The sequence below is a fragment of the Caretta caretta genome, chromosome 2, assembly GCF_965140235.1.
Source record: "Caretta caretta isolate rCarCar2 chromosome 2, rCarCar1.hap1, whole genome shotgun sequence".
Lineage (NCBI taxonomy): Eukaryota > Metazoa > Chordata > Testudines > Cheloniidae > Caretta > Caretta caretta.
This window is the reverse complement of record NC_134207.1, coordinates 9,311,829-9,439,780: the sequence shown is the minus strand read 5'-3', so window position 1 is coordinate 9,439,780 and position 127,952 is coordinate 9,311,829. Positions and strand designations below refer to the sequence as shown.

The 127,952-nt window shown below is 49.0% G+C and overlaps 1 protein-coding gene across 7 annotated transcripts; it reads right to left on the bottom strand.

Moving 5' to 3' along the window:
- Window positions 1-48,235: 48,235 nt before the first annotated feature.
- On the bottom strand, window positions 48,236-127,258 carry LOC125632890 (uncharacterized). Of its 7 annotated transcripts, none has more exons than XM_048841763.2 (28): window positions 126,936-127,255; window positions 124,259-124,360; window positions 111,798-111,896; window positions 100,361-100,474; window positions 100,033-100,137; window positions 98,336-98,434; window positions 93,206-93,307; window positions 92,061-92,162; window positions 90,507-90,605; window positions 88,773-88,973; window positions 85,287-85,388; window positions 85,096-85,194; window positions 83,111-83,239; window positions 81,891-82,019; window positions 81,051-81,167; window positions 79,748-79,846; window positions 73,788-73,988; window positions 71,642-71,740; window positions 65,494-65,700; window positions 63,213-63,314; window positions 61,986-62,084; window positions 60,863-61,009; window positions 59,435-59,602; window positions 58,462-58,659; window positions 57,848-58,054; window positions 55,072-56,437; window positions 50,738-50,890; window positions 48,236-48,587 (listed from the first exon to the last, which is right to left on the bottom strand). In XM_048841763.2, the coding sequence occupies exons 1-28, from the start codon at window positions 127,086-127,088 to the stop codon at window positions 48,379-48,381; spliced, it is 5,007 nt and encodes a 1,668-aa protein (XP_048697720.2). In that variant the 5' UTR covers window positions 127,089-127,255; the 3' UTR covers window positions 48,236-48,378. The 7 variants fall into 7 exon arrangements, 6 of the variants coding, with proteins under 6 accessions (XP_048697720.2, XP_048697721.2, XP_048697726.1 ...); XM_048841764.2 differs by having other exon boundaries at window positions 59,435-59,542; window positions 126,936-127,254; XM_048841769.2 differs by lacking the exon at window positions 126,936-127,255 and adding an exon at window positions 113,663-113,769 and having other exon boundaries at window positions 124,259-124,364.
- Between the last annotated feature and the right edge of the window lie 694 nt (window positions 127,259-127,952).

The following is a 127,952-nucleotide window of genomic DNA, read 5'->3' as shown; positions in this document are numbered from 1 at the left end:
TTTAAGGACCCAAATAAGTGGCCGTACTTTCAAAAGGGTTCAGCACTCAGCCAATCTTTTTAAAGTCAGTGGGAGCAGCAGACACTACCCCAGAACATCTGCCCATGTCGTGTATATGTTTGTGCAGTGTTACTGTGCGTGTGTGTGTATTTTGCAATATGGTATGCACATACACTATGTGTACAGGATGTGTATGTATGCACAAGATAGCTGTGTATACAATGTGCATACACGCAGTATAATGGATTAACATTTGTGGAGAGCTTTGAGATCTACATGCAGAAGCTGGGAGCACCGGGCGAGTGCTAAGAATTATGATTAAAGCTGGTTGAATTGTTCAGTGTGGCGAATTTAGCACTTCTTTCTGCTTGTAAATAGATCCAGGTTGTTCTGCTTGGACATTAATTTTCAGGGACTCAAGTATATGTTATGACATTATGCCCCAAAACAATGTTAGATTTCTTTTCAGGCATGATCCTGCAAACACTGAGTCTGGCTACACTGCACACTAAGCCCTGGTCTGTGGCCTCCAAGCTTGTGGACTCGGTATTTCCAAACCTGTGCTTAGCAACCACACTGCATTGTGAACCTGGGTTTACAGTTGCTGGACCCAGGTCTCACAACTGTGCTACCATGCCCACATTGCCCTATGCAGACCTTGTGACTTGGGTCTGTGGCTTGACCAGTGTCCATGATGGGGCTTGGACCGGAGTCATATCGGAACTTGAACACTGACCCTACGCCCTGGCAGGGTCCTAGGATCTGGGTCCTGAGTGCTTGCTGACCCAAGTCAGACTGCTTTGTGTGTGGATGGAAAGGGGGCTTGGGCTCAAACCTGAGTCAGAGCCTGGGCTTAGTATGCAGTGTAGACATACCCTTACAAACTCTGGTACGAAAAGCTCCCGTGATGAAGCTGGAATGGAACCTACAACATAACGGTAAAGTTACGAAGACTGCAAGCTCTTTGGGGCATGGGCTGTCTTTTTGTTGCGTGACTGGAGCCCTTGGGCACGACGACAGTACAAATAATATGTGAAATTATCACCAGCAGCTGTGTTTGTATCCCACCTGCAGTGACCCCTGGAGCAGGAGTTACAGCAATTACACTGAGTGGAGAGTCTTCGCCAAGACATATGTGATGAATATGACACATTACACACCACATTGCGGTGTGTTATTTTAGATCAGATGTCAATGCTGTGTAGTTATGCTACGTTCTATAACTATGAATTGTGTTATGCTTTTCCCAGCATGCTGTTCGCTCATGCCATCCCGTAACACTTTGCAGCAGGTAAACCTGGCTCTTGGCACAGGCAATTACAAAACTCTGTCAGGAACAAGATGGATGAATGGTTGGCCTAGAGCAGTTGGGGGTGCTTTCATGGCCCACTGGCACCTGGAATGTGATGTCCAAAGCAAAGATAAGGAAGGCACAGGACAGGAAACAAGAAGAGAAACTGGTACATAGTGGAGGGGTTGAATCTGGCGTGACGTATAGACTCCTCGTGGTCAGTGACCGGTCATGCCTAGTGGTCAGAGCAGGCATCAGTGGCCAGGAGTCAAAGCCCAGGGCCAGAACCAAGGGTCAGAGCTGGAGTCAGGAATCAGAGCCGAGGCTCAGAACTGGGTTATCTGGAAGGAGGCAAGGTAGGAGTTAAGCTGCAGCAAGCAGGCACAGACATGATCACAGCCACAGGCAAACACTCGGAGCAACCACTGATCTGCAGCTGCTGCTGGGCTTAAGAACTGGTGTGCTCACTCTTCCAATCAAGCCGGTGGTGTAGCCAATTAGGCAGCCTAGTACAGGCCAGCTGTGCTCGTTAGGGTGCCTGAAGCCTGGCTTTGCTGAACACCCTGCTGCCTGACACTCTCTACCTTGTAAACAACTGGGCTAGAAATGCAAGTAGTCTTAGATGCATATTTTCAAAGCAGACCTACTGTGTAAGGTGAAGGCAGTTAGATGGCTTCCCAAAAGGGTGGCACATATGTCTCCTTTCGTCCACTGCTTTGTCCTTGTCTCATAAACTGACTCAGCTTGGCTGTTTGATCTCCTGAATACTTTTAATATCAAAGCAAGAGTGTAGTCAAGCAATTGGTTACCCTTAATTAACCAGGGCTTACTACTGGTTGTATCCCCACTGAAAACCCTAGTAAGAGGTAAGCTCGATAGTGTGGGATCATGGAAGTAGAAGACCCTTTTATTGTATTGTATCTGGAGCAGGCACCTAATTTAGTCTATATCTGTCAAGGGCCTAGCCGCTCCAGCCACTGTATGACTCCATGAAGTCCACTGTGGACTTTGCTATGCTAATATAATTAGCCTGAAAGGCACTCCTGCGTCATGGTGATGGGCACTAGCCCAAAGCTAGGTACGGCTTATTGTAAGTATTACAGAGCTACTGAGAGGTCTCAAAAGAGATCAGGGCCCCACTCGAGAGAGATCAGGTGCTGTGCAAATGCACAGTGAGAAACAGTTTCTGCCCCAGAGAATTTACCATCTGAACAAAGACGATGCAGAGACGCGAAACCCTAAGGTCACCTGGCAGGTGAATGGCACAGCCAGGACTTGAACCCAAATCTGTCGAGTCCCACTCCAGCATCCGAGCAAGCCAGACTTCCACCTCCGCTCGCACTCATTATTAATTATAATAAAGCTTCTAAAATACCTGGTGTCGTTGCTCTAACCAGTGATTTCTCACCGTTCCGGGAAGGCAGGGGCTCACAGAAATGCAGACCCCGGAAAGGTCTATATTTATTTTTAGAAATGCTGTTCTACCATTGCAGGCTCCATTTCAGGAGCTTTGAATACTGGCGCATGTAAAGGGAAAGGATCTATTTTTTTTCCCCAACTCTAAAAACTCATCCAAAGGTCACTCTGAAACAGGAATAAAACTGTCTTTGAAATCTAAAGCTGCTGTAACAGCATTTTTGGCAGTGAATAAGAAACTTGAAGATTTGAGGTTTATGCCACGAAACACAAAGGGATGGAATGCATCAAGGAAAGGATGAAGTTCGGCATATTTTCTATACAAGGAATGGCCCTGCAGCTGCCCTGCTCGGTGACCGACAGCAACATTTAGAGGATTCTAATGGCAGTGGGCGAAAGCCTGAGCTCAGAGGGCGGAGTTAAGGCTCTAAAGTCAGACCAGCGACATCAGAAAAAACATCTCAGCAACGTTATAGCCGTAGGATGTTTGGTAACCCACCCCTCCCCAGCCGGAGTGATGGTGCCCTGGGTAGGAGTCCCAGACACAGCGTTGACGCTCCATTTCCCCAGCAGGAGTTCTTGCCATCCCCAAGGGCCTTTCACAGCTTTGCAGAGAGCTCACAGGGTTGTCCTGGGAGAACTCACAATTGGAGGGTATCAAAGTGCCCAGACTCTGAGATGCATCTGAGCTGTGCTTGGCTGCAGTGTCTGGGGCTTTTTTCTGTCTCTCTTTGAAGCTGAATGCTAACTTTGTAGACCCCAGATTCTAGGGTATTCTGGGGACTAGTTGGGTCCCTGCCTTCGGGCTTCTTTGACTTATGTCCCATGGCCTAAAGGGACAATTCTGGCAGCTGCGAATAGCCGAAATGCAGTGGCTGTCTGACTAGGCCCTTTTTGCTCCAAGCATGCCCCATGGTCTGGAAGCTGAGGGGATGTCATGCGGCTTCACTGGCTTTATGCTACCGGGGGATCTTCTTGTGAAAGAGGAATTGGTAGGTAGCCGGTTAAGCTGAATTTCCAGCTGCCTTGCACTGCAGAGTGGCACAAAGCAGAGGGAGTCAGGGATCACACATCTCCCAAGATCCCCATGAAGAAAGGAGTCTCATCTCTGTTATGATCTCCGTAGACAAGCTGCAAAATGCGGCACTTTCACTCCACCAGTCTGACTTTAGATTAAAGAAACAAGAGTGAAGAGTGAGAGCAGAGCAGAGCATGTCCCTCTAAGAGCCTCAGTCCATCTTCACCTCAGATCCCCTCACAGCCAGGCAAGCAAACTTCAATGTCAGCGAACGGAGCCATTTATCACCTGAGGGTGGTGAAATCAGACAAAAACACTGAGTCTCCTAGGAGGTCTGCACTTACACTGGGTGAAGGCACCTCTAAGGAAGGGCACTGGGATGTGATCTTCCGCTGATTCTTCCTGAGCACCCAAGGTGGCATCCTCTGCAGTAGAATTTTCATTTACATCATCTTCCTTTCCAGGAGTTACGCTGATATTGTCATCAGGCACTAAGGTACCACGGTGGTGGATGAACCTAGGCAGAGATAGAAAGAGACAGTTTAGATCTATCTAGATTGTTAACATACTCCTAAGGCCCCTGTAGCAGGGTGGTCACCCGCTCCGGCCTTAAAGGGCTTAAAACAGCCCAGGAGAGGGCTGTGGCTGGGGGCAGGAAGCTGCCAGGCTGGTTGCGGAAGCAGACTCAGCTGTGGCCACACCCCAGTCAGGGCTCAGCTGGCCCTTATAAGAGGGCAGTGGGCCAGGAGCAGACAGAGTCTCCTTTAGCTGTAGAGGGAGATGGGCCTGGCTGCTGGGGAGCACACCTGGGTACCTAAGGTGAAGCAGGCTGGGGAAGGCCAGAGGAGTTGGGAGGCTCCAGACTGGACAAGCCCCAGGCTGCAGGCCTGGCAGATGGCCTAAGATAGGTACTGAGGTTGCAGGGGGCAGCCCATGGGTAGGCGGAGGCAGCAGGTCCAAACCCCCCTTGCCTATGATGAGTGGTACTTACGCTGCAGTTGGCCCCAGGGAACGGGTGGTGACTGGCAGTGGCCATAGACCGAGGTGGGGGTAGAAGGTTGGGGGTTCCCCAGGGAGGGGAGACCCAGATCTGTGTGGGGTACTGCAGGTGGCAGCACCCCGGTGTGAAAGGGGGCACCGGGGTCCAGGAGGGACTTGGGTCCAGTGACAAGCGGGACACCGGCCTGCAGAGGGCGCTCCGGAGGTTGGAATGCTAATTCCCTGGACGACCAGCGTGAGGCGCTGCAGGGGTGAGTCCCGCACCTCTACAGCCTCCTATTATCTGAGTACTATCTATCTAGATTATTCTGAGTATATATCTAGCTTACTAACATACTATTAAGGCCCCCTGAAGTATCTGAGCACCTCAAAATCTTTAATGTATTTGTTCTCACAACACCCCTGTGAGGTAGGGAAGTGCTATTTTCCCCATCTTACAGATGGGTAATGAAGTTACTCAGCGATTTGCCCAAGGCACATAGGAAATTGAACCCAGGTCGCCCAACGCAGTGCCCTAGCCATTAGACCATCTTTCTTCTCTGATGGGAGATCAGCTCCTATTTCACGCCTTTAACCTTGTTAAAAATTTGAAAAGCAGCTTGTTTGTGTCACAGATGCTACAAGAGAGAAGGAGAGTTTGAGTACCTGGTGGTTACTGTGGTTCTTTAGCTACGGGGACCCCAAGATTCTCAGTGAAAAAGAACGAAACACAAGTGTGGAGGAATCCAACTGTGAGGCAATCTGCTTGTGAAGACATTTTGACACTATCCACCCAGCTGTACTAGGTGAAGAGCAGACGGACTCCCTGAACATACTCATGGTGTAATTACTACACATCCCTTTATTTCTTTGTTGTTTAATGTGTTTTTTCCCTTTACTTTTTAAAAGTAGCTTGTTAAATTAAGGACATATCAGATATTAAACTGATAAGAACAGATATAACTTAGAATGTTTGTACTTCATGGTCCAAGAGATACAGACAAGGTTTTCATTTTGGGGCCAAAAGACCAAAAACATCAAGACACTTGATCACATCCTTTGCTAGGCTGAGAGACTACTTACACTTGATCTTAGATCTCAGAGCCTGGACCTATCAGTAAGGTAAGCAGTCGATTGTAGATCTCATAATGGATGGAAATTATGTGTAATGCTGTTTTGGCCCCGATGAGTTGTTCTGGGATTATCCTTGCTTCCAGTTTATATGAACTTGAAACTAATGTTATGTTTTGAGCATTTGTGTGGCTTTCCCTAGGTGGCCACATCTACCTTATGGATTTGATTCTCTGATGCTTTGCCCCTAATGGAACCAATCCTGTGCAAAGGCAGTGAGGGGTAGGCATAAAAGGCTACCAAGTCAGATATCGGCACTTAGGTACATCGACAGTAACACTGTGCCCCATTTTCCATAGGTATAACTTGTGACAGACTGACAATATCCTGGACAAACCTTATGGAGTTAAAATAAATGTAAACCTTATTGAATGAGGGTGAATATCTTTTGGGTCCATTGTTTTTAAAATGCAATTGGGTAGGTGTTGCTATGCAATTGTATGTAAATCTTCTGTGAGGAGGGGGATGCTTCCTCCATTATCAGCCTTTTGAGACCACACCCCTGGAGAGGTTCGCATATACTAGTTCAAGCTGCATTTTCCGGGGACCAACAGGCAAAGACAAGAGTTTTGGATAAAGAGACTGGACCTACTGAGGCCCCACAAGTCTGTGTACTTGTTCTGAGCTGAAGCTGTGATGCCCTTGAAACTACAAGGAAACCCTTGGCTGGGGTGTTGAAGGACTGTTCCTGCCAGAGACCAAGGCAGGGTTGGGGTGATCTCAGGGATGCTTAGTAGCATGCATGTAGGTTATTGGGGTGGTTTTGATATGTTTTCTCTGTGGTGCTTTCACCTGCCGAATAAAATGGGCTTGAGTCAAGAGAGCCGTGTGGTAACTCTGTAACTGCTGGCAGTCACGTTGTTAACCGACTCTCACGAGAAAGCAAGCAGGCTGGTTGCGCAGCCTGTCTGGACTGGGAATAACACAGTGAAAGCAGGGAATGGTGGAGCCTGGAAATACCCCGGTCAGAAGTAGGGTGACCAGACAGCAAATGTGAAAAATCAGGACAACAGGTGGAGGATAATAGGAGCCTATATAAGAAAAATACCCAAAAATCGGGACATCTGGTCACCTTAGTCAGAAGTGAGGCAGATGCAGGGCTCCACCCAAGAAAGGCAATGGCCAGGGGAGATGAAAATCTGAGAGTGGGTGGCCCTTGCTGGACCACTGAGGGGGAAATATTGGTGCAATTCCCTGAACTGTGACTTATTTTCAGAGGTGTAAGTGATAACACAAGGTGCAGGGCAGTGGAGAATTGAGCCCTAACAGTCTGCCTACAAAATTAAGGGAAGTCAGCAGCCATCTTTAATTTCTTTACTGTGAATAAGCAACAGCCCTCTCTTGTCCAAACTTGGCAACTAATTCAAGACCAGATCCAAAGACCACTGAACCTGTTTTAAGCCAGGCTTTTTATCCAGTGGGAGTCAATTATAGTCTATAAGTACCTACCTGGGGAACAAATATATGATAAATGGCTCTTCAGTCAAGCAGAGAAAAGTATAACACGGTCTAATGGCTGGAAGTCAAAGCTAGACAAATTCAGATTGTAAATAAGGCATACATTTTTAACAGTGAGGGTAATTAACGACTGGAAGAACTCATGGCGGATTCTCCAACACTGGCAATTTTAAAATCAAGATTGGATGTTTTTCTAAAGGATCTGCCATGGGAATTGTTTTGGGGAAGTTCTACGGCCTCTGTAGTACAGGAGGTCAGACTAGATCATCCCATTGGTCCCTTCTGGCCTTGGAAATATGACTGGACTTTAGACCTATGCACCTTTAGTCATAGGTATGTAAGGTCAAGCAGTGACAGTACACTTCATGGATTGCTGGGCCAGGTCTGATCAAGCATCATGCATCTCTCCATATTTCCATCTCTAGTTCTCTCACACTTTCTCTTCTTTGCTTGTCTTGGCAAACAGAGCCCTGCGACATCACCTTAATTACACCAATAAAGCACTTTTTTTTTTTTAAAGGATCCCATTTTGGAGCTATTTCTGGGAGCTCTGTGCTATAAAACCTCAGGCCCATTTCCAGTATTACTGCTACATTTCCCCATCCCTTCCCCTCTTTCATGCCAGCTACAATTTAAAAAAAATTCCCCCACGTTTGTACTGCACCAAAGCCAAGCAGTTTTAAGGGCTCTCCATTAGTCCATGGGCCAGCTCACATGGGCCCCAGTTCAACAAGGCACTTAAGCTTATGCTTAATTTAGATATGTGAATAGCCCCTTCGAAGTCAATGGGATTTAATTACTTTGCTCAAGCTGGGGCTGTAGACAAGGACTGTTCAGATGAGTAAGGGCTGGAGAAGCGCAAGCCTAAGATTCACACTAGTGCTGTGTGTAAACATGAGCTTGTCTCTACTTTACTTCCATGACCTTTCTGCTCAGAGCTTCTTTGCCTTTTCTACCTTCTCCTCCTTTTCTCAACCCAAGGTGGGAATTCACAGTACTCTCAACCTGGTACAGCAGAAAACAAGTTCCCAGATGTTTCCATTAACTCAGGCCCAAGGCCTCTCCAATGTTATACTCATAAAAAGGTATCTTGCGGTCACTCACCTAACTAGGTAGCTTGCAGGGTGACCTGACGCCGATGCTTTGCAGCTGGAAGGAGATGCATTGTTTGAAAAGAAAAGAGCATGTTTGTTTCATGTGAAGTGATGGAGTCCTCAGCGGAGTAGGTGGGGCTTTATTCAGGCAAACCGAGTGAGGTAAGGGTCCGTTGCTTTGTGGCAGAGCGTGGCCAGTATAAACCTCACCTTGCTGAGGAGCAGGAATGTAAACACTGTCAATGTGAATGATGTAACTGGAGAAGTAAATTTTTCAGGCCTAATCCTGCGCTCATTGATGGTGGTGGTAGTTTTGCCATTGACTTCCATGGCTGTTAGACAGGGGCTTTAATGACACGCATAGAAGGCATAGAGACCTGGTTATGGGAGCCATCATGAGACTTTCCGTGGGTTTGCATAAGAGGGAATGGCTTTTCCTTGGCTAGCATAGTACAGCCTATTTGGGTAAAATACAGCCTATAAAGCACCTTGTGTTATCAGACCTAAAAACCAGAATCAAAACTATTTCCATCACTCTTGTCTTCCAGTAGATCTCCATGAACTGTGAATTCATGCTCACCACACCTCCTCAGACTGCTTTTTTCTGACTCAGCCTGAGGTTGTCAAGGGAAAACTAGTAATTACAAGGAAGCACGGACCATCTCCGACTAAACCAGACAGTCTCAATGAGAAAGACCAGCTCCATCACAGCAAGAATTATCGTCTTCAGCACCTGAGCAGATATGAGGGTGTATAAGAGGCTACATCATATAGGTCCCCTGAGTGATCAAAGTGGGGAAGAGGAGCAAATTCTGTAGCTCGCCATAGAACCAAAATAACGTGTGTAATTCTGACCTTTAAGGGTGCGCCCACATTTGGGGAATGAGATGGTGTCCCTCCTGGCCATCCCACAACTAGGGTGGAAATGGTTTAGCATCTAGCATAGATAGACCCAAAGTGTTTTTGACACCTGTTACAGAAAGCGTAATATACATCTTGAGTCAAAGCCACCACTGGGGCCTGATTCCACTGCTATTCCATTCCTCTAAGTCCACTTTTCACTGCTCCGGGACCTCAAGGGAGGTGCAAATGTAATTTGTGTTCACCCTAAGGCCTCACAGTATGAAGTGGCCTGAGTGTAACTGGGAATTAGTGTTACTCCACTAAAGGTCAGTGCCCAATAAAAAAGTCACCCCTCCCTCTCCCCCTATATAGGGTTCTGGCCAATATGCTCTGGAAGACCATTCCTTTATGACTCCAGATCTGTCGACTACCTTAACCCTACCCAATGAGCAATGCCAACACCTAAAACAGCTAGTCAGAGTAAAAGAGCTGCCGCATGCACTGGATAGGGAAAGCCAAAGAGCAGGAGAGGGAGTTCAAATCATTCCACCAGCCTTGTTTAATCAGTAAAGGCGCAGGCCATCAATGGGACATGCTTTGCCAGTCTGTACCAAAGCCCCTGTAATTCCAGCAGCAGGGAAGAAGCCCTTTAAAAGGAAGATGCTGAGAATGCCTCATTGTACATCAATGATTCCCAGCATCTATCTTCACCCCCAGCCTATAAAGCAGATCTATGAACTCATAGGGAGGCAGTAAATCACCTACAAAATAGCCGCTTTGTTGATATATTTTATAGCTTGTAAATTTACACTCTATAAGGCTTTTCTCTGTGCTTCAACCGCTTGGCCAGCACGTTCTCCAGGAGTTTACTAGAAACGGACACATATCATTCCAGGAAGAGACTACAGATCTGCTGTTGGCTCGTTCCTATTGATCACTGGGAGAACTGTTTTGTAAATTACATTGGACGCAAAAAAAACACCACCAAACCCGCGGCACTTTGTTGCTTTGCTCCCACGTACACTGGTATCTACACAAGCTGCTGCCTAACTGGAGCATGATGTTGTAATTAATTATCTTCGGCTGGCAGCATCTCTCTAAGGCAAAGGCATATCGAGCCATGATGGGCAAATGTCCAACCATTTGGTGGTTCGCTGCAGTGCTGATAAGGCTTATTCAAGGTCATTCTCAATCTCTTTGGTCTGGAAAAATATATAAGCATGGACCAGCTTCTCTCCTCTACTTCCTAGTTCAGACAAGGTTTTTCCCACTGTAAGAATAGCCTGATTGCATCCCATGTAGATTAATTTCCCCTGTGCTCATTTTTATGTCTCCCACAATCCAGTCAGTCAGTTATATCTTATAGCTAGAGTGGCTCAGAACAGTGTCACCTTCCCCACCACCATGAGGTTAGTAGAGCAAGGAGGACCATTATTTGCAAGCGACATTCAGCTCCGTATCATTCTTTGATGCAGACTTTAACTTCAAATTCCAAATGCAACTGCTTCCAACTCCTAAATTGGCATCCAGCGTGTTCCAGGTCTGAAAGGTGCAGTTGCAGGTTCTTAACATTACAGAAGCCATACACAATCCCCACAAAAAAGTAAAGGAGGACTTGTGGCACCTTAGAGACTAACAAATTGATTTGAGCATAAGCTTTCGTGGGTTAAAACCCACTTTGTCGGATGCGTGCAGTGGAAAATACAGTAGGAAGATATATACACACACAGAGAACATGAAACAATGGGTGTTATCATACACACTATAATGAGAGTGATCAGTTAAGGTGAGCTATTACCAGCAGGAGAGAAAAAAAAACCTTTTGTAGTGATAATCAAGATGGGCCATTTCCAGCAGTTGACAAGAACGTGTGAGGAACAGTGAGGGGGAAAAATAAACAAGGGGAAATAGTTTTACTTTGTGTAATAACACATCCACTCCCAGTCTTTATTCAAGCCTAATTTAATGGTGTCCAGTTTGCAAATTAATTCCAATTCAGCAGTCTCTCGCTGGAGTCTGTGAAACAATCCCCACGGTCGTCTGTCTACAATATCACTAATGCTTCTGTCAGGAAAACTTTCAAGTGCCATTCCCAGTTGGACAGAGTGGTACTTTGGTATGGTCGCTGTGAATGACTGATGTGAAATCAGATCACATCTCTCTCCTTACCAACCATGCCAGCTTCAGAAACAGGCAGCTGGCCTTTGGGCTCCTAAAAGAAGTTTAGCTTCAGGTCCGGGAGCTGTGTGTGTGTGGAGGGAAAGGGAACAAGGATGCATGAGCCCCTGACAGAGTGAATCACTTCTCAGTGTGCTCTGCAGAGTGACAGCCCTCACTTGAGCTTCCCAAAGGGCAAGGCAGGTTTCCTTCTGGTTATGTCTCTGGCTGGAAAGAAATGCAGATGATGCTAAAATGCACCTGCTCAGCTCTTTGTTGTACATAGAAGCTTCAAAGGCTATTTTTAAGTTGATTTTGCAGAAATCAGAGTAGCCTGTTTCCTACATACATGAGAGTGAGGAAGATGGAGAGCAATGATGAGGGAGATGAAGTGAGTTGGGGCAGAGCGTGGGAAGAGAGACACACAGAAAACAAGAGATTGGACTCAGTCAATTACACCCGTGTAAATCCGGAATAACTCCATAGGTTCCAGGAGACTCATTCCGTACGACTCAGCTGAGCGACGATGGGTCAGTCAGCAGGACGCATGTGATGAATCTGCTTTGGGAGAATCAGCTGCTGACCCTTTCTGACCAGCTCAGGAGGGATATTGCTCTCCAGGTGGCTGCGGGCAGAGGGAGGGTGTCTGGGTTACTGTGGAAGGAGTGTGGTGGTGGTAGGCAGGGAGACTAATTGGGACCTACCAGGTGCTAGAGCCCGTGTGGATGAAATGCCTACAGTGCTTGCTCAGGAGTGGTGCCGCTGGTACACTAGTGAGGACTGGTGCAACATGGTGCTCCAGGGCCCTAGATTCATAGGCTCATAGATCCCAAGGCCAGAAGGGACCATTCATAATCATCTGGCCTTGGAATCTTGGGTCCTGAGCTCTCAAACAATGGGACAGTCATTAAAGATGGACCTAAGCACACTTCATCATCCCATTCAGTACAAAGCCATGTAGATGCAGATGAGATGAATCAGAAAACATTCATCCCCCACAGAGTGGGGATTACCGTTCCCCTCCCCAGTGCTGGAGTGGGCTGGGGAGCTAGCAGAGGGCACCAGGTTTCTCCAAAGGATGCCAAAATGACAGCCCTAAACCCATGAAGAGTGCCAGGTCCTGGTAGCAACAGCAACGGCCTTCCCAGAGCAGCTGGGACAGAACCATGGGGAGCCAGCAACATGGCACAGCACATAGGCTCCCAAGCAGGTGACAGAGTGACCATGATGGAGAAGGGACCACAGATGGGCAGCAAAGCCAACCCAGCCCAGCCTCTTGGAACGTGGATTAGAATCATAGAATCATAGAATATAAGGGTGGGAAGGGACCCCAGAAGGTCATCTAGTCCAACCCCCTGCTCGAAGCAGGACCAATTCCCAGTTAAATCATCCCAGCCAGGGCTTTGTCAAGCCTGACCTTAAAAACCTCTAAGGAAGGAGATTCTACCACCTCCCTAGGTAACGCATTCCAGTGTTTCACCACCCTCTTAGTGAAAAAGTTTTTCCTAATATCCAATCTAAACCTCCCCCACTGCAACTTGAGACCATTACTCCTCGTTCTGTCATCTGCTACCATTGAGAACAGTCTAGAGCCATCCTCTTTGGAACCCCCTTTCAGGTAGTTGAAAGCAGCTATCAAATCCCCCCTCATTCTTCTCTTCTGCAGGCTAAACAATCCCAGCTCCCTCAGCCTCTCCTCATAACTCATGTGTTCCAGACCCCTAATCATTTTTGTTGCCCTTCGCTGGACTCTCTCCAATTTATCCACATCCTTCTTGAAGTGTGGGGCCCAAAACTGGACACAGTACTCCAGATGAGGCCTCACCAATGTCGAATAGAGGGGAACGATCACGTCCCTCGATCTGCTCGCTATGCCCCTACTTATACATCCCAAAATGCCATTGGCCTTCTTGGCAACAAGGGCACACTGCTGACTCATATCCAGCTTCTCGTCCACTGTCACCCCTAGGTCCTTTTCCGCAGAACTGCTGCCTAGCCATTCGGTCCCTAGTCTGTAGCTGTGCATTGGGTTCTTCCGTCCTAAGTGCAGGACCCTGCACTTATCCTTATTGAACCTCATCAGATTTCTTTTGGCCCAATCCTCCAATTTGTCTAGGTCCTTCTGTATCCTATCCCTCCCCTCCAGCGTATCTACCACTCCTCCCAGTTTAGTATCATCCGCAAATTTGCTGAGAGTGCAATCCACACCATCCTCCAGATCATTTATGAAGATATTGAACAAAACCAGCCCCAGGACCGACCCTTGGGGCACTCCACTTGATACCGGCTGCCAACTAGACATGGAGCCATTGATAACTACCCGTTGAGCCCGACAATCTAGCCAGCTTTCTACCCACCTTGTAGTGCATTCATCCAGCCCATACTTCCTTAACTTGCTGACAAGAATACTGTGGGAGACCGTGTCAAAAGCTTTGCTAAAGTCAAGAAACAATACCTTCACTGCTTTCCCTTCATCCACAGAACCAGTAATCTCATCATAGAAGGCGATTAGATTACAAACGGACGGGTGAAGCACACCCCTTGTGCGGAGAGGGGCTCCAGAGCAGGAAGCTGCATTGCTATGCCATGGCCAGGCCCCGTCAGCTCCTGTGGGCACTGCGCAGCGTACGGAGCTGTACACAGATTTCTGCCTTCAGACTGTGCTGCTGCCATTTTCTGGGATTTCTCTCGGTGCCCCGTCCCAGCCGAGATGTGAAATGAAAACAAGATGATGCTTCTCAGCACTGTAGGCCCCCACAAGCATAATATTTTATAGGGTTCATGTAAATGGTTGGTATACTCTCGCTGATCGGCCCCGGAATACGTTGTCTTGGGGCTGGGCTAGAATGGTAATGACCAAGCACTTGCTGGAGAACTGTTGAGAAAGCTGCTGGAACCATTTCAGAACAGTGGCAGTTGAGAAGAAAGGGAATGATTCAGACTTCTCCGGGCTCCAGGAGCTCAGGCAAGGGCTCAGCTAACAAGGTGAGCCCGATATGGTCAGTTTCCAGGGAGCAGTATCAGTGGAGCCTACAAGTTGCCAATAACCCACCGAGTTGCAACACGGTGGTGTGGGGGAGTGAAGTGCGGGGAGGGGGGCAGGGAGACAGGTCACATTGGGTCACTGATTGTTGCATCAATGGATTGATTTCTTCCCTTCCTCATTTTAAGCAATCACACTCGGCCCCTACACATGTGCCAAGAGCTGGCCTGGCCACTGTGTTATTCCAATTTTATGCCAATGTCCAAATGCCTTCATGTCATAGAATCATAGAAGATGAGGGCTGGAAGAGCTCTCAGGAGGTCATCCAGTCCAACCCCCTGCTCAAAGCAGAACCAACCCCAACTAAATCATCCCAGCCAGGGCTTTGTCAAGCCAGGCCTTAAAAACCTCTAAAGATGGAGATTCCACCACCTCCCTAGGTAACCCCTTCCAGTGCTTCACCATCCTCCTAGTGAAATAGTGTTTCCTAATATCCAACCTAGACCTCCTTGAAACCATTGCTCCTTGTTCTGTCATCTGCCACCACTGACAGCAGCCGAGCTCCATCCTCTTTGGAACCCCCCTTCAGGTAACTGAAGGCTGCTGTCAAATCCCCCCTCCCTCTTCTCGTCTGCAGACTAAATAACCCCAGTTCCCTCAACCTCTCCTCTTAAGTCATGTGCCCCAGCCCCCTGATCATTTTTGTTGCCCTCCGCTGGACTCTCTCCAATTTGTCCACATCCCTCCTGTAGTGGGGGGACCAAAACTGGACACAATATTCCAGGTGTGGCCTCCCCAGTGCCGAATAGAGGGGAATAATCACTTCCCTCGATCTGCTGGCCCTGCTCCTACTAGCATGTTACACTAGCTAAAACTGGAACAATGCACTAGTGGGCAGGGGGCTAGCTTAAGACTCAGGAGAGCCAGGTTGATTCCCCGTTCTGCCACTGACTTTCTGTGTGAGACCTTAGGCGAATCACATAGCCTCACTGGGTATATCTACACAGCAACAAGACACCCTCCCACCCTGCAGGGTCCTAGAGCCTGGGCTGCAGCCTGGAAGTCTATACTACAATGAAACAGCTCCACAGCCAGAGCCCGTGTCAGCTGGCACAAGCCAGCCATGGGTTTTACTTTGTTGTGTAGCCTGTTACAGGGTTACCTGTGACGTGGGGACAATAGCATGTCTCTATCTTACAAGGCTGTTGTGTGTACGTTAAGCCTGGGAGGCAGTTCACATGCTGTGCTAATGGGAGCTATACCAGCTCTGAAGGTAGTGGTGAATCAGACCATAAGTAATTCATCCGCACGGCAGCCCTGTTCAGCACACGAATCAGCCGTGATCTCCATGTTATCAAAGGGGAAACCAAGGCAGAGGGAGGGGAGTTGACTTGCCCATAGTCACACAGCACATGAGGGGCAGGAACTGGGATTAGAGTGCAGGGATCTGCCATCTCCCATCCTGAGCTCGTTCTCCCAGCCCGGGCTGCTTTTCAGCACTTTGTCATGGCTTTAAAATAGAGGTCGTGGCCTGTGAATTTGTTGTACGTGAAAATACATCTCAGGGCCGGCCCCTCTCCACACCTGCGGCAACAGCTAATAGCGAAGGGATAATTCAGGTGATAGACTTCCAGGGTGGAGCTAGCAAGATCCCAGGGCAGAGCCATTTTCCTGGAGGGCACAATTCACTCCCCATAATGTCCACCTGAGCCTGAACCTCACTTAGGTTGGAGGGGATCCCGCAAGGCCCACCTCAGCCAACAGGCTCTGACCTACTGGTATTTGCAGAGCACCCCAACCATTTCCCCCCTGCTTGGCCACCATCTGGTCCCGTTCCCAGTGGCTCTGGCTGAAGAAAGGGAGAAGTGGGTGTGGCTCTCTGTCTTGGAATTAGACTTATTTCTAATGTCTGGTTAAATGCTGGGTACCCAAGAAGTGTGTGTGAGCTCTCCCTAAGGCACCCAGCTGCCCAAGGCTCTGCTCAAGGCACTGCAGGAAGAGAAGATGGGGATTCAGTCCCTGCCATCTTCCCTCTGAATCACTATTGAGCCAACGTCCCAGCCAGATGGTAGCGGGCAGTATGATGTTGAAGGTACAAGTTTTCAATGAGATGGAAAGCTGAGCACTTACCCTGATCATGGACTCCAGGACACCTTTCACTAGAGTAGAAGTGTTAGCCTCAATGCCCCAGACAAATTCTGGGCTGGACAACTGCCTTCCACCTTGCTTAAATTCCCTCTGCAGTTTTAACTTGATGGTATTCTTCAAGTCTTATTGTGTAGTGTTGTGATGCGCTATTAAACAGCTGCCACATTCCACCTCAGAGGTGGCTGCATTTCTGTGTTATTAATTACTTTAATCCATTGTTATTTATACAGTACTGCTCATGTGCAGGATGCTTCATAGACAAGTATGATGACAATGTCTCTGCTGCTCCAAAGAGTTTATAGACTACAGAGTAACGATCATTACCTAGCTTGTAAAGCTGTTTGGAAAGGTCCCGTGTGAAAGGAGCTATGTCAGCATAAAGATATTATTTTACCATGGAGGGAAAATATTCTGATCCCATTCCATGATCTGTTTGTGCTCTGAAGTGTGAGATCTGATCGCATACGAACTTAGAGTCAGTTTCCACTGAAAGGAAAATCTGACTCTGTTGCTGTGAGTCAGGTTTGAATAAACTCCCCGCGCTGTGCCCCCAGTTAATCTGAACCACCCTGTAAAAGCATTAAGCAGCTAGAGTCTCTCTCATGTAGCTGACGAAAAGCTCCCTCCTGAAAAGCTCATGTCTTCAAAGATGAGGACTTTTTAAACAGGAAATATTTAAGGGGTTTGACTGCAATCATCACGTAGCCAGCTGAATTTGTATGCGTCAGGCACTTTGATTAATAGATGGGGTTCTGGGTACTTGAGAAAGATTAAGTCCAAGAGTGGCTATGCCAAATGCTGCTCCTCTCTTGTGAGCTTGGAGTAAGCAACTCCAGTCATTTGTCTTAGGTGCTCGTGACATCAGTGTTGAGGTCTTTCACAATTGTAAATTGAAGTGACTGATGATGCTGACCAGAGGTGGCTTCTCCTGTCTGGGAAAGGGAAATAACTCAGAAAACACAGCTGGATTTATATTAACGCCGACTCCAAGCATTGGGAAGTAGCCCAGGAACCCTAGCTCACACCACCAGGACACACGCCCCATGGATGCAGCACTGGAACCAAGATGTCTCGCAGGAGCAGAAAGCCCTACGTCGGAGTTCTAAGTACCAGGAGTCTGAGTTACAGCTTTCCTCTGATTTATTCTCCTTTTTCATCTGCGATGCTGCACTTTCCCTTCTCATCAGCTACCCAGGTGTTCGGAAATTCTGAAGTAGGATCCTGGTGGCCCCATTCTGCTTCTGTTGAAGACAATGGGCCTTCTGCTGTTGCCTTCAGTGGGAGGAAGGTCGGGCCTTGTATGCTCATAGAATCATAGAATACGATGGTTGGAAGGGACCTCAGGAGGTCATCTAGTCCAGCCCCCTGCTCAGAGCAGGACGAATCCCCAATTTTTGCCCCAGATCCCAAATGGCCCCCTCAAGGATTGAACTCACAACCCTGGGTTTAGCAGGCCAAAGCTCAAACCACTGGCTATCCCCCCATGCTGGAGCTTATACACCTTAGCTTCCACCTGACGTGGGCACCATGTGCGGTTGCTGCTGAATCGGCAACATGGCTAGATACAGAGATGTTCGACTGGGAAGCAATCTGAATGGACCATGGACACCATGAGCTGGGACGTAACCAAGTGTGCTACAGCTGCTTGACAGGCAGAAAGAGTCAGCGGAGGTGAGTGAAAGGACACAACCGGGGTTTGCTACACCACGCCGGGGAGCTCTGGTATTTTTCACGGCAAGCAGTTTTTGCACATGTCAAAGTGCAGGGCGTAGGAGCCCTGGAGGATGCTGCACGGGTACAAAGGCCCATCTTCTCAAAGACCCTGTGTGCTGTGGCTGTCACCCCAATGGGCTGCAGCCATTGTGAACACTGAATGGTTGTGCCATCCTCACATGGGACCTCGGAGACCCTGCTTGAGACCCACAGTGGCAGCAATTCATGGCAGTGATGGGAGGAATCTTCAAGGCAGACACTGGAGTAGGCAGACTAGCAGGGCAGGGAAAGTTCCCTGGGTGCTGCCCACAATTCCATCATCCACTGAGGCTCCTATGCAAAAGCATGATTGTGATGGGGAACCCAAGTTAGCCCTCACTCACCCCTACCATCCTACAAGATGTATTCAGATCACACCTGGAGATCAGAGGCATACAGCTCTGCATAGAGCTCATAAGAACGGCCATACTGGGTCAGACCAAAGGTCCTTCTATCCCAGTATCCTGTCTTCCGACAGTGGCCAATGTCAGGTGCCCCAGAGGGAATGAACAGAACAGGGAATCATCAAGTGATCCATCCCCTGTCGCTCATTCCCAGCTTCTGGCAAACAGAGGCTAGGGACACCATCCCTGCCCATCCTGGCTAATAGCCATTGATGGATCTACCCTCCATGAATTTATCTAGTTCTTTTTTGAACCCTGTTATAGTCTTGACCTTCATAACATCCTCTGGCAAGGAGTTCCACAGGTTGACTGTGCGTTTTGTGAAGAAATACTTCCTTTTGTTTGTTTTAAACTGGCTGCCTATTCATTTCATTTGGTGACCCCTAGTTCTTGGTTATAAGAAGGAGCAAATAACACGTCCTCATTTACTTTCTCCACACCGGTCATGATTTTTATAGACCTCAATCATATCCCCTCTTATTCGTCTCTTTTCCAAACTGAAAAGTCCCAGTCTTATTAATCTCTCCTCATATGGAAGCTGTTCCATATCCCTAATCATTTTCTTTTTTTTTTCCCTTTTCTGAAGCTTTTCCAGTTCCAATATATCTTTTTTGAGACGGGGTCACCAGAACTGCATGCAGTATTCAAGGTGGGGGCATACTATGGATTTATACAGTGGCACTTTGATATTTTCTCTGTTATTATCTATTCATTTCCAAATGGTACCTAATATCGTTAGCTTTTTTGACTGCTGCTGCTACACACTGAGCAGATGTTTTCAGAGAACTATCCACAATGACTCCAAAGTCTCTTTCTTGAGTGGTAACAGCTAATTTAGACTCCATCACTGTATAGGTATAGTTGGGATTATGGTTTCCAATGTGCATTACTTTACATTTATCAACACTGAATTTCATCTGCCATTTTGTTGCCCAGTCACCCAGTTTTGAGAGATCCTTTTGTAGCTCTTTGCAGTCTTCCTGGGACTTAACTATCTTGAGTAGTTTGTACCATCTGCAAATTTTGCCACCTCAGTCTTTACCCCTCAGTAGAACTGTTCAACAATCAAGCATTATTGAGACTCCTGTACATAGCTCTGACACCAGCCAGTCAATGGAGATAATCTCTATGCCCTTTGCTCTGGTTCCTGTGCCCTGTGGCTTGCTGCCGTACCGTGGTGGCTTATTCCTTCACCTCAGAGAAGTGACCAAGCCCCTCACCACTAATTCACTCTCCCCCTTTTTTTCCAGGTGTTGCTCAACTGGGGTTCATATTGATGGAGAATTTCTGTATCTATCGCAGACCAGACCATAGAATCTTCCAGGTGAGATGAGATCTGAATTTCAAAAGGTAAAAAAACAGGCAGAATAAATCCCTTTCCTGCCTCTGACATCCATCACGAAGAAGCAAGAACATGGCACAACCCGAACATTTTTTCCCCCTTGGCAGGTTCTCTTTAGCCCTATCTGCTGTATATTCTTCAGCAGGGCTATGCAACTCTGTTCAAACCCACTGACATCTCCAAAGGCAGCATGGCAACAAGGGAGAGATGCAAGGCGCATTCCTAATAGGACCAAGATAGCTTTTTCCCATAACTCTCGGGCAGTGGGAACGTAGCAGCTTTGCAGAGTGGTGCTGTGTTCAAAGTTAAAATAACCAGAAGGACAGAGAGGGGCGTTTCAATGGGATTATTGTAATTGGTGCTTTTACTCCAAATTAAGAGGGCGGGGGAGGGAGGGGGGAGAGAAACCTTTTGGCAAGTTTCCAAAATGCTTAAATGAGCCACTTTGATATTTCTTGGCTTCTTAGTGTTTGACAGGAATAAAGTCCAACTTGTAAATACAATGTGAACCGAAGCTTTGTTTTCATTAACAGAGCTTATCGAGGGCTGGGGCTTTATTGTTATTCCTGAAAGTCCAAACAGTGGATTCCTCCTGCTGTTGTGGTTGCAGAGTCTCCCCCACCCCACGGAAAAATAATATTGATTTAAAGTCCCAAATGTTCTTAACTCACATGGGCCGAGTCCTGTTTTACAACGTCGAACCCCCATGCTCTCTTTGTCCTTATGCTGCTAAACCATGGAAAATCTCAGCTGTTTTCAACCTATAAATCTCCATCGACTACATAAATGTCTCTCATGAGGAAATAAATGGAGAATACTCTCGGGTCGCAATGGTGTTGAAGGTGCCAGTGTTTGATGCTTTCCCAACAAAACCCATGCTGACTAGAGGAGGGGTGGAAAGAACTCTTTATTTTCATGATGTATCTTGAAAAATGGGGATTTGTGCCAGCCCAGTTTATTTTGGTTAAAATGGAGATTTGCTGCTGGTCCCCTGAGCCTAGAGATTGAATTCTCATGCACAAAGAGGTAAAAAAGCTCACTGAGAAGAGATAGAGGGGATAACTGATGACTAGCGATGGGCAAATCTCCAAAGCATTAGCAGCACTGTCCAGTTTTATCCCAGTATCTCCAAATGGCTTTGATCTGTGAATCAGGCTGGGGATGCCATCAAATTGCCCTCCATTGTGAGACTGCCACTTTGGCTCACTCTGGACTAGCTGAACTGCACCAGTCAAATCTCCTGGTGTCTGAAACAAGGCAATGTTCTCCTGATAGCGCTCTGAGCATGAGCATTACAGAGAGTGGAAGGGATGAGGATTAGAAATGGGGGCTTGGAACATCCAGGGTTACAATAGCAAGAATAAAAAAGGCAACAACATTGAGGGGGGAAAAAAAACCATGAGAGGTTTGCCAGAGATAGAAAGTCTCAGGCTTCAGGGATAAGTCAACTCTTGGGGGTCAGGAGGAAATTTCCTCTGTGGGCAGGTTATTCCTTATGTCTTCATCACCTTTCTTGGGTGCAAGTGGCACCGGGCATTGCTGGTGACAGGATAGTGGGCTGGCTTCTTCAAGGCCAACTGGCTAAGCAGGACAGCGAACATTAGATAAAGTGGTCTAATCTCCACAGAGCCGATGGGGCAGTGTAAAGATGAGTTGGCCAACAATTGCTGAATGAGGAGCCTGGGGTCAGCTCGACTCCCCTGCCTCCACTGGAGTTTCATGAAGGGATGACTCTGGCCCCAAATGTCATGCTTCAAATGCAGCCGCTGGTTCCTTGACAACTGCAACACTTTCGGAGTTCCCCAAGGAGTGCAGGGTAAATCACTACCGTCTGCTTACAGTGTCGGGGATCCTTGTCTGTGCCCACCATGGGGGAACTCGCCCAAAATTGTCAGTTGCTGGCAACACAAGCGCCCCACTCCAGGGTCCTTAGGCTCCGCTCTTCCCCTCTGCAGGCTAGCAATTTGCACACCCCAGCCCTTAGGCTCCCTAAGTGAGTCTTTGGGGCAGAGCAGAGAACTGTGGGTAAATCTATAGAGATTGCGAGCCCCTAGAGTTCTGTTCTGGCCCAGGGGTGCAGGTCCTGCCAACCTGTCTGTACACCCCACTTTATTATACTCAAATGCCCACTCCCTTGAACTCTGGACACCGCAATGCACATATGTTCGCTGCCTCTGTGGAAGCAATACCCCCAGTTCACTAGCTTCACCTCAGTTCAACACCCTCCTTAGCACACGGCATGTAGTCGTGTCTATAGTAAAACCAAATAGATGTCTACCTGACAGAGCTTAAGATAAAGAGTCAAATAGAAGCCAGGATGAGGATCGAAAACATGGCTACAGATAAAAGAAAAATATAAAATGCCATTTGAGCCCTGGACTTATTAACAAGATCCTTTCCTGTCTAACAAGGTATTTCTCACCCAAAGGTCCGTCTGTGCAGCCCTTGGTCCAGCATGAGACGTTCACACTGGCAGTGTCGCTCCCATAATGGATCTCATATTGTTTCTTCTTTCTCCTATTTTACAGTTCCAGACGTTTTGTCTCATTTCATAACCAGAGCATTCCAGGAACTTCAGTTCACCCATCATAGTCTGGTCTTTTTCTTGGGCTTCTTTGTAAAGCCTGCACCTTGTCTAGACTGTCAACACTTGGCTGGGCTGGGCCGAAAGATGTCAACTGTTCTCAGTCTGGACCGCCTTAGCTTGGAGAACCACCCTGCCCCCAGTGACCAGTTTCACCCCCAGCAACTTTGCAACGCACCATTCTACATGTTACACAACACTTCAGATATTTTCCATACGTATCTCCTGCAATAACCATGACAACCAGTGAGTTCTTAGCTTTCGGCAGACACCACATGGCCCCCTTCGGGGAAATATTGTGAAGATGGCGATCACAGGGGAAATGTGCCCAGCTGGGTATGTCACACCAGAGTGGGAATGGAGACTTAGGTAGCTGTGATTATTTAATCAGAGTGATTGGTTTCCCCTTCATTCTTCCTGGTTGTTATTGGAGGAGGCTACTTTTGAATTTAAAAAAACCACGGTGTGAATTAATGTTAGTAAAAGGAGAAGGAATAACGGGCCTAGAGCATGGTGTTTGTCACGTATTCACCTTACACAGGTAGCATGGCTAGGGGCTGTGCGAGCTTCCCCCCGTGCTCTTACACAATGGCGTCTGGATCCTGCCCTGCCTCTCGGTGCTGGAGAGTTCAATTTCCGTAGGCATCGGCGCGGACTCCGTGGGTGCTCCGGGGCTGGAGCACCCACGGGAAAAAAAATAGTGGGTGCTCAGCACCCACCAGTGGGCCCCACCGATCAGCTCCTTCCCCGCCTACCCCCCCAGCACCTCCCAACCACCAGCGATCAGCTGTTCAGCGGCGTGCAGGAGGTGCTGGGGGGGAGAGGGAGGAGGTGGAGCGAGGGTGGGGCGCACTTAAGGGAGGGGGCGGAACGGGGTAGGAAGAGGCGGGGTGGGGGTGGAGCAGGGGCGGGGCGGGGGTCGAGCACGCTTGGGGAAACTGGAAAGTTGGCACCTCTGTACAGCGCATTCAGTGCTTGCTCTCCCAGGTGCGTCTGCCCACAAGGCTTCCAGTCGTGGTGATCTTGAGATGTGACCCCTGGGAACCAGAATGAGGCTACCACACTTATGTCTCACAGGCCACTGAACAGCCGCGGGGTAACAACTTTCAATCCGGACCAGCCTAGGCTCCATTTGAAATGATGGCCGAGAGCTGAAAGGCTCTCTGGCCCTTCAACAAGCCCCTGAGCAATCCAGGCTGCTTTTAACCCATGTTTTGAGGAATAATTCAGGATATTTGGTTCCATCCCTTGTGGAAACAGCAGCACAGTTTGCTGCTCATGGAACCCTAGCTCTCTATACACAAAGGAGTGTGATTATTTTATGAAGTGATTACAGCCCCTTTCAAAAATCTGAAAAAAACAGTCAAGAGGGACTATGTATCTGGTAAAACGTGAAAGGCAAAAAGATCCTTTCATCCTCAGGATTACTGGCATTACGTCCCACTGTCACACACATCTGCTGGTGACTTGGAATATAAAGAGCAGGAAAGCGTCATGAAATAGCCTGGGTCATGTTATGTTCATGGCAAACAAACAGAGACATTAGATCAAAACATAAAATACTCTTTCTGGAATGTTGCAACGTAACACGACTTCATTTCTTAAAATCCAGAACCTTAACACACAAGAACCAAAACCAGGGAGAGTAAAAGCAGATTGCTCCCTAAGGTGGAGGGGCAATCCCCCTTTGCTGTAGGCTGTCTCTTTGCAGACTGACTGATGAATGACCCAGATCACGAGCTTCCCTACAGAGCCCCTTAGCCTGCAAGCAGGTCCAGGAACCCTCCGGAGAAAGTAAAGTGACCTCTCATCATTTTAACAGCTTTCAATTCACCACCAGTCTCTGGGCTAAAAAGCCCATTCCCAAGTTTCAGAGATAACGGTAATGGATCAAATCCCAAGGGTTTTACATGGGGCCCAGCCATGTGCACCAGATTCATGCTCAGAGGGGATTGTCCATGCATGGGTATCCCCCCATCTCATGCAGAAATGTGTGTGTTGGAGGAGAGGGGTCATCTGCCTCTGCAGCATCATCCCTCCCTTTCCAGGACCCCACCTGGGGAGTGAGTTCTTGACAGGTGGGATCCATGCAGAGGGAGGGGAGAGGACTGGGGATGCTGTGGGCATGGTATGGACGGGATGCCCAGAATGCAGAGTGCCTGGCTTATCCGCCTTGAAAGCATGCAGGGCTAACTGAGCTCAAACCTCCTAGCAGAGGCATGGAGGGACATGCCCGAGGCGGAAAGGGGAAGAAATCTCTCCGGCTGAGCAAAGAAGAAAAAGTTTAAAATGACAAATTTTCATCTCGGCCTGTTTCACTCCTTGGATCGGAAAACACCAGTGTCAATTTTGCTGTCAGCCTGGCCTGTTCTTTATCTTCCCATCTTTCCGCAGATTCTATTAACGGCTCATCAGGGGCCTGATCCTGCCACAAGCCAAGCACCTCTGACGGCTTGAATGGAAGGCAAGGGTGCTCATCCCCTGCCAAGATCAGGCCCATATCTCCCTGACTTGTTAGACTGCTGCACCTAATCCTGTTTCCTGCTTACATAGGTTGTCACACAGACACAGAACAGAAAGGAGAAGGCATTCGGGGTCAGACAAAACATGAGTTACTGACACGCCATCCCCACCGAACGAGGCTTGGTGCTTAGCCCAAGAAGGGACGTTTCGGGTGGAACAGCTGGGTATGTTGCAGAAGCACATTTTCCTTTCCTACCTATTGCCCCCCGCCCCCCCCTCCCGCTCCCTGTCTCACAATCTGTCTTGAGCCCTTTGTGAGGTGTGGGGAACCTGCGCTGGGAACTGGGGGCGGAAGGTTACTCACTGAATTTAATATGGCGGGTTGGCCTCCTTTCCTGCAGGGGCTGGTTTGTTGGATCTTCATCACCCATCCAGTATGTTTGTAAAGGACGATTTTCCTGTTTCCTCTTCCTGAATCTTTTGCCAGGCCAGCTTTTTCCAACCCTTCTTTCTCCCTGCGTTTTACTGAGTTATTCTGGGGAATGTAAATTGTTTTGGGCAAGCTGGAAAGTCTGACACCCGTCGAGATCCTTCCCATACACAGCAGGTGAGGAGAAACCTTGGCAAGTGTCTTGCAACCTGTCCAGCCAGAGAGTTACTACATCCCCGCTTTCATTCTTCAGTCTCTTCTCCCTCTCGGGGTTCTTCTCTTTCACACTTTCCCCTCTGGGTGGAAAGATGGCCCTGTGGTTAAAACACAAGACTCAGATAGAGGAAATCTGTGCTCCCTTCCCTCAAATCTCCCAGGCTCCCGGAGTGACCTTGGATTTATCACTTAATCGTGCCATGCCTCAATTTCTCCATCTGCAAAATGGGGATTCTACCAACCTCCCAACTCTTGTCCAGATGTTGTTGTTTGTAAAGCACTGAGCTCCTTGCACAGAAGGTGCTATAGGGAAGGCATGTTGCTATTATGTGCCATAGTCATTGCGTGCAAGACACGGGCCTTAGGTAGTTCCTGCATAGGCCAGTTTGCGGGTGACTCTGCTGTTTCTCTCCTTTCTGTATTTTAAAACTTTTTTTTAAAATTTACTTTTTTAAAAATTTACTTTACTAAGCTTGAAACAAAACAACAACCCCAAACTCCATGTGCAAGAAGATGGTAAAAAAATCCTCCAAAGTCAGAAAGCACAGGGGAAAAAAATCCTGACTTCAGGGCAATTTTACTGTGTATAGCATGTTTCCTAATCTGAATTAAACACCACAGCTGCAGGAGATGAATAATCCATAACAGTTTAGAGGGAGGGAATGTCAGAGTTAGAGACAAAGGAGCAAATGTTTATTTTCATGTGAGATTTTAAATCAGACTGGGGTCAGTTAGCTGGACAGATCCAGGAAGGCCATTCCTAATAGCAGGAGCTGCAGAGGAGAAGGCTCTTGCTTCCATAGTTGACTGTGGGAAGAGACCACGAAGAGATCAGTGGGGTCACCCAGTATTACGTTCATGGCCTACACACAGTTAGAAACAAAATTTAAAAACTCTTCCTGGAAGGGGGTAACACTACTTTATGTCTTAGAATCCAGAACCCTAATACACACCAGCCAAAACCAGAGAGAAAAAAAGCAGGCTGCTCCCTAAGGCAGCAAGAGGCCCAACTCCCCCCACCTTGTATCAGACTGGCTCTTTTTACAGACTGGCTTCTGAGGACCCAGTTTGCAGCCTTCCCTCAGAGCCCTCTACCCTGCAAGCAGGCATAGGAAATCCCTTAGAATTTAAAGCGATAGCTTGTAATTTTAACAGAGTTTTCAGTACACTGCACCCAGGAAATGGCTGTTAGTCCTAGCTAGGCAATATTGTGTATCACAGAGGAGTGAGGAGAAGGTGTGTCTGCAACATACTCCAGTACCTTCAACAGCATGATGAGCAGCAGGCAAAATGTCCTCGGCCTGACATTCCCCATGATCGGTTTACTCTGTGAAGGATGAGGTTCCAGCTTAGGATTGGCTGAGAGCAATTCAAAATTTAAAAAAAACGTAAAGGCAGCGCTCCCCCACAAAAACCCATCGAAACCCATCTCCAGTCCAACCCATCCTTCACACTCATTTCTGCCCCCGGGCCTACAAGACACTGGCAACTGACAAGTGGTGAGCCATAACTAATGCTCACTGTGTAAGGTAGGCTTGTTTTACTGTGACCTTGTCCTCCACTACTTCTTAGTATTTATTTGTATTACTGTAGTGCCTAGGAGCCCTCGTCATGGACCAGGACCCCACGGTGCTAGGGGCTGTACAAACACAGAACAAAAAGGTAGTTCTTGCCCCAAAGTGCTTGCAATCTACAGACAAATGACAACACATGGTGGAGTACAATGAGACAATATTGATCAGCATGATAGGCAATGGTCTCAGGACATCAGAAGTTTTCCCTCTGCCTCCCCCAACCCCAACATTATCTTGTCCTCCACATTTCCCCTACTTCTGTTACCTTGTCCTTCAATTATTCCCTCCCATTGGATTATTTCATCCACCTTTTGGGCACTGTTGTAATCTAGATTGTAAAATCTGTGGGGCCTGGCCTGTCTTTTTAATAAGTGTCCCTACAGTGCTTAGCACGGTGGAGCCCTGATTCTTGACTGGCCACCTTGGGCACTAAGTACTGGACTAACGTGTCTTTACATGTCATTTTCATGCCAGCTCAGCTGGAGGTGTAAGCCGCTGAGTGAGGCTTGCAGAAGCTGGAGTTCTGGAATCCCCATGCCAGCGGCTGGAGGGACAAAGCTGTAGATTGTCACAGACCCAGAAGAGGTTCATCACTCAGAGGAGGATGGAGAGAGACCCCGAGTGTTAATCCCACCTATTGGTGGCCTGACATCCATTTCCAAGGAGGCTAGACATACTGGATGAGATTGTCCAAAGCACTCAGCATTAGCCTAACTACTGGAATGGGAGCAGAGCTAGGCCAGAGCTTAGTGCGTTCCATTACTGTACACAGGTGCACACTATTGAAATTAATGGGTTTCCTCTGCTTATCCGAGGGGGAGAACCATAGAGTCCAAGGCCAGAGGGGACCTCTGGGATCATCTAGTCTGACTTTCTATTCAGCCCTATGCTTGATAAGATCACCAGCGTCACTGGGTGTTTGCCAAAAATAAAGAGCAGAAAGAAAGTTGACTGCTGTCTACTGTTGGAGGGGAAAGGAGGAGTTAGCCGGGTGTTTCTCATCATACAAAGGCGGCTTCCAGTGAAATTAAGGGAGACAAATGAAGAAATCGGCCACAAAGTTAAGAGGAAAAATATATAAGCCGCTGAGCTCAGGGTGTCTGCTGGGCTTTGTGTTTTCTGTTGCTGAGTGTGTGTTTTGCAACAACGTTTATCTATGTGCAAGTGTGTGTGTGTTGGACCATTTGTGTATTTGGAAATGAGAGCAAAGAGAAAGCCAGGGCCTGGGGCACGTGACAATGTGCGTGAGAGTGCGCATGTATATATGCATGCATTCAATCACACGTCCTTGCACGAGTGTGTGCTTATGTAGGTATGAGTGTACGCATGGGAGTATGTAGGAGTGTGCAGGAGACCTACGGAGCTAACAAGCCACTGTTAAACTTTTGCTTTTTCCAGGACGGGAAATCGAAGGTTCCCATATATGGAAGAGCAGGGAGAGAGAAGCAGTGAATCATGGCAGAGAAAAAGCTGCAGGGAGCTGTTCCCAGAGACTCCGGGTACAGCAGGGAAGCTCTTCTAGGTTTGTAAGAAATACGTGGGCTTCCATCTCTAAGTATCCACAAGGTGCATCTCTGGCTTCCTCTGCCCAAAGAAGGGGAGCCAGGAGGAGTTGAATGATGAGGTGCAGGGGGGGGGAGGAGACTCCTCTGCATCTTCTCCGGGCTGAGTCCCTCCCGAGCAGTGATTCATGCTGGCTGCGGGGGGAGAGGTCATCACGGGATCCTGCATGGCTGCTGCTGCCCATGTTCTCCCTGTTTCAGGTATGAATCAAAGAATCCCGGGGCTGCCACCCTGACACTGTATTTCAATGAAGAAACAGCAAAGGACAAGCCCTGAGAAAGACCAGTCCTTAGTCTTGGTATATTTGTGGTAATTGGCTGCATTCTGCACTGCCCTGCCCCTCCAGTGCCACTTACATCTGTACAAAGTAGGTGTCTGCTGTTACCCGACCTGGTGACTGCTCTCAGGGTTCCCAGGACGCTGACTCATCTTATTATCCCCTGCCTTCAGTGTGAGGGAGTCTGGCTTGTGGTAACTGGATGTTAGGTCCCGAACACCAGTCTGTCTGCTACTCCAGCACTCTCCTCAGGGCTCTGTCAGTCCTGTCTTCACCTTGCTGGTTAACAAGAAGTGCACCCCAATCCCCAAATCCCCTTGCACATCCCCTGTGAGATCCAGCCGCTGACACTGGCTACTCACAGAAACCCCAGATCCTCTGTCCCCAGTTTTACCTTAGATCACTGCTCCTGGAAATCACACAGCACTTATAATAAAACAAAAGTAGGTTTATTTAGGAAAGAATGGAGACGAAACTAGAAAGAAGAGAGCGTGGTGGAAACAACTGGTTACAATTCCAAACAATATCATCAGATTTGAACCTGGGTCTACACTTGAGAATAATTTCCTTTCCTAGCTAATAAAGTAGGTTGTACCCCCAGAGTTCAATCTGATGTAGAGCTGGCTGGCTTCGCTGGAAACAGGCTCCAATCTTGAATGAGAACATCCCTGTTCCTTAAGATGTCTCCTCAGTGAAAGTATACTGAGTGCTTTTCCTCACCCTCTGTTATTATTCTGAAATAGTCCTTTGTAATCACTCATAGGCAGGGTGATTCCTTGTCTGTTGGAATATTCCTTTTTTTATCTCCAAGCTGTTTCAGTGGTTTGCAGTTGTCTCTGATGGTTTTCCATCAAAAAATCTTGGGATAATACAAGGCTAGACAATCGAACCCCACCCCACCAACTGACCAGGGCAGGGTGACAACTCCCATCTGCTTGAATAGGCCATCATCGAGATATATTCCTCCTCTCCCCTGCAGCCCCATGACTAACTTTTACTCCAAATCCATAAAGCAGGGTTTCAGTACAAATACATTATTCCTTATATATTACCCATGTAACCCTTCTGCCAGGCCGAGTTGATAGCAGCAAAGGCCGGGTTCAGTACGCAGGGGTTCCCTCTCATAAAAGCAAATGAAAACTGGCTCGAGCCCCCACCCAGTGACCTGGGAAAATCTTACACACACCCCTGGGCGCCTCAAAGAGGCAATACTTCCCCTCTCACAAGCACAGAGTCTCATGTAGCAGAGAATCTTTAATAACATGAGGTAAACGACATCAGCATTAAATTGGGAAAACACCACAACTAGGGTTCATCAACCAAACCATGAGCAAAGATCCACCCCAGCAAATTGGGCCATGTCCTTTCCCTCGGGTTCTTGAGTCCCACAACCCAAATGTCTCTTGAGTCCAGCAATCCAAAAATCACCCAAAGTCCAAAAAGTCCAACAACCCCAAAAGTCCAGCCCCAGAGTTCAAAGTTCATCTGCAGAGTGTTATTCCCCAGTCTGGGTTAAAATGTGCATGTGTGGGGGGGGGAGGAGGTAAGGGGCACCTTACGTGACCTGAAGCTGACTGCCCCACAGGGCTTCACTCTGATCCACTCCACAAGCCGCTCAGCACCTGCAGCTAGACTCTTAATAGACCCAAAATTAGCTCTGACATTCCACAGCGGAGAGAGACAGAGGTGCAATTGAAGTTTCGGGCCCTCACAAGGGGGCCCACACCCCCAGGTACTAATAACTGTCTCCAGCCTCTCTCAATTCACAGAGTTTTGGAACCCATGTCCCTTGCCTAGCGAGAGCTACTTAGTTGATGGCGAGTCCCTCCATCATAACAAAAGGCCAAGTACAGTTCCACTATCCTTGATTCCCATAATCCAGGTAATAATTTATTCTTCCTGCCCCAATAACAGAGACACTGGGGATCCCACAGCAGCCAAAGTGACCATTTGGGCAGCTATGGCCTCATTCTAGGTGGGGTGGGTGTGCCTATGCAAATGAGATCAGCTCCTGAAGTTCTTTTCCACAACTTGCCACACCTCACCACCAGATGTCAGGGTGGAGCTCATCCTGACTCTGCTTACACCCATACATGCCTCTCAGAATAATTATGAATCCTGACAAGTTACATGCCTTCAGTAGATACCTTATATGTTAATCTGTATAGATAAATATCCTGTAAGATGTATGTTAGGTGTAGTGAGTTTGGCAGGCCTGAGGTGAGAGTTGTTTGCAAAAGAACAGTGGACCCTTTGCCTAGGAGCCTCTGCATCATGGAGCCTTTGACACCCACTTTGCAGAAGTAAATGACTACCCAAAGTGCAAGGCAATGGACAATCAGGCCACTGGGCTTTCTGACCCCCTTTCCCCCATAGAATTCTTTCCCCAAAGAGATCTGATTTGGCAGACTCAGCTTCTAAGTCTAAATGAAACCCTTCCTTCTCTCCTGGAGAATGCTGTTTCTCCATGTGGTCTCAGTTAAGCCCAATGGTGATTGTAGGTGGCACGCTGTACGTTCATAAATATGTATGCTAAATCTCACCTAGCATGCTGAGATGCACGGGCAGGAGAGGTTCTCGCTGTAGGAATGTAAGCCATGCCAGGAGCGGAGGATTTTAGAAACCAGCACTTTGCAGTTCACAGCGAGTGTCAGGGAAGGTTTGTAGTGAAGCTGTGAATGAAATGCCTGATCCAAAGCCCACTGAAGTCTGTAGACAGCTTCCCAGGGAGTTCAATGGGCTTTAGAGTAGGCTCTTCATGGATATTTGGGGGTAGACTGTGGGTGCTGCTCAGCTGCGTAAGCCCGCATGTCACTGTTGGGGTAGTTCAAATGAGCCAGCAGGAGTCAGCAGCCCAAGACATGGGGTTTGCCGTGGACGCGGCTTTAGTGCTCACCTGCCCCACGGCCAGGTCTTTTTCCACCCTGTTCTTTATGCAGGAAATGCCTTCTGCACTCTGCTCTGCCAATCCCGTCCTCTCGCCATTCAATCCCTCCCTAAACCAGCTATTCCAACACCTGCGAGACACGAGGCAATAATACTACTTACGACCTACGTTAGCCGAGGCACCACGGTGTACCCATCATTCCTAATGTGAGCGAGCACAGGACCTGATCACTACAGCGCGTTTCTCTCGCCCCAGGCCCTCTCTACTGTTTGCTCTCCCCTCAGCCACTCACGCAGGGCAGGGACCAGGGGTGAAATCCTGGCTCCGCTGAAGTCACTGGCAAAACTCCCATTGACTTCAGTGCAGTCAGGATTTTGCCCACTTGCTCTGCAAAGCACTTTTGGAAGAATGCCAAAAAGGGCTCACCACCAGTTAGCGACTCTGCATATATTCACAACGACATATATCTGAACAAGAGAAACAAGACATACAAGGAAGTAAACTTAAGAATCAGATGCAAGATCAGTAAAGAGAAGAAATCTACAGTTAAATTTCCCACAGTTTACAACCTCCCCCCCGCCCCTTTCTGGGCAGTAATTTCACGTGCTATTCACTTGACATTCTCACTGAAAGAGACACTGTATATAAATTTAACCTTCAGAAACGTGGCATGAGTTTGTCTCTATGGCACATATTAGCATTTCTTTCCCAAGCTTTTCTGCTCCACTGCACAGCTGTCTGGGAAGCCACATGCATTTTTTTTGGGGAGGGGGGGGGGAAGAAACAGAGAGAAATGTGCATCAGCAGTGCCATTCGAGGGCGATGAATGTGTGTGAGAGAACCTTTAGGATGTGGAAATAGCATACCTGGCTGCACAGTGCCCTGGTCTACGTGAATGTACTGGAATCCTAGAACACCAGGGTTGGAAGGGACCTCAGGAGGTCATCTAGTCCAACCCCCTACTCAAAGCAGGACCAACCCCAACTAAATCATCCCAGCCAGGGCTTTGTCAAGCCTGACCTTAAAAACTTCTAAGGAAGGAGATTCCACCACCTCCCTAGGTAACGCATTCCAGTGCTTCACCACCCTCCGAGTGAAAAAGTTTTTCCTAATATCCAACCTAAATCTCCCCCACTGCAACTTGAGACCATTACTCCTTGTTCTGTCATCTGCTACCACTGAGAACAGTCTAGATCCATCCTCTTTGGAACCCCCTTTCAGGTAGTTGAAAGCAGCTATCAAATCCCCCCTCATTCTTCTCTTCTGCAGACTAAACAATCCCAGTTCCCTCAGCCTCTGCTCATAACTCATGTGTTCCATCAGCACAGGGCCTGAGCCTGGATGCTTAGCCAACTGGAATGCCTCATGCAAAAGGTCTATAGTGTGTACAGGATCGGTCCTGTACACTGTATATTTCCTATTGAGGTACCAGGCCTGATCTGCACCTTGTGCTGTCATGTATATATATGCAAGATGGGTTTAAAAAAAAACCAACACCACACAACTGTTCTGATGGGGTAGCATTGTACACACACCATGCACAAATGCCTAGGCAAGGCAGTGGAGAACCAGGTTGACAGAGAGAGAGTCTTCAGTGAAAGCGAGGGCACACTAAAACAGGACTTTGAGGAGTCATGTTAATGGACACCTCTTTGCAGCCATGCAGATAAGGACAGGCTGAAATCAACATCAGTTCAGCTGGTCAGCATTACACCTGTGCTCGCAGTAGGGCATCCCCTTTCCCAGCTGACACCACGAGAAACATTAAGATTCAGGTCTTTACTGCCATGTTAGTTATTCTGACCCCGAGATGTTCAAACACAATCTCATTTTCAGTCGAGGGGCCTGTGACCATAGCAGGTGTATCTATCTCAGGTAGTCGATGTTTGGTTTCATAGGTTCTGAAGAGGGCCAGATGATTTGCAGAAGCCGGATTCAGAGTAAATGCCTTGGATTTAAGCCCCCTAATTATCTGTGGTTTCATAGCTCTCTTCATTGGAAGCTCGCAGAATGCTTCGCAGATACTGATGACCTAAGGCCGGGGGGCGGGAGGGGAGGTTGTTGTATTATTGTAACTGAAACACAAGGGGGGTAAGGCCCCTGGCTGCTGAGAGTCAGCAGCTGTATTCAGCCTGAGTGACCTGATGTTTAGAGGCACTGAGTGCTCACAACTCACGAGCAAGTCAGTGATACTGGTGGGTGCTCAGCACCTCTAAAAGACAGGGCACTTGTGTAGATACCTAAATATGGATTTTGGTGCCCTGCTCTGCCTCCAACACCGCAGACCCCAGAGTAACTCCTCACCAGGCTTTTCCCCACCCACACCGGGCTCAGTTCTGGGGCAGGAGAAACAGCCCTTTGAGTGTCTGTGGAGCAGGCTTTGCTGTTCCTAGGAATAGTACATCCCCAGCTTTGGATTTAAGCAGCCAATGGGTGGGACAAAGGAGAACAAGGGGCCCAATCACTCAGCAGAATCAGCCCCCTGCTCCCCACCCGTGCCCCACCTCTATTTGACCTGGCACCCACAAAATGGTGGAGAAATCATCCTGGGACCTAACCCCCACCCCCCACTGTGAGATGGCTGGACATAGGAAGATCTTGTCAGCCATTTTGTGGGTCATAGCCCAAGAGAGGTTGAGAATCTGTGCCCTGAATCACAAGGCATTGATCATACCTGAGACCTTGAAATCTGGGGCTTGCTTGGATTGAGACAGCTGTGCGTCTTCTCCCCAGGGTGTGGATGGCTCTCCGTGACTGACCTTCTCCATCGGGGAGCTGGATGGGGAGACATTTCCAAAGACAGTGAAACTTCACTCGGTTCTTCCCCCACCCCTGGCTGCGCTTATGTTCATCCGGTGCCAAACTCCCATTGTCTTTCCCTGTTATCTGACCTTTCTGCTGTGATGCAAATGCCTTTGTTCCTGATGTCGAGCTGAGCCCCATAACGTATTTTCATGTTTGAATCACAAAGTAACAGACGACTCAGGCACCAGGAAGGAATTTTTTATTTTGAAATCACAAAGGCTAATCACCACATACTGTCCATCTCATACCTACCTTAGGTACTTATATGGCCCCACTGCCATAGTATCTAAGCACATCACAATGTATTGTTACCTCTTATGACACAAGTGCTTAGCCAAAATTGGGGCTGTTTCTGGCAGGAGGAGACGTTAATGCTGGCGTCAGGTATTTCTTTGATGCAGTCTTGTTTATTTACAGAGACTGTACGGAGTCCTGTTTCCTTGAATGCTCCAGGAATCAAACAGTAGGAGACAGTTCCTTTGCTTACAGTTCCAAGCCACTTTTTCAGCCAGACCTTTTCCCAAAAATCTCACTCTCTTCACTTTTCCTCAGGCTCATGCTGCCAGTTCTTCTGTGCCTGGTGTTTCCTTCCTACTTCTCAGATGTTTCTGGCTCTGTCTTCACACACACACACAACTCCATCAGACAACACCCAGCAAAACCCCTCTGCCACATATACTCTTGGGGAAATTCTACACCACTGCACGTGTGCAGAATTCATGTCCCCTGCAGATTTCTTTGCTTCCCCGCAGAACAATGACTTTCTGACAGCGAAGCAAAGGGAAACTGCAAGAGCAGTCATGTACCACTTCCTAGATGCGCAGGTACATCGTTTCAGGGCACTCGGAGCAGGTGGCTGAGAGGGAAACCACCACAGAGCTGGGGACACCCCAGTCAGTGGCTGCTACCCAGAGCCTAGATCAGCTGCTAGTTCCAGCTGGGCTGGAGGCAGGAGAGGATAGGACTTCCTCTTCCCCTGCATGGAGTGGCTGGGTCTGGGTCAGACCCACCCTCATAAACCTCCCCCAGCAGCAGGAAGCTCAGCATCCTCCCCTGCTTCCTGCCCTCATTGCTCCTCAGCTGTGGGGGGAGGGGTCACTGTACTGGGAACTGCTCCCCCATCTGCCTAACCCCTGTGCATCTGGACTTCCCATACCCAGACACCCCCACCAAGCCTCACCCCGTACACCCAGAACCCCCTAGCCCTAACCCCAACCCATTGACCCTCAGCTCCTGCATCTGGAGCCTCCTGCACCCAGACTCCCTGCCTTCAGACCCCCACCCCTGCACCCAGACCACCTCCCACTGAGCTCCCTGTACTCAACCCCCCACCCTGATGAGCCCCCACCTCCCCCCCCCCCCCGCACCACCCTGAGATCACTGAGTCCCAACCACCTTCACCTGGAAGGCCCTGCAGAATCCCCTTGCCCCTGCACCTGGAACCCCCACAACAAGTCTCTCTGCACCCAGATCCCACCACACCTAGATCTCCCACTGAGCTGCCTGCACCCAGATTGTCTCACACAGAATCCTCTCACCCCACACCTGGATCCCCCCACTCTGAGCCCATCCACACTTGGATCCTGTCTGGTTGAGCCTGCCTGCCCCACACCTGGTGCAGAGGGGCAGGGTCCCAGGGTGTTTCTGGGGCAGGCCCAGGCCTTGTGCTGTGTCAGGGTCGGGTGCAGCCTCACCACTGAGTCCGTGTCCCAGGGGTGGAGAGGAGAGGAGGCTGCAGGGTGATTTCTCTCCTTTGTGCAGCCAGTGGCCTGTGTTCCCTACTGCCATGCTGGAGCCTGTGCATTTATTTATTGACAAATAAAACTTGCAGAATTTTAAAATATTGTGCACAGAATTTTAATTTTTTGGCAGAGAATGCCCTCAGGAGTACATATAGCCCAGTTTCTGGCCAGCCCAGCATGACCTGCGTTTTGGGTGGTGGCTTCTATTGTTTGAGCTATCTGGTTCCATAAAGGAGTTTGATTGTGGCTTACATTTATCCTGAATGAGGGGTGACTGTTACAACCCACTAGCTTCAACCCAACCCCAACCATAACAGTATTTATCCTCACAACACCCCTGTGAGGTAAGGAACAGCTAACGCTCCCATTTCACAGCCCAGAGACTGAGGCCCAAGGTCACACAGGGAATCTTCTCTAGAGCAGGGAATTGAACCCACGTCTCCCAGGTCCTAGGTTAGTGCCTGTGATGGGGTGCTCCACTCACCGCAGGGATGGCGCCTCCTTCTGGTCACTCTGGGGAATAGTTCATGAGCTCAATGCCCCTTTCTGTGGTTGCATGCTCTCTCTCCGCCTTTCTCTCTCTGGGTCTGCAGCTCCATGAGTGGCTGCTGCCTCTTGGTGACTCGGCCCTCCGGCCAGGATACCAAATGGTTTTCCCTTCTGCGGCTGGAAAGCCTCTTCCCACAAACAGGCTCAAGCAGTCTTCCCATTCACTGCCTCATAGTGCTGCTCCCTCAGCACTATGACCACCTTCTGCTCCAGGTTCTGGCTCAGGGACCCTCTAGCCAGCAGTCCCTCTTAAAGCTCACTGCCTTTCCCTGAGCCCTGTCCCATCACCTGGCACTCCCCCACTCCGGGTTTGCCACGCCTGCTGCACCTCCCTTCTCCCAGAGAGTGACTGCAGACTTTCCCAGCAGCCCTTTCTGGTGCCAATTTCCTTGCCTTTATAGTCCCATCCCAGCTTCTTCCTCCTCAGCTGGGCTCCCACCCTCAGTCAGGGGATTGCTTGGCTACCTGATTCCTCTCCCCTGTGGCCAGTCAGGTTAATTAGCCCCCTTAACAATCTGCACTAACCCTTTCAGGGCAAGTGTGGCACGAACACCTTGTCCCAATGCCCTAACCACTGGACAACGCTTCCTCTCTACATCACGGAACCCCACCACATGTCTCTGCTCACAAGGGCTGGCAAAGCCGGGAGTGCTGCAGGTCAGGGTGCTGGAGCAGTGGCCCAGCTGCATGGGGAAAGTTGACGCAGTTCCTTCCTGCAGTTCCTTCCTGCAATGGGGGGAGGGATAGCTCAGTGGTTTGAGCATTGGCCTGCTAAACCCAGGGTTGTGAGTTCAATCCTTGAGGGGGCCATTTGGGATCGGGGGGGGGGGCAAAAATTGGGGATTGGTCCTGCTTTGAGCAGGGGGTTGGACTAGATGACCTCCTGAGGTCCCTTCCAACCCTGATATTCTATGATTCTATGTGGCTTGACTCAGATTTCTGAGCACCATAGTGGCTTTGGAGCAACTCCCCTGCCGACACAGCATCATCGCAGTTGCACCAGCAGAGACTTTGAGCCTTTATATCATTTCTTCCCAGGTTGTTGGGAAAGATGAGCTGCCTTTGGGGTAAGTACAGTTTGGAGCCTGATCCATGTGGCAGTCGCTCTATCTTGTACCAAAAGATACATGGGGGGGATGGAACATGTACCCATTACTACGACACCATTCTGACCCGATCCTTCTCCCACTGAAATCGACAGGTGTTATTCCACAAACATGAATGGGAGCAGGAACAGGTGCTGTATTGAACGGTTGTCAGATCTCAACTGCATTTCTTTTTATTACTTGCCTGCAGCCAATTACAAGGGCCCGGTTCTGACCTCCCACTCGTTTTACTCTGGTGTTACTCCATTAACGACAGCGAAAGTTACTCTCACTTTACACTCGCGTCAATGAGAGCAGCGTCGGGCCCTTAGTCTGTCTTCGTGCTGGCTGAGAGGAATCATACATCACTGCTCTGAATCTGTAATGCCCTTCGGAGACCCTCTGGAAACCTTGGTGTAATTCAGGGCTCAGCACGACGGCTCTGCCACTGTAGTCAGCTTTTCTGGATCCCCATGCCTAGACTGCAGTGTGTGCACAGTCAGGAGAGCTGACTACACAGGAGCTGGAGAGACGGGTGTCTGGCTTCCCCAAGGCCAGCCAGGAGCCAGCCCATCATGAATCAGGAGGTGGGGTATGTTCGTGTATTTGTCTCTCTCTCTCTCTCTCTCACACACACACACGGGCGGTTGTAGATTCCTAGAACCCAGGACTTTGGGGTGTAAAGAGTGCTGGAGACGACATCATTTGGCTCCTATCTCAGGCTCTTGGGATCATCCTCACACAAGTTTCTGTTCTCCTGGATTCACCCTGCTGATTCCTGTCCACTCACCCGGCAACCTCAAGTATCTGGATCACTTTATAAATATGCCTTGTTAGTTGAGTCAGGGCCAGATTGCCGCTAAAAATCAGGGGCAGGACCCTGTTCCATGTTTTTTTGGCTGAGGGACAATCCTGGTTGTGCTGTGTTAAGATCCTGTTTGCATTAGCACCCTTCATTAATCCTTTTTACTGCAGCCTTTACCCCCGGGAATTGCACTATGCATTTTTCTTCAGCAGCAGCAGCTGCCAGAAGGCAAGGTGGTGCCAAGGAATAAAAGAAATCACACAGATCGTTTTCTTAGGGCGATAGCTTTCTGCCCTTTACAGGGCAGTGGTAAACAGCCACCCCAGGGCAATGCAGGAGATCTAGGGACCCGGCAAACGCCACCTCCTTCCCGGCTTTGGAAGAACACATGGGTTGCATCTGGATAGCTTATACCACGCCCACTCCTGTCTAAACACTCCTGAGCCCCAGTCTGCGTCTTCAGCTGCGCTGGACTCACACTTCAGGCTCTGAGGGCTCGTTTGAAAGTGAATTTGTAAAGACGTTAACTTGATTTAAACAGGGTAGCCACAGAACTAGCCAGTGGTGGAATCCAGCGGCCAGAACTGGCAGCGAGGCTGCTTTCCTTTCGGCATCAGACTCAACTCAGCCAAGGTCTACATCCTTTAGGGAATGCTAGGGCCACAGATGAGCCAGTGACATTGCTAATGATTATTATTTGTGTATAATAGTGCCGAGAGGCCCCGAGTGAAACCAGAGCACCATTGCCCTAGGCATTGTGTAAACACAGCGAGAGGCAGTCTTTGCCCTGGGAAGCCTCCAATCCAAATAGACAAGACAGGAGAAAGGGATACAAACAGAAGAGAAGGGTCTGAGGCTAGGAGAGGTTGTGTCTCTTGCCCAAAGGCACAAGGGAGTTTGCAGATGAGGCCAGACAGAGCCCAGTTCTCCAGAATCCCCGTCCAGTGCCTTAATCACAATGGGGCTACCTAATTCCCATGTCACAGCTAGAAGAAAGTATAAAAGAGGGACAGTGACATCATCTCTAGGCCTCTCTCCTCCCCCATCTAGAAGTTCGTCTGGAAGACAAAGACTTTGAACTGGGGAGATGCGTCTCAGACTGAGAAGGAAATTCCGCTTGCGTAATAAGAACTGTAAACTGCCTGAAAAATCCAGTGGGGGTGAGAAATTGCTTGATTCAAATCTTGCTTAGTCTTTAGAATTTAGACTGTGATTTTATTTTTATTTCTTATGTAACCAACTTTGATCTCTATGCCTGCCACTTAAAATCTCTCTCTCTCTGTGGTTAATAAATCTGTTTTATCGAACACAGTGTGTTTTTGGTTGAAGTGCCTAGAGAATCTCAGCTCCGGTTAACAAGAGCTATTGCATGTCCACTACCCTTTGTTGGAGTGGCGAACTAATTAATGAGCTTGCACTGTCCAAGGAAGTCTTGGGCCATGTAAGATGGTATATTTCTGGGGTGCAAGGCTATGGGCTGGTGGGATTTGCTGGTGTGTCTCTCTGTATAATTCATGAGTGGCTTAGAGCACCTTGGTGCAATGTAGCTGGGTGTGCATTTCCACATACTGATGGCTGAGTGATCACAGCGCCTGGAGGGGTTTGCGGCTTGTCACTGGCAAAACATTGTGAGGGACAGCCCAGGCTGGAGAGTTAAGGGGGCATAACAGTCTCACAGTTTCAGAGTGTACCCCGGGGATCCTGTCACAATTACCCACATCAGGTCTGATTTCAGTGGCAGCTTTGCTTGCATACAGGATTGGGCCTTTAAAGCAATTCTGTTTTTAATTTAATCCTTCAGATCCCTTTTAAGTGCACATATGAGTCAACAGTGTAACATTGTTGCCAAAAAATGCAAACCTTATTCTGGGCTGTATTAGCAGGAGTCTTGTAAACTGATATGGCCTCAACTGGAGTACTGTGTCCAGTTCTGCAGGCCACATTTCAGGAAAGATGTGGACAAATTGGAGAAAGTCCAGAGGAGAGCAACAATAATGATGAAAGGTCTAGAAAACATGACCTCTGAGGAACGACTGAAAAAACTGGGTTTGTTTAGTCTGGAGAAGAGAAGACTGAGAGGGCACAAGAAGGAGGGTGAAAAATTGTTCTCGTTAACCTTTGACGATAGGACAAGAAGCAATGGGCTTAAATTGCAGCAAGGGAGGTTTAGGTTGGATATTAGGAAAAGCTTCCTGTCAGCGTGGTTAAGCACTGGTATGAATTGCCTAGGGAGGTTGTAGAATCTCTGTCACTGGAAGGTTTTCAAGCACAGGTTAGACAAACACCCGTCAGGGGTGGTTTGTTATTACGTTGTCCTGCCTTGAGTGCAGGGACCTGGACTAGATGACCGATGGAGGTCCCTTCCCGTCCTACACTTCTATGATTCCTTCCATGAAGGCTTTAAAAACGGTTCTTGCCAGAGCCCCACAAGCAAACTCATACTGGGCCTGTTGTACTCAGGCTCCGTCTACACTACGAGCTCGAGGTGCGAGTTCCCTGCTCAAGTACACGCACTCAGGCCAGCTCTCACCCAGCTAGTGCGTGTACGAATAGTAACATCACCACAGGAACACAGATAGCAGCAGTAAAAGCATGGCCGAGCCATGCTGAATACAAACCCGCCTGAAACCTGTTGGTACGTCCTCACCGTGGCTCAGCTACCTCTCCCCAGGCTACCATGGCTACACCGCTATTTAGACCCACGCCCCAGATTCATGGTATAGCTGTGGCTTTAGACAACATGGTGACAGGTAACTTGTAAAAAAACTAACTAGATCAATCTGCATTGTTGTGTGTCTGTTTGTGCTAGACTGTGATCTAGGAAAGGCCCTAAGACCTGCGTTAGGTCAGGATAAAGCACGTCATCACCTCCCAAACAACTACAGAGGTTGTTATACTCCTGAAGTGTATTGCCTTAATTGGTGGCTTTATTATATGTCATTGAAGCCCAAGGACACGAGCAGCAGGGATGAGCAACTGGTGATTGGGAGTGTTACACATTTAACGTGAATGTGAGAAGCTGACAGATGCAGAGAGACGTGTGTGCATGTTTACTGTTGGCGGGATTCAACCTCGGAGCACCCTCTACTGACCTCCAAAGGGGGGAATATCTCTGCCAGCTTATTTGAGCCAGGAGAAATCATCAGGCTGCCCAGGAAAGGAGCTGGCAGATACCACCCAGCAGGGCTGAATTTGGGGCTGTTTGCAAATTGACGTGATTTACACAGTTTGAAATAAAATGAGCACAGAGGTTTAACTCTGCAGCAAGTGGGGGTCAGGGGAAAGGAAACTATTTTCATAAGTTAACTGTGTTCAGTAAAAGGCTTGAGTGCACAGAAATACAGCCATGGCCAATGGTGCTGATGTCATACGTGGTGAGCGTCCGCAGGAACACAAGCACCGAGCACGAAACTCTGCAGAGAACAAGTTAAACGTAGAGGGTGGGACCCCATGCAGTGGCTGCACCCAGCCAGCTGTTCAGGGAACTGCGTGGGTCAAAATGCTCCCCTTGGTCTGGATGGGCAGTCAGATCTTTGAGAGGGTTCCTTGAGTGATCCAGCAGCTACACAAAGGCAAGGTTAATGTTCACCGGGCAAGACCATGCAGCCCTGAGGGAGCAGTGCTGGACCAGAGGGAGCCTGGTGAAAAGCCCGAGGGCTTGAGGCAGGAAAAGCTCCATGTGTGTTAAGCAGACAGAGGCCGAGAACAGCTCATGCATGGCAGCACCAGCTGTACAATCCACCTCGTGCCCTCAGCTGGCTAGTTCGCGTCACCTCTGTTACTGCGTTGGGACCCAAGCGAGCTAGATTAAAGCTACCTCAGTGGGGCCACAAAGCTGCAGCCACACCCTGTGACCGCAATGTAAACGTACCCGTCACAGTTTAGGGCACCTGCATCTGTATTTACCCTCCATGGTCCAGCGACTGAACTCACTCTCAGATCCCAGCTTGGACAGAGACCTGCAATTCTCGCCCTGATGACCAGGGTTTTTTCAAGCCTGCACCATTCCCTGCAAGTCAGATGACCAACATGGCCAGCGTCTGTGCTTTGCAGAGGCTATGAACAGTGTAGTTGCCCACAGTTATAGGTTAGCGCACAGCTCTTTCTGCGCAAGCATAGAGGGGTAGCTGGGTTAGTCTGGATCTGTGAAAGCGGCAAGCACATTTATTCTTAAGAGGAAAGCATTAGAGAGAAAACATTACAAGCAATAAAAGAACCTACACACATGCTAACAAGCTTACTAGAGATCACCCCAACTCCAACAAGGGCTCCGGTAGGTGCCAGTCCTTCAAATCCCACCATGGGGATTTTCCCTGGTTACCAGTTCATAATAGCTTTTGCTCAGAACAAGCACCCTCATGAATAGTTCAGTCTTTCCTTTGTACTGCTTGGTCCTTTGACCTTGTCCTCATAAAACAGGTAATCAGCAGACAAAGGGCCCACTCCTAAATGTATAACTTCAAAAGGCTGGGTTTTTGCATAGCTAGACAGGGATACCTTTGTGTTCATCTTCCCCTTGAGATTCCCACTTAACTTTGTTTGTCTCATTGTTCAATATAGTCCTTTGATGGTAAGAACAGTCCCCAAGGTTTACATTGGCCACGTCTCCCCGTAGAGACATTAATACAATCCCACAATAATACATAACCTTTGCATTTTTAATACAATGGACTCCAAAGATACTAAAACTTAATTTAATAAGGTTTTTTCCAAGGATATTGCAGGAAATTGCCCTGTTACAATACCCTCATAGAACTTCTTGGTGACTGGGTAGTGGTGCCTTCACTGAGGTTACTGCTAAATGAAATCGCTCTCCCGTGGGCAGTTTGTGTCCACCTCTATTCCAGGTAAATAGGACTTGGGCACATGTTGTAAGCAAACATCACACTAAGAAATACCGTGACGGTGCATCACCAATTTCTTCTCCAATAGGAAACTGACTGGCTACAAGGACCCAATGTCTGCTGCAGCTCAGCAAAAGGGGCAACAATACAAACCACATTAAAAAAACCAAACACATTAAAATGGCATAGATTCATAGATAGTAAGGTCAGAAGGGACCATTATGATCATCTAGTCTGACCTCCTGCACAACGTAGGCCACAGAATCTCACCCACCCACTCCTGCAATAAACCTCTCACCTATGTCTGAGCTATTGAGGGTACCCGCTCCTTTTTGGTGAGCACAACAGGATCATCTGGCTACTTGTTAACAGACTCCTGCTGGCGATTAGACAGAGTAGGAGAGGATGCATTTTACCACGTGGCGGCAGCTTTTGCAGCCTATTGTGGACTGACACAGACTGTCCCTCTGGCCCATCTGAGACCAGTATTGTCACAGACTGAGTCATGGCAGTGAGTAGCAGAGAGCAAAAAAGGGACTGATGATAAGACCACTGATATTTCATCCCTAAGGATTTCAGGAAGGCAACATACAGTACAGTTATCAGGGGGCAGTGGTGTTAGTCTGCATCCACAGAAACAACAAGGAGTCTGGTGGCATCTTAAAGATTAACAGATGTTACTTCAGTACAATTGCCATCTGTCTTCCAATATTAAAAATAGGCCGGCTCCTTGGCCCCGACTAAGTGCCCTTTGTGCCACTCCAATGCCAACTGATCCCATTTCCACCCCAACCCCCCACAGGGAAGTGTTGTGGAAGGGAGAGGGCAGGCCCATTTTGACACCATTCAAGATAATGGTGTTACACTGGGGTAAACGTGGCATGAGAGGGTAACAGGATTGTTACTAAACACATCCCCTTTCAGAACAGAAATCAGCATCAATGCATACGGCTCAACCTAAGTGTGGCAGGACCTGACCCTATATGGAATAATACCAAAAGAATTGCTTAGCTTATCTGCTCCTAGCGTTAGCAGGGATGCTGGCCTGAAATAAGACGTTAACACTGAGGCTAGGCTGCTCTTCAGAAACAATTTAGCCTCTGGTGGGGAAAAAAAAAGGGCAGTTTTCTTAACCTTTCAAACGTCTAGTTATTCAAGAGGCTTCTTGATTAATGCTAGAGATTTAACTGGGCACGAATGCTTCCGTCAACTGCCAGCAATCACAGGGGAATGGCTCTTCAAACAGATGGTGGATTTTCTATTGGTCAGCTACTGCTGGCCATGAATACATTGTGGCTGGAAATTAAAAGATGGTTTCTAACCATCAGAGGAGAGAGGGTCTGTGACAGCCTCCCAACAGGAGTGGGGATGGGTGCGGGGGCAACAACCTAACCAGTTTGACGGTGGAGCTTGATATATTTATGAATGGGGTTATATGACGGGGTAGCCTGTGATAGCAGGGGATGGACTCGATAAGCCAGGAGGTCATTGCCCATTCTACGTCCCTAAGTTCTCCCTCTTCCAGCTCAGAAGATAATGTTTCTCCCCAGAAAGTTAAAGCACCCCAGAAAAATGGGCTTGGAATGAAAATGTCTCCTCATTGATCATAGTTGTGTGTGCCCCCATAATGGGGTGGGTGCTGCTGCTTTGTATTATAGCAACACTTAGGGAAGCAGGTAGTGTTGCCGACTTTCCATTTTTTCATAACCAAACCCTACAGGCCCTCGTCACTTACTTCCCCCTCTCCCGGGACTCACCTGCCACCTGAAGACCTGGTGGGAGGCGCTGACATGAAGCCTGCCTGCCTGTCCAACTGGGGCATGGCGAGGTGTGTCTGTCCCCTGGAGCGAGGGACCGGAGAAAGCCAGGGCCCTGGGAGGCTGAGAAGGTGGGCAGTGCGCCTGGCCCCACTCCTCAAGTGCACTGCACTGTCAGGATCCCTCCTCCTCCAGCAGCAGCTGCTCTTCCCGCCCTCCCGGTGGCAGAGGCCGATCACGGTTACTTCGATAACGGGACTTTTGGGGTCCAGTCAGCAGTGCTGACCGGACAGTGCACAGGTCCCCTTTCGAGTGAGCTTTCCAGTTGAAAACCGGACACCAGGCAACCCTAGAACCAGCTCAGCCTGTTCGGCGCGGTCTGGGTATATAGCAACAGGTCACCTCGCTTGATGGGTACGTCTACACTGCAAAAACTCCCCCAACAAAACCTGCGGCAGCAAGTCTCAGATCCCAGCTCAACTGACTTGGGCTTGCTCGACGGGGCTAAAAATAGCAGTGCCAATGTTCCCCCTCAGGCTGGAGCCAGGCTCTGAGACCCTCCCCGCGGCTGGGTTTGAAAGACAGGGCTCCAGCCCAAGTGCGAACACTGGCATTGCTATTTTTGGCATCGTAGCGTGAGCCCGAGTCCGCGGGCACTGAGATGCGCTGCCACAGGGCTGTTGTTTTTCTGCAGTGCACACATACCATATGTGGACAAGTCGGTTAAATGCAGCAGTATTATCCCCATGCTGCTGATGGGAAATGCAGGGAGTAAGTGAGTTGCCCAAGTTCACAGAGGAAGTCTGTTGCAGAGCCAGGAATTAAACCCAGGGCTCCTGAGTCCCCCTGATGTGCCTCAACCACTCAACCATCCCAGCTACTGGGGCACCCCTGCAGTGCTGTCTTACTGTGTTCCTGAAGTCCTGCGGGCTGTGAAGTGCAGACCCACAACACACCCAGATACTCACCAGGAGCACTGCGGGGAGGTGGCAGGCCTAAGCACACTTTCCTGCTTCTGCTCCAACTCCTGAATACTTCCAATACCTCGGTTCTGAGCAAGCCACGTGCTGCCCCCGCAGCGTTGCCTCAGCCCGGAGACTTCAGCACATTGGAACTCCTCCTCCTGCACAGCACGGCGATCTCGCACACTGAGCGTCTCCTCAGCATCCATTCTCGGTGGTATGCAGGCGCTGTCCCGACCACACACAGATAGGCAGCCTGGCTGCTTGTGGGGATGGGAGAGGAGGTTAGCTCACAAAGAGCCTGTTCAGACAGACCACCAATGAAAGAACACAGATTTATGGAAGCCAAAAACTCGCAACCTTTATTTGCTCTTATATAAGGCTTAGCCCTGCTGCCGCTGAAATCAATGGATTTTTGGCCATTGATTTCAGTGAGAGCGCAGGTCTGTCCCAAAGTGCCAGCCCTCTCAGGACATCAGCGCTCTGCAGCGTTCCCATGCGGGAGGTGTGATTCTTATCTCCATTTACAGACAGGGAAACTGAAGCACAGAACGATTAACTGACCAGCCTAAGAGCAGGGATTAAGCGTCAAGATTCTGGACCAGAGCACAGGAGTCCTGATTCCCCACCCCCTTGTGCTAACCAGTAGTCCCTACGAGCCTCAGGGCCCCTATTTTACCAGCTAAATTCATGTCACTTCTCCCCGTGGTAGCTGATCACACTGGTAAGCCCCAGTCACTGAATGGATTTTGATGAAATGCAGGTTCCAGGTGGCACAACCCCTGGGCAGCCGGTCTCCATCTCTGCTTGGTGAGGGGGGAGTCTTGAAGGACATGGGTCTGCACCTTCAATTTCTCTTCACTGTACTATTGTCTCTTTTCTTTGGGCTACACTGCAACCATAAAGCCAGAGCCCCGTGGCAGCAAGGCTGCAGAGAAGCACGGCTGCACAGGAAGATGACTTGGGTCCCATGCCTTTGGGAGCACCAGGGGAGAGCAGGCCAGAGCTACACCCTTTCCAAGGCCGAGTTGTGTGGACCATCCTCCTAGCTGGCCTAGCTCTTCTGTTGCCATTAGCCTCCAATTGTCCTTGCCCTCAAGAATGACCGTGGTTTGCTGCTGTGCCTAACCCCTGAGCAAAGGTGTCGAGGCTGGAGATGGGGATTTATAGCCCTCACACCTCTGCCCACCGGGGGTGTGTGTGAGAAAGCAGTTTAGCCCATTGCATCATGGGAGGACAATGCAATTCTTCACTGTGCGGCAGCTGGCAGCGAAACTAGGACTGGTTTTACACAGGAGAGCGTTTCTCTAGCCTAAGCTGTCCTGCCAGTCCGATTGCTGTCTCCATAGCCCAGTGATTCCCTCCACCACCTGTGGAATAGATACAGTAAAACCGACACAACCACTGAGACAGGGAGAAACCAAAAGCCAAATCCGAACCTTCAGGGGAAACTCCCTTCTCGAGGGCATGTAGCATGACCAGCACCTCCTATGGGTGCTGGAGGAGGTCATGCCTGACCAGCCAGAATTCCCATATTAGGTTCCAATCCTCCGAAGTGCTGAGTCCCTCGGTGCTGGGCTCCAGCCAGATGTATCTTGCCGGAGATGCTCAGCACCTCTCAGGAGCAGGCCCCAGAGGGAGGATCCATGAGTACAAAAAAGCCAACAGACTTGGACATGGAGGGAACACAGAAAATTATCTTTATTGCATTCCGTTTGGCCATACAACACGTCGCCGTTCACGCCCTACTGCATTCAGGCAGCCCAAAGGAGACCCACGTCACGACAATCGCTGGTACTGGGGAGCTGGGTGCAAACAGGCTAGACCCTGCACACATCCTGGCCGTTCATGAGCAGATGGATGGGCTGCACACCTCTCTTCTCCCCATGGTGCATGGACAATTCCCTCTCGAACCGTGCTCTGTCCATCCGCCCTTTCAAGGAGTAATAGCGGAGAGCCACGCTGTGCCAGTCTATTGCCCCCTCAATGTGCAGCGGCCTTGCTGGCAGAGTGCTTCGAATGTGCCCACCTAAGGAGAGAACAAGAGATGGCTAAGAAGGCAAGAGGAGAAAGTCCCCATCCATGCACCAAGGCTCCTTTTTTTGGAGTCCCTCTAACAGGCGGAGTTGGTTCAGTGTAAGTGTCAGACCCCATTGCCCTCTCCTGGATGAAATCAGACCTGCTCAAGTGTTTGTGATTATATTGCCTCCTGGTGGTTGGAGGACTAAAAAGAGTCTATCTCACAATACTGCTGTAAAGGTAATGGGAATTCCCATTTTGTTCAGGTGGTGGAGGTCTGCTTTTGGAGCAAAGATGTAGAGTTCGAGCCTGGGGCTGTGCAGATTAGTTGGCAATTGTGGTGTCTGCATGTGTTTGTTTACGGACCCTCACAAACGCAGTGTCTTAAAATATATTGTCTGATATTATTTGGAGCTGCTGAGATTACTGAGTTCTTAAACTCTTAGTTTCTCCTGATTAAGGAAAGAAACCTATATAAATTACTAAATTACCCAATGAAATATGTTACTTAGGGTTAGTTGGGTGATGTGTTGTATTATAGATTTGATATTAATTTTCTGTAGTTAATGCAATGATTGCATCTGATTTAATGGGATTGCTTGCGGAAAAGATTCTGCCTTCAGACGTGCACTATTGAGGGAGCAGTGGCTTGGTAAAGGGAGATAGAGCCTTTCACCACTAGTTGATGGGTTCAAATCCAGCTTGTATCAGACTGAAAGCTTCTTTATGACAGCTGTCAGTGGCTATGCAAATTAAGTTGGTCTCAGTCCAGTCTGGTGAGGCAGAGGCAGCAGCTCATAGGAAACAAATATGAATCAAGAATAAATGAGTTTCTAATCTTCCTCTGTGAAGCATGCTCTTGCTGCAATGCAGAATCCGTCCCATCCCACCTCTGGCTCGGTGACTGAGCAGGCTCAGAGTGGCCCTGCAGCTGAGGTAGGAGGCACTCGCTCATACTGAACCCGTTCCTGGCGAGTGCACATTGAGAGAGGCAGGAGGGAGTGACGGAACCACCCCATCCTCTACTCTTCTACTGCTAAGGCAATGAAAGAGGAGGCGGCTCCCTTTCACCAATGATGCGCCCCCTTCTGCCCCCCAGAATTCATTCTGACTGTGCCAGGGAATTCCACTGCGTTTATCCGATTTGCCAGTATCTGGTTTCCTCTCTTCAAACTCACTGGGCCGGCCTAACCTACCGAAAAGGAACCTCCCTTCCAGCTGCCTCCAACAGCACCGTAAGTTCCAAGCAAGCTAGATAACAGCGAAGCGGGAGGAGGAATCTTCGTGGAGAGTCGTGTTAGTGGAATGTTGTGTTACACTGATGTACAGTTTGGCCTCTCCAGACAAAACATAACCAGCGCTGGCTGAAGCCCCCCTCCCTCCCACTGCTTTGAAAACTGACTCCTAAGTGTCTGAACCAACAGCATTAAAGCAAAGACAGGCAGAGTAATGACTCCATCCCTCGTGCGCTCTGTTGTGCCTAGATATGGTAGCACATGCAGAAGTTCATTCTGCAGAGCACCTTTCAGCCACAATATTTCCCAAAATGGATAATACTCTTAGGAAGTGGAACAACAAAGGACAGCAAAGGGGGACAAAAAAATTCAGATGTGTAGATAAGGGAGGAAGAGAGACTCTTCCAGCTACAAGAACCAATACCGAGAATCAGTGTGGTGGAGAGATATAGGAAGGCAATTGCAGGATACCGGAAAGCAAGAGCTGCAGAGGAAAAGGCTATTTGCACCGACAGTACTGACTCTGTACAGAAATAACAGAAGTGAGACATATGGCAACAGCCCAACCACACAGTCTGAGGATCCCAGCAGTACAGAGAAAAAACAACAGCTACATTAAAGATCAACTCTTCACCTTTCCTAGGGAAAGATTTAGAATCAAGGAGATGGAAAAGACCCATTAGGGTGTCTAAATCATCCAGTGGAGGATTGTTCCCTGCATTGTACCCTCCAGCAATGGGGTCTTCGTTCCATTCCACTATCAAATAGCTCTCCTGATTAGGACTCCCCTTCCCCTGATATTCATCCTATGTTTTCCTTTGCTCAGTCTCAGGAGTGCACCCTACTGGGGCACCCTATGTAATTTGGTCCCCTTCTGGCGGTCTATTGTGGATTTCCAGCGTATGGCTCAGCAAAGGGTCAGTACCTTCTGGTGATACTTGTGTCATCCTCTTGGCAGCAACCCTAATCCAACCCATGGACGTGTGAGCCAGCATATTGATGGATCGTGTGTCGGAAGTGCTGTCCAGGTCTTCCTCTTCGTTTATCAGGTCCCTCCGTTCAGTGGAGCACAGCTTACCTTGGAGGAGCACAGAAGCTCAGATGAATAGGATTGTATACAAACATGACCTTAACCTCTACAATGGGGATTTATCGTCACTTTTTCCCATGCTTGTCTTATTATTCTGTTTTTGACACAATTGTGCTAGCTGGTGCATAAGATACAGATAGTTTATACCAATAAACCCCCCCTCCCATCTTTAGAAATTAGTGACAGACAACCCTTGGACATATCAGAGGGTCAGGTAAGAGTCCGAAAGTTTGGATATTCATTCAAGGCTTACATGAGTTTTCTGAGTGTGGACATCTCCAAAGACTAGGGTCTCCAATGAGATTTCTGTGCTGCTTGGTTTAGATGAGATTGGAAATATCTCAGCAATGGCAGGGCCTCAGGTCAATTTGGGCAGAGGGTTGTTCAAGTTATCTTGAGTAATATTAATTATTGGATCCAAATAGTTATTACTGATTATTTTCAACTTATTTTTTCACTGTATGTCCCCAGCTGCGGCGTTGGCATACTGGGTCATACTGGAAAGATCGCCAACACTCAGGAGTAGAATGATTAGTTTACCCCTCTCCTTGACCCCAAAACAGAAAATCATTATGCATCTTTAATTTTTGGCCCTGAAAAACAGTCAGATAACACCTGAGGATTACCGTAATCATTGGACATCATTTGCACGCCATAGTGCGAACAGCTCAGCTCATGAATACGCATTTAGGCTCCTAAAGAGAAGCTTATATTTGGGTCTCTAAATGTGGATTTTTAGGAGGCCACCTTTAGGGACCCAAGTTTGTGAATTTCACAGAGCTTTTTGGGAAATGCCCCCTCAGAAAAAAAAATTGTTTTGGATGAAATTTAAAGAAAAAACAATTTTTGTCAGTGTTTTGGGTTGGTTGGGCTTTTTTGTTTGTTAAAACTCCTCAACATTTACAGTTTTCAAAAACTGAAAAATTTCAGGGAGGCAGGGAAAAATAGTTGGTTTTACTGAAAATTTTCATCTGACTGACTTGAAATTTTTTTGGTTCTCAATTACCAAATCCCTCGATTTTTTTAAATTTGGGGGATTTTGGCTTTTCATTAAAAAAAACCCTGTTTTGTTTTTTTTTGTCAAAAAAAATTTTTTTTTTGCTTTGAGCAGGGGGTTGGACTAGATGACCTCCTGAGGTCCCTTCCAACCCTGATACTCTAGGATTCTCTGATTTGTCATAGAAATTTCCAGATTGACAAAAAGCCATTTTTAATGAAAAAATAAAAAAATTGTCCAACATCTTTCCCAATTTAGCAAGCCCTGTGCTAACACCCCGAAGTAAGAGCTGACAAATGCATAGCAAATAATACATTCACTGATTTTAGCCTCCTTTTCCATTTGCAAGTTGCCCACTAGCAGCTTACAATTTTCTTGAATTAAATTATTAGATATTATCTGTCAATTAGTTTTGGTGAATAATTCTTGGCCTGCAGCAGTTTGATATCTGGTTAGCTTAGATAGGTCACACAGCAATGCTTCTGATCTCTGGCAGGATGAGTGTAACACAGAATTGTGGTTGCAAAATTCACTCTCCAAAAATATTTTCTCATATTCACTTAACATTTGTTGTCACACCACCTTTCCCGCCATGAATACACTCTCTGGGTACACTCACTCAATTTAAACATAGCGAGCGAGTGAACACAAGAAGTTTGATTTTCATTTGAGCAGAATATTTTTTCAGATGTTTGCTCCTCTCTGTAGGACATTGTTCCTCTGCCAGTCCGGAGGTACTACGCATTGAGCCACATATCTGAACCAGATAACTGGGGAAAACATGGAAGGGAATGCAATCCATAATTCGCTGGAAAATCACAACTTCAAATGCCAAGAGGGTCTGAAATGACTCAGAACAGAGCCAATGCCAGTAAACGGCCCTGACACAAACCTATTTATAGTAGGTCTGCCTAGGGTGAAGTCTTGTCCATTGACTTCACTTCTCAGGATCAGGCCCTCAGTCTCCCGGGATTACATTTCTCATAGAACCACAGAAACTGGAGATGGGAAAGATTTATTAGCTCATTTTATTCACGTACCTCTGCAGGAGCAGTGCAGGATTGTCTCTAACTGTTCATTTTCAAGTGCCTATACCAGTTTAGATTTCAATGTGTCAAGCAATATAACTTCTTACTGCAAAACAAATCCACAGCCTACATGTTCTTTTTCTAGGGCTTTTTTGTTTGTATTTACTATAGCTGTTAGTTTCTTAGTTCTGCCTTCTAGTGGTATCATGAGGAAAAAAAGGGGAAGAGTCCAATGTAACCTTAGAAACCAGTTTAATTTGTTCTATGACACTATTATGCACTAATCCTAATTGTATGGTTATTCCACCGTGTCACTACAGGGCGGAGTTAACATTGTCTGGGTGCCTTAACTGTGCATTGGCATTCCTTAACATGACTGGATTTCTTTTAAATTTAACCTTAACTGAATTTCCTGGATCGGTAATGCTTGGTTTTTCCCCCTGTAATTCCCTGTAATTACCCTTAAATTACTAACACGTGCTCAACCTTAACTCCAATTTGATATCCTTTTTATCTGGGATTACAGTTATATATCCTGTTTCCAGAGCAACTTGGGAAATAAAATACTATTATGTTTATTAGCTACTTGGTTAAATGATGCATGCTTGGTTCTGGTTTGGGGATAAGGGGAGTTGCAGCTGTCCATGTAACATTCATGTAGGAAAGGGCTATGTATATGAAAAACCCACCACTGTAATTACACCATGTTTTCTGAAACATTCCCAATGTAATGGCACTTCTACCCCATTCTCTTGTATGTCTGTGAGAAGGAATGGAGCAGTGTCTCTTTAAGAGGACATACTTCAGAAAACTCTTAGGCCCAAGTTTCATCCTCCTTTCCTGGAAAGTAACAGTTTCCATTTGACTTGGAGACATTCTTCCTGCACTTACCCTACCACCCATCTAGCCCGCTGATGTCCAGGGCAGGGGTGTCATTTCAGAAAAATTTGGGGGCGGAGGGCAAAGTTGTGTCAGCACATAGAACATTATCTATGATAATATGGGCTGGGCGAGTGGAGCAGATAGACCCGTGAATTTGGGAGGAGAGGCGAACCAAGGTCTGAGGGACTAACTGCCCACCTTGCCACCTTGCAAATGATATGCCTGGACCAGGGGTTGCCTGGGTCTAACAGAGAGAGCCATCTGTCTTCATTGGCAAGATCTTTTTGTTGGAGGTGATCATTGCCTATGTACCCAAAACCTCTATATTGCACACTACTAGCCCACATTTAGGTGCAGATGAGTGGAAAGTGCTTTGATGCATTGCTTGGAATGTAGTACAATGGTGTAACATTACTATGCACTGTAGTAACATGCACAATACTGTGAGCTGGATCAGAAATATCGAGGTTCTGTGGCCTCCAGCCTAGATGTCCACTGTTGGTTCATATGGAGAGTATTTGGTCTGTAATAAACTGGTTGGAAATTTTCTGATGCAACCTTTTTCGGCTGGAAAATATCGATTTGCTGAAAGTGAAATATTTCACCCTAAGCGTATCAATTTTGATGCAGTTTAGTTTTGGGGAAGAAAAAAAAAAGGATTTGGGTTTAGGTTGAAATATTCCATTCTGACACTGCTTAATGGAACGTTTACATTTTTTGTTTTGAAATGACTTTTCATTTAGAAATTTATTTTATAGTGTAAGAAATGTCAAAATTGGAATGAAACGCTTTGATTCACCTGAAATGAATTTCTTTTCCCAGAATTTTGTTTTCCGGAAAATTTTGAATTATTTCGTTTTTGTTCCCATTTTGGAATGGAATTTTTTTTCAAACTCACAGAATTTCCCACATATTGAAAAATCGAGTTCCCTCCCGACTCTAGTCTGTAATGTAAGCAACAGAGAGAACCATGGGCTCATGTTCTACTTTCTGCCTCAATAGAGTTGCTTGACTGTAAGTGAGTGCAGAATGAAGCCATGAGTGTGGTGCCTGATGCAGCACATACTGCCCCCTGGTGAGGACCTTAAATAAATCCAGGCATCTGACATGCTCCCACTTTCCAAGGTCTCCCTAAAAACTCTTACAGCTGCCGACATTCAGCCATTTCATTTCATTTCTTCAATCGGCTTTGGGAACATTTCCAGGACTGCAAAATAAAAACATTCTGACACACAAATCTACATATAAATTAGCAGTTGTACCTTTGTGTTTGCAAAGTATTTTGATGTAATAGAGAAGATTTGTGAAGAGGTTAAAGGGGGAAGGTGTTCCAGACTTCCTAGTCATGTCCCTAATGAGCATGGCCCTGCCAAACTTCCACTCTGTGTCAGACTGGGCTTGTATCCTCTGGTAGGTGTCACTCATCATGGCGATCAGCAGGTTGATCAGCACAATCAAGGTCACGATCAGGTAGACCCCAAACACAAAGCGGATGATGACAAAAGTGAACTGGGGAGTTCTGGTGAGTGAGGGCAGGGACTCGGGGTCAACAAGGCCAAACACGGAGAAGAATAATGTGACCATAATGACAACGGGGTCCTGGATAGCGGTGCTCACAGTCGTGTTACCACCAGCAGCTGAGAGGTTGGTCTTTGGTTCAGGGTAGACTGGCTGGTAGACAGATGACAGCTGCATGGTGAAGGCTATGTGAAACAAGCCCAGGATGACTGCGAACCTGGTGAGATCCTTCATGAGGTTCCTGATTATGACGGCCCAAGGGCCAAAGAGGTGGTGGAAGGTGAGGAACTCCAGGAACTGCACAAAGGAGAGCGTCATGGCCACCCCTAGGAAGATGTTTCTGGCAAACAGGCAGTGCAAGCGATCGGTGCCAGCAAACATCAAGGCCAGCAAATGGCAAAGGAAAGCAATGGCAGAGAAGCCCAAGACGAACACTCTGATCCAAGCCAGGCCAGCCCTTTCTCCAAAATGGGTGAGCTCGGTGACCAGTGTCCCCAGCAGCCAAGCTAAGAGCAACCACTCGTTCCAGTATGGCACCATGTGACCTTCATAGATGGGGCTAATGGGGGGATACACTATGGTTAGGATGAACAGGATGAGCAGGAAGATATGAGATGCCAAGTGGCTCATGAACTTCATAATAGGAATTTTATTGAACCTATGTTTCAGGGGTAGGGAGAAAACCAGCCACATGGGGGGGCACGCTAGGAAGCAGACGAACAAGAGGGCAATCTTCCATGGGGCCCACTTCAGGCTGCCATACCAGACTTCTGTCAGGTATTTTTGCACTGCTGGATGTGCTACTACGTCCTTCTGTTCACACTCAATTAGCGAGTCCAGCATGGTAGTGCCTCTGTGATCCACTGCACGGAGAAGGTAGCCAGCACTTCTACCTCCAGAAGCCAGCGTCAGGAGCTCAGTGGCCATGCTCTCAGTGTACTTGGCAGCAGTCAGCAAGTCTTTGGCACGTTCCTTCTCCTTCAGGGCAGCGATGTTGAAGGCCCGGGAAAGCTTGACAGCAGTGTCCAGGGGAGCAGAAGAGTGAAGGACAAATTCCTCAATTGCCTTGTTGTTGTTCAGCTTCCCACAGACCATAAGGTCAAAGATAAACTGGAAAAACAAACACCCTTAGTTAATATCACAAAGAGGAAGGATAGTCTTGTGCTTAAGGCATTGGACGGTACTCAGGAGATCGGGTTCAATTCTCACTTCTGCTACAAGCTTGCTGTACAACCTCGGTCAAATCATTGAATCTCTCTGGTGTCTCAAGCCTTCTGTAAAATGGGTATAACAATACGGTCTTTTCCCCACTCTTTGTTTTGTCTATTTACAATGTAAGCTCTTCGGTGCAGGGACCATCTTTTCCTATATGTGTGTACAGCACCTGGCATGAGGAACTTCTAGGTGCTACTGTAATGCAAGTAACAACAACAATGCATAATGCTTTACAAACACTGACTGACCACAACACATCCATGGGTAGGGCAGCATTATCAGCACCGCTTTACATATGGTGAAACTGAGGCACAGATCAGGTGACCTGCTAAGGTCACAAAAGGATTCATCACCTGAGCTGCGATTAGAACTCCAAATTCTGTGCTCAGAGGCCACACCTTTAAACTCTGGATTTAGTAAATAGCAACGTGGAAAAAAAACAATCCAATTTGAGAGGAATATTTCCAAAATGCCAGGGACATTCACATATTTTCACTGGGGCTGGAGAAGGCTCATCATATAAATGCTAGATGTGTAGAACTAATGTTCAGTGATGTTTTTTTCAGCTTCTAGAAACAGAGGAGAGGTGTCTCTGACCAGATCAACTCCCTGGTCAAGCTGGTTCTATTACAACTGGGTGAATAATAGATTTTTAGGTTTGTTGGCAATTTTGACAAAGTTAAAAAAACAAATAGTTTCAGGTCAGACCAAAAAAGACAATTTTTGCACATTGAGACGTTCACAACATTTTCATTTTGGTTGAACAAAATGTTTCATTCCAACAAAATCAAAATGTTGCATTTCAATTTTGACTCTTTTTTTTAAACACTTCTGAATGTTTTAAAATAAAATGGAAGGAAATTTTGAAACAAAAAGTCATTTCCAACTGAAAAATTGAAATGTTTCATTTTGAACACGAAACATTTTGATATTTTCAGAATCCGCTCCCCCCAAAACCAAACAATTAGGTGAAACAGTCACCAATTCATGAAACAGTTTGGTATTGCCAAATCTGCATTTTTCACCAAAAAAAAAAAGTTTTGGCTGAAAATTTTTTTCTAGCTCTAGTCTCCAGCAACATATGGCTCTGAGCTCCAGGAACCCCATAGCCATTGCTACCACTGATGTGACCAATAACTATAACGACCAATGACCTAGATTACTGGGATCCTAGTCATGCTATTGCACCATAAGGGCATTATGTAGGTGCTGGGGGTAGGATTTTGCAAACAAGAGTAGGACATATGGCTCAGGGCTTGCCCACGTCACCTCCCCTACCTCACCTTGGTTTAGGGTCTCCCCTACCTTCCTGTCCTCAATCAGTTTCAAGGTGGTGGAGTTCCTTTTCATCAGGAAGCTCACTACTTCTTGGTGGTTCTCAGCAGCTGCATACTGGATAGGTATCCTCCCCTCTTTGGACTCGAGAGTGGGTGTGGCACCGCTTTCCACTAGCAGCCGGACACTATCCAGGAAACCCGATTTGGCAGCAAAGTGCAATGGGCCCCAGCCTTGCTGTGGAATTAAAGGACGTACAGTGAAAATGCAGCATTCATTGACCACAGGCATCAGGCAGTCACATAATAGGGAATGGTGCAGGAGGGGATGGAATCACCTTTAACCAGAATTGCATGAAACTTTCATAACTTTCACGTGATGGGCAAACTGGAAATCCATGGGCAGCTGACTTGGCTGGCAGCTTTTGTCAATAGACAGCCATGCTGCTGTTCGGAACCATGGAATTCAGGACGTAGGGTTTGGAGATACTGTGTAGCACCTTCTATGGCATCATATATTGTTCATGGCACAGGCCCACGATCAAGGCTTGGTGCGAGACTCTCCATGAAGAGGTTGCACAGAAAGTGTGACCGCCCCTCACTGTTCCAGCAGGCTAACACCAACCGTGCGAGCTGCTGCTGTACCTTGTCGGTGACGTTGATCTCCGCTCCCTGGCCCAGCAATGCCCGCACCATCTCAACGTGGCCATTGGCTGCAGCGAGGTGGAGGCATGTCCGCCCTCTCTTGTCTCGAAGATGCAGCTGGGAGGTGGATTTGCTCAGAAGAAGCCCAACGACGGCGGTGTGACCATGCTGGGCTGCCAGATGGAGAGGGGTGGAGCCCTAAGCACAAGTGGGCTGGTTAGCATTGTACAGCATTTGGCACAGGGACGGGATGGCTCCAAGGTCACTAATGGGACCTAAAAATGTCACCTAAAGACACTGTCAGACTTGGCACAAGAGGCATCACTCTTACAGCAAGGAGAGAGGCTGAGGACCGAGGGTCAGGGAGATTGAACTACCCTCCACAGCTAGAGGTGACCCCTCCAGAAGAGGGCTGGGGTCCACTGTCTGAGGGCTACATGGACGAAGCTTGCATTGCAGCAGCCTCTTCTGCAGAGGGAAGAGCTGTCTCTATGGTTGTCAACCCGGCACTGGTCAGTAGTAGCACTAAATTCATGTAGAAACAACCAAGGTGGGCCATGACGTGGCCGGATGGTTTGGACTGGCCTGAGCTGGAGAGCAGCCCAAATGTTAGGTCGTGGAATTGGCCTTGGACTGTCCCAAGAGGCTGATGCTTCATAGTGGCCTTGCTCTGTTGTCATCATACACATCAGTGCAGAGTGGTGGTACAATGCTAGCCAGAACGGCCACTCGAGGCCCCCGGAGTGCTGGCCTCAGAGAAGCTAGGCCCTGAAAGTTGCCCAAAAGGGCTTGGCTGGTGTCAGCTTTGGGGGAGGTGGAAGCTTCCCAGAGAGCCTGTTACCCCAGATATGATGCTGCAAAATCAAAGCTGCCCGCCCCCATGACAGGCTGCAGCCTTCTCCTGGGCTGAGCCAGCTCAGAGCACGGTGGCCCCCATGTGAGTAGAACACACAGAGCATGGCTGGCCTCTTACCTGCAGGCTGGTCTGACAATCCACCTGTACGCCGGGGTAGTTGAGCAGCAGCCGGACCAGGCTCTCGTGTCCCGACTGGGCAGCCAGGTGCAGTGGCGTGAATCCTGACTGCGATAAATCACACAGACGGCAGCAGGGCCCCTCTGATGCCCCAGACTCCTGGGCATACTGCGAGGGCAATACAGTTCCCAGACACTTCCCCCCGCAGTGCGTACAAGTCAGAAGCCAGAGCAGCTGTTCCCCCATTTTCTGCGACTCACGCCTGCAGGCGGGCCATAATGATCTACCTTCCTCCCTCCCTGAGGCCCTGGAGAGTCAGCAACATGGCTGAAGCCTCCCCCACATGCACCATCACACTGGGTTACACATTGGAACAACTCCGAAACCTTTCAAAGGTTTTCATGAGACTGTGAGTCACTCTATAGCCCGGTGGCTGGGACACTGCTGTGGGAGACCCAGGCACCACCCCTGCTGTGCCTGATTCCGAGCAGAGAATTTCATCCCAGGTAACACCGAATCAGACAGAGCGGGGTCTTGAATCTGGATCTCCCAAATTCCAGGCCCGCGATCTGGCCTCCAGCCCAAAACCCTCCTGGTGAAAATGTGTGGAAACCAAAATGTTTCAGCTTCCCCGAAACAGCATATTTCGGCAAGAACGTTCCAATCAGATCTACCCGCCCCCCAGTTCTGGAACAAGTGGTGCCGTGGGACCGAGGGCTGCAGTGTCAGGGTCTCTACGCCGTGCAAGTTCCACGCACAGCCCATCCCTTTCAGTCAGGGCCTTGGAGCCATTTGTCATCCAGGCCTCCCGTTTCTGACCCTTTGAAAAGCCTCCCTGTGGAGCCAAATCCTAACCAAGGAGAGCAGAGATGGGAAGAGGCAAAGGCAGATTTCCCAGGGTGAATACAGGGGTAAACCCTTCTCCCCGCTCCACAGGCCCAAGGGAGAGAAGAACCAGGGCAGCTGTGCTACACAGAGTGCAGTGACATGACACAGGGAGTTGGGGGCAGGGAGGGGGGCTCTCCCCAGCCTGTCTGCCCCAGGGCTGGGGTCCATCCAGAATAACATGGAAGAGAGGTGCATGGCCACCCAGGAGTGCGTGCAGGGCGCAAGGATCTGCAACTAAGAAGGTTCACTGGCTAAAGCCACAGCACAGAAGGGAGTAAGAGTCCAGTTGACGTGGAAACTATTCGGGCAGCTCTGAGATACAGCAGCAGCAGCCAGGAGGGGGACTCAGTCTGCAGCAGAGCACTCCTCTGCCAAGCTTGTTTACAGAGGAGAAGACTTGGGCCTACCACACAGTGAAATCAAATGGCTCAGTAACACGAGCCCCCATGTTATTTGGCTCCACGGAAATAGACAAGTGGGTTCGGGATGCCATTTGTCGGCTTGTCCCTTATCCCTTCCTGGGGCTGGCTGCTGTATTACCTCACTGCCTTGCTCCTTGACCTGCTGTCCTTCGGAGGTGAATTTGGGAGGCTCGCTGCGCATGGTGGCCAATCCCCTGGCGAGCATGTCTCGGACGAAGTCCAGCTGGCCATAATGAGCTGCCACATGAAGGGCAGTAAATCCTGTCTTGGAAGGGAAAGAAAAACACATCCACAGTTCATGGAAAACAAACCAAGTTTGCTCTTTTAAATGAACCAGAGCACTCTCATTTAGCATCCGATCAAAGCACAGTACATGCCTGACAGCTGGAAGGAAGAAGGTTAAAAGGGAGAGGTCACAGAAGACATGAGAATGACAGGAACGAAAACAAAGAAAGGGGTGAAAGAATGAGAGAGTTAGAAGAGGAGAAGGAGCTTTTGGGGATACACGTTTCAGGAAGCATCCTCTGCATTTGGCATCCACAGTTGATGCCGCAAGGCTCTGGGCAGCATCAGGAAAAGACGACTCCTGACAAAGCAATAGAAGGCAGGGCCTGTGTTAAGGGATGTGACTGGGTGCCAGGAGCCTGGGGTTCTAGTCCCTTCTCTGCCATTGGCCGAGGTTTCAAAAAGGACTAACGATTTTGGGTCACTCTATTAGTGGGTGCTCAACTTGAGAGCCCTAAAACAAGCCTGATATTGTGGAAGTGCTGAGCACCCACCCTCTGAAAATTAAGCCCCTGTAGGGCATCCAAAAATGGAGGCCCTCAAAATCACTAGTCACCTTTGGAAACCTCAACTCACACTCGCTGAGCTTCAATTTCCCATCTGTACAATGGGGATACTAATTCTTCCTTTCCCAGGAATTCCTTTCTCTTCTGTCTGCCTGGGCTCTTTGCAAGATCGTTGGGGCAGGGACTGTCTCTCACTAGGTGTATACACAGTGTCCAGCACAGTGGGGACTAACCATTACCAATAACTATGTGTCCCATGCACTTCCCTGCTTTGCTGTGTGGCCCTATCTCCGCTGGACACGCAACTAGGTCCTGACCCTCACCTCTGACCCAGTTACAACAAACACCACCTGAGTTGTGTCCAAACAGCGGCTGTTTTCACAACATAGCCACACCCATGCCATAGGCAACAAGGCCCCTGCTGTGCAAAGCCAGCAGCCACGCACTCACCTTGGTGCTGGTGATTCTCAAGGAGATGCTGCCCTTTAAGGCCTCCAGGACACTGATGTGCCCATGTTTGGCCGCCAGGTGAATTGCCGTCATTCCTTCCTAATAAGGAGCAGAGAAAAAGCATCAGAAGGCAAGGCCGGGTGCAAATCCCGGAGTGTTGTCACAGCAATGGAGGAAGTCTGGGTGAGGGACAGAGCCTTTGAAAGGCCTCCTGGGGTCTACTCGTATTCTTTGAGGTTCTGACACTCCCAGCACGGCCTAGCTCCATGATATGATGGTATAATTCAGGGGTTCTCAAACTTCACAACCCGCTTCTGACAACAAAAATTACTTCACGATCCCAGGAAGGGGGACCAAAACCTGAGCCTGCCCCCCACCCCACTGCCCCAACTTGATCCCCGCCACCCAGGGCTGAAGCCCTCAGGCTTAGGCTTCGGCACTGGGCAGTGGGACTCAGGCTTCAGCCCGGGGCCCAAGAAAGTCTAAGCCAGCCCTGCTGACCCCATTCAAAGGGGATCGCGACCCACAGTTTTAGAACCGCTGGTATAATTCAAGGTGTCACAGGCTGGCTGGGCATTCAGGACAACGGGCCACCGAATGGAGAGCTACCTTAGCCTGGAACTGTTCGAGGAGTCATGAAGAAAGAGGAGGCTGGTTCTTTATAAATGAAACATCACTGCCCTTTTGCTGCGAGGGGCAGAGAAATTTAACCCTTCATCCCTGAATTAAACAAAACAACTCACCACACTACAATCACAGCATGGCACCATCCTGGGACTAGTCTACAAGAGACAAACTGGGGGACATGGCGGGAGATGGAAAGAACAATAGGGATGCTTTTACTTCAGCATCTCAGCGAAATGTTCGTGCCTTTCTCAAAGGGGAAAGGGCTCAGACCCCTGCCCCCATTCACAGAGGCGCACATCAAGGAGAGGCACAAGGATGTGAATGTAAATTTTGTAGATGCGCCTTTCCCTGCCAAAGAGAGATGCCCTTCTGAGCATGCAGCCTGAAATGAAGGAGGGGCATTTGCACTCGGGGGCAAGTGGGTGTTACCAGTCCCCTCTGTGCTGATTACGGAGGATGGGTTGTTACAGCCCCCAGCAGCTCATGCTTTTGACTCTAGAGGGCCCAAGCTGTCAGCCAAAGAGAGCAGCCAGCACCCGTTGCGTTCACACCATCTGCATTTTGAACTGGGAGCCGCCCAGCCGAGCCCTTGGTACGTACGCCATCCTCATCCGCTGCCGAGGCTCCCGTCTGCAGCAAGACCTTCACCACCTCACAGTGCCCCCCAGCAGCTGCCAGGTGCAGAGGAGTGGAGTAGTTTGTCTGCAACACAAAGACAGACCGGGTGGGTAACTAACCATGTGCAGTGTCTGAGCTTCAGAGCAAGATGGCAGTGGGGCTCGCCTTGCAGGGATCACAGCATGTAAGATTGTGAGGCAAGGGCCAAGGGAGGTACCAGAGCTCCCTGCCTATAACACCACAACGGCACAGAGCATCAGGATGGTGTGGGACTCTCCCACAGGCTTCTCCTCCAAATGCCTCAAGCCTGGGTCTTCTCAGCTCTAACTTGCCCTGAGGATGCAACCTACGATTCTTCGTGCAGGCCACAGAGAGAGTGTAGAGGGGCAGACAGGTGTGTTTAAACTGGGGGAGTGAGGAAGTTCTTGGGAACTGTGACTGAAATCTCAGCACTCTCCTGTTTGGCGTGACAAACAGGGCTCAAAGAGATCTGCCGGCGACCTCACTGCAAAGGACACACTGCAAATTCCCTCCCATGCAAGCAAAGCCCTACGTACATTAGCTACATACTAAATAAATAAAAGGGGGCAGATGCAACTAATGCATTACTGAAAACCAGCTGACAGTTGTAGCAATGCCAGCAGACAGGGGAAGGGGAAACCGTGCTTACTAAAACCTACAGGCACATTCCCTTTAGGATCTTGTGTAGGCCCCCGTGTCTCCTGGAGGCTGGCAGGAAGTCAGAGGGGTTCCCCTATTTATGCTTTTGGGGATGCTGGATCTGAACTTCCCAGCTGGTTCCTATCTCCATAATGGGCCAAACCAAAAAGCCAGGCCCCAATGCTCATGAAGTTTGGGGAAGGTTAGATTTGGATCCAAAATTTATGGTTCAGGCCCGTGTTATCAAAGCAAAGTGGTGAAGTATCACGTTGTGCGCAATGACTGGGGTTATTCACCTCCTTCGTGTCTGGATGGTGACGTTGGAAGAGGCAACTAACGCAATGTCTGCCTCTTTGCACCCGCCCTAGGGGAGAGCTTATTCCAGAAGCTGCCAGCTGTCCCCCATTTCCTTTGGCGGATACAAGCTCTCTGCGTTTCGGAGGCAGCACAGTTAGTAAGGTAATGGTGTTCTCATATTTTGCTGCCATCTCATATTTTGGGATGACTATTCCTGGGATGCCCGCTGTCCGTGGAGCAAAGACTCTGATAGCATGGCCATGCAGCAGGCGTAAGGCTAGGATTTAGTCACGGAGGTCACGGCAGACGTGGATTCCGTCACTTTAACAGACCTCCGTGACTTCTAGGACTTCAGGAGGAGGAGGAGATGGGACTGTGTGTCCCTGCTCAGCAACTGGGGCTGGCTGGAACCAGGACCCTGCAGCCCCAGCCCCAGCCCTGTGGCTTCTGCCGGGGGCTGTAGCCAGGGCCGCACACCCCAGCCCCACGGTGTCCCGGGCTCGCCAGAGGCTGCAGCTGGGGCCGTGCGCCCCAGGCCCGCAGCATCCCGGGCTTGGCGGAGGCTGCAGCAGGGGCTGCGTGCCCTAGCCCTGCAGTGTCCCAGGCTCGGCAGGAGCTATAGATGGGTCTGTGTGCCCCCCTTGCGGCTTCCCAGGGCTGTGTGCCTCCCCTCCGGGGCTTGGCAGGGGCTGCAGTCAGGGCTGCACACCCTGTCCCACAGCTGCGGCCAGCTCCAGAACGGGGGCTGTGTGCTCCCCATGGCTATGTCCTCTCCCCCCCGGCTGTTGCCGCTGGAGCTGGGGCTGTTCTCCCAACCATGGCGAGCGCTCGGCTTGTCGGGTCCCCCTCCCCATAGGACTCCCTTCCTCCCCCCATCTAGCCCTGCCCCCTCCCCCCGTCACAGGCTCCGTTAATTTTTGTTTATTGCCTGTGACCTGTTCCTGACTTTTACTAAAAATAACTGTGATACAATCTTAGCCTTAAGCATGCGTAATTGGGGCACTGAGAATGATCCTCTGGGTCCCAGCTGGGCACTGCTTGAGGTCTCATACACAGAGGAGAGAGGAGGTGTAATCCTCTCTCTCTATACAGGTCCAGCACCAGCTTCACAATCACCCCACAGACCGCCCGTGGAGAGTTCTCCCTTTTCCACTCTCACTCCTGCATTAACATTTAACTCCCAGCATCCTAATCCCTCAGGGATACCAGAACAGGCATAGATCTAGACTCTCGGGTCAGCTCTGTGTGTGTGACACTGCCCAGCTGGACAGGACCATAGCAAGGGGACACCGCCGCAGGGACTCACCTTGTTGCGTGCCGTGGTTGCCCCCACCTTGTTGAACTTCAGCAGCTCCTTGATCACAGCGACACTGCCTTTGGAGGCAGCTATGTGGGCACAGGTCGAACCTTCCACGTTGGCAGAGGTCACCAGTTCCGGCTTGTGCTTCAGAAAGAACTGAACCACCTCCGAATGGTCATTTTCAGCGGCCAGGTGCAATGGTGTCTGTCCTTGCTGAGGGGAAAACAGAGCCAGGCTTCGTGAGACCCCAGCCTGTCAGCGAACTGCTTCAGGGCTTAGTTGTGTCTCGATTCCTTTGGGGTGGGCCTGGTCAGAGGTTAGAGGCCAGGGCGAAAGGGGGGACATTTTTCAAATTCACAAGTTCAGATCTGAAGGGCAAAAATTTCCCCAAATTAAAGGCTTCTCTAAGAAAGACTGGAAATTCAGCCCTGGGCCACCTGGACTGTACCTAAAGGGTCATGTTTTTTCGGGGGTAGAGCTGCCATTTTTTGGTCAGGCAGCTGGAGACTGAAAACAAAATCAATCACACAGCTGTGAGGGTTGATTGGAAAAGCATTTTCACCTGTCAAGACTCTTGTCCAAGATCCTGTGTACCTGCTGCATCATCTGATGGCAGCATTCATTCAGCAGCCAAAGCAGGGCATGGGGCTGTGGGGCACAAAGTCCCTTCTCTGCTTTTGGCATTAGCAAAATCAAAAACATGAGGGGAATTTTACCTGTGTTCTCTGGCTCCTGACACTGCTCCCTAAGATACCTGTGAACCTGCAGCCAGGGCCAGATTAAACTTTTGTGGGCCCAGCGCCGAACATATTTGTGGGCCCCCACGGGGGCAGTGGGGCACAGCGCAGGGGGATGGGGGAGTTGGTCCCCGGAGCGAGGGACCGGCCAGGGGCAATGGGGCATGGTGCGCCGGGGGTGGCCCTGCTCCGCCCAGAGCGAGGGGACTGTTTACAAACCGGCAAACGCCAGACGCACACTGGTCCACCCAGCCCTGCGCTGCCAGTGTGCCCCTTCCCCTCAGGGGCAGGCCCACGCTGAAGCACACCACCCCTTTGTACAGTGCCCCCCTTTTATGCCCAGCGCCCCCTTGCCCAGAGACCTCTCCTACAGATCCCTATGTCCAGCGCTGCCCTGGACTCGCTATCCCCAGTGCACCCCCCCCAGAGACCTGCATACTGGCCTCCCACCACAACTACACAGCTCCCTGCACACCACACTGCCTGACCAGCGCCCCCCCACAGACCTCCCCCCCTCACTGCCAAGCACCCTCCTTACAGTCCCACCATCACTGTCGCACACCACTCCATATTCCTGAGGGAATTGTGCCTCAAAAATTTTGAAATTCTGTGCACAATATATTAAACATTGGCGAATGGGAGCTGTGGAGGCCATGCCTGCAGGCGAGAGCAGTGCATAGAGCCTCCTGGCCCCTCTGCCTAGGAGCCGGACCTGCTGGCTGCTTCCAGGGCACAGTGCGGAGCCAGGACAGGCAGGGAACCTTCCTTAGCGCCCTGCCCCAGCCCACTGAAAGTGAGTGAGGGTGGGGGAGAGTGAGCCACCAAGGGAGGGGGAATGTAATGAGTGGGGGGCAGGGCCTCGGAGAAGGGGCATGGCAGGGGGGCGTGGTCTTGGGGAAGGGGCAGGGCTAGGGTGTTTGGTTTTGTGTGATTAAAAAGTTGGCAACCCTACTCAGAAGCAGCGCAATCGGCCAGGCCAGAGCAGGAGCGGGGCCTGCGTGCCAGGCTCCCGCAGGACCCACCTGCCTCCCTGGAGGGGTCCAGCCAAGCCCCCTGCACTTTCCCCCCCACACCTGTCCAAGACTGGCCCGGCCCCTGTGGTGGTGGTGGGCGGCCCACAGGTGGCTCGGCCGGGGTGTTGTGCGGGGCCCCACAGGTGGCAGGAATCAGAGACTGCCCAGAGCTGGAGCTGTGCTGGGGAATGGGGCAGACCCCTGGTGGCCCCAGAGAGTCTGCCCAGCCAAGCCCCTGGCCACAGGGGCAGGGTTCAGGCAGCAGGGAGGGGGTGAAGAGGAGAGAGCGAGCAGTGGGTGGGGCCTTGGGGCAGAGCGCAGGTAGTGCAGGGAGGGGAGGCAGGGCCACCGTCCGGACACCTGGGCCCTTTCTGAGTGTGGGCCTGGTGCCATGGAGCCAGAGGCACTATGGTAAACCCGGTACTGCCTGCAGCATAGAACTATGGTACCATAGAAGCTGCCTGGCCTGACTCCCCTGTGGGCCATCTCTAGGCTGCTAGCCGACAGCAGGACTTGCTGGTGAAGGCGGGCTAGGGGCAGGGGTTTAGAAAGCAGCTAAAACACCGGCCGCTCAGTGAGAGACACGGGTGGCCTTGTGTGCGCATGAAGGCGGAGAAGGAAGCCTGCACGGCCGTGACAGTACCTGTATGAGTTTCTGCAATCAGTGCATCTTCACTAGACAGGCTACGCTCCAGCCTTTGCTAATTACCAAGCAGGACGGTGGCTAACAGTGCTAATGAGCCTTGCCAGGGCATCTATTCCCAACCTTGCATGGCATCCTACCTGACGTTCCTGGAGATGGGCTGGGTTCTGCATAGCCCAGGACATTGGGTGAGTTTGGAGCTAGATTTTAATGGGAATAACTGGGTCGGCCAGCGCTTAAAGAGGTCTGAAGAAAGCGTGTGTGTGTGCGGGGGGGGGGGGGGGGGAGGATGTCAAGATTTGGGAGCAGCAACTTTGGTAAAACAGTGCCTAATGTGCACCCTTCCGTGTTCCAGGTCGACTTAAATATATATCGTTTGCTGGTTCTGTGACCCCTTGTGACCTCCCCTCCCCCTGACTTTAAGCAAGGGGGCTGCTGCTTCTTTAAAATGGGGTGTCCGCCTCCTCCAACTTCGCGCCAACACACAGTGACGGGGCTCAGCACGGCAATGTCATGGTGCACAGTGGTGCTGCGCTCAGTGGACTGAGGGGTTTCCTTTGGTTGCGAATGCTGGGGCTAGGATATTGGTCGTGTAAGCACTCGTCAGGGCACGTCAGGGTTTGGTGCATCTGCGCCCTGTCCCTTTAAGGACTGAAGGTCTGCTGAGAAGGTCAAAGGGGCCCACCTAGATGACAGCAGGAGAGTTTTTGGTGTGCTCCAGGAGGACTCAGCAGCACTGGGGATTCGTCGAAGTGTGCGTGTTTGTTTTTTGATACTAAATTTAATAAAACTCCAGTTTTAAAACGGTCCCGGATCTGGGAGGGTAACAGCTGCAGACTGTTTTTATGGGAGGCAGGAAGCAGCTCTGAGTGGGGCCCTGAGAGGAAGTGGAGGTAGAGTTTCTTGGGCACAGAGCTTGCTGGAGAGACAGGCTGGGGGATTTCAGAGCAAGGAAACTGCCTGCTGTTTGTTTCCACTGCATGCAGAGAAACGGGACGTTGGTGGATGTTCCGTTTACATGAACCTGATTATTTCTCATCCTAACAGCAGCAGTCAGGTAAGGCCCTGAATTCTGGCTAACTGCTTGGGCCAAAGGGGCAACGCATGTAATATCAATGCATCACGAGGCTGTGCTGCGAAGCTCAGTATCAGTGCAGGCCCCTCTAAGTGTCCTGCAAGCTGGGCTGCTGTTGGATAATCTCTTATATTTCTTACACACAGACTCCCAGGGTACTTCACAGTGGGGGCCCTCAGGATCTCAGGACTAGCAGCGGATCAGCAGTTACCATTCCTATATGATTAGCGCTGACTGGCCTTTTTTTGAGGGTCTCCGCAGAGGCTTCCCGGACAAAATGGGCCATGGAGAGCAATGTAACCTCTCCCCAATGGAGGAAGTTCCTCCAGGTTACAGTCAAGGCACAGTGGCATGGGGCAGTGTGCATGCTGGCTGACCCTGCTGTACCAGTTCTGCATCAATACGCAGGAGTTGAGTCTCCAGGTCTCTCCAGCCAGCCTCTTTCGATAACAGTCTCCAAATTCTGGCCAGAATTCCTCCAGCAGGAGAGAGGTCTCAGCTGGCAGAACCAGTTCCACTCCAGTATCACCCGCCCCTGCCAGCTAAGAGGTTATGCTGAGGAACAAAGTGGGCATGTCAGGTGAGGGCAGGGCAGAGCACTATGCCATTCCCCCATCCTCAGCTAGCAGGTGATCCCTTAAGAACTTTGTGCCATTGGTGTAAGCCCATGCAGCCCCCAGTCTGCTCTAATTCATGCCAGGGCAGGCACAGACCAGGCCATTGAATCAGAGAACTGGAATCAGCTCCCAAAAATTCCCCCAATTTCCCTATGCCAAGAAGATCTCTGTGAAGGACAAAACAATCTCTTTTTAAAAGATAAAGTAACAATTGAACATGCTCTTAAGCTAAGGCGCTATTAACAACAGCAGTTTATACCGATCGGTGGCCTTTGTCTTTTACGTTTTATTTTTCCCTCTTGTTTTCCACATGGTCCCCCTGGTCGTTCCTGCTCCCCAAGAGGTAAAAGAGCTCCTCCAGCATGCTCCTGATTGTTATTTTTAGCGGAGGAACTGATAGCGAGAATGACAAGAATCAGCAATGGAAAGAGGCCAGCAAGTGAAGTATCCGGTCGTAAAAGCCAGCACAGAATGTTTGCAATAAAATATCTGTATGTAGGGGGAAAAGCAGCATGGGACACAAAGCAGAGCAGTGAGCGATGAAAAGTGACATCTGGCGTGGGGAGGTGTAAGCACTCCCCCCAGTTCAACAACAAGCCGTGGCATTTCTAGCTCATCTTCCACTGAAGGAGTTCACACACTCCAATGAATTAAGCCCCATAGGAGCCCTTTGAATGATCCCTGACCCCAGTTTACAGATGATCCCTGACCCCAGTTTATGGAGGAGATAATATGATGGGATAACATGATTTTGGCAATTAATTGATCTTTAACTATTCATGGTAAATAGGCCCAATGGCCTGTGATGGGATGTTAGATGGGGTGGGATCTGAGTTACTACAGAGAATTCTTTCCTGGGTATCTGGCTGGTGAATCTTGCTCACATGCTCAGGGTTTAGCTGATCACCATATTTGGGGTCGGGAAGGAATTTTCCTCCAGGGCAGATTGGAAGAGGCCCTGGAGGTTTTTCGCCTTCTTCTGTAGCATGGGGCACGGGTCACTTGCTGGAGGATTCTCTGCTCCTTGAAGTCTTTAAATCATGATTTGAGGACTTCAGTAGCTCAGACATATGTGAGAGGTTTATCGCAGGAGTGGGTGGGTGAGATTCTGTGGCCTGCATTGTGCAGGAGGTTGGACTAGATGATCATAATGGTCCCTTCTGAACTTAATGTCTATGAAAACTGAGGCACAGAGCAGTCAAGTGACTTGCCCAAGGTCACAAAGCGAGTCAGTGGCAGAAACAACTCCACTCTCCCCCAGAGGAGTCAGAAGGTGGCTCTTGTGGCAGAGTGGTTCACGTGGTACTTCTGCCATCTGACAGGGACCAGTTGCAAGCAGCTGATCAAATTCAATTCAGCAATAGATTAGAAACAGAGCAGGGTTCCTGAAAGTTACAACCCATGGGATGCCCTGCCCTTTATACACCTACGGAGAGCTAGCTGGATGGCAGTATGCAGTGCCCAGTGGTGAGGCTTCCTTTGGGGAGGAAGGACAATCTAATGACTACGGCACAGAGTGGAGATTCAGGAGACATGGGCTATAATCCCAATCCTTAGACAACTTTCATCTCATTGCTTCCAAATGGGGATAATACCACCTCAACTCAATGCCTGTAAATCCTTGGAAGGCACAAGCTATAGGAGAGTAAAGTGTAATGATCTGGGGGAGTTAAAAGATTTCTAGGCCCAGGGGCTAGGAGCTTTGGAGCTGGTGTTCTGCTGACGGATTAGCAGTAACTGGTGAAGGGGCATCAAGCACCCAGCCACCATGGCATGGGTTCCCCCTACCTTAATGGCATCAGCAAAGGAAAACAGTAATCAAACAGGGATGGGGAGAGAAGGCTTGTGGGTAATGATGAGACACTGGGTCCTATCCAGACAGAAAGAGCCTGAGGAGCTCAAGGAGAAAGGAAACTATTTTGTCTTTGGCGGCAGCAGCTGCAGGATGTTTTGCTCCGAGATATGTGCTTGTTTCAACAGAGCTCGTGAATCACGATTCCCGGTGCAGGCTGCAGTGCCTCGCTGCGGGGCCAGGACAGCGCGCTGGCATCCACGCATGAGAGACTTACCATGTCGGTGGCATTGACGTCCGCGCTCATGCTCAGCAGGCTGGTGCACACGTCCAGCTGGCCGGTCAGCGCAGCGAGGTGCAGAGGGGTTCGCTTGGTCTGCCCCAGAAGAAAAGCCAAACACACTTCAGCATGTGGTGCTGTCCCGCTGGCTTCCCCCAAGGAGGCAACACAAGACCAGGAAAGAGGGCAGGCCTGTAGGTATCCGAGTGCATGTGGACGCCTACTCTGGGGCAGAGACTGCTTTTGGCCTTTTAAGGCCTACAAGGTGTGTCTTCACTAGTGAAAGAGGTGTTTTCGTACCACGTGTTAACTGACACGCGGTAAGGTCCTACTGAAGGCAAGGCAGTTTGTAGCTTCCACCCATTAGCAAACTGAGGTGAAGGCTCTGGAGGAGCCTAGGGTTTGTACCTCAACCAGCTAACACATGTGAAAGCTACACACTGCCTTGTCTCCACTAGGATTTACCTTGTGTCCGTTACCTCGTGTTGCCTAACAATACACCTCTTTCCCCAGTGAAGACGAGGTCTAGGATTTAATGGAGGGATGTTAGCACGTGCTAACGAACACCTTTGAAGAACCTGGTGTATTCAAGGCCCCCTGCCTTTAACATGTGCTAACTCAGTCAGATTCAAGCCAGGGCCGACCTTATGGGTGGGTGACATGGGCGACCGCCTGCGGCTCTGTGGTCAGGGGGGTGTCATGGTCAAGAGGCAAGGAGCAGGGTAGGCCTGGGGTGCGAGGCTGCAGAAGGGAGCTTGGGGCAAAGGTGGGAGAGGCAGCAGGACCCGGGGGCATTGGGACCAGGGGGGCTGGGGGGCTGGGTGGAGAGCCTAGGGAAGCAGTGGGGGCAATGTGTACTGTGGGCCCACCCTTGATACATCCCTCTGGCTCCCAGACCTGCCTCTTGCACACCTCCTACAGCAGGGTCCTCCTCGGAAGGCACCCTTACAACCATCTTCCACGGTGCCTGTACCAGGGGACTGCTCCCCCAGCCAGATAAGGGACTTTACCATGTATGAACTTCACACCATGTATCAGCCCTGAATAAACAGCACAGTGCTGTGGTAGAAAGGACACAGTTGGAGGTTAAGTGAAGGGTGGGATGGGGTCAGAAACCACATCTTCGCAGACTTAATTTTGGTAGCTGCGGGGAGCCTTGACGGAGGTTCACATTATTGCAGTTCTAAACTTATCCCAAGCACTCCAGTGATTGTCCTTTGGAAGGAAGCAGGCTTGGCTGGTGGTATGATCAAGGCCCTTTTTGCCGTTTTTACATAGCTCTGTGCCTCCTCACCTCTGGGCCTGGAGCCATTTATTTACTAGCTGAAAACTTGAACAAATATTCTTAATGAGATGTAAGCTCTGATTGAAGTAGGGTCGGCAAAGGGCACAAGGAGAGAATTTGGGCTGTTAGTATCTAAATGAACCCCTCTGAGGATAGCTTTTACTGGAATCCCTCAGAGGCTCACAAGTGGGTTTATTTTTGTCCTTACAACGTAAGTCTTACAGAAGGGTTTCATGTCCATCCATGCATCTTTTGTACCCAAAACCTGTTTGGGTCAGACTGAGAATGTCTGTTTCTGAATCAGCATTAGCAGCCCTTTGGGTTTCTACTGCTTCAGAATTTGTCTTTTTCTTTTAAAAGTGCCCTGACATCTGGCAGTTTTTTGTCTGGGTTCAGCCAGTCACAGAGTTTGGACCTAGAAAGCTGGTCCCTTATGACTTTCTTTGCCACTATTTTTATTTATTAATAGTATAGTATGGTGACACCTAGAGGCCTCCATCAAAGATCGGTGTCCCATTGTGCTAGGCGCTGTACGCACATATCAAAGAGATGCTCCATGCCCCAAAGAGTTTAACAGTCTATGCATGTGGCATGACACAACAGGGAATAAACCACATAAAGGAGCAGAGAACAGGGTGAACAGCAAGTCAGTAACGGTTAGCATAAGTAGCTACAATCTAATATAACCTAATCTGATACAGCCTAAACCCTGTCTGCATACTGGTCCGACCCCTCTGACTCTGAAGGCTGCTCACTGTGCGACATTTCAATCGGCAATTGCCTCCACTCAGCAAGCCACCTTAGTAGCCAAGCTCCTACCCATGTGCAGGTTGGCTGCGCCTATAAGCCACTCCTTACCAGGGTCATAGCATCAATGCTGGCCAGGTGAGTCTCCACGAGGAGCTTGACTAAATGGTTGTAGCCGTTCTGAGCGCTGAGGTGAAGAGGTGTCAGGCCCAGCTTGGTCTTGGCATTGACGAAGGCCTTGTGCCACAGCAGGACGTCTGCAATCTGGTCATGGCCGTTCTCTGCGGCCAGGTGCAAAGCTGCTTTCCCGTGCTGCAAACAAAGCCACAAAGCTAGCTGCTGTGGTTACACAGGGAACCAGAAAATCAGAGAGATGGGCCACTGGAACCATGGATTTTAATAACCTCCCATTCACAGGACCTTCCTGTGTGCGCCAAACACTTTATATACTCTGCCATGAAACCATTGCTGCGTGACCATTTTTGGCCATAGTCAAAGCAGTCAAGCAAGTGTTGTGTGTGTCTGTGTAAAGGCATGAATGATAAGAAGAATAGTCCAGTGGTTAGGGTGATAGACCAGTACGCAGGAGGCCTTGGTTCAAGACCCTGCTCCACTAATAACTTCCTGTGTGATATTAGGCAAATTGCTTACCCTCTCTGGATAAGTCTACACAGCAATGAGTCTCAGAGCCTGGGTCAGTGGATTTGGGCTCATGCTGTGGAGCTAAATATAGCAGTGCAGAGCTTTGAGCTCAGGCTGACACCTGGGGAGGGTCTCAAAGCCTGGGCCTGAACATCTCCGTTGCTATTTTTAGCCTGAGAGTGAGCCAGTTGATCCAGACTGAGTCTTGCTCCCATGGGTTTGTTTTGCAGTGTAGACATACCCTTTGCATCTCAGTTCCCCACCTGTAAAATGGGGATAATAGCAGTGCCCTACTTCAGAGGGGGTTGTGATGTGCTCAGATATGAGTGTGATGGGAACCACATACGTATCTAAGGCCTAGTCTACGCTGGGGGCGGGGGAATCGATCTAAGTTGACGTACTTAGATCTACTTACCGTGGTGTCTTCACTGCAGTAAGTCGATGGCTGACGCTCTCCCGTTGACTCCGCCTGCGCCTCGCGCACTGGTGGAGTACCGGAGTTGATGGGAGAGTGCTCGGCAGTCGATTTATCGTGTCTAGACTAGACGCGATAAATTGACCCCCGCTGGATCGATCGCTGCCCGTCGATCCAGCGGCTAACGTAGACAAGCCCTTAGATAGATACTGCCCTCCAATGGCTGGACCCCAGAGAGCACATAGAACTTACTACCAATAGCAGCCAAAGGAACTTTCTTTTAGATCAAATGCTAGAGGCCTGTGCTTCTGGAGCTTCAGGATATGGGTTCTAGTCCCCGCTATCCAGGGGTGGGAGTTTGTGTGGTCACTGTGTGGTGTCTGCAGCACATGAAATTATTGTAGTAACTTTACTGCACCAAGAAAGTTTTAATAGCCTCTCTGGCCAGAACAGCATGAAGCCAAATATGCAACAGAGATTTGCCTGCAGAGTAACAATCCCTATATATTGTGGCAAAGTTCCTCCTCTACCTTGGTGGGTCCTGCGCTTATCGGCGGACTTTGCTCTCCTCAGAGATTCACAGTAGCCCTCAGTTTGGCCACTTTCATGGCTGAGATCTGCCGTTCACTCAGCTAACCTCATCACTGGTCAGCATGGGGAAAAGGAAGGAGAACAATTACCAGTGTCTCTGCTGGTCCACCTAGTGGGTCGGGGGACAGGCCAGGGACCTTCCCCTCTGGTGGGACCCACAGTCCAAGTCAACTCCTCCTATATCCAATAGGGAGTTGGGGGGATGGGTGGGAACCCGGGCCCACCCTCTACTCCGGGTTCCAGCCCAGGGCCCTGGGGATCACAGCTGTCTATAGTGTTTTGTGTAACACCTGTGTGACAGCTACAATTCCCTGGGCTACTTCCCCGTGGCCTCCTCCCAACACCTGTATCCTCACCACAGGACCTTCCTCCTGATGCCAGATAGCGTTTTTACTCCTCAGTCCTCCAGCAGCATGCCCTCTCACTCTCAGCTCCTTGCATGCACCTCACTAACTGGAGTGAGAGCCTTTTTAAACCAGGTTTCCTGATTAGCCTTAATTAATTCTAGCAGCTTCCCAATTGGCTACAGGTGTCCTAATTAGCCTGCCTGCCTTAATTAGTTCTAGAAAGTTCCTGAGTGTTCTGGAATAGTCCTTGTTATTTTACCCAGGGAAAAGGGACCTGCTTAACCTGGAACTAATGTATCAACCTTCGACCACTCTTTTGTAGCCGTCTGGCCTGACCCTGTCACAATACGTACATAGTATCGTAGGTGTCCCGTGTGTTACAAACCATGTCCCTGCCCCATGTTGCTTACAAACTAACTAATCTGAAAGCACAGCTAGCTGGTAAGGGGTAGAGGAGATAGTGGCCGGGAAAGATGGCACATAGTTTTTCCAGGCGGAGCAAATCATCTATGGCATTTGCTTCACATGTTTCTTGTTCATTGCGTTTGAATAAAGTTTATTTCATGACTGGTTTGAGATTTAGATTTCTCCCCTTGGTGGGCTACTCTGGAAAGGCTTCTTGGGAGAAAGGAGTTCTAAGGCGGTGGAGGTTATGAACAAGTCAACAAGCTATGTGTATGTGACCTCAGAGATACCCCCATGCTCCTCCAGTCACTTTATGCTCGGTAAAAGGACTGGCTGGACATTAGCAAGGACAAAGAATAAAGTCTCTGCATGTGAACACTGCATAACTAACAACCAAACACAACACATGGAACCTTTAACAAGAACACCCCTGCCAGGGAGACCTTGGAAGAGACTAGCTGCAGATGTATGTGAATTACCTAGTAGTTGTGGACAATTTTTCCCGGTATGTAGAAATAATGTAGTTGGAAGACATAACATGTTGCGGAGTTATTGAGAAAATGAGGTTCATTTTTGCTCATTTCGGTATTCCAGAACAACTAGTGACAGACAACAAACCACAATTCACTGCACAGAACATAAGTCGTTCCCAATGAAATATGATTTTGATCCTATTACTGGCAGCCCACATTACTCACAGGCGAAGAAGAGGCTGAGAGAGCAGTACAGACAGCCAAGAAAATCCTATAGCAGGAAGATCCATTCCTTGCTCTTCTGACTTACAGATCAACATCAGTAGGAACTACTGGATATAGTCCAGCACAGCTCTTGGTGGGAAGACAACTCAGAACTGCTGCTCCAACTTTGGAAAAAAATCTGTCTCCAAAGTGGCAAGACATGAAGAGAGTAGCCAAATCAGATAAAAAGGCTAAAAGGAAACAGTCATGGGATAAGAGGGAAGGTCCTCTCATGGATCAGTAACTGGTTAAAAGACAGGAAACAAAAGGAGAGAGATAAATAGCTGTGTCCCCCAAGGATCTGTACTGGGACTTGTACTGTTCAATGTATTCATAAATGATCTGGAAAAAGGGGTAAACATTGAGGTGGCAAAATTTGCAGATGACAACAAAATTACTCAAAATAGTTAAGCCCAAAGCTGACTGCAAAGATTTACAAAAGGATCTCACAAAAATGGGTGACTGGGCAACAAAACAGCAGATGAAATTCAATGTTGGTAAATGCAAAATAATGCACGTTGGAAAACACAAAATCCCATTTATACCAACACAATAATGGGGTCTGAATTAGCTGTTACCACTCAAGAAAGAGACTTGGAGTCATTGTGGATCGTTCTCTGAAAACATCTCCTCAGCTTGGTGCAGCAGCAGTCAAAAAAGCTAACGAAGTTAGGTGCCATTAGGAAATGGATAGATAATAACAGAGAAAATATAATGGTGCCACTATATAAATCCATAGTATGCCCCCACATTGAATACTGCATGCAGTTCTGGTGACCCCGTCTCAAAAATATATATATTAGAATTTTAAAAAGTATAGAGAAAGGCAAGAAAAATGATGAGGGGTGTCATAAATATAAAGGGAAGGGTAAACCCCTTTGAAATCCCTCCTGGCCAGGGGAAAGCTCCTCTCACCTGTAAAGGGTTAAGAAGCTAAAGGTAACCTCGCTGGCACCTGACCAAAATGACCAATGAGGAGACAAGATACTTTCAAAAGCTGGGAGGAGGGAGAGAAACAAAGGGTCTGTGTGTCTGTCTATATTCTGTCTTGGCCGGGGATAGACCAGGAATGGAGTCTTAGAACTTTTAGTAAGTAATCTAGCTAGGTACGTGTTAGATTATGATTTCTTTAAATGGCTGAGAAAGGAACTGTGCTGAATAGAATAACTATTTCTGTCTGTGTATCTCTTTTGTAACTTAAGGTTTTGCCTAGAGGGGTTCTCTATGTTTTTGAATCTAATTACCCTGTAAGGTATCTACCATCCTGATTTTACAGGGGGGATTTCTTTATTTCTATTTACTTCTATTTTTATTAAAAGTCTTCTTGTAAGAAAACTGAATGCTTTTTCATTGTTCTCAGATCCAAGGGTTTGGGTCTGTGGTCACCTATGCAAATTGGTGAGGCTTTTTTATCCAACATTTCCCAGGAAAGGGGGGTGCAAGTGTTGGGAGGATTGTTCATTGTTCTTAAGATCCAAGGGTCTGGGTCTGTAGTCACCTAGGCAAATTGGTGAGGCTTTTTACCAAACCTTGTCCAGGAAGTGGGGTGCAAGGTTTTGGGAAGTATTTTGGGGGGAAAGACGCGTCCAAACAACTCTTCCCCAGTAACCAGTATTAGTTTGGTGGTGGTAGCGGCCAATCCAAGGACAAAGGGTGGAATATTTTGTACCTTGGGGAAGTTTTGACCTAAGCTGGTAAAGATAAGCTTAGGAGGTTTTTCATGCAGGTCCCCACATCTGTACCCTAGAGTTCAGAGTGGGGGAGGAACCTTGACAAGGGGTATGAAACAGCTTCCATAGGAGTAGAAAGACTGGGACTGTTCAACTTGGAAAAGAAACAACCAAGGGCGGATATGACCGAGGTCTATAACGTCATGACGGGTGGGGAGAAAGTGAATAAGGATGTGTCATTTATCCCTTTACGTAACACAAGAACCAGGGGTCACCCGGATGGAAATAAGTAGCAGGTTTCAAACAAAAGGAAGTATTTCTTCACACAACACACAGCCAACCTGTGGAGTTTGTTGCCAGGGGATGTTGTGAAGGCCAACAGTATAACTGGTTTCAAAAAAGAATCAGATAAGTTCATGGAGGATAGGGACCATCTATGGCTATTAGCCAAGATGATCAAGGATGCAACCCCATGCTCTGGGTGTCTCTAAGTCTCTGACTGTCAGATGCTGGGACTGGATGACAGTGGATGGATCACTCGATAATTGCCCTGTTCTGTTCATTTCCTCTCAAGCTATTGGCCACTGTTGGAAGACACGACACTGGGCTAGATGGGCCACTGGTCTGACTATTCATATGTTCTTATGTTCTAAGAGCTTGTGAACACTTTTACAACAGACATCATTCAGTTTACAGAACTGCTGGTCTAGAGCCTGGTGACTGTGTTCGTGTCACACTGGATGGAGAGAAAGGATGGACAACTCCAGCTGCCGTGAAGAAAAATAATTGAGCACCCAGATCGTATGTGCTTGAGACCAAGACTGGAGAGCTCAATGGAAACCATGAACAGCTACAGTTTTTTTCTCAGAAAGATCAATCAACAGAGCAAACTCTACACATGAAGGATGAAGAACAAGAAGACAACGACTCAAGGATTCTAGACTGACCACAGCTAGTCATTGCAACTACAGGGTTCGAGTTGTGTAGTTAGAAAGCCAGTACATTTCAGAGAAACACAACAGACTGATACTTCCCAAACTTCAGAGACAGCATGATAGTGTAAATATTGTAAGGGGTAGGAATGTACAACTTAAAGGGGGAGATGTAATAGAATGCTAAACTGTATTATACTGTGTGTAAAATACCTTATTTAAGCTCACCTCAGCCGTACCTCCTTCTCCCACAGCCCCTGCACGCACTCAGACCACCACGCCCCTCTGAGAACTCGGGTTGTGGTGACACCAAGGAGGCGCCTGTCCCCTACCTCATCGAAGACATCGACACGAGCGTGGTGCTGGAGCAGGATCTTCACTATCGCGGTGTGTCCTCGCTCTGCTGCCACCAGCAACGGGGACCAGTCATTCTAGAGAAGGGAGGGAGCGACGGGGCCTGCTTAGCTCTTTGTCCCTTCCCCGCTATTGTCACAGCCCTCGAGAGTCAACACTCTCTGAGGTTCAGAAATGCTGTTAATTCAGTGGTGGTGAAAGGTGCTGGACTAGCGGCCCCAGTGACGGAAGCTCCGTGTAGCCACAAGACGATGGCAGCACCAGTTTCCGCACACGCCTTCCTTGCCAATGCGTTCTGGAGGGACCCACCTCTGGCACTGATATGGTACCTCAGTAAATTCCCCCCTCTCTTCTGGGGTGGTTGTCAGTTAACACCTGCTGTGCCGGTGGCTCTGTGACGTGGCCACCCATCTCCTCAGAAAGGGACTGAGGCCACCAGCTCACTCCATGTCAGCCAAAGAGCCGGCAGATGGCAATGACTCCTCACCACTACCCACCCAGCCTAGGGGCAAATGACCCATCACCATCCCCCTGGGACAACTGCCCCCCCTAGACCTTTCCAAGCCAATACACCACCAGAGACTGCTTTATTTCAGTGGTTAAAGGTAAAACTGGTGAACTGGAGCACATGGCTCCTTTGCGTGAAGAGGATCTGGGATTTCTGAGTAGCCAATGTTAGGAGCTGAGTCTCACAGGGGAATGCTCCAAGGGGACTCAGGGACTGGGGTTCACCTCTTGTTAACCTGCCAGGCAAAAACAGAACTGGCATAGCCTGGAGGAGAGTGCTTGGGTGGCTGACAGGCCAGTGTTGTCAGGGAGCTTACAAGCCAGACTCCGGCATGCTGCAAGCAGGGGGTAACCAGGGGACTCAATGCTCTGGGTACCCCAAGAACCATCCCATGGAACTATAGCATAAAGAGTTGAGTCAAGGCACCATGCAGTTATCTATGGTTAGTGGGTATTGTTCTCTCTGCTGACAACTGAATATAGCCTGCCACTTGCCTAGTTGGGAAGGATTTTTCTTCAGCATCCATATCAGTTTAGCAGCATCAAGGCATGCTGGCTATTTACCATTTCCCTGGCTATTCAAAGTCAAAGGTGATGAAGGGTACAAGGTCTAGATTTTTGCACAGTTTGCTCAGTGTGGAGCAGAACTCCCTCACCTCGCTTACATTGCAATGGAACTCTCCTGAGCTAAACTTTATTCTGCTGATTGCTCCTGCTGGGGAAATGCTCCCCTCAGAGATGCAGGGGTGAGGTCCCAGCCCAGAACAGAAATACCTTGGCTTGCTTGTTAATGGACTGCTGCATTTGGCTGGTGCTAATGTGCTTAAGCATCTCCAGCAGGACGTCCGCATTGCCCACACGGGCGCAGTAATGCAGAGGGGTCTCAAGGGACTGCAACACAGAAATAACCAAAGGGACTCTGAGAAACTGCTCTCCGTGCACCCAGTTAGCCTGAACAACTTTGCCACCCACCTGGGCAAGAGTGGGGGACACCTTAAAAACAAATGTCCTGCCTGTTATGCATAGACCATGAAGGGAAGGGTTTGCTCTGGGGTCCTTAACCAAAACTCTTTCCTCTCCACTATGGTGCAACACGCTCTGCACTGGTTGTTTCTCCAGGTGATGGGCTCCACCTCAGAGGGGGCTGCGCTTTGCTGGTGTGGTGCATCTAGAATGGGGGAAGTGCTTTGGGATCCATCAAGATGCACAGAAATATCAATGTGCGTCATAAACATACAGTTTTGTTTGTAATTATTTTCTAAAGTCTGTATCCAAGTGACTGCGTATCCAAGTGACTGCGTGGGGGCTTGTTTTCAAAAGAGCTAAGCACATAAGCTGCTTTAACAAGGACAATGGCACTTTTGCCAATAACTCCCCATGTGGCCCACTGAGTAAACGACCCTTCTGCCAGGAGTCTTCAGGACAAACAGGACACAGAATAAACTCCAGCTTCATAGGTCTGGGAAAACCCATGCCCCCAACTTTGCTAACTTTGAAGTTCTGTTCAGTCTGTTGGAAGGAGCTCGGCAGACGGCCCATATGCTGATAACAAAAACAGTGATGGCATACATCCACTGAGCCTTTTTCCCCCAGGGGCCCCAGGCTCGTACGTACCACTCTCGTGGTACGGGAGATGTCGGCATCGTACTCCATGAGCATGGCAATGATCTTGGTCTCCTCCCCCTCAAAGTGAATCATGTCCTTCTTCACTGCGGCAGCCAGGTGGAGGGGTGTCTCCCCTGCCTGCGAAAGGGTACGAGCCAAAACACAACAAGCAAAACAGCACACGCACCCACCACCTCTGATTGTGCCATCACGCAGTGCTGTTCTGTAACCACCTGGGGTTAGCACAGAGCCTGGGCAAGCACAGGAAACTGCGCCCTGCAAACCAGGGAATCTGGCCAACTTCCTCCGATTCTTCCCTATTCATCTACAGCTCCCCTGCATGGAGGCTACTCTCAGTTTATCCTACCCTGTGTTCAAGGCTCTCCCATGCTCATGAGTGGTAGCCAAAAACGGCCTTTTCCCTTGCTAGGTCATTGATCTCACCATAGAGGGGCTACAACTCAGCAGGAGTTTGCCCTTCTGCCTCAAGTCTTCCAATGAACTCAGTATGAATGTGGAGATTGAACAGCAGCCCATCCGCTGTTGTAGGGTCTGATCCAAAGCCCACGGATGTCAGTGAGAGTCTTTCCATTGACTTAGGATCAGGACCATAGAGAGGAACCCAGAGCAGAGTGAGGTGGAGAGAGGGGACAAGAAAGGGTGGGAGGATTTCTGGGTAGAAAGTGGCAGTTTGGGCAGACCCAGACCCTAGAAGTGGTTTCTAGTACCACCACTGAAAAGCAGCTTTCTGTGCCACACCTTCCAGCCTTGGAAGGGACTGGACATCCCGGTGGAAGGTAGCGGTGGGAAGGGAGCCTTCAGAGGAAGTGGAGGGTCCTACAAATATAGCCATCTTACAATACCACTTGCTAATTGAGTTGATGCCCAGTGTATCGGCCTAGTCCCGTGGCCTTATCTATCATGCTGGGAGTGGGCCTGGGGTGCTTGTTGCCATTCTCACCCAGTGCCCTTCAGACAAATAGGGACTCTGCCACATAGCCCTCCTCCTCGCCATAGGAGTGGGTTACTGATCGAATGTGAGCACCTCCCGCTGTCCCCATGAGAGGGTGACAAGTTTGAGAGGTGTTTCTGTGACTTGGCTAGGAGGGGTTCATTCCCCCATGCCATGTCATCCCCCCCCCCCACACATGTACATAGCATGCTCTGTTTCACATGCCCAGACATTGGGCCCGTCTCATGTACAGGCCCCTCCCTCTCCCCCTGGTCACCTTGTTTTCCTGGTTGACGCAGGCGGAGGCCTCCGCGTGGCTCTTCTCCGTGGCCAGGTAGTTGAGGATCTCCTCCACCACGGGCAGGTGGGAGTGCTGCACGGCGATGTGTAGGGGGCACTCTCCAGCCTGCCGGCAGGAAAGGGGCATTCAGATGGGCGGCTGCCTCGCTTACAGGGCTGTCTCTGGTACTGCACACGCCATCTCCCACCACGATATAAAACAATCTCCTCCCATCTCATCCTCATTCCCTCTCTCCTCCCAGAAATGAATGACCTTGCCAGGCATGGTGGCAGCTGACCCAGCCACATGCGGAGAACCATCCCTCAAGCCTGGCTCTAAACTCCTCCCTCTTCAGCCTCCGCACTTCTAGGTCTGCAACCCGAATAAGGCTAAAGGGGGATAAACCACCCCATTCCTTTAGGCTCTCAGTTCCCTTCAGACATCCACTGACAGCGCAGAGAGTCACATGGCTCGAGTGTGTATCATAGAGGTTGTTCTGTGGATGGTGTCCTGCACGCTACAGAAGTGCCAAGGGCTCTGCCTGAAATTTAAGGTCCTTTGAGTTTCAGGATCATTGTCTATGACTCTCCCCCACCGGGCTGAGCAATCATTAGTATGAACATGGTTACTGAGTCTATACAAGGGATTTCCTATTGGCTCCACACCCAAGCGCTAAGCAGGATTGATCCCTGCTACATCAGCCTTTCTAGCTGTGAGACAGTAAAAGCAACCCGTAAAAACAAACAAACTCAAAATATTGGGCCAATGCCCCCTTTAAAAAACACACACAAAACTTTGTGATGGAAAAAGGTTTCCTGAATAGTCCCCCAAGTTCCCTTCTTTATTTTTTCCCCAGGTTTTGTCTGCCCCTCAATACTCTATGGTGACTGGACAGCGACAGAAATGATCCCGTCACAAGAGTCAAGAGAGTAAAGTTGAGCAATCGAGAGTGGGAGAGACCATTTCAAAGTCTTTTCTGGCTTGTTTTTGACAGCAGCTCTTTCTAGTCAATAGCTCATTACTAGTCTGGAGAAAGGAAGTCTTCGTTAACTATCCACCTCCCCCCACCTGTTCAGTGGCACATGCTCTGAAACGCAGAAGAGATTTTCCAGCAAAATCAAGGACCGGCAGCACCAGCACTCATATTTCTAAAGCAAAAAACAGACACTAAAAAGCAAAAGCCCAACGCTCTCAGGCTGTCTTTCTAACCAGAGAGAAGCCAAAAGGGCACAAACCCAAGGGCTACAAGCCTTTTTAGGTCGGCTTTCTCCACGAACCAGAAGGCAGTTGTGTGCATTTGGTTTTGGGGTGAATTGTAATGCTCCTGCGAACGGGGATGCTGGCAAAAGCTGAGCCTAGCAGGGCAAGCAGCACCAAGCTTCCTGCCCACCCAGCTTTGCATTTCCATCACCCAGCCCTGGGGTCTCCCCAGATCAGACACTGCTCATCGAAACAAGGCTGACCCAGCTGCGCGGAGGGGGGCTACAGAGCGGACTGGGAGACCGGCGAGCTCATTGAAACACTTAAAACCTAATTCCTGTGTGAGCCCAGCTGTCCAGAAGAGACAGGCCAATGTATTCACAGCTCACTCCATCACCTGGTTATTTTACTTGGCCTCATAACTGCTAAATAATGAGCAATCCGGGTTTGTTTGACAGATCGGTCTAACCCTTTGTGCATGTTAATGTTAAGACATATTTTAGTTCTGACATAAATCCCAATGGGATAAGACTGAGGTTGAAGAAATGATCATCACTGGCCCACCGTGGGCTGGATGGTCCCAGCTGCTGGGGGTGCGCTGGAACCAGTGCTCAGTACACACGCAGGTCCTGGCTACTCCTGACGGGGCAACGTATGGGACTTGGTGGGCCAATGGTCTGATCTGCTCTGGCAAGTCTTGTGTTCCTGGTCTTTCCCACAGAAGGTTCCTGGGACATGTGGCAGAGACCGAGTGGGTCTTGGCTGCCTTGGGAGCCACCTACCTTGGACTGTGAGGTGAGCTCCCCTCCTTCCTCGATCAGGGCCTTGATCATCCTCAGGTTGCCGTGGCGAGCTGCGATGTGCATGGCCGTCTCACCGTTCTGCAGCCAGAGCGCAGCACTGAAATGAGTGACATGCCAGCAGGATCCAGCCCCTCCCTCTTTGCCCCCAGGAACATGGCTGCGTGCTTTACCTCTTGTTCCACATTGACGTCGGCGCCGCTCTTCAGCAGCATCTCTGCCACCTTCTCCCCCTCGTGGATGCAGGCTGCGATGTGCAGAGGCGTCTCCTGGGCCTGGGGGAGACACAGAAGATTTAGAGCCCTGTGGAACAGCATCGGCTTCTCTTATTACATCCACTCAACCTGAGCCTCCTTGGTGTCTGGCACCCTGGGTCATCACTTACCCCTGTGCAAAGGGGAGCAGCATGGGGGCCTTCTGATTGGGTAGGTTTCACAACCACCTAGTACACAGGGTGCAAAGCAGGGGGGAATCAGGCCTGGTATATTTCATACACTTCTCAGAACCCATGATTGTCAATCTCAGTCTCCCCGGGACACCTGGAATCTTCTTAGCCTCCCCGAGCTCCAGTGTCCAGAATGAATAGCATGAACGCCTTCTGCCTGACAGCCAGTCCTGCCCCTGATCTAGGGCTGCCACCTTCAAACCTCATCCCATGGCACAAGGTCATTGAGCCATGGGCAGAAATTTTCTGAATTTTGATTTTGTTTTGAGAAAATGTTCACATTCCGCTCCCCCCTCATTTTTTATCCAGCTCTTGTTGTGATGATGTCACTGAAGAATTAAAGCCTCATCACCACACCATGGTAGGACCTCTCACTTCATGACATTATATCAGTTCGGAAGGTGTTTTGGTGCAGAGTTCACAGTCAATTGCAGGGCATGGGACTGCCATGTTGAAATCCAAACCAGTCCACAATAATCAGTCAACCCTTTCTTACCCTCCCCTCAAGACTAGTGGGAGAGTCATCATCAAGGTAGGAGGAGGAGCTCTCCCTTTTCCCTTCTAAAACCCCAGATCTGGTGGCTTTGGTCATATTTATATGATTTCATTTATCCAGAAGTCAAAGGTGAATGTATAAAGCTATGACACCATCTGGAACCCAACCCAGTTAGCACTTTCTTTCCAAGATAAAACCTCATAACTATTAAATAAATTGCAATTCTATTGTATCGGACAGGCTCTCAAACTACCAGGGATTTCTGTCATTGTGAGGATCAGACTGAGGTAGGTTAGCTCCATCTCCCTACCTACAAGATCCCCATGGCTACCTTGCTAGCACACCATGCTGCTAGTTTCAGCCTGCTTTTTATAGTTTGATTTCTGAGAGCTGCAGGGATTAAACCAAAGAGAATCACAACAAAACAGAGGTTAGAGCTGGGCAAAATTTTTCAAAGAAATTTTTTTTTTTAAAAGTGAAATAATGTAGATTTGGGTCAACTGAAACATTTTGCAAATTTGTGTTGAATTTGCTTAATTGTTTTGGTCGCAAAAAACAACAACGACAAAAATTTTCTGAAAAAGTTGAAATGTTTCATTGGGTTGTTTTTGAAATGAAACGTTCTAACTTTTCAATTCAGAACAACTTTCCCTTTTGAATTTTACTTCAATGGAATGTAAAGACACATTTTAAAAGGTAAAAAACTGGAAAACAAAACCAGATGGAATCATTTTTGATTTTTTGGTTTGGCCACTGAACCAAAAAATCAGTCCCAGCTCTGGCAGAGATGGCAAAGCTCTGTGTGGGCCATTGCAGGATTGCTGCCTACACCACGTGTGGACTAGATGACCCAAGAGATCCTTCCATCTCAAACTTGTAGGATTCCACATTCTTCAGTGCTTTGCAGAGGCTACTTCTAAATGTCTCCCATGTTGATTATTCCCAGTATCGTCAGAATGAGACACCCCGGGAGCACACGGAGGCCAGTGACACCCAGAAACTTCACAAGTAATTACATGGCCGTTATCAACAATTCTGTTATGCAGATAAACAATGGCACAAAACACTGAAATCCAGTGGCAGATAGACGGGGGCATAAAGTTTTTTAGCCTTATGACTGATCACTCACATCTCCTGCTGAAGAGCCCCGGAGTGCCAGTCATTATCTTTCCCATCATCATCATCATTTGTGGCTGTCCTCCTGGCAGTGCCGGTGCCACCCCTTTGGGGGCCCTAAGCAGGAATATTTTGCTCTGCCCCCAACACATACTAATAATTAACAGGGGGCCCCGTTGAGCTGCTTGGGGCCCTGAGCAATTGCTCAGTCTGTTTATGCCTAGTGCAGGCTCTGTGTCCTGGCATCTCCTCGTGTGTCTTTCCCCATCCCCATCCCCGCCAGCACACAGGCCTGACAACACCTTTTATCCTGTGTCATGCTTACACATGCTAAGGCTCATACATATGCATAAGGGTTCCATACTTATCTGTATCCACATTCCACTAATTTAGGGGTGTCCCATTTCTCAGTGGCTACCCCCTTATTGTCAGTAACATCTACATCAATGAGTTACCATAGAAACTAGAGGCTATTACAGAATTCCCCAAAATGTTAGTTTCAGGTATCCTGCTGTATTAACTGGAACATTGTGGCATATTTTCCAGTCTATTGCTGCATGGTTTCCCGAACATCGGCACTTAACACATCCTTTACTGTGATCTTACACTTTATCGGCACCAGGTTATCTTTCAGTATAGTCATGCTAACCTGTTTCAGGCCTAAGCCTTGTGTGGCTCAACTGAATATTTTACAGGCCTCTAGGCCCTGGGTCACAATACTCATGAATACGTATATTTCACCTCTATATCCCAAATATACTTACTGTCTTTTATTCTTGGCTACAAAGCCTCTGACACTTCCCTTGGGAGAATATTCCACAGCCTTTAGATCTCGCTATTAGGGGCTTTGCCATCACTGCTTGTTATAAATCCCTAACAACCTCCATCCCTCAGAAGCATTTACAGCATGGCTAGTGGCTCGTGTCCCACGGAAGTGGTGCTTAACGGATCTGCACAATGTCTTTCTATTTGTTCCAGCATCATACAAATAAAGAGGAATATTTCCAGGCCAGAGGAGCTGTCTGTACAGGTCCCATTAGCTTTATTGGGGGTACACACTGATAACTCCCTCACCCCAGCCAGCTACAATCCATCCCAGGGTGTCCCGTTTCAGAGGGGTTTCCCTGCGTGTGCTCAGGGCTCTCACACCCCAGCTGGCGAGAGACCGTGTCAGCCAGTCCCCGCGGTTCAGGCACACGGCTAGCTGTTCTTCCCTGGTGCAGAAAACGCTGCTGGCGGGTGGTGCTGTGACGCCACCTGGTGTACGTTTGCAAGAACACTACAACCGGGTTCAGAGGGAGCCTGGAGTAGCCTTCTGGTTTTTTAAAACCGATCGGGGCAAATTCGAATTGGATGCAGCAGAGCTCTGTGTCAGTGAATGAAATCCCAGCAGAGCCCACAAAGATCCTGATCACTTGGCAGTCTGTACCCCTCTGATACAGGGAGGGCATCGAAAACACAACCCGCTTGGGTGCCGGGGGGATTGGGAATAACATGGTATTGTTACAGCAGAGGAAGTAAGAAAGAAGCACTGATTATGAAAGCAGGAACTAAGGTTACACCGCCTGCAAGGAAGAGTCACACCCCAAGTTTCGCCCCTACCTTGCCTCCCTTGAGTTGGACCCGGGCCCCAAAGCCCAGAAGAGTCTGTACCACCAGCGGCTTGCAGTGCTGGGCAGCAATGTGCAGGGCCGTGTAGTTTTCTTTGGTTCGAGCGTCCACCTCTGCCCCCCTTTGCAGCAGGGCCTTCACCACGGCAGCATGACCGCGCTTGGCTGCCGCGTGCAAGCAGACCGCCCCATTCTGAAAGAGAGGCAATTGGTTCCACGGGCGCTTGGATTTTCAGCACTCACTCCCTCCACCCACTCTGACACCTTAACGTGTGCGGGGCGGATCGATTTGCCAGAGGGCTGGGGCATCACTTGTGCCGGAGGAGCTGGCCGGGCCACTCTGTGGAGCTGGGGCTGTGGCAGACTCACATCCACCGTGGATCAGGCATGAGATGGGGGACACAACACGCATGGATCAGGGGGTTACACTGGCGCTTTGTGGCTAAGAAAAGTGGAAATATAGAAAGCTAGGTGGGGAAACAATTGTGTGTGGGGGATTATGAAAGTAATTTGGGGGTAACCGTCATCGAAATTTGGATGAAAGTTTGGGTTGAAATGAGAAAGACTTCTGCCAGTTCCATAAATCAAGTCCTGGTGATACCGAAATATTGCTCCTGGCACCCTTCTTATGCATGTGAGACACCTGGCAGCCTCCAGAGCTCGTCAGAAAAAGGTATGGAAAATGTACGAAGAAGTGAACATTTTTCATTGTGTTTGAAATGTTCAGTGAAATTTTCTCCCCTCCCCAAAAATATCACTTTGTTTTGGGGGGGGGGCAGGGAGTGGACAGCTAGAGGTGAATATATTTCCCCAACATTAGTGTGTTCTATGCAAGGTTTATTGGGACTGGAAATGCAGTTTCAATAAAGCAGATGCAACTCCAGGCTAAGACGACAGCTGGGAAGAAAAGATGCAGCAGTAAAGGGCAGCAGTATGGCTAATGGAAACAGTTTAATAAACAAGTTGGACTCCTACAGCATCTTAGCACTCAGGATCTCGGTGTGTTTTGGAAACAGTGAGTCTTATACCATTCACTAGGAGAAAGGTAGAAATCCCATTTCACAGATAGGAAAACCGAGGCAGAACGTTATTAAAATGACTTATGTGATGCCACATAATTAAATCAGTGACAGCTGAGTGGAGCCCTGCCACACAGTTCACATATCTGATATATGGTGTCTGTCCCAGGCATGCTACTGTCTGGGATGGTTTATAAGATCATAAGTTGCTAGGGTGGTGGGAAATAAACCTCTCTTGTCTCAATTTTTACTTTTCCAGTAAAAAAATGAAGAGGAGAAAGTAAGCTTTTAAAAAATCTTTTGATAAATTTCAAACAACGGACATTTTTTCACAAGGTAATGTCTTTTATTGGACAGCTTCTGTTGGGGAGAGAGACCAGCTTTCAAGCCACACACAGCTCTTCTTCAGGACCTGTTGGTCCGAGGATATTCAAGAGACGAGGACCCAAAGAAGAGCTCTGTGTGGCTTGAAAGTGTGTCTCTTTGCCCAGCAGAAGTTGGTCCAGTAAAAGCTATGACCTCGCCCGCCTTGTCTCTCTAAGATCCTGGGACCGACACGCTACAACACCACTCCATCTTCTTCATGAACATTTTTGTTTTGGCTGAAAAGGCGTTTTCCGTCCCCCCGAACCCAAGTGTTGGCTGGATGTTTTGGAGCAGCTCTAGCAGCCGACATTGGCCCTGCCTGACTCTCCGTGCTGGGTTACCTTATCGGGCATGTGCAGCAGGACTCCTTTCTTCAGGAAAGCCAGAGCGGTGTCAGGGTGCCCATGCTCAGAGGCAACATGCATGAGGGTGCTACCGTCCTGCAGGGAGCAAGGATGGGCAGCAAGTAAGAATGACAAGAATCTCTGGGCTAGGCAAGAAGCTGGGCAAAGGTTCCACAGGTGGAATGGGTCAGATAAGGACCCTGCCTCCCATTCCCCTCCTAATGTCCCAGCCCCATCTCCCTCTGTCCCTCCAATTTCATCAGTATAGTATTCCTGTACCACAGCTGTCTCCTGCTTTCACCTGTGCACCAGAAACAGGCTCTTTCTGGTGCGCGGGCCCTTCTGGGCAGCTGTCACAATGCACCGGCACTTGTGCTGCTTGTGACTGACATTACAACGAGGGCTGGGCGCCTACAGGCAACATGCTCATCACAGCTACAGTGGACACAGGCAATGTTGAGGATAGAACAGAAAATCAGCCCAAACACTGGCCTCTCCCACATGACACAACAGTGAATCCTCCTCAGCTGGCACTAGGGTAGGGGTGGGCTAACTACGGCGCAGGGACCACATCCGGACCTCTAGACATTTTAATCCGGCCCTCGAGCTCCCACCAGGGAGCGGGGACAGGGGCTTGGCCCACTCCGCGCGGCTCCTGGAAGCAGCGGCATGTCCCCCCTCTGGCACCTATGTGTAGGGGCAGCCAGGGGGGCTCCGCACCCAGGAACCGCGGCCAATGGGAGCTGCAGGGTGGCACCTGCGGACAGAGCAGTGTGCAGAGCAGCCTGGCCAAGACTCCACATAGGAGCCGGAGAAGGGACATGCTGCTGCTTCTGGGAGCTGCTTGAGGTAAGCGCCGCCCGGAGCCTGCATCCCTGAGCCACCTCCGCACCCCAACCCCCTCCCACCCTCTAAACCCCTCAGTCCCAGCCTGGAGCACTGTCCTGCACCCCCAAACCCTCATCCCCAGCCCCACCCCAGAGCCTGCACCCCCAGCCAGGACCCGCACCCCCTCCCTCACCCGAACCCCCAATTTTGTGAGCATTCATGGCCTGCAATACAATTTCCATACCCAGATGTGGCCCTCGGGCCAAAAAAGTTGCCCACCCCTACACTAGGGCTTTTATCCTCTCAATGGGCCACCACCATATGGCAACATGCGCAGCCAGTGTATTACAGTGGAAGTGTCCCCACATCACATTTCCGTGTGGATTCCAGTTAGAGCCTTGCGACCTTTGTGCCCACAACCCAAACGTCTTTGAACAAACCAGTTCCCTGACAAAGAAAGGCACTTGCACTGCCCTGACTGAGAAAGCTGGCTAATTCTCGCCTATTCCTTGGCTTTACACCTCATTTCCCAGCACTGTGTGTGAATAGACATGCTGAGGGTGTGGCGCCAAGCTAAGGCAACAAGGACCTAATTTCCAAGCCAGTTTGGTCTAGCTCAAGATTGTGAGCAGCAACCAAACAGTGGGTACAAGTCGTGGTCCTCTCTGGCCCGTATGCCAAGCTGCTACTCAGAGGAACGTAGACACACCCACACACACTCACCTTAGTGCGAGCTAGCACATTGGAGTGGAACTTCTCCGTCAGCAACTCCACCACATTGGTGTGGCCTCTTTCTGCAGCGATGTGCAAGGGGGACCTGTCCATCTGCAACCATCAAAGAGAGCAGCGTTTCCAGGGAAGCAACTGGAGCTGCCGGCATTTATATGCAAGTGTAATGTGTGCTTGGGAGGGAGAGAGCCTGTGTGCAAACCTAAGCGGAACATACCCTCAGCTGGAACAGATCAACACCTGCCTCTACTACACTTTGTATAGCCAGGGTAAGCCTGGATCTGAAGCTGTGGAAGTTGTGGGGAAGCTGGCATGGCTGCTGTTCTTGGGGTACTTGCTCATTGGCTAGATGACTTCAACCTGCCAAGGGTGTCAACCTATTACCAGCACTACCGCCCACCCAAACGTTTGTTTAAACCACCACAACACAGCTAAACCAAGCAACGTTTGCAGTCAACTGCATGAATGATCAACCAGTTCATTCAACAGCTCGGGCCTCTTTGTCTTCATTGAATTGAATCAGTTAAAAGACAGATCCTTACTGAAGAGGGGAAAGGCTGTTACCCCAGGCTGACTGGAATGGGCCCTTGAAAGACTTTTCTCCCTTACCTTGCCTAGGGCTGCTGCCTGCCTGGATGGATGGGGAAAGGGAGGAGGTCGAACCACATTCACCAGCACCATGAAGTTTAATGAAGGGAGGGAAGTTCCTGGTTTGGACTGTCTGCCTGCTGAGGCAGATGCAGGTTTGAGGGCTTCCAGGCCATTAACACCAGAAACCCTGTAATCAAAGGAGCCCCTCAAGGAATCGTGTAGTGTCCGCCAGTTTCACAGGTATATCACTCCACTAGCTGTCCCAAAATGACTCAAACAGGACTCTCGGGATGCTCTGTAAAGAGTTAATTAGCTCTCTGGCATGTCTAAGTAACCGTGTCTCCGTCTCAGGATGAGCCAATGGCAGTTTACTCTGATGGTGCAGAGCTGCACATTGTATGCTCTGTTGGTTGAAGGTATTGACCCATCCACCCACCCATCTCTTACACCTCTCCGTTTGGTATTGAAGTGCAGAAGAAAAGGACTCGAGATCCCATTAAGCAGTCCCTAAGTCAGCCAGTTCCCACTCCCCGCCCCCTTTTACACACCTTGTCTGCTACGTTAGGATTGGCCTTGCAGTGATGGAAGAACTTCAACAGGGCTTCATCGCCTTCCCACGCAGCGACATGTAGAGGAGTCTGACCTTCATCCTAAAACAAAGAGCGTTAGAAAGTCCTGGCTGTAGTGTAACCAAGCTGCCCAGCGGCTCCGCCATTAGTCCAAGCAAACAACCTACTGGGCAGGAGCATTTGGGTACCTGAGATGGCCACCTTGTGTTGCACTAAAGCATCACTCCTCTGCCCTGAAAGTTTCACCTCCTGGAATGACATCACCTGGTTAACCAATGTCACTGTTCCATGCCTGGAGATAGTGAGGGTGCAGCTTCCTGTAGCGTTGGGGCTGCTGCTGTCTGGAGAGCAGGGTCTGGCCTAAACAAAGCCAGATCAGCTTTCAGAGATGCAGCACTGCTCCAGAACTGGGTAGGCCCAGCTCCTGTAGTTTGCAAACAGAGAACAGGTTTCTAGCAAATGGGAGGTATTTGCAGCTCAGGCAGGACAATCTCTCAGCCCGACATGAGTCTCTTGCGGGGGTCTCTCACCCAAGGCCTACTGAAGCCTATGCAAAAACTCATTGGTTTCAACGAGCTTTGGATCAGGCTTTCAACGAGGGACAGATCAACTCTGAATTATTACTCATCATTTGTATTACTGGAGCACCTAGGAGCCCTAGTCATGGACCAGGACCTCATTATGCTACACACTGTACAAACACAGAACAAGAAGATGGTCCCTGAATAAACCCAACCTACCATGCAACCCAACTCCCATAGTTTCCCTTGGGCAATTTCCCATGTTCTCAATGCCCCGAAAGCCAGTACACTGTGACACTGACAAGAGACCAGTTCCTATTAATTCCTTCCATTGTTTTCCTTTTATTGTATTATGTAAAGAATCTATGACCCTCTGCTGAGGACTTCCTGGGTCATAATTACAGATAGAACTTGGAGCCTTCTGCTCCAAAAGCCCAGATCCCACCACTCCAGCTAAAGCAGACTCTCCTTGAGCAGTAGGCATGCTAGAGCTTCCAGCATACACTTCCATGGACCTCTCCGCTCAGTTACATCTATTCAGAAGCCACCCCAATGAAGTGTGTTTAATTAGGTCACAAGTCCTCAGCTCGGTGGGGAGGTATGTGAACAAGTCTCAGTGGGTCTTGTCCATCCTCCCTTTCTCTATGGCTAGATAAAAGGGGGTCCCCACAACTATTCTGCTGTAACCTGGGGTTGTCTTAGTGTATGTGCCATGTGCCTCAGGTAGCACGTGGCCAGGACTCATCACCGAATTTGGTCCGCTCTCTTTCTTAGCTAACCTGGGGTGCTGGCATGGAACAGTTGAGAACCACCGAACCACGTAACTCTTGTGAAAGTTGTTAGCGCCAACTATTGGGGAAAATATAGAACTGAAAATGGTGCTTGCATTCCTGCCAAAGAGAAACATAACCAGAGACCATGATCAATGGGAGTTGTTCGCCTGGTGGTTGGAACCATTTCTGATTAGTACATTTGTAAACGTGTGATTGCACATTGGAACCTGTCCTTCGAATCAACGTGTTCCTTTTAAAACCAGCCTCCTTACTCTGCTAGACGCTGGAAGGAGAAGGCGGATTTGAACCCGCACGGGCCTTTCAATATATTTCAGCACAAAGCTGACAAGTGCTAGTGCTAAGTCTGTCCTGGTTCTGGAATGCTAGCAGACGAGATTTATCTTGGCATTTTGCCTAATTCACTTAAGGGACTTTTATAAATAACCCAGGACCTTTTGGCCTTGCAGTTCTACAAAACTGCTTTGTTTATTTGACTGTTTAAATTGGTCCTGAAAGTTTTAATGAAAATAAACTTCTTGTCAGAGACCATTTTCTTCTGGGATCCCTGAAAGGACCTCACAAAGGATTGCGCAGCTCTTTGTAACAGGTGTTTTCCTTATTTTTTGCACCTTTGGGTTTATTAGAGAAGAAGACAAGGAAGAGAACAAATAATTTGGGGAAAGGTTATTGGCCCCCAGCTGGTTACACGCTTCCTTTACCCACAGAGCCTGCCTCAATCCCTGACTTTTGTGAACCTGACTAGAGCGATGGACCTCTTTCATTTCTGCTCAGTGACTCTAAGCCCCGCTATGAGAAACTGCCATACTGTTACTGTATGCTACTGTTACTACTGGTAACGACCATAGTTAGACCTTTTCACAATGGTGGTGCTAGAAGGATTCAATCCATAGCGTAGCTAGAGAGACACACACACACAAAGATTGTACAGCGGAAGAACAACAACCCCACCTCTTCAATCATCCCCATTTGCTTACAGACCCTGGAAGCCATATGAAACAGGGGTCCCACAACTTTGAAACCAGGGTCAAAAACTCCAGAGTCCTGTCTACCTTAGTGCTGATGTAACCCTCTGCTGAGGAGAGCTGGTCAGGAATTTTTCATCTAAAAATGCTGATTTGTCAAAACCAAAACTGTTTGTGAAACAGGGTCGGGTTCAACAAATTTCCTGACTTGGAAAAATGTCAAGAAAAATGTTTCCGAGTTATTGAAATATTTAATTTTGACATTTTTCTAAATGGAAAATTCTGTTTCAAAACGACTTTTGGAGAGAAAACGACTTTTTGATTTCTAGTTTAAGCTAATTAGACTGGAGAAAAAGGTGAAAGAAGTCAAAATTGAAATGTTTTGAAATGAAGTGTTTTGAATAACCCAAAATGGAAATAAAAAAAAGCAAGTTTTTTGGTTCATGAACATTTTTGAGATTTTGACTTTTCATCCCAATTCGAAACAGGACAAATTTTGAACTTTCGAAAATATTTGCAGGACGGGAAAACCATGTCCTACCCCTGTGTGCCCGATCCAGAGGATAAGAGTCTGTTACAGCCCCCACTAGGGAGCCTTGCCTCTTCAGCTCAAGCTACAGTTACTCAGGCTTTTAACTCCGGAGGTCACTGGTTCAACCAACCAGTATATCTGCCAACATGGCGGGCATCACACCTACGCTGTTGGTAAGCGATGCTGCAACTGTTCTGTTGCTAATTAACTTGCACCAATGTTCCTAGTGCAGCCATAGCCAGGGAGACTTGAAAATAAGTGTGAAGCAAATTAGTTGAGTATTTAAAGCTGCAAACATTTAACGTCACTAATTTTATGTAGGCACATGATCTCTATCATCATTATTAAATTCATTTTCAGCATGCATGCAGTTAAAGAGTGGATTTTTAAAGGATAATGTAGTGTATCAATGAGCTGGTAAACTTGGCTAGCTGAATACTTCCATGTAGAGGAACTTTTGATTTAAGAAACCTCAAGTTTAAGCTGCAAGTCCAGGAGCCTTCACTGTTTAACAGCTCCTCAGGAGAGAAGGCCAAAAAATTGAAGAACCTTTGGCTTATGCCTTGGATTCAGGAATTTAAACTCCACTGGTGAAGCTACATAGAGCTTGTGAACCCCCCCCACCAAACGCAATAGCTCTGGATTGCTTTGGGTTCAGAGAATTATATATAAACCACCGCCGTCTAGTGCTAGTGCAACATGAAGGTTGAAATATCTAGCAACCACACTGCCGAATAGTATTTTCTATTCCAGTTTTCTTTTTGGAAGGTAAATTTTAAAGTATTATTGACTGTGTTCAATTCAAAGGAAGTGCACAGTGACCAAGATGATGTTGCCGGAGCACACTTAGCCTTGGGAATGCCCTGCCTTGGAACATATTTCTACCTAAATATCAAAGAACATAATTTTGAATTGAATGTAATATTACAACTTGGACAGCATGTGGTGGGGGGAGGTATGGTGAGGACTGACTATTCAGTATATCATACTCAGCATACCGTTTTGATCTTGACCTTTCATTAGATGACTACCAATCTTTCGCCAAAGTCTTCAGTTATCCAAGGTTGTAGGCTATAGAACTGAGCAAATAATTCATAAGTAATGATTTCATCTCAGTGGTAGCTGATGACAGAACAAGGAGTAATGGTCTCAAGTTGCAGTGGGGGAGGTTTAGGTTGGATATTAGGAAAAACTTTTTCACTAGGAGGTTGGTGAAATGCTGGAATGCGTTACCTAGGGAGGTGGTAGAATCTCCTTCCTTAGATATTTTTAAGGTCAGGCTTGACAAAGCCCTGGCTGGGACGATTTAGTTGGGGATTGGTCCTGCTTTGAGCAGGGGGTTGGACTAGATGACCTCCTGAGGTCCCTTCCAACCCTGATATTCTATGATTGACTTCTTGGGCTTTCATTAGCAGATCATGACCTTGAATTTATCCTTTGACTTCCCCCATAGGAATCATTCACAATATTAAACTTTGAAATTCACACACTGTTGGTTTGTTACATAAATCACATGACATTCTTTCTGTTCTGTGATTGGATGACTTATGTAACCAACCAATACTACACAGATTTTGGATATTACAACTAGATCTGGGCAAACAATTTTTTTTGCCTGAAACCTCTTTTCAGTGAAAAATGTGGATTTGGCAACATTGAAACATTTTGTGAATTCATATTGATTTTACTGAATTGTTTCGGTCAAGAATATTCTAAAATAATTAATTTAGACATTTTCAAAATGAAACTTCCATTCTGAGGTTTGAAATTACTTTGTGTTTAAAAATTTCCTTTAATATTCTTAAAGAATCAAAAAAATGTAAAATGGTTGAACTGGAAACTAAATGTTTCCATTTTGTCCAAATGAAATGTTTTGTTTGACCTGAAATAAACTTTTTTTGTTTTGTCTTTTCCATTTGCTGAAACATTTTATTAAAATAGTTTTTGGGTTGACCCAAAACGATTTCCTCCCCCGATTTTTCAGAATGGCCTGTGAACTGAAAAATCGGTTATTCTCACAGCTGTAATTAAAACCAGTCCTAGTTTGAAATTCATTTTTAGCAAATATTCAGGAACTGAGCATAAAACTTGCTTCTTGTGAGGATTCATGCTCGTGAAACCTAATCACTCCAGTATTTGTACAAAGCAAACACGAAGGAGTCACAAAGAGAGAGAAGCAAGATTTGTTTTTACAACTGATCGGCTATCAGGGGACTTTTTCCAGCTGTCTGCTCAGCTCTAATGATAGCAAAGGCCAAACTTGTGCTCACAATACCAAGCTTTGCGTATGTTATACTCACATTCTGGCAATCCACCCCAGCTCCATACTCCACTAGGATTTTGGCAACTTCCACATCTCTTTTCCTGCAGCTTGCATGCAGCACAGTGTCGCCATATCTCTGTAATGAACCAGCATCACTTTGCCTATCAATCAATCTTCAATCATGCAGAAAATGGCGGCTGATCCCCAATAACACAGATATCTCGGGAGCTGTAGAACATATTACTCTGGCTCATTGAATAAAGGCATTGTCGTTTGTATTTTCTGTTGTTAGTCACCCACTATCTGTGCCTAACATTGCTCCCGTCACCCAGGGACAGATTAAGATTTATTGGGGCCCCCTGGGCACAAAGAACATATGGCTCGCCACACCTCCCCTGGGGCCCTGGCCTCTGCTCCTCCAATTCCCCCCAAGGGCCTCCCCTCTGGCCAGGCTGGAAGCCAGAGCTGGGCCATGGTAAGAGATGCCCAGAAAGCCTGGGCCACTGTGAGGAGCCCCCTCCACCTGCCCGGGTGGGGGCCCATGGGCTGCGGCCTGCTCTCGGGCACCCCACCCAGGGAAGTTCTGGGGATCTCAACGGCAGCCCAAGCTCCCTGGGTGGCTCTTACCACAGCCTAGCTCTGGCTTCCAGCCTGGCCAGAGAGTGGGGCCTCGGGGGGAAGAGGAGGAGCACGGATGGAGCCACAGTCCCAGTGATGGTGGCCCTCCCCCCTTGTACACACGTTCTGGCACTCCTGGGGCCCCCAAATTGGCTGGAGCCCCTGGGCACAGGCCTATTCATCTGCCACTGCTGCCACCACTGCACAGATGTTCAGGGTTTCCCTTTGGAGAACTGCTTAGTACCCGTTGCAGAATACTGAAGGGTTACCTTGCTCTGGGCGTTCGAAGGGCCCAGCTCTGACTCAAGAGGACAGGCATTGTGCAAGCTTCATGTACACACAGCTCTACCAATGCATCTCATTCCTAGCTTGCAACACCCCCACCCCCAGCTACTCCAGAGGGCCCCCTCACACAGCCCTGCCTGACCGCAAGTCATCTGCTGTTCCATTTCCATCCCCCCATCACAGCTCTACCCAGGCGGATCAACCCCGGCCTACAATGCCAGACCTGGGGTACTCTGACACCAAGGCAGCTAATGGAAGTGCTACATTGGGAGACTTTTCTGAACGGTTTTCTTTCTGCTCTTCATTGTATTGTTTTAACGCACAGTAGAAAAGAACATTTATTTTTTTCCCTATTAACCCCCTACATTTTCTATTCGGCAAACACCAATTTCCTCCCCTCCCCTCCGCCCGCCTGAATGGGGCCTGAAATGGACACAAGCTATTTTCCCTGTCTGCTCGCCTGTCTGCCCACAGCATAGATGTTAACGGATTCTTCAGAACCAGCAGAGGAGGCCCCAAGAGCAGGAAACAAACAGGCACCAAATCTGCAGAGGGGTTTAATTCCTCTGACAGAGTGTAAGCACCAGCTGGTGTAAATCAGCATAGCTCTATTGATGTCAATGGAGCTACATCGATTTCCACCAGCTGAGGCTCTGTGTGTCCATCGGAAGGCCGGAGGGGGGCATATGGGGAGTGAGTGGGTAGGACTCAGGCTAGCTCTTAGATAGAGTTTGATCTCTCCAGCCCCTGGTGATGCAGCAGTGGGGAAGACACAAAACCAACGGAGGATGTGCTGCGGTGTCAGCGGTGGGGTGGGCGTGTGTCCCCTACCTTTTCCCGTGCGCTCAGCTGGGCCTCGGCGTGCGTGGAAAGCAGTTCCTTACAGACTCCCAGCTTCCCAGCTTCCACGGCAAGAAAGAGAGGAGAGCGGCCGTCCTGCGGAGAGGGCAGAAAGAAACCAAAGCCTTGGCGGGGCTGGTGACGCCTTTCATGCAGCACCCCTGGGGAACGTGGGCCTCAGGCATGGAGATGGAGACACACGTTTCAGGTTGCCCTGTAGCCCATGGCGTTCACTTAGTGCCACGTCTGGCCTCCAAGCTGGGCCCGTGTTACAAGAATTCACTACCCCCGTCACATACAGGGAAAGGGCCCTGCTCACCTGGTCTTGGCTCAGTCTAGCATCTTTGTGAGAAGCCTTCAGCAGCATCTGCATCACACCGACAGCCCCAGTGGGACGGAGGGCTGCGTAATGAAGTGGCAACTGCTCCTTGGGCTGCAATGGGGAAGGAAGGCAAGGGGCAGATTTAGACTAACATCCTGAGGGGGCAGAGGCTGCGGATTTCTCCTTTAATCTCTTCTTCACCTGAAAAGCCTGACGCACACCTCTGGGGCCACAGAAATAACAACGGATGCTGGTGCTGAAAGGGGCCGAGGGGCAGCTCTCTTATTGCAGAACAAAGCTGCCTCTCCCTAGGGACGGCACTCCAGTTATGCAGTCTGCCTTGGGTGCAGCTGAGCAATTCACTCACCGAGCAAGAGACCGCACCAGGGAATGAGTCATCGGGGTAACAGTGAACAGCCAGAGCCACTTTCCAGGGGAGCTGCTAAGGTGTTCTCACAAGGGGCTTCAGATCCATAGTGACTGTTGTAAAGGATGCTTGGCCGGCTACGATCCTAGCATGGCACTGGGCTATGGAGGGAGGTGAGTGCTAGATATGGAGTCCTTCCCCCTCCCCTACTGCTCTGGCTTTCTTGGGTTGTTTGAGGTGTAGAACCACTATACGGACATGCCCTGCTCAGGGTAGCGAGGTAGCACAGTGTGTTGTAGTGAGGGGCAGTTGGACGTAAGAAAACCACTTTGCCTCCTATAGCATCCCTGGATGTCAAAGTGCTTAAGCCACACAACAACCTCGGGAGATAGGCCAGAGATCATGATTCACATGATTGGTGATTCACATGGAGCCTGATACTCAGCCCAACATCTTCCCATTGATTCCAATGGGCTTTGGAGTAGTGCCTTCCAGACAAAGGGTCTCAAAGCACTCTAAACACTGATCAGAGCCCGCGTATGAGTATATATGGGCTAGACAGCTGCCTATAGGCTGGAACCACCCAGTATCGCCAATCTGGAGCTGTGGAGGGGAAGAGAAGATACGTGCAGAGTGGAAACTACAGGGGAGTTGTAGGCAGCATGAATACCATGCTTGAGCTGGACACTGGAGCTAACAACTCTACACAAAGCACAAGGGGACCCCTTGATGGCCAGGGGGCAGGACCTCTGTGTTAGGTCTCACCCACAAGATGCAGGTGCTTTATACAGAGAAGCACACGCTCCAGCATGCTTCCAACATGCACAGCCGCTCTGCAAGCTGCAGGCAGAGCGTCTGGCTTTCTGCAGTCGCAAAGTCGGCTCACTGCTGCAAAATCTAAGCTTTCAGTTACAACACAACCCCATTTCTAGCCCTTCGGGCTCCGAATTAACCCTTCATGTGTCAGCTGATGCAGTGCCCTGTCCCAAGCCTGCAAATGTGCATGAAGCAATAACTTGGAGGGGTGTGAATTGCGACCCTTCATCTGATATGACTGACACTGAAGCCTACCAGTGACAATTCAAATAGCAACATGATTAAACTAGTTTTATTTATGCACCGGTATTGGATGCAGGACCAAAGGCTGGGTTGAATACTGGAGTGGGGCAGATGGCTGAGGTCAAAGTTGGAAATTCGAAATTCAAGCCCTAGTCCACAAAAATCTGAGTCACCTCCAACTCTCCACACGGGGAGGGAAAGAAAAGCTGTGTCATCTCCAGAGTGCCAAAGCCCTCCGCTGCATCTAGGTGCCAAGTAACCTCCCATGCCGTCCCAGCTGCCACCCTGCCAGCTAGACCCCGGGTGGTCGTCATCTTCTTCCTTGCCACTTCCCTGTTCGAGGTCGGTGACTTTTATAGCCTTCTTTCAATACTCATCATCATACACCAGGCTGCTGTGTTGATTGATCTCTTGGAGGTCCGCTGATCCATGTACCGAGTCTTTGGTTCCCCCTCTTGGTCACCTTCTGTCCACAACTATTGCAAGAGCCATCCTACCAATACATCTCTCAGCTCTCTGCTAGATATGCCCACAGCAGTGTAGCCTAGCCTCCCTCCACTTGTCTGCAACTGGAGCAACCCACATTAGGCCCCTTACAACCTACCAAGGAGTGTCCAAATACTTTACCACCTCAACATCTTCATTTCCATGGTGGCGACCATACCGATTTGCTTCCCTGTGGCTGGCCCTCATTCTGTCCCATACATTAAGATGGGTTGAATTACAGTTTTAGACACTCTACCTTTCATCTTTATTGGCATCTTTTTGTCCCAGACAACCGGGGTCATGCTCCTGCCATTTGCACCTGGCAAGGTTAGTACAATACCGGACATCACTCAAAATGGCACCATCATCAGCAACCACTGAGCCTCGGTATTTATGTTCCTCTAAGCCCACTCCAAACGATGTTGCTGCAGTTTAAAGTCAGCTTGCAGGGTCTCACGATCTACTGCACAGATCACTAAATCATCAGCCAACCGTGTGTTCCAAGGCAACTCTCCCCATGCACTCTCACTTATCACAGCCACGACAACTGCAAACAAAAAGGGGCTCAATGCTGAACCCGGATGTAGGCCAACATCGACTGGAAATTCTCGACTGGAGCCCCAGGTAGTTTTGACGACAGTAGTCACTCCATCATACGTATCCTGGAGAAGATGGACATATCCTTCTGGCACACCTCTCTGCCACAGACACCTTGGGACGTAAGCCTGCGTCTTCTCCAGGTCCACAAAGACCATGTCCAGTTGCCATCTTTTTTTCACTGAACTTCTCCATGAGGATTCATCGCATCAGTGGCATCAGTCGTGCTCCTTCCCAGCATGAATCCATACTGGCCCTGCCAAATTCCAACCATTTAACAGAGACACTTTTCGTAATCATCTCCCTTACTTTCATAGCACGTGACTTCAGCTTAATTGGGCCATAATTAGCACTCAGTGTAACATTGCCTTTATGTTTAACTATAAGCACCACAAAGCTTTTATGTCATTCATCCGGCATTTTCCCTTTCTTCAGAATAACATTAAACCAACCTGTAAGATACCTGATACCTTCCCACTGATGACACTGCATCTCCCTGTACTTTGTCTGGCCCATGTACCTTCTCCCTCTGCAATCTCTTCCTCTCGAATGCAATCTATTATGCCCCAGAGTTTAGTGGACATGTCTTAATTCCTCCACTGAGTTCTCCTCATCCATCATTCTTTCAAAATGATCACTGCAAACTTCATTGATGGAGCCACTGTTCATTTGCAATAGACCATGTTCATTTCTAACAGAATGCAGGCAGCTAGAACGCGGGCAACCCAGTGATATCATTTGCTTTCGCAGCGAATAGGACAGAAGATGCCCATGCAAATGTCTTGGCCCAAGATTTTTCACTTAACTCATTCAGTTACCACTACAGCCCTCTCTCAGGCATGGCTTGCTGGGCCCTGCCTTATGCATTAGCATTTCCCAAGGAGATATCCTAAATGGAACAAAGGTGAACACTCAAACTGAATCTTAAAGGCACCCCTGCATTCCCTGGGAATTTGAATGCTGTTTCCCCACTTCCCTTTGTTGCTGCTCCAAGTGTGGGGTAAGGGCAGAGGGCCCAACAACAATGGCTCAGAAAGGCAGTGGGGGGTGACCTCCATAGAACAGGATTAGCGCTGTGTGGGTAGCCTGCCTTCCTCCTGTCATTCACAGCCACCATTCAGATGTGCCAGCTGGCAGGTGCCAACACTCAGCACAGCCCTTTATCATGCTGGACTGCTTTCCCTGCTCCCCTCGCTGGCTCTTGTTCATGGAAAGGGGCCAGAATTTAACCCCTGCATGAGGAGATGTCCCTACTAAAGAGCCGCCTGGACCTCTGCTGGAGTCCTGAATGGAGGCCTCTTTCCCAGTGAGCCCCTCACTCTCACACAGTGTCCTGGGCTCAGCACAAGAGCAGGTGATGCCCTCCAAAACTGTTCAGTGGATTTAACCCAATGGGACCCAGGGCACAATAAATACCCCTGGGAGTGCTGCACCACACCACCGGCACCTGCTTCTCACAGAGCCCTTAGTGAGGAGGCTACAGGTGTGGGAGGCAGGACCAGTGGGGCCCATTACTCCTGCCGCCCATAAGGAGGGCAGTACTAAAGCCACTGATGAGCATCCTTTAGGCCAGATCCTCCCACCCATCCAGCTGTTGGAAAAGAAGCTAGAAAAATGAAGGAAAACCCAGACCTCAGGCAAGGATCAACATCACGCTGAGATGTTGTTTAAGGTACAGTCATGCTTTGCCCCGATGATTTCTTTAAGCCAGGTTGCTAACCCTCACTCCATTTGGTGCCCCGAAAACACACTTCGATTCAGACCTGGGATTGGGAAGGGTCAGAAAATGCACCCTTAGGGAGTGCTCTGTTCATTATCTTTATCTAACAAGAGCGAAGCTAGATTGCTAAGGCTTCGTCTACACACACAAGTTTTCCCAGTATAGTTCTGTTGGTTAGGGGTGTGATATCTTACTGATAGATTTATGCAGGTAAAAGCTGTAGTATAGACCAGGTTACACCAGTATAAAGGTGACAGTGATTTCCCTTCCTGTACGGGAACAGCTATATATCTAAGCAGTTTTATACTGATATAACTGTCCACACTGGGGTATGGTGTTTGTGCATCTTTAATGGTACTGCTATAGTTAAAGCAATAGGACTTTCTAGTGTAGACAAGCCTGAAGGCATCTGTCTGGTATTTAAGCTCCTTCCCCTCACAAAGCCCTTGCCAAATCCATCCCTCATTTCTTTTCAGTCCTTCAGGGGACAAAGAGCACAGCTGAATTCAGCTCAGCGAGGGCAGGCTGCCGGTGTGAAGTGGAAGAGCAAGGCCTGCTGCTGGCACCCTTCCAGAACCAGGGTATTGACACAAGGACTCCCTGGGAGTGGGGAGAAGAATCCCGCCTGTTACCGCCACAACTCCTGCTCCCACTCACTGCCCAGTTCATCGGGAGCCCATTCTTCGCTTATGCCCGGCGTTAACCTCAGACGCTGGCCCTGGGACGAGGGACACAAGGTTCCAAACAGCAGCCCCTTGCTCCAGACCTGTCTGCTGTCTTTTCACAGGGCTGCCACAGGCCACCACGCTGCCGAACATCAGTGGCAATGCCCGATTAACTAGACATGGGAGAAAGCAGCAGGGGAGTTCTTTCTCCTGAGGTAGGATGGGAAATCTGCCCAAACAATGGCTCCATTATGCATAGTTGTCTACCCCTCTGAATGGGCAGCTCGGGGACAAAGGCGCTGTTAATAAGAGAAAGAGGAGTTTTGTTTCCCTAAAGACACATTTGGATATGGGGGGAAGGGTACCTGTGCGGTGGCCCATGAGAAATGAAAGTTGGTCTCAGTCCCTGAGGGGGAAAGGTCTTGGTCCCAAGTGGCACTGCCAGCGAGCAGCCAGAGCCAAGCACTGAAAGGAAATGAGCCTGAACGGCTCTCGAACGCTGCCCGTGGATCAAGGCAGGACAGAGCCGGGGAAGCCGGCCTTGCTGCTGCCCCTGTCCTGTTGATAAATGATGTCAGCTGGCAGGATTACCAACCCAGCACCTACTTCACTCACAAAGATCCACACTGGGGGCTATTCACAGACCATGTTGAAGCAGGGTTCTCCCAGCGATTACCTGGCCCTACACAAAATGGCACATGGTGTTCCACTGAGATCCCTCCTTGCCCATGACCACAACACATGCATGTGTCTGTGTTCCCCACTGCAACCATCGTGGCTGCCTGGGATTCACCTTCCCCATTCTCTCCTCTGCTGACACCATCCCAGGCACCCACAGAGTAAGAACTTAGGACCTTAGGCTGAAGTGAACAGCAGCACTCAATGGAAGAGGAATTCAGTTTCTCCCATCTCACTGGCACCGGGTTGGAGGTGACCCTGGATGGGGTCTCTCTCTTCAGAATAGGCACAACATGGGTTTGAGCCTGTGCAGATTCTCTAAGCCAAGATACCTCAGCCCTGGCCTGGAGGGCAGGGTAGGTCAGCCTCCATGGTCTTTGCTAAGAGCACCAACAAGGGAACCAGCGGTGGTAGCTTGGAAGAGGACTAAGGCCTCCATGAAGTCCACTAGGGACATGGCTATTGCTATGGATTTTACATGGAAGATGCTTGGATACTGTGGTGATGGGCAGCAGTATAAAACACTGCGGCACACGAATGAATAGACAGATTGACGGACCTCCCAGGTCAATTAACACAAGTGAGAGGACAAACAGCAGCTGGTTACAACTTTTGGTCCCCACAGGCTTAGTGATCTGGATTCAGGTCTCTGAGCTCTGCAAGGCTGTTGTTTGTAAATGTAAGGGACGTAGCCCAGCACAGCAGAGTGAGGCACGGCTCAAGGCTGGGCTGGACGCTCATCTCCCCCTCCTTCATTCCCACTCCCTTCCCTAAAAGTAAGGGTCACAAATAAATGGAGGGAGAGGCAGAGACCCCAGTCACATTTCCCCCCTTCCCACCTCCAGTGGTAGTAACCCAATGCCACAATGGATCCTCGGCTCAGGGAAAAGCACCTCCTTCTGGATCACCAGCCCCACTTCCTGCAGTGCCTGGAAGGTCCTCCATCTGCATCCTGACCAGGGCTAACAGTGCTCAGCACGAGATGTTAGGAATAAGCTAACTGTTACTCACCCGGGGGGCATAAAAGCATATTATATTGAGGTGTTCATTGACTTTTTTTATGCACCCAGCACCAAGGCACATGAATGCCTAACAGCTTGTAGACATCAATGAACTAATGCAAACTGCCTGTACCAGGTAACCCATCCAGCCTACAGCTCTCTCTGTGCTGTGAATAAATAACTCAGCAATGGTCCACCCCTGGTGTCTCTCGGGCTGCACCGCTGAAGGTCAGGAAAGTTGTTTCCCTTTCATTATTGTCATCCTCGCTGGCTGGCTAAGCTCACAAAACCGAGCAGGGGAATGCAGGTTCAGGGTAAGAACAGACTTCACATAGGAAACCAGAGGAGCTCTCTCAGGAATGCAGGCAAGTGGCCAGCTCTGGGATCCAGGCTGCACAAAGCAGGCTGCAGCTCATTTTGTGCTTTACAGAGAAGGGAGGAACCCTCATGAAAAGGCACTAGGTATCTCTCATGCTCTCTCCAGCGTTAGGAACTGGGTCCTCCTCCCCCGTCCCACTTGAGAGAAGCATCCTGGGACCCTCTGTGTTATTGAGCTAATCACTGTTCTAATCACAGACAGCTGGGATGTGTAGGCTTTGAACTCACTCCCGTTCAGCAAAGGCAACAGAGCAGGGGGCTGTCGGCCATGTGTCGGCTGGAGAGCAGGAAGAAAGTCCTCTGCTCCACTGGGAGTTACAGGGGGGCTTCAAGAAGAACAACAAACGTGGCTCTTGGCCTTCTAGCCTCAACCAGAGAGTCCCAGCTGAGCATCCTAAACAAACCAAAAGTACGGGCTCCCTTCTCCCCTTATGTATCAACTCTCCCCCTCCAAGTGAGCCCAAGGAAGAGAAGAGCTCTTGTTGTTTACAATTAAAGGGAGTGATAAGAAAGAAGGATCCATGTGTGGCCAGGAAAGATGCAGAATTCAGCCCTCAGGTTATGCTGTTTTATGAATTCCTTTAAGGACACATGCTCGAGGGAGGTTTGAAACCTATTCGTCTGGTGTTGCAGTGTCCAAGAGACAGCCTTTGTCCTTACCCTTTGTGGTAGACTCACTAGCAATCCAATCTATGCATCAGATATTTACAGAGAGCCAATCACTGTCATAATCTACACAGAGCTGGGATACCACAAGGTGGAAAGAGAAAGCAAAATCCATCCTAGTTTGTATCTGAAGCCTTAGGGAGGGCTGGGAAAGGAAGAGCTGGCTGGAAAGCAGAATTTCTGTCCCACAAAAAATTCCAACATTAAAAAAAAAAAATCATCCGGAATGGGGATGAAAAGTCAAAATTCCAAATATTTTGAAGAAAAAAAAATGCCAAAAAAATTTCAGTTCACAAACATCAAAACATTTCATCTCAATAATGTCAAAACAATACAAAATATTATACATGTAACATTGAAATATAATGTAATATAGAAGTCTGCATAAAATGTTTTCACATTATCAAAATAGAACAAAGTTCAAATGAATCATTTCCAATTTTTCAGTCATAGTGGAAATTGATACCTTCCCATGAAAAGTTGAGATTTTGACAAAATTACATTTTCTGACAGAAAATTCTTCCATCAAAAATGTTTCAACCAGCTCTAGACGAGGGTTCTGGAGGTTTCAGAAGTTCTCTTTGTTCATGTCCAGCCCACCGATGAGTCCTCAAAAGGGAGAATAGTTCTTTCCACGGTGCGTGAAACCCAGGCTACCATCGACTCGGGGTTAGGCCCACTCTGCAGTCTGAGGTGTGATAGCAGCGTGGAGAGACACAGGGCCGGATTTAGGGGCAGACGACCCAGGTGACCGCCTGGGGTGCCAGACTTGGGGGGCCTGGGCTCAGGGTGCTGAAAGATGTTCAGAAGTTCAACAAATGGAGGAGGGGCGCCAGAGACGCTCCTTGCCTCAGGTGCCATTTGGTCTAGGGCCGGCCCTGGATAGACATACCCACTCTAGCAGCGGGGTGACGCGGGATTCAGCGTGGGCTGTACAAGCCCTTTGGGGACCCCAGACACAGATTTGAGTGGCTAACCTGTGCTGAAGCCCAGGGCCTGTGTTTTAACTGCTATTACTAGCCCAGGGGAAGCTAACGCCAGGGCATCTACCTGTGCTGCACTCACACTTCAGTTTGCCGAGTAGACAAACCTTGGGACATATCCACAGGGACAGCCCTAAGCACAGGACTAACATGAAAGGGAGAACACTAGGAACCATTGAACAGAGCCAACAGAAGTGTCCAGTCTCCTGGAGAAAACTGAACTAGCCAGAGCGCTGCAGGTGGATCGTAACACGGAGGAGAGAAGAGGCGGGACAGACTAGGTGGGCCAGAGAAAGGAAACTTGGAAACGAGGCAGATGGCTCAGAAATCAGCAGGCAGAAAAGAAGTGGCTGAAGTCAATGTTCACCACTGGATGAGGATCGGGATTATCAGGACTGATGGAAGAGTAAACGTCAGCGGGCAGCCACCATCTCAGTGAGTAGAAGAGCAGCTGGTGGCAGTTCCTGAAGGAGTTTCATTAAGGACGGAAGCTGATAACTGTGGGGTTGGCACAATGTTCTTCCATCTATTGGACACTGAAAACACTCACCGAGATAGCTATAGCCAGTGGCCAGCATGTGCCAAGAGTGCCTGATAAATAGCTCAGTGCTCCGGGGTTAGGACTTGTTGTCCATTGAAGAAATGGGGGAACTTCTGTCTCTTTAAGGAGAGCACAGGTGCTAGAGAGGGACTTCTGGCTGACCTCCCTCTGGGACCCTTCTGCATGCATTGGGTCTGGCTTTATGCATGTATTATGGAAACTCCCATAGGTCTCCTGGTTGCATGAATTCTAAAGCACTTCAGCTCGCTGCAGGTAGATATGGCAAATACAGAGACACAAACTGGGCCAGAGGGAGGTCTGACAGGAGATGCGGGAGTGGTGCTTGAGTTTATTTTGTCTGTAGGCCAGTTACCAAGAGACGTGGAGTCTGTCTTCCCAGTACACCTCTTGATTTCCACTTGCATTTTTTTTTCTCTATGTACTCCCCGTGCTTCCTGTTTCCCCATTGCCAGAACCCCTGGCATGCAGACCTCAGGCAAATCCCATTCCCCACGGCTGGAACTGCCTCCCAGCCCAGTAACTGCAATGTACTCCTGTGTCTTTTGCCTAGTCTGCAACTAGGAGGAGGGGCAGCAAGTGAAGCACCAGGAAGCCAGAGCAGACAGAAGGGTGAGATAAGCAGGCTGGGAGAAGGAGTGAATGAGTGCTGAGGAGGGAAAGGCAGTCTTCAGAGGAGGGAAGGAGGGCTGGCCAGTTCTCTTGCCTCTGCGCTCAGGGCTTAAAGAGCCATGATATCAGATTAATTCCCAGTACAGCAGTCAGTACTAGGGCAACAAAAATAATTAGGGGTCTGGAACACATGACTTATGAGGAGAGGCTGAGGGAACTGGGATTGTTTAGTCTGCAGAAGAGAAGAATGAGGGGGGATTTGATAGCTGCTTTCAACTACCTGAGAGGTGGTTCCAGAGAGGATGGTTCTAGACTATTCTCAGTGGTAGAAGAGGACAGGACAAGGAGTAATGGTCTCAAGTTGCAGTGGAGGAGGTTTAGGTTGGATATTAGGAAAAACTTTTTCACTAGGAGGGTGGTGAAGCACTGGAATGTGTTACCTAGGGAGGTGGTAGAATCTCCTTCCTTAGAAGTTTTTAAGGTCAGGCTTGACAAAGCCCTGGCTGGGATGATTTAATTGGGGATTGGTCCTGCTTTGAGCAGGGGGTTGGACTAGATGACCTCCCGAGGTCCCTTCCAACCCTGATATTCTATGAGAGGCCCTGGCTATTATCTAGTAGGTGTATTTTTCTCTGAGTCATCTCACGCTCACCCAGAGACAGGGCAAGAGAGACCTTGTAAATCAGAGGTTGAGCAGAACATCCCTGGGCTGTTTAAGACCTGAGCCAATTTTACAGGTTTCTTTTTTAATGTATATAGTACCACAGAGCTTTATGGGGGCCAACGAAATGATTGCCTGGAAACAGCACAGTGCACAAAGGAATGGTAGAAAAGAACATCTCTGGGCTGCATCTGGAACACCCCTGACCGCGCTGCCAAAGGGAAGGTAACAGAGCAGAAAAGCATTTCCCTGCCTTCACAGCTGACAGCAGACGCAATCGAGGAGGAAAGCACACGTCATCTGGAAGCTGGAATGCCGTCCATGCAAACAGCCGCCTGCACACAAGAGTCATTTTTCTTAGATGTGTTTCCCCTCTTGTTGGAGTGGAAAAAATTCCCCTGCATTCAGGTGGACAGATGCTCGGCCCACCAGGCCAGCCTTGGGCGAAAGGAGAGCACTAATCGGTTCCAACTGAGCAATGGCTGAATGCTTGGGGACGGGTGAGGACTGAATACTGGGGAGAAAAAGGGGTGGGCAAGAAGTTCTCAATCTTGAGGTCTATTTGGTTGTGAAATGGTCCCCGCTAGGGAAGTGACAGGAACCCCGTTGCTTGGGACAGTTGAAACAGCCTGGAGAATACCCTTTAGGGAAGAAGCCTGGACGGAAGAGAATGTGGACTAAAGCAGGAATTCCCCATGTATTTCACAGAGTGGATCACAGCTTCTCTGGGATCCACAGTGGGAGATGCTATAGAAGGGCAAAGTGGTTCCAGTGTATTAACAGTGATCAGCATAGTAGCAATGCAGCAGACTCGCTCCAAGTCTAACGTGCCATGGGTACTTTGTTTTGCCAATATCAGCTTTTAAACGAATGGTGGCAGTGGGGCAAGAGCCAGTCCCAGGCGCGGCCCTGTTCAGAATTACCATTCGGCTGAAGAAACGGAAGAGGAGACTTCAAGGGCAATGACGCTCCCCCCTACCATGCCCCCATATGTGCACATACCCCTCCGGGGACATTGGGATCTGCCTTTCCAGCCAGCAGCAGTCGGATGATCTCCTCCTTCGAGTGGGCAGCAGCCACATGTAAAGCATTTCGGCCATTCTGGAAGGGGTCAGAGAAAGAGCAGTTAGCAACACGCCTTCAAAACCTCAGCAGCAGCTATAGCCAGCACAGTTTCAACTACTCAGTCCTGCAGGGATGGGTTTCCTCTCTCAACCAGATGGGCAGCCCACCAGAATGAAGAGCTCTGTTTAGCCATGGAGAAGGCCCAGGATAGAGACATCTTTCCTACCCAGCTCTGCTAACCTGCCTCAACACTGGCCTGGAAGGACCATCTGTCAGGCTGTGAATGGTCTCTTGCAACATATGTTAACTCCTTATGCTTAAGTCTGTTCCACCTTGTGTTTAGCTGTGAAACCTTCCCCAGACCTGAAGAAGAGCTCTGTGTAGCTTGAAAGCTGGTCCCTCTCACCAATCGAAGTTGGTCCAATCACAGATATTCCCTCACCCACCTTGACTGTCTCTCTAGGCATTTATGCCATAGTAATCACTGGGCTATCTGAGCACCTGACATTGTACCTAAGGAAGGAAGGGTAATTTAGTCTCCACCCCTGTGCTGGGAGGACAAGTATTGACGTCTCTAACAATTAGGGGGCCAGTGGAGGATCACAAATTGTGCGGTGGGGACACAGCTCAACAGGGAATAAGACAGAGAGCTCCAAGCTCAAACCGTTGGCAGATGGAAACTACTTTGGGTCAGTTCTGACCTGGGACAGATTTCAACCACCTAGAGGCTGAAGCCCTGAGCCCTGCTTACAAAACAGCAACCTGCCGTGCATGCTTACTGAGAGCCTTCCAGTTTTCACAGCCATCACTAGAACTGCATTAAAACCCTACGTTACAGGTCCGGGAACTCTCTACAGTGGTTTAGCCAGCCAAGCATCTCAGTTGTTAACACTGATATCAGACTCCCAGATATATTAGTTCCATAACTGGCAATTCTACCAATAGAGTTGATGCCAATCAATGTCCTGAATACAATGCCCTCCCCCCACAACAAAACAGCAAAGACCCAGTAAGTAGGCGATCCAACCCACAATCTCTCCACATGGGATGATTTAGTAATCACCAATCACAGCTATTGCTACTAAAAATAATCAGCTGGTGGCCAACCAGCTAACAGAGGGAAAAATCTCTCTGGTGGAAAACTATATCAGGAACTGAGCTGCTAAACAAAGATCATCCAGGCAAATCTCCACACTGCAATAAATAAATAATAAAAACATGTCACCCTTTTATAGCACCCGTCACCCAAGCACCTCCAAGACCCCTGAATTTAGCAAATCACTTAACATTAAGACCCATTGAAGGCAGCGAGATTGAAGCACACGCTTGAGTGCTTTGCTGAATTGGGGCCTATGCACTCAAACATTCACTGACTTAAGCCTATGAGAACAATGAATACAAAGATTGCAAGTATAAAAGATGATTTGTTCTGTTCTATCCTACCCAAGATTCTAGGTAGTCCGATAGCTCCTCCTTGTCGTTTAGCTAAAGAAAATGGATTTGAAACCACTTTTCTAATGTATGGGCTTTATTAACTACCTCCAATAGATAATAACTAATACGATCACAAAACACATAATCAGATAACTACTGCTAAACTTACTGTAACATTCCCTGTCTAACGCACAACAGAACAGTCAAAGAGAAAATAAATTCATCAGACAATCATCACATGAATATCAAATAAATCAATGCTGCTCCTCCCAAATCTACCTAACATCCTGAGATTATGGTCTTTTTTATTTTTTGCCATTGCCAACCCCTAAATTAAAATACCTTATTAAGGTCACTAAATTACTTACAAAGTAACGGGTCTGGACCAACAGTCTACATAAGCTCAAGGGTTTCAGATCTCATCATCCAACTGGAGCATCTCCTAGATCCTCAAACCACGGGAGCCATCCAATCCCTGTGTGTGCCAAACATAGGGCATGTCTTCACTATGGGCTAAACCGGCGCCTCTGCGATTCATACAGCGGCATCATAAAATCATAGAATCTCAGGGTTCGAAGGGACCTCAGGAGGTCATCTAGTCCAACCCCCTGCTCAAAGCAGGACCAATCCTCCAATTTTTGCCCCAGATCCCTAAATGGCCCCCTCAAGAATTGAACTCACAACCCCGGGTTTAGCAGGCCAATGCTCAAACCACCGAGCTATCCCTCCCCCTAAAATCATAGAATATCAGGGTTGGAAGGGACCTCAGGAGGTCATCCAATCCAACACCCTGCTCAAAGCAGGACCAATCCCCAATTTTTTTGCCCCAGATCCCTAAATGGTCCCCTCAAGGATTGAGCTCACAACCCTGGGTTTAGGCCAAGGCTGAAACCACTGAGCTATAGCTTCTTCATCGATTCAACAAGTCTGGTGAAGATGCAATAAGTAGATGGGAGAGTCTCTCCCACTGACTTAATCAATCCACCTCAATGAGAGGCAGAGGCTATGTCAATGGGAAAGCGCCTCCCGTCAACAAAGCACGGTGTAGGTACCGCTTTAAGTCGACGTAAGCTACATCAACTTAAGTTATCTAGTTTACGTTCCTTAACTAGCATAACTGACATCGATTTACAGGATTAGTGTAGACAAGGCCTCTGTACTAAGCGTTTTGTCCCTCCGCTGGCCATCTGGCTGCCTGGAGCTTGACTCTTCTCTCCTTAATATAGTAATGTTTTGTAATTGCAGCTGCAATACGAGAGCCAGGGATGTCAGGATCTCTCTCAGCTTGAGGGACCATGGAACCATTAGGTCTCCTCAATGGAAAGGACAACTTTGCTGCATTAGATTTGCAGGGCAAGCGCAGGCCCTTGGGATGATCTGCACTGAATAACAACTTCATCATCTAACTCTTACACAGGGCGTTTCATCCCTAGATCTCAAAGCGCTATACTAAAGAGGTCAGTATCATTACCCTCATTTACAGATGGGGAAACGGAGGCCCAGAAGACCAGTGGCAGAACTGGGATTAGAACCTGGGTCTGGCTCCCAGTTCAGTGCTCTGAGCAATATCCCAGGCACGAGAAGGCGTTTTCTATATACTCAAAGACAGAGTATGGCAGAAAAATGGGCTATTAACTCTCATCCTGTGCTTTTCCCCCGTGCCAGCATGCACTGGAAAAAGCTCATCTTCCCTGAGGGAGCTTCACATTTCTTCTAGCCTCCTCCTCTGCCACAGCCCCTTTGCCTGCTCCCACCATCAAACCCATCCCTCAGGAGCTATGCCCTGCCTGCATGTTGCTGCTCCCAGACCCAGGGGAAGGTTAGGACCCGGCCCTGAGACAGGACGTTCAATCTAGACAAATGCAAAGTACTATATGAGGCAGGAAACATCGACTTCAGAACTGCAGCACAGGGTGTATCTGGCTGGGCGGTAGTACTCTTGAAAAGGCTCCGGGGGTTACAGTGGATCACAAATTGAACATGAGCCAAGAATGTGATGCAATTGCAGAAAAGGTGACTATCACTCCAGGAATGTATCAGCGGGAGTTTCCCTTGTGTAAGACAGCGGCCGTAGCTGCCCCGCTCCACTCTGCACTGATAAGGTCTCAGCTGGAGTATGGTGCCCAGTTCTGGGTGTCACGTTTTAGGAAAGATGTGGACAAAGTGGAGAGCCCAGAGGAAAGCAACACAAAAGATAAAAAATTTATAAAACCTGACCTCTGAGAAAAGAAGAGTGAGGGGGGACCTGATAACAGTCTTCAAATACGTTAAGGGCTGTTATAAAGAGGACGGTGATCAGTTGCTCTCCATTGAAGGTAGGACAAGAAGTAATGGGCTTAGGCTACAGCAAGGGAGATTTAGGTTAAATATGAAGAAAAACTTTCTACCTATAAAAGGAGTTCAGCTCTGGAAGAGGCTTCCAAGGGAGGCTGTGGAATCCCCGTCTTTGGAGGGTTTTAAGAACATGTTGGACAGACCCCAGTCGGGGACGGTCTAGGTTTCCTTGGTCCTGCCTCAGTGCAGGAGGCTGGACTGGATGACTTCTTGAGGTCCCTTCCAGCTTGACATTTCTCTGATTCTATGTCAGGAATAGGGCAATGGGAAGTTGGGTGGTTCTGGGTGGGAGAGAGCAAAGGTGGTGACAGAGAGAGAGGGAGCAAACGGAGAGCAGGGAAAGCAAGGAGAAACTGAGGGAGACACTCCAAGAATAACCTCATGTAATGCCTGGTGGCCGAGGACGGCTAGGGGAAGGGCCCAGAGCAATAGTCAAGTGTGCGTGGGTGCTGGGGTAGTTGGGCTGTTGATTGGTATCAGAAGGAGTCTGGGGCAATGGTCAGAGTCCTCACAGCGGTCAGTAGCTGGAAGACCCAGTCTGAGGGGCAGGATCGGTGGATTGGGAAGGGGAGGTCAGGCAAGTCAGCAGGGGCAACAAGGTAGGGCCAGGGGAGGCAGTTTAGTCAGCAGGCAACGGTCCGTTGCTCAGACAGCTTCCTCTTCCTGTTGGAGCCTTTATATGGTCCAGGTACCCAATGAGAGTGCTGCCCGTCCATCCAGTCATGGCTTCTGTGGTCTGTAGGCCTTCAGCACTAAGGCTGTTGGTGAGGGGTAGCGGTTCAGTGCCCCACCGTAGTACAGCCGCTAAGGTTGTTGCCTAAGGACCTGGCAAAGCTGGGCTCAGTAACGAGGCCCTCAGTAGGGGGAGCCCAGATCCTCAGGCTGGCCCAGGGGAACCTTGGCTCTGAAGTGAGCCTCTGCTTCCTACTCCACAGGGCTGGCTGCATTTTGTTGTTTCCTGGTGAGTGGTCAAGGACTAGTACATCTCTGGGCTGTAAAAACATGTTGGCTGCTATTATTTATTATGTATATTATGATCGCACCTAAGGACCAGCGCCCCCTTGCGCTAGGGGCTGCACAAACATAGAACAGATAGCTATTCCCCACCCAAGAGAGCTTACAATCTAAATGTACAACTATAAAGAACAGGTGGAGACAGGTGGACAGATGAGGGACACAATGAGACCACAGTGGCTGGCATGATGGGCAGTGATCTCAGCACAGCAGCGGCCTAACTGTCAAGTGTTTTGTAGACCTCACAGGCTAAGGGGTAATATGGCCAAAGCAACAAGCCAGGAAAAGGATCTTTGCGACAGCCATTCGCGTGTTCTCAGGGTCAAGGCCCTGCCTGGTCTGTCCCCACCCTACCCATCGTCTCTCATGAGCTTTGTGACAGCCAGAGGGGAGGAAGTTGCCGTAGGTGAGTCGTAAGATGAGGAGGGCCTAGACAATGGCTCTCGTCGTGTGGACAGAGAGGAAAAGCTGGATCCTAGAGATGTGATGCAGAAAGAAGCATCAGGAATTGGACATGGCCTGGATGCAAGCCCACAGATAGAGAAGAGCTGAAGAGGACGTCCAGGTTACAGGCCTGAATGATGACGAGGATGGGGGTGTTTCTCACAGAGACTGAGAAAGGCTTCTGACCTGGACTGTATCCAAGACGACAGCTCCTGTAGCCCGTTACCGCCAGCCCTCCCTTAGTTCCCGCATACTACAAGAAATGGTTCTCGCTGCCCCTCTTCCCCATCAAGGCTGTGCAAACCTCAAGAGAAATCTCCTTCCAAGGCAGCACTTAAGGCTGGACTGCAAGATTTACTGTTGCTACAAAAAAGCTCCCAGGCCCGTGGTGCCAATTGAAGGTCCTCGTGGCAGAAGAAATGCCTCCAACGCATCTTCCTGACCGACGACAGCTCCGTGCTGACGCAGTAAGAAGCTCGTCATTAGGCATGAAGGACTCTCGCCGGAGCAGCTTTGGAAGATCACTCAGGCTGATACTGACAAATGTCAGCTGAGAGGGGATTTGTCTAGCTGCTCTCTGCTCAACAGGCTGTGACATTATTACACAGAGATCAAGCTTGGTAAACGCTTGCCGTTATTCCTAAACCTGGTGCTAGATCTGCCTGAGTGAGACACAGCATGTCATTTCCCTCGTCTCTCTGTCTCTGGGATAGCTCAGGGCAGGGAGACTCCTATTTATTATGCACTCACATTTCTCTGACATTTTTATTTCTGAGCTTGTTTATTGGCTGCTGTGTAGTCCAGTGAATGGAGCACTGGTCTGGGAGTCAGGAGTTCTGATTCTCTAGCACACACTTTTAGCCCTGGTGTTGCTTAGAGCTACTGCTTCTGGCCATCGGGTGGCAAAATCCATGAAAGTCAGTATGTACTGCTTTCCTCTGGGTGTCTTTTTCGGAAAAGGACCCAGAATATCCACAGCTACTCGCTGAAATGGAACTTCAATGATGGGGAGTGGCTGGAGAGGGGCTTTGACCTGGTCTTGGGGTTTTCCCACTCTTTGGCACACCTCACAAGACTGGACATAGGTAGAAACATCCTTGCCCATTCCCTCCCAGTGGAATGACCCCCCCAAACGGTCTTTGGTCCTGTTCACCCAGCATGGCCACTAGGGTGATCATGGGCTAAGCTCAAGAGCTTGGCCCGGTATTTAGTTGGAACTACCAACTGTCTCTGAGGATGCCAGTCTTCCTGGTGTCCACCAGAAAGAGTTTCCTTGTATAAAAGTCCTCTTTCTATAACAAATCTGGATCGATTAGAAGAGCTGAGAGGCGGTGGGTTGCTCCGTGCCGCTGTCCAAGCTCTCTGGAGGCTTTCATCTGCTTCCTGTTCGGTCTGGAACTGTTCCCTTGATGCTGGAGACATCAGTTCCTCATGGGATTGTGGACCTAGGCTTGGTCCCTCTGGAAGCGATATAGGGGATGGAGCTGTTTCTGTTGACTGTGAACCGCTCTCCGCTGGTGCACTATGTTGGGATTCAGGCTCCGGCTGAGCCTCTTGTGTAGGGTTATCGGCTGCTGCCAGTTCAGGTTCGGTGGGGCCCTCTGGTGTTGAGGTTGCAAGTACTGGATTCAGTGCTGGCACGGGGTCTGGTGTTGGTTGTTTGGCTGGTTCCGGTTCTGGGACTGGTTCCGTCTGGGTCTCTGGGACTGGATCCACTACTGCTGTTGCAGACATTGGCCTGGGGTCCGGGTCCATCACCTCTGACTGGGTCCTGATAGAAGTTTCCGGAACAGAGCTAGGCCTCACGGCTTGTTTAGCCTGGCTGCGGGTGACCATTCCCACCCTCTTGGCCTGCTTCACATGATTGGCCAAGTCTTCCCCCAACAGCATGGGGATGGGATAATCATCATAGATTGCAAAAGTCCACATTCCTGACCAGCCCTTGTACTGGACAGGCAACTTGGCTGTAGGCAAATTGAAAGAGTTGGACTTGAAGGGTTGAATCGTCACTTGGATCTCTGGGTTGATTAAATTGGGGTCCACTAAGGAAGCATGGATAGCTGACACTTGTGCTCCGGTGTCCCTCCACGCGGTGACCTTCTTCCCGCCCACACTCACAGTTTCCCTCTGCTCCAAGGGTATCTGGGAGGTATCTGGGCCTGTGGACCTCTGGTGTGATTCCGGTGCAATGAACTGTAATCTGTTGGGGTTCTTGGGGCAGTTGGCCTTTACATGCCCCAGCTCGTTACATTTAAAACATCGTCCAGCTGACGGGTCACTGGGGCGAGGAGGGTTGCTGGAGAACGGGGTGGTGGGACGATAAGGGGTCTGGAGGGTTCTTTGGGAGGTAGGTGGGGCTTTGGGCGGCCCCCGGTAATAGGGTGTGGTCTGGGGTGGTCCCTTCTGGTCTCCGCTCCAACTGCAACCAGTTTTCTTCTTCTCTGCCACCTCCACCCATCTGGCTCCAATCTCTCCTGCCTCGATTACAGTTTTGGGTTTCCCATCTAGGATGTATCTTTCTATTTCCTCAGGAACACCCTCTAAGAATTGTTCCATTTGCATTAGGAAGGGCAAATTTACTGGAGATTCAACACTTGCTCCTGATATCCAGGCATCCCAATGTTTCACAATGTGGTAGGCATGTCGGGTAAATGACATGTCTGGTTTCCACCTTAGGGCTCTGAACCTCCGACGAGACTGCTCGGGTGTTATCCCCATTCTGACTCTTGCCTTGGATTTAAACAGTTCATACTTGTTCATGTGTTCTTTAGGCATTTCAGCTGCCACCTCAGCTAAGGGTCCACTGAGCTGCGGCCTCAGCTCTACCATGTATTGGTCAGTAGAGATGTTGTACCCAAGGCAGGCCCTTTCGAAGTTTTCTAAGAAGGCCTCAGTATCATCACCTGCCTTGTAGGTGGGGAACTTTCTGGGATGGGAAGTGGTACCTGGAGAAGGATTGCTAGGGTTTGTTGGTATATTCTGCTGGGCCTTTATCCTCTCCACCTCCTCCACATGCTTCCTCTCTTTTTCCTTCTCCTCCTCCACATGCTTCCTTGCCTCCATTTCCCTCTTGTGGGCAGCCTCCTGTACCTCCTTCTCCAGCCGCATGAGTTCTATCTGTCTTTCATGTTCCCTTTGTTTTTCCTCAGCCTGAAATTTGGCTAATTCCAGCTGTAGTCGAGCTGAGGATTTGGTCATTCTAACCTCTCTGTTTTTAACTAACTTTACACCCGAGGTTTAGAAATAAACAAACAAAACGTGGTTGTAAAATTTTGCTGTGCTGGAATAGAATACCTATTCTCCGATAGTGACTGTCAGCCTACAGAAAAAGACAATTCCCTTGTCTCTGCTCTGGGCCCAAATTAAAGCAAAAAACCTCCAACTACTTGGAAACCTGCTTACCCAGCCCAAAGAAAAAGCAAATGGGTAGAACACACACCCCCTATTTACTTTTAGGAAGAAAAGAAGAAAAAACCTCTGGGTTGGAAGACTGTGAATTTCCCTGCAGGAGTTAAGTACCCTGCCTCCAGGCAAAGAAAACCTGCAATTCACAAGATAATCCCCTTTTGTCTCTGCTTGGCCACAAAGCAGAGAAAAAACAATCTGCTTTCAGTTTCAACTGCTTTCTGGACTTCCTTTCCAAAGGAAAAAAAAATTTCTTTTTAAAATCTGTATTTCTAGTTCAAAAAATCTCAACTGGATCTCAAAATGATTTCAGGTTAATCCCACCACTATGCCACCATGTCAAGGTTCCTCCCCCACTCTGAACTCTAGGGTACAGATGTGGGGACCTGCATGAAAAACCTCCTAAGCTTATCTTTACCAGCTTAGGTCAAAACTTCCCCAAGGTACAAAATATTACACCCGTTATCCTTGGACTGGCCGCTACCACCATCAAACTAATACTGGTTACTGGGGAAGAGCTGTTTGGACGCGTCTTTCCCCCCAAAATACTTCCCAAAACCTTGCACCCCACTTCCTGGACAAGGTTTGGTAAAAAGCCTCACCAATTTGCCTAGGTGACTACAGACCCAGACCCTTGGATCTTAAGAACAATGAACAATCCTCCCAACACTTGCACCCCCCCTTTCCTGGGAAATGTTGGATAAAAAAAGCCTCACCAATTTGCATAGGTGACCACAGACCCAAACCCTTAGATCTGAGAACAATGAAAAAGCATTCAGTTTTTTACAAGAAGACTTTTAATAAAAAATAGAAGTAAATAGAAATAAAGAAATCCCCCCTGTAAAATCAGGATGGTAGATATCTTACAGGGTAATTAGATTCAAAAACATAGAGAACCCCTCTAGGCAAAACCTTAAGTTACAAAAAAGATACAGAGACAGAAATAGTTATTCTATTAAGCACAATTCTTTTCTCAGCCATTTAAAGAAACCATAATCTAACACATACCTAGCTAGATTACTTACTAAAAGTTCTAAGACTCCATTCCTGTTCTGTCCCTGGCAAGAGCAGCATACAGACAGACCCAGACCCTTTGTTTCTCTCCCTCCTCCCAGCTTTTGAAAGTATCTTGTCTCCTCATTGGTCATTTTGGTCAGGTGCCAGCGAGGTTACCTTTAGCTTCTTAACCCTTTACAGGTGAGAGGAGCTTTCCCCTGGCCAGGAGGGATTTCAAAGGGGTTTACCCTTCCCTTTATATTTATGACAGGTCCAGATTAGCTCCTCAGGCATTTCAAGATCACTTTCAGGAAAGCTCTCTCCTGGCCCGGGGTAGGGAAGGATGGGAAAGGGTGGCCTTGCAGTTACCTCACATGCAGACTGGTCCCCTGGCCAGTGGCTGTTGGGAGTGTGTGCTGATAAGGCCGTTTACAGGGGATCAGACTCCGTGTCCAGCAGGACACATACTAGGGCAAAATCTACCATGACAATGGGCCTGGGCCAGAGTGGTAAAGCTATTTGGGTGCCTACAGATGCCTAGCGGAAGATGCCTAGGCACTTTTGAAAATCTGTGACAATCAGGGTCCAGACACGCCAGGGGGAGAACAGGGGGGCTGAACCCCAAAGAATATGCAATTGAATCAACTGACTGTACACACTATTCCTGTACTATGAAAGTGTATCGGGTAAGGTCTTTTAGGAAAGCCGGTGATGCAGGGGTGATAAATGTAATTGGGAAGTGAGTGTATTTACGTGATATGAGGAACTCTGGACACTCACTGATATTATGCTTTAAAGTCTGGGACCAAATGATGGGAGGAACGGGTTTTCACCCAGAGACGAGGGAAGGCAGCTACCTGCCGGCCCCCAATGGAAATTAAGCATTATGGAATCAAAACAATGGAAGCCCAATTAACATACAAGTCAGCAGGGGGATGGGAAGGGAAGAACAGCAGATCAGCCTGACTCTAGGGACTAAACACAATGAGTTTGGGGAAACATGAGCAGAAGCAAAAAGCCATTTCGGCCTCCATCACTGAGGGGACAATAGGCTACAGCACGCTTCAAGCCTGGGACAGTCGGGTGCCCCGGTTTGGGGACTAGGGATTGTGATCGATAAGGAAACTGCTTAGGCAATGGTTGCAACTTGCTAGAATTCAAGTTTGAGTCACAAGAAAGCACATTTTGTTGTTTTTATTTGTAACCTTTCCTCTCTGTTTCCCTCTTCTGTGGGAGCCCTTCAACCTATGTTCTGTGCTAATAAAAGTAGGGTGGCTTTCTTACAAGCCCATCTCAGTGCTATGTATGAAAGTGAAGGGTAACATCCACAGCCGAACTATCAGGTTGGTGTGAGCTCTGGCTCTTTGGAGGCAGCGAACTGGGTAGCCTCTGTGAGGGCCCAGTGAGAGGGGCTGGACAATACAGAGGGGATGGCTTGACAGAGACTCCAGACTGGAAGGGCTGTAGGCGTCACCCTACAAGGAGCCACCAGGCTGGTGGAAGACAGGGTGAGGTCACTGTGCTAGTAGCAGGCTGCTGGTGGCAGGGCCCTGAGCCGAAACTTCCCAGCACAGAAGCACCCAGGGTCACAGGGCAGATGGAGACACAACCCCTTACTGGTCTGGGTGAACCCCCAAAGCGTCACACCACCCATCCGCATCTTTAGGTGCCTAAATACCTTTGAAAGTCTGGCCCTTTGTTTCTCTGTCCACCAGCCTTCCAGACCATAGCGCCCTCTCCCGCTGAGCAGGTGAACTGCGGCCCTTTCGCAAAAACATTTGAAAAACTAAATACCCAAAACATTACCAGACATGATCTGGGCTTAAAAAAGACACAGACACCCCACCGCTGTGGAAGGGAGTCCCAAGTAACAAATTGCAGAGCCACACAATATTTATCATGGACCCTTACCTTCTCTCCTCCTCAGCATGTCTATAGATGTACACAGATGTTTATTTCTGTGCACAAATACATAACAAATAAAGGCCAGTGCCTTGGACCAGACGACCTCCAGCTGGCACAAGCTGCCAGACTCCTTTAACCATAGGCTTTAGAGATGAAAATGACCTATTGCTTACTCACATCTCTGCTACTACAGGATTATTCCCATCACAAACACTCCTCCCTGCTCAATTCAGTCCAGTTCTAGATGATTCATACCATGGAGTTTTCCTTAGGAGGCTCTTCCAATGTCTAATAGACCGTAACGCTAGGAAACATTTCCTGATATTCCTCATACGCTTTCCTAAGCTCAGGTTCAGTCCCTTGCTCTTTGCCATAAACAATTCCTCTCCCTCCTCCATGTCTATTTCATTCACATGCTGTCAGATGAAAGGCTCAGCTTGTTGTTAAGGCACTGGGGAGGTTCTCAGATAACATGGGTTCAAATCCCAACTCCGCCACAAGCTCGCTGTGTGCCCTTGGGCAAATCACTTCATCTCTCCATGTCTCAGTTCCTCACCTCTAAAATGGGGATCGCAATTCTTCCTTTGTCATGCCTATGTAGCTATTCAGCTCGCTGAGCAGGGACTGTCTCTCACTAGGTGTTTGTACAGCGCCCAGCATGATGGAACCTTGACCTCACTTTGGTGGTACCGTAATACAAACAATGAATGAGAATACTATCAGCAAACAATTATCAGATCCCCTCCTAGTGGTCACGTAGCCCATAACTCCATACTGTACGGAGTCCTTTAACATGAATCTCTCTCTCCTTGCTCCACTTATTCCCATCAGGGCTATGGACAGCAAGATAGTAAGTGGTCTCTTACCTTAGTTTGGTCTGAAAGATTCACTCCCAGCTCCAGCAACCTCTCGACAATGGACAGCCTGTTCTCTCTCACCGCGATCATGAAGGGGGTCAGGCCTGACTCCTGGAGGAGACAAGACAGGCATTGCTGACTGAGTCCCTAGATGTCTGAGTCATCACGGACTATTGCTGCTCATTTCTTCCTAGAAAGGTCACCTTTCAGGCAACCACCACTTCAGCACCTGACCCCAGCTGCCATGCTGGTGCATGGGGAGGAAGGCTAAGATCTCGGGTAGCAAGGGTCCCAGCCCACACTGTGCTGTCTAAACATGAACAATTACCCTCAAAACCCACCTTCCGAGATCTTTCCAAGAGGTGAAAATGGAACTACTCAAGCACGATTCTATTTGGCCCAGTTTGAGATTAGAGCCGAGTCAATCAGGACTGTAAGAACTGCTGGGTTTGTCTTTACCCAGGCCTGGAGTTTCATTAGATTGCAGCTGTTTTAGGGCTGGAACAGCTTGGCCATCCTGTTCCCTCCTGAGGGAGCACTCTGCCTCAGGCATGCCTCAGGCGTGTCTCTGGGGGCTTTTCTTTTCTTTAGCCAGGTCTGTAAACCCTGTGCAATCCAGTGTGACCCAAAGCACCCCTTTATTCACACGCTGCACACTACTGTAATAATCTTTATACAAAATATGCCTTGTGAGACGTCAACTGAAAACTAACAACACGCTAGGGAATAATATAGTGGTGAAAAGTAGGGAGCAACATTATACGTAAAGTTATGAATTCCCCCTGTATGACTATGTTAGCACATGTTCAAAAACAGCCCTGCCTAGGCAAAAGATTTTAAAGCAGGTCTAGAATAAACAAAGGGATGCGTGTTTACCCCAATTTACATATAAGTAGCAAACGGGATCATCAAGGCAGCAGGGGACAGAAAACAGAATAATTTGCATTTCAGCAAACATAAATGGGGGAAGAAAGGGCGCAGAGCCTCCTTCATCACCAGACTCCATGTTGCTTTCCTCACTGCTTGAATAAACTTTACTTTGAGGCGTAACCTTCAGAAGACTCCAAGGTTCACCAGACTGTCAAAGAAAGGGCCAGAAAACCCCATGTTTTCTCTTTCACCTAAAATGACAAAGGCATCTGTGCTGTTATGCCTCTGGAAGAGGAGGAGGATCCATCACCATCTTGCTGGCAGACTACAGGTGTCAAAAGCCATCTTGCCAAACCCCTGAACCAAAACTTGCTAGATTAAGTTTGAGACTTTTAGAGGCGTGCTTTCACTTTCAGTTGCTGGTGACCATTTCTAATTTTCTCTCTCATACTTGAATTCACTTAAAACCCTATCTTCTTTTGTTCATAAACTTGTTCTTGCTGTTCATCTAAACCAACAGCATTGGGTTTGTACTCCAATGGGTGTCAACTCCAGTTAATGTGGCCAGCTGGGGTGTTGTGTCTGGTTAGAGGAGCAAATGAATCAAATTATTTCTCTGAACTGTCCTGTAGAAGGGTGGAAATTACAGAGCACAAGGTTTGGGGACAATTCGGGACTGGGATTGCATTGGGGTCACCCTGCAAGTAGCATCCAAGGCTGCTGGAAGCTGCAGACAGGCTGCTGGGGTCAGAACTGCTGTACCAGGGCTGTCTAGCACACAGGCCCTCCGGGTGTGACCTGCATGCTTGTAGGCTGGTTGTGAGTGGCCCAGGTTGGGAGCTACAAGAGCAAAGCATTGTGAGGCACCCAGGGTTACAGGGCCCGCAGTGACACACAAAAAATCAGGGCCTACTTTGGTAGATGAAGGTTAAATCCAAGCCCAAAGCTCTCGACCCTGAATGGCTAAATGCCCTCTACAGCTAGTGGCACCAGTTAGCAGCATGGGCTCAAGACTCCAGGACCGTTCCATGCTGGGTGGCTCAGACAGCGCTGCTCAGCATATGTGGAGCACTCCAACAGACAGCCCCCTTTGGACGGGATGGTTCACAAACGCTATCCAATTAAATGATTCCTACTCCTCTGTCCATACTGAAGGCTGGTTTTGTGGCTGAGGCTCTGGGTTAGGGCTCAGTAAATCCAAGTTCAATCCCTGGCTCTCCCTCAGACATTGTGTGAGACTTCGGGCAAGTCACCTAACCTCCCTTCACCTGCGCTCTCCATTTCTAAAACAGGGGCGGTAATGCTTCCTTTATCTGCCATGTCTATTGAGACGGGAAACTCTTCAAGGCAGGGACCGCCTCACTATGTGTTTGCACAGCGCCTAGCACAATGGGGCCGGGATCTCAGTCGTGGTCCTGCATGCACACAATAATAGTGAAGCCACTGGCTAAAATATCCCTGTTCTTAACAAGGAGAAGCCATTCAGCGTGAACCACAGCTAGGAAGGAGAATGGGAGCAGAGTCGTCAGTTCATGCAGGTAAGAGAGGATTTACCCGCCTATTCCAGCTAGTGGAATACTTTGCCTCCAGCAAGGGTGAATACTAGATGACGCAGACAGAGCCAAACCCCTGGCTCCCAAGGCACTTGACCATTTACGCACTGGAAAGAACCATGATTAGCTCCGGTGACTCCAGCCCTTCCCCTTCCTCCCTGCCTCCCACCGCCCCCCAAAATCATCATAACATCATTTATTCTTTTGTATCTGTCATACCACAAGCCAACGCTGAAATAGCTTCTTGGCTGTTGGCTACTTACTTGGTCAGTTTGGGAGATGGCTGGGTCCCCCTTGTCCATGCCTCTCAGGGTCTGCTCCAGGGTGATCCACTCCCCTTTGGTGGCCAGCTGCAGCACCCTGCTGCCAGAGGCGAACGATCCTGGGGGGCTGAGAGACGAACTGTTCTCGGACATTTTCCTTCTCTTCCCCCAACTCAGATTCTTTTCAAGGTCAGTCCTTGCACAGCTCCTTGTAGGGAATCATATTTCTGCTCTCCTCGGCTGTGCTGGGAGAAGGCGTCTTAGGCAGTGACTGATGTCAATCTCTCTTTCTTTTGCTCTCTCTTGGTAGGAGGTAATTGCCCCCCCCCCTTTCTTTCCCCCCTATTCTCTATTGATTCAGACTCTTCCAATCAGAGGGACCTTTCAGCTCAGGCTCTGGTTAAACTTTTCTAACTCCTCCTTTGTGTCCCGGTTACCTTGACATCAGCCTCCTGCAGGGGGGTGAGGTGGGGGTTGGGTTTTCTGCCCGTTAAAAAGCTGCCTTTATCAATTTTCCTACAGGAGCTTAATTCAGTCAAGTTCACAGGCCTGAGGTAGGAAAAACGCAACTCATTCTCGTGAGGATTGCGTCTCATCACCATCCTACAGTGAGCCGGATTCGAAGAGTTACTGCTGCGGCTTGGCCTTTCTTGCTCGAGACAGGCCCAAGATGTCACCCTCCAAGAGCTGAATTTGCCCACATGCACTTGGGTTCAGAGTCAAGGGTTTTAAGCCATTTCCCGCCAACCATTTTCTTGGGCATTTTTTGATGAAAAAGCTGCCAGGATCCCACGTGATCTAACAGCAGCAGATTCTCCCAGGGCTTATAATTTCAATGGGGAGGAGAGGGTGGGAGGCAGGAATTCAAGCCATAGGACTGGAAAGGACATCCTGTGTCAGGCAACCCCATCATACAAACTTCTTAATCACTGTATCAAGCTCCATTGTAAAACAAGTTAGAAAAGCGTATCCACGTTCACAGCCGTTGCACGCAGAAAGAGCCGAGAGCGGTTTGCA

Coding starts and splice junctions, on each gene's coding strand:
- LOC125632890 (XM_048841763.2), bottom strand. CDS start 127,088: ATGTCCGAGAACAGTTCGTCTCTCAGCCCCCCAGGATCGTTCGCCTCT. Junction 98,435..100,032: donor AGCTGAGCGCACGGGAAAAG/GTAGGGGACACA, acceptor GGTTCATTACAG/AGATATGGCGACACTGTGCT. Junction 81,168..81,890: donor TCTCCCGTACCACGAGAGTG/GTACGTACGAGC, acceptor TCTGTGTTGCAG/TCCCTTGAGACCCCTCTGCA.